The sequence below is a fragment of the Mytilus galloprovincialis genome, chromosome 3, assembly GCF_965363235.1.
Source record: "Mytilus galloprovincialis chromosome 3, xbMytGall1.hap1.1, whole genome shotgun sequence".
NCBI lineage: Eukaryota > Metazoa > Mollusca > Bivalvia > Mytilida > Mytilidae > Mytilus > Mytilus galloprovincialis.
Window position 1 is genome coordinate 108,306,297 of NC_134840.1, and position 144,179 is coordinate 108,450,475.

The 144,179-nt window shown below is 32.5% G+C and overlaps 2 protein-coding genes and 1 long non-coding RNA gene across 5 annotated transcripts in view; 2 read left to right on the forward strand and 1 right to left on the reverse strand.

The window, feature by feature from the left end:
* Window positions 1-13,913: 13,913 nt before the first annotated feature.
* On the forward strand, window positions 13,914-16,219 carry LOC143069744 (uncharacterized). The gene is made up of 3 exons (XR_012976474.1): window positions 13,914-14,217; window positions 15,260-15,324; window positions 16,021-16,219. It is a non-coding gene; the product is annotated as an uncharacterized LOC143069744 (long non-coding RNA).
* Window positions 16,220-39,232: 23,013 nt separating this feature from the next.
* LOC143069745 (pleckstrin homology domain-containing family H member 2-like) lies at window positions 39,233-114,908 on the forward strand. 3 transcript variants are annotated; one of them, XM_076244518.1, is made up of 31 exons: window positions 39,233-39,311; window positions 47,076-47,151; window positions 56,523-56,663; window positions 63,200-63,262; window positions 71,049-71,186; window positions 71,605-71,688; window positions 84,434-84,562; window positions 88,808-89,866; window positions 91,438-91,495; window positions 91,842-91,927; window positions 93,281-93,425; window positions 93,887-94,026; window positions 96,280-96,390; window positions 96,756-96,842; window positions 97,241-97,310; window positions 98,555-98,643; window positions 100,163-100,243; window positions 100,841-101,008; window positions 102,162-102,270; window positions 103,101-103,213; window positions 103,681-103,857; window positions 104,503-104,723; window positions 105,633-105,810; window positions 106,922-107,077; window positions 107,977-108,074; window positions 108,755-108,896; window positions 109,301-109,446; window positions 110,031-110,160; window positions 110,676-110,759; window positions 111,491-111,643; window positions 112,184-114,908. In XM_076244518.1, exons 3-31 carry the CDS (start codon window positions 56,556-56,558, stop codon window positions 112,265-112,267), a joined length of 4,407 nt encoding a protein of 1,468 aa, XP_076100633.1. In that variant the 5' UTR covers window positions 39,233-39,311; window positions 47,076-47,151; window positions 56,523-56,555; the 3' UTR covers window positions 112,268-114,908. The 3 variants fall into 3 exon arrangements, with proteins under 3 accessions (XP_076100633.1, XP_076100634.1, XP_076100635.1); XM_076244519.1 differs by lacking the exons at window positions 39,233-39,311; window positions 47,076-47,151 and adding an exon at window positions 47,514-47,613; XM_076244520.1 differs by lacking the exons at window positions 39,233-39,311; window positions 47,076-47,151; window positions 56,523-56,663; window positions 63,200-63,262 and adding an exon at window positions 66,628-66,779.
* A 24,797-nt stretch (window positions 114,909-139,705) lies between these two features.
* Window positions 139,706-144,179, reverse strand: part of LOC143066700 (uncharacterized) — an 8,875-nt gene continuing 4,401 nt past the window's right edge. The window contains exons 2-3 of the mRNA XM_076239521.1: window positions 143,736-143,802; window positions 139,706-141,151 (exon numbers count right to left, since the gene is read on the reverse strand). Coding sequence (XP_076095636.1) covers window positions 140,704-141,151; window positions 143,736-143,802 — 515 coding nt within the window. The 3' untranslated portion in view covers window positions 139,706-140,703. The remainder of the gene's footprint in view (window positions 141,152-143,735; window positions 143,803-144,179) is intronic.

Sequence of the window (144,179 nt, forward strand, 5' to 3'; positions counted from 1 at the left end):
TCAGAGGAGAAAACTTCAAGAAATCAAAGCGTTGAACATGTCAAAACTACATTTAAAAAGTTACCAAAATTTGTACCAGGAAAACAAGAAGTACAAGATTTCTATCTTGGGTCATTAGTTGAAACTGATTATGAAAAAAAGCAATTTGAATTGAGAGTGATAAAACAATTCAAAACAAAGCTTCCATTAGTTGGAAATTTAGTCTGCTGTGGTTATACACAAATGTGGATAAATCATTTTTACAGCCATAAATTACAAAAAATTAAACTGACAAATGAGTCTTTGCAAAAGATGCATACTTTTAAAATAGATGTTTATAACATGGCATTACTACCATCTGGTGACCTTCTCCTTTCTACCATGGAATCAAACCTTAAAATAATTTTCTGTAGCAGCAGTAAAGTAGAACCAACAAAGTACAGTGTAAATCCCTTTATAACCCTTGCTGTCCACGTAACAAGAGATCATAAAATCTTAGTGAGTACAAGAGAGGACCAACCCACTGGATTTCCTGTCAATGGTCCAAGACAAGTCATCATGTTGAGTATGTATGGAAAAAAGGAAAAAGTCTACCACACAAATAACAATGGAAAACCGATATTTGCCTCACCATACAGAATAACTACAGACAATGACAATAACATTTATGTCATTGATAAAATCAATACACACAGGAGTGGTAGGATAGTGGCGTTAGATAAAACCAATGGAGTGAGATGGATATACATTGGTCATCCAGATATAAACAAGGAACAAACATTCAAACCTGAAGATTTAGTGGCTACAAAATCAGACAATATTATAGTTGCAGATCAGGATAATCACACGATTCATATCCTTAACACTTCCGGAGAGTGTATTCATTACATGAATACTAAGGATCAGTTAGGAATTGTGTTACCATCCTCTGTAGACATTGACAATACAGGAGCACTGTACATAGGATGTAATTCATATAATAACGAGAAAGCCAACATATATACTGTTCAAATTTCTGGATTCTGATTTACTGATTTGAATTACTTCCCTTGCCTGTATTCTGATTATCCCTCTATATATTTGTGTTTTTACAAAATTAAACTGCATGATAAAACAAAGTATTGAAAACTGGTTATTTGAGTGAATTTTCCAAGGACCATAACTCTTCACAAAATCATCAGACCGAAACAAACTTCGAACTTGATCTGTAACTTGTCATGATAAAACTAGATACCAATTTTCAAATCAATATCTTCAAGCATGACGAAAATAAGTGCGGAAAACTGATTATTTGAGTGAATTTTCTAAGTTCAAGGACCATAACTCTGCATAAAAATCATCAGACCGGAATAAAATTTAAACTTCATCTGGAACTTGTCATGATTAAACAATTAATACATCAAATATCAAATCAATATCTTCGAGCACGAAGTAAAACCAGATGCTCTGCAGGGCGCAGCTTTATACCACTGCAGAGGTCGAACCCTGAACGGTTGGGGCTAGTGTAGACATAACATTCAAACTGGATACAGCTCTGAATTTGGATTGTGATTAAATAGTTGACACAGCATAGGTTTCTGACACAGAATGAATGTGGTCTAATTAACTTAAAATGTTTTTTTTTTTTGCTTTTGAGCAATTCACTTTGCTGTTGAATATTAATCCTTTGATATTTGAAGAAATTTTCTTTTTCATTTCTGAAATCTGAAATAAGAAAAATTGAACCCCACCAATTTTTTTCACTTCCCCCTTCCCTTATTCTAAAAATGATCTCAATTCAAATTTCTAATGGAGTTTTCAACAAAAACTACTCATTTAAATACATTATGAAATATAAAATGTCATACAGTCATGATTTAAGTTGATTTGACTACTATTCTGGACAAAGAAAGATAACTCCAATGCAACATTTTATATTGGAAAATTTCCAATGAAGTTCATTAAATTAAAGTTTTTGGCAAATTTCCAATATACATAATTTAAGAGCAGTTTAGGTGAGCTATTAAAATGAGTTTTAATTACCAACCTTACACTGCTTTTAAATTATGTTTTGTACTTGCCAATTAACCTGGAAACCCTTTTCCCCCCTTTTTTGCACCTTATTCCTTAACGGTTTGAGCAAGAACTCCCAAAGACAATTCTTACCATCCCTTTGTGGTATTCCAATATCCAAAATCTAAATACATGGTTAGATCCATCATATCAAAGAACCCCAAGCATTCAATTTTTGATGAAATCAAATAAAGTTCAATTTTGGACCCTTTAGACCTCAATGTAGACCGATTTGATAACCGGTCCTAAATATTAAAAGTCTAAATACATGGTTAGATTCAGCATATTAAAGAATATATTGAATTTTTGTTGAAATCAAACAAAGTTTAATTTTGGACCCCGATTTGGACCAACTTGAAAACTGGGCCCTTAATAAAAAAAACTAAGTACATGTTTAGATTCAGCATATCAAAAAAACCCAAGAATTCAATTTTGGTAAAATCAAACTAAGATTAATTTTGGACCCTTTGGACCTTAATGTAGACCAATTTGAAAACGGGACCAAAAATTAAGAATCTAAATACAAGGTTAGATTTGGTATATCAAAGAACCCCAATAGTTCAATTTTTGATGAAATCAAACAAAGTTTAATTTTGTCCCCTTTTGGCCCCTAATTCGTTGGGACCAAAACTCCCAAAATCAATCCAAACCTTCCTTTTGTGGTCATAAACCTTGTGTTAAAATTTCATAGATTTCTATTAACTTATACTAAAGTTATTGTGCAAAAACCAAGAAAAATGCTTATTTTGTGACCTGTTTTTGGCCCCTAATTCCTAAACTGTTGGAACTTAAACTCCCAAAATTAATCCCAACCTAGCTTTTGTGGTCATAGACCTTATGTTAAAATTTCATAGACTGCTGTTTACTTATTCTAAAGTTATTGTGCGAAAACCAAGAAAAATGCTTATTTGGGCCCTTTTTGTCCCCTATCTCCTAAACAGTTGGGACCAAAACACCCAAAGCAATCCCAACCTTCCTTTTATGGTCATAAACCTTATGTTTAAATTTCATAGATTTCTATTTACTTTTACTAAAGTTAAGAGTGCGAAAATCAAATGTCTTCGGACAACAACGACTACGGACGACGACGAGGCCAACGTGATACCAATATACGACCACAAAATTTCAATTTTTGAGGTCGTATAAAAATGCGGAAAACTGATTTGCCGGACTGACAGATGGACAGACAGACAGACAGACCTAAAGTCCCCTTTGACCTCGTCGGTAGGAGACGAATAACAGAATTTTTAATTTCATAAGCACCACAACAGGAGCCACATGTTGAAAAGTATCTAATTATGTAATGTGCTTTCTTTAATCAGTGCTTTTATTGCTGTTTTCTTCACAAAGTCAAAGTGAGGCCTTTAACATGGAGCAAAAAGCCACCTAACTGGTACTTTGATTTCAAGGGCAATGGGGGTTGCAAATGAAATTACCACCATTCAACATGTATTTTGGGTAAAATCGACAAAATCTCTGCAAACTAATTTTCATTATATTAGACATTTTTGCAGGTTTCCTATATTATGATAAAAATATTATAATTCTTTGGCTCAAAGTATTAATTTCTGGACATGAAAATATGAATTTTCATTAAACAAACTTATTTGTGATCTGTTACATTAATTTTGTAAATAACATTTGACAATTTTTCTTGTTTCCTGATTTCTGTGATGTTATGATATAATACTAATTTCTGGTTTCCTTATACAATTTTGTTTGTGATGTTTATCATGTTTTATATATTTTTCCATATGACAAATTTTCTGGTTTTCTGTTTTCAAAGATATTATAATACTTATAGGCTCTTAAGAGCCTGTGTCGCTCATCTGTATTTACTGATGCTTTGGAAATCATTTAAAATAAGGTTAAAATCATAATTAACAGTAGGTATTATAATGATATCTAAGATAATAACTAACAAACTGGCAAAAACTCAGGGGCAGCATCCCAACAAGGGGTTGTCGGATTCATCTGAAAATTTCAGGGCAGCTAAATCTAATTCTGATGAACATTTTTACCACTGTCAGATTTGCTCTAAATGCTTTAGTGAGATATAAACCAAAAACTGCATTTTACCCCTTTGTTCTATTCTTAACCATGTCGTCCATGATGATTTGAAGGTGGAGTTATCAGACATATTTTTAAAATAGGTACACTTATAATGATTTTAACCAAGTATGGGTAAATTTGCCTCTGTAGTTTCAGAGTAGAAGATTTTTGTAAAAGATACAAAAATTTACAAAAAATTGTAAAAAATTGTAGACATTGACAATACAGGCACACTGTATATAGGCTGTAAAACATATAAAGGTGAACCTGATGAGGCCAAAATATATACTGTTCAAGTTTCTGGAGTCTGATTTTAATCATTTCCTGTATACACATATCCTTTTATTTATGTACTTACAAAATAAATTGTATGGTTGAAACCTCAGTAGATGTAAATTGTTTTTTTTTCATTGTGTTTTGGGTTCCTGACTCGTTGACATATAATCTAGTGTTCCTTTTTTTCATAGAATGATTGATGGTTTGATTCTATATAAAATCATAAAGGTTCCAACTCTCTCATGTAAAGTTGACATCAGAAGAAATTGGCTTATATGAGGTCCAATTTGTTCATGTATCTCTTCACATGTTTATGTGTTTTACATCATTGACTCTCATGTGCTTGTGCTTGACCAATACTGATGAAGGTAAATCCCAACAAGAATATGTCCATAGTACATGGATACCCTACTCGCACTATCATGTTCTATATTCAGTGGACTTTGACATTGAGGTGAAAACTGTAATTTGGCATTACAAATAAAGATTATATCATAGGGACATGTGTACTACTTTTTCAAGTTGATTGGACGTAATCAAAAACTACCTTGAACAAAAACTTTAGCCCTGAAGTGGGACAGACAGATGAACAGATAATCAAATGAACAGACCGAAAAACATAACACCCATAAATGGGGCATAACAATGGGGCATTGTACCAAGTCAGGAATATGACAGTTGATGTCCGTTTGTTTGATGTGTTTTATCATTTGATTTTGCCATGTGATTAGGGAATTTCCATTTTGAATTTTCCTCTGATTTCAGTATTTTTGTGATTTTACGTTTTGCATTTTAAAAAACAATGTTACTCATTATTGAGGTTACACAAAACAAATTTGAAACCCCTATGTTTGTTTTTGAGAGCTGGAACTAAATTAAATCCTTAATGAACACAGTTCTTTGATAAATGTGGTTAATATAGCACAAGTACATTATACTTTTGTTGGAATAAAACATATTACAAACTTTGGGCTAAGAAATTCTTCAGTTACAATTTAGTTAGCAGGTTTCCATTATCATTGTACTGTTTCTCAGACAGTATTCATCAAATTAAATGTGTCGTATGATGTTTTTATCTGAAACTATTATTTATTTAGTATAACTTGTTTATCAAAAGATGATTACAATGAATTTTTTAAAAATTTGTTAATGTGAGCTTTCACATTTTCTTACAGTCAACATTCCCTTATTTATCATAATAGTAGGGTCCAGTATGTTTTATTCTATTTTTCACAAGTAAAGAAGTAATGTGATTAACCAAATACTTGTTATTTTGTAGTTCCAAGAGGGATACATTGGAAATCTTATTTCTTAGTATCAGCATTTGTTTTCAGGAATAAAGCATATCCCATGTTGAAAACTAAGATTGAATGGATATGAGAAAATATACTTAAATAGCAAGCGCTGTCTGTTAAGAAACTAATAGGCAATACCTAAAAACTGTCATTATTTATTGAATCCCTTGAATTTGATTTAAAGAGATATAGGCTAGTAATATCATTGTAAATTTTTATTATAAATTACTGTGGATTCATTAATATTCATTGGAAACCATTTTTTGTGGATTTCTTGGGTACAGGTGAACCACGAATTTTAATGTTCAATGAATTACAAATCTTCTAAAGAAAGGAATGCATACTTTGCCAAAACCACGAAAATAAATATCCACGAATATGCAAGTTTCCTCAAACCACAAAAATTGGTATACACAAAAATGAATGAATCCACAGTTACCAGCCAATAGCCAGGATGTGTATATTAAAGAGGGTTATTTAATTCCATTATGATTTCAGTAAATTAAGGATCAGTGAGAGAGCAACCAAATGACACCTACATGTCAACTTACAACCTTCACCAATAAACAGGTGTATGCATGTATCCTTGGTATCTTTTTCAATATATTATTGGTCATGTGTATTGAATTACAAATTGATTAGACTACAACTTTATGCTAAGGTACCTAAAACCAAAACTTTAACCTGATACAGGAAGGTCAAACAAAGCTAATAGAAACACTGACAGAAAATTATATACCCATTACCTTGCAGGCAGGGCATTGAAAAGACAACAAATAATGCACATATACTCTAGTTGTTGAGGAGAACCTGCAATAAAGTATCAAATAAGTTTCAAACTGATAACATATTAGATGAAAGGACAAAATGCATCTATCTATAAAACTAAAATAGCGAGGTCCAGTTTGTCAGCCGTCATCAGGTAAAAACGACAAATCAAAGAATTCAACTTTATATATAACTAATATAGGACAATGGTGTAGATTAAAAATTACACCAGTCCAGACACTTTTGTTTTCCACATAATTAATATTGCCAATAATTAACAAGTTCCGGGTTGAATCCGATACAGTTTTCAATTTGTGAGCGGGCATGACGTAAAACAGCGAATAAAAGAATTCAACTTTATTTACAATACTCCATTCCAGGAACTTTTGTTTTCCAAATAATTAATATTACTAATAATTGATAAGTTCCATGTTGACGGGTTCTAACAGAAAGATTTTGAAAGCAGAAAAAACTGTGTATCTTATAATCGGCATGACTTAATCAGATGACAATACCAATACTAAAATAAGGCTTACACATAGTTATATACTTTAATTCAGTCACTGACCCGCGATATCACGGGTGTGTTCTAGTGTTATCTATATTTATAGATGATGTTTATCAGTACTAGTAAAATGACCTTGATTTGCTTATGTAAGTCAATAGATAATCATATGACATTCTTGATACATCAATTTAGTCTGTCCCAGCTGTTAGTTAGGATTGCTCATCATCATAATGGCCTTCTCCAAATTGTTCCAGAAGGGACAAGTTCCATTGGCCTGTCAGATGTGTGAGGAATCTAATGAAATTAAATGGAAATGTATACAGTGTGACTTTCTCTTGTGTACAAAATGTCAGAAACTTCATAAGAAAGTGAAATCGACCGACCAGCATACCATCATAGACATTAAGGACATTGCTACTTATCAGCAACAAACCAAGGAAAAACTAGATTTTAGTAACATTCCGTGTGGAATTCATGCAGGCCAAAACTGTTTCTTATATTGTCAATTTTGTGAAGTAGTTGTCTGTCCTTTGTGTATTATAAAATTACATGACAAACACAAGATGATTGAATTAGCTAAAGGATATGAACAAACAATGAAAACTGTAAAAATCTTCAATTCAGATATTGACCAAAATTTAGTACGAAATGGGAAGGTGTTATCTACAATTGGAATTTTCAAATCTACAGAAGATTCAAACTATGAATTAGAAAAGCAGAAAATTCTGACACAAGAAAAATATTTAAAGGATGAAGTCGAAAAGCGTACCAATAAACTTTTAAAAGACCTTAATCAGAGAAAAGAAATTCTGATGGAATCAGTGAAAGATGCAGAAAACAGATCAAAGAAGATTGATCAAGAGTTAGACTTCAGAAAGAAGAATTTAAGACATGCGTTAAATTCAAATAATGCTAATCAAGTTTTCAGCATACATTCACAGGAAAAAACTTCAAGAAATCAAAGCGTTGAACATGTCAAAACTACATTTAAAAAGTTACCAAAATTTGTACCAGGAAAACAAGTACCGGTAGTAGAAGATTTTTATTTTGGATCATTAGTTGAAACTAGTGATGACAAAAAACAATTTGAATTTAAAGTGATAAGACAATACAAAACAACACTTCCACTTGTTGAAAATTTAATCTGGGGTTGTGGTGAATCAATATGGATTAGTCAATTTAAGAGCCATAAACTACAAAAGTTGAAACTGACAAATGAATCATTACATAAGATGCATGCCTTTCAGTTAGATGTTTATTATATGGCATTACTTCCATCTGGTAACCTACTCCTTTCTACAAATGAATCTAACCTTAAAATACTTCCGTATAGCAGCAGTAAAGTTAAACAAACATGGTACAGTGTGACCCCATTAAGAACCCTTGCTGTCCATGTAACAAGAGATCATAAAATCGTAGTTGGTGTAAGAGAGCAGACAGAAGCATTCCCTGTCAATGGACCAAGACAAGTCATCGTGATGAATATGGATGGTAGAGAGGAAAAAGTGTACCACATTGATGAAAAAGGGAAACCTCTCTTAACCAATCCCAGAAGAATAACAACGGACATGGACTATAATATTTATGTTGTTGATACTCTAGATGAACAGAGAAGTGGTAGGATAGTGGCATTAGATAAAACAAAAGGCATAAGATGGATATATAGTGGTAATCTAGATATAAAAAAACCAACAACATTCAAACCTAGAGATTTAGTGTCTGCAAAATCAGACAATATTATAGTTACAGATTCTGATAATCACATGATTCATATCCTCAACACTTCAGGACAGTGTATTCATTACATGAACACTAAGGATCAGTTAGGTATTAATTTCCCATACTCTTTAGATATTGACAATACAGGAATACTGTACATAGGCTGTGATGCATATGGTTATGACAATGCAAAAATATATACTGTTCAAGTTACTGGATTCTGATTTACTGATTTTAATTACTTCCCTTGCCTGTATTCTGATCATCCTTCTATATAATGATATATTTGTGTATTTACAAAATTAAACTGCATTTTCAATTCATAAATTATTCACTGAATTTTTAAAGTCATAATTGATCAACTAAAAATAAATGGGACACAGATGGCCATCATGGGACAGTTTTGTATTTTTGTTATTCTATTTTTCTGACTACAGAATTTGTACTTAATTTAGCATCACAACAGGAACTACATGTGGAAAAGTATCTACTTATGTAATGAGCTTTCTTTTCTTTAAAATGGAGCAAAAACCCACCTTACTGGCTAATTTCTCCATCAACAAAATCTTATTGTACTTTAGAGGACAACCACCTTGATTTCAAGGGAATGGGGGTTGCAATTGAAATTACCACCATTCAGCATAAATTTTGGGTAAAATTGGCAAAATTTCTGTAAACTAATTTCCATTACAGTTGACATATTTGCAGGTTTTCTATTCTAATTTATGATAAAAATCTGATAATTCTCTAGCTCAAAGTACTAATTTCTGGTCAGGAAAATATGAATTTTCATTATAAAAACTCATTTTTGATCTTTCAAATAGATAACTTGTGACATTTTTTTCTTGTTTCCTGATTTCAGAGATGTCATGATAAAAATCTTAGATTTTATCTCATAATACCAATTTCTGGTTTCCTGATACAATTTATATAGTTTGTAATGTTTTATATATTTTTTATGACAAATTTTCTAGTTTCCTGTTTTCAAAGATATTATATTAAAAAATCTTATACAGACCATGTGGGTGATTTTTCAAATAGACATTGTAGTAAAAGATGTTCCTCCTTTGATGACATTAATATTAAAAATTCCCAGTTTTTAAAATCATTCATTATAAACAACAACTTCAATTTTAGCTAAAATCATACATATCCACTATTATTATCTTAGTAGACTAGTAAAACAAAAATGACATCATGGAAACAATTATACTCAAGTAGTCCAATTCCTTGATGTTAAACCATGTTCTGTATAGATTAACTCGGTGGTATATGACCCTGGGTCATGGAGGCAGGGTATAAATGCAGGACAATTGTTATACGTCTTCCAATAATTTAATTTTGGATGTAACACGTCTTCTGATTGGCTGACGTTCTTTTGTTTATCATATCATAGACACAATTTTGTCATGTGACCATGAAATCATCAACGTTTTTTCATGATTTACGCCGGTTTAAAATGGAATTCAGAATTAAATTATAACTAATATTTTGTCAGTCTATTCAAAATGACATAAAAAGTGGAGTGCACACTGTTAAATAACCCGCTATTAGGGTTATTCAGTGTGCACCACATTTTTTATGTTATTTCTTCAAAGACAGAAAAAATATTACAGTCATTCCTTAAATAATCTATGTTTGATTTCACACAGGAAATGAAACTAGTTGAACTGGATACCCTGCTATACTTATTCAGTTAAAATATAAGTTGAAAAGTGACTGTGGGAGCCAGAGTGCACATGCTGAAATGTCACGCTAGCTTTACGTATCACTATTGAACTGATGTTGTAATATGAAGTTTTACTACAAGTATACTGTGAATTCATTATTTTTTGTTGAATAACAATCAATCCACGAAAATAAATGAATCCACATTTATAAAAACTTAAAATGATCACAGTATCATTAATGTAAATGAGGTCAAGGTCAGATGAATCCTGCCAGACAGACATGTGCAACTTACAATCCTACCATACACCAAATATAGTTGATATATTGCTTATAGTATCTAAGAAACAGACACAACCATTAAAACTTAACATTGATCAATGAAACATGAAAATGAGATCAAGGTCATATGACAGATTTTCCTGTACACCTTACAATCATTTCATACACTAAATATAGTTTATCTATTGCTTAGAGTATGATACTATCTGAGACACATACCAGTATTTGTCCTTATTTATAAATATTTTTTTTTCCAAAATTGAGAATGGAAATGGGGAATGTGTCAAAGAGACAACAACCCGACCATAGAACAGACAACAGAAGGTCACCAACAGGTCTTCAATGCAGCGAAAAACTCCCGCACCCGGAGGCGTCCTTCAGCTTGTCCCTAAACAAATATATATACTAGTTCAGTGATAATGAACGCCATACCAAACTCCAAATTGTACACAAGAAACTAAAATTAAAAATAATACAAGACTAACAAAGGCCAGAGACTTGGAACAGGCGCAAAAATGCGGCAGGGTTAAACATGTTTATGAGATCTCAACCCTCCCCCTGATGTTTATTTTACTACATCAGTTAGATTTCTGGTTTTGAATGCTTATTTCAAAGAATATTAAAAGTAATTTTTAATGCTGATTACCTCAAATTCATTTTCAAACATTTTTGGAACAAGATCTTGTAACGTTCCAGGGTTTTCTTGTCAGGATATACACCCATAGTTACTTTTGTGGGTCTCTGGTGAAGGAAGTAATAATAAAGATCATAATGGAAGTTCATTAATTGTATTATTTCTAAAAACACTCATACTTGGTGCATGAAAATCTACTTGGTGCACTGCATTACTTGGTGCAGGAATCTACTTGGTGCACTGCATTTAAATACTTTCACCAAGCAACTTTACTTGGTGCACTGCATTTAAGAGAGACTGCTAACTGCATGGAGGTTGTTGGAGAGAATCTCAACGTAGGAACATGTGTTCTGTATTTTATACAACGTTTGACGTAATATACAAGTTATTCATAAACAAGAACATGTAACGTTACATTTGGCGCGTTATACTGAAACTAAGTATAAACAAATACAAACAATGAACAATTACACACAAATAAAGTCAATATATAGATTTAAAGAAGTCAGTATATAATATAAGGTCAAAGTCAGCTATTTCTTCTGTAAAATACGAATCTGAACACAACAACGGACATCTGCGTGTATCGATCAAGTGTGGAATGGAGACCACAGTAAAAATATCAGCTTTCAAATCACCGGGGCGTAACACTACCCCCTACCTTATAGAAAAAGGATTTGTCCTCAAATATGAGAGTATGTATGTCATGCAGATGTCATTTCATAATGTAATATAAAATAAACACAAAAAGTCTCACTTCGTAAGTCTCTTTGGTGTAAGATAAAACAATAATGTTTAGTAAGAAACACTTCATAGAAATAGAAATATAATAATCCATCATTCAACCATGCAGGTATTACCACTCTTCAGACCGTCTTCCTCTTCCTGTTCATTGTCTTCTGTAAAATGTTTAATATGATTTGATAGCATATATCCCTCTTGTGGTGAGATAAAAAGTTCTTTGTTGATATCAAAGTTCAATAAAATGTTAAAGCTGTACAAGTTTCTTTAGTGATATTCATTAAATGGTTGACTCGCCGCTTCAAGTCTAGTTAAAATCAGTTTATATGTACAATTCTTGTTATGGTTTGCACATAAACAAAATATATACTTAAATCCAGTCGCTGATATTACAATTCGATATCCAAATAAGCAATAGTATTCCACAGACAATATACCAGTCACAGGACCATACTAAAAATTCCCCAATACTCCACAGATATTCTCATCAAAGGACGTACGGGTAACACCTTTAAAATATATAAGTCTTCCACAGACATTCTTTTGTCACAGGAACCGACTTCAAAAACAACATTAGCAACAGCATTCCACAGACAATATACCAGTCACAGGACTATACTGCTCCTAAAATATGGTATTTCACAGATACTCGATCACAGAAAATACACATACAAAATCACCGGTACTCCACAGATATTCATCACAGGATGTACAAGTAAAACCCTTAAAATATATAAGTTTTCCACAGACATTTTTTCGTCACAGGATAACTTACAAAATACAACAGCAAACCATTCTACCAATTCATGATAACATGAATATATATCAGCGACAGCATTGCTAACAAACCATTCATTGACTTGTATTTAGTCTATGTAACTAACATCAGATACAATAGCATAAAATTTGTCTGGTTCCATGGCCTCATTTTTTACTCATGGAGCTTGACTTATGCTATTATTTCCGCATCGGGTAGTTACAGAGACATTAACAATTTCTGCGTGTATTATTATTGGGTAGCGGTAGTTAGGACTACTACTAATTCTTGCAAATTTTACTTCGACAGCATTAGATCAACGACAGGAAGACACCAACAACTAAATTGAACAATTCAGCGAGCTTTTGTTTCTACTTTTCAGCATATTTCTGCATCACATTCAATAATAAATATTTTAAACAGTTTAAAACATAATAAATAAAACAAATTAAACGAAAACAATATTTATAGAATTAGTCTCTATAAGGACAAGCTTTTCTGACATGTCCTTTTTTTCCACAGCGAAAGCATTTATTCTTTGAGTCAACAGACATTCCAGCGACAGCGTTAGTCAAGCTATGATATACCTGATTCTATCTGCTTGGTTAAAAGTATCATATCTTATAGCTAAAATTTCTGCTTCATTGATATTTTTAGGCCTTGACTCTCGTATTCTAAGACGCATTTCAGGGTCATTTAATGAATCTATAAACCGATCCAAAGCCAGTTTATCAGTCACAGAGGAAGGGACACCAGGATAAGCACAGCGAGTCATTTTTTAATATCTTGACTGAATGCAGATAGAGATTCATCATCTTTTTTTTACTTTAGTCTGTAATTGAGCTCTGAATATCTCAGACCTATGAACTGAACCAAATCTATTATGAAGGGCATCAACTAGGCTATCAAAATCTCGCCTTGTAAACTCATTTAATTCATTCAAAATGGCCTCTAGCGCCACCTTTCAAACTGCTAGCTAGACAGAGTGACATTGTATTATAATCCCAACCATTAACTTCAGCTAAAATTTGAAACTGACTGAGATATTCTTCTATATCATCAGTACCATCATAAGGTTGTGGTTTCATATTAACTTTGTGTTTTGGAGTAACACCAGCATAATAACTTGGATGAGATTGCATACCCCTAGTATTTTTTTTTTTTTTAATTTTTTTTTTTTAACGTGGATAATATATTTTATTGCACTCTATTGCTGTTAACAATTTACTTAGTGTACAGCATTGCACTAAGTATTCCTGATATATTAGTTATTAGGTATCCAGGGAGAATATCTAATAAAAGTAAATTGATGTTACATTACAATATTACAATATTTTAAATGATTTCATGTTTACCGGAGAATTTCACTTCCGTCTGATAGTGGTTTTTAATATCAGATAAATGTGCATTATTTTGCCATCATCATCTTTGTGATTTGGATAAATTTAATTCATAATACTTCTAGACAATTTGTCTAATTTAAAAGGTAAGTTGACCATAATTTTCGTGATGTTTTGAATCATAATCGAAGTTTTAACTTATTTGAAAACTCTGGTATTTTAGACTAAGATCATATATCTAAACTACCCAGGTAAACATGATTATACACAACATCAGAGTGTACAACACAAAGTTGTCAAAATCAAAATAAAATAAATAGTAAAAGAAGAAGTAAAGAAAAAAAGTGTACATTAAACAATATTGAATAATATATTTTCATTCTTTTTAACATGTGTTAGATGTTAAAGTACATTATTGAGTTATCAAATTAGAAATTGTTTTCACATAGTCCTCATTGTCTAATATACTGCTGTTCAATTTCCAGTATCCCCTGCCTTTAGGACCTCTATTTATATCTATTTTTAATGAAACACAATTATGATCAGTATGTTGCAGAACTATAGGTCTTATGTCGCATGAAGTGGAGTTTTTGTAAACTTCAGGTCCTATTAAAAAATAGTCAATTCTTGTTGCTTCAGATCTATCTTTTCTACACCAAGTGAACTGCGTTTTATGTTTGTTTTTCTCTCTCCAAACATCTATAACTTTTAATGATTTGATTAATTTGTTGAGGCTACAGACTGGTTTTTTATTTTTTGTTTGTTTAGATTTATTTTTTGAATCTATTTGAGCTAATATGTCATTAAAATCGCCTCCCATGATTATTTGTCCTATGCTATGTTTATCCACTAATAATTTAATGTTTTTAAAAAAGTTATTTCTAGTGTGTGGGTTATTAGGTGCATATAAGTTAACTATAGTTAATATGTTGTCATTTACTTCTATATTTACAAGTAGAAATCTACCTTCTTCATCTTCAAAACTATCAATTAATTTCAAATTTAGTGTTTTTTTTATCCAAATTGCAACACCTCGTGAATTGCTTGTTCCGTTACCTAATATAATTTGTCCCTCAAATTCATTTTTTAATTGGGTTGACATATTATTTACAAAGTGAGTTTCTTGCATTAATATGATATCACATTTTTGCTGTTTTGACCATTTTATTAATCTTTTTCTTTTTTCAGCTTTTTGTAGTCCTTTGCAGTTAATAGAACAAATGTGAAGATTATTCCAAATTTTCATACGATAGGTAAGTTTGTTTTATATTATTTTCGGAAAGTTGGGGAGTTTCCAATCTATTTTTATAGACAGGTATCATGACCTGTTTCTGACCTAGATCGAAAACAATCACGTGGTATATATGTATATAGTCTACAACGTGGATGTCGGAGATATTCTTGTTTATGTTTACAAAAGTGGTAGGCCTTTTACAGATTAGTTCGCTATTTAAGCATTCGTTTAAATGACATTTAAACAGTTCATTTAATAAAGAGTAATTAAACAATTCAATAGTTGCACAACATTCTCTAATGGTACAAAAAATTATGTACATTATTTCATGTGTCAATATATGGGTCATCATGGTGACTTTGTTTACAAACTTTGACATGCAATACAATGTGCACTTACATTCAGAGTTTGAAAAGTAAAATTTACAATAATAACAGTTTAAAAAGATAAATATGTACAAAGACGAGAAGTTGTGTAAAATAAATATACAGGTATATACAATAACATAAGTTAGCTGTTTAATTGAAAATAAATTCTGTAGTATATTACAATAGTGAATAATAGTTGTTTTCCAATTTATTGTAATAATGAGCTGACAGTAAATGCCAAAAAGACAGTAAATTCTGTACGTGTCATGAATATAATGAACAAAATCAGACTGAATTTGTTTTGCTTTTAAGCTTTGTTTGAAATAGAATTTTTCTCTCTCTTTTAGGTTTGATATTATTTGATGATGAATGGTGTGACCATTCCAGTGACAAGTAGTTGAATGACTTTGAGTATTTATCTTTATGGAAGATAACAAACAGTATGAGAAGATGCTATCGAAATTTACATATATACTTGTGAAAAAACTAAAAATAGATATGTACAAATTCATGAGGTTTTTTTTTTTTATAGTTTTTTTTTAGATTTTATATTAAAAAGAATAAGTCTGTATTGTATTCTGGTCTTTAATTGGCATGACGTCTAGGAAGCGGTTTTTGATCTTTTGTTTGCATTATTACGGGTTCTATCGTGTAATTGTTCAGTAGATGTCACTGGTGCCACGTCCCGATGTTGATTTTCCTGGCGTATTGACTTGTTTATTTTCATTTTTTGTTGTTGAACGGGATTCCTGATTTGTGACTTGCATAAATTGTGTCATTTGTGATTGACCTGTATTCCTGCTTTGTTTGACATGATCAGGATTAGCGTGTTTGTTTGTTGGGCGGGTCAAGTAGGATAAACGGTACTGTAGTTCCTTCGGAAGAACAAAGTAATAAATCAGTTTAACTTTAGAAGTAAATCGGTGTATGTGAACATAAATTTACAGACTGACAGGTCGACAGGTTGACACTATATAGGTCAACAAGTGTTAAGGTTGACAGGTTGACAAGTGTTACGGTCGACGGGTTGACAGTTTGATAAGTGTTAAGGTTGACAGGTTGACAAATGTTAAGGTCGACAAGTTGACAGGTTGACAAATGTTAAGGTCGACAGGTTGACAGGTTGAAGGGTTTAATTTTACAATTAAACAAGTAAATAAAAGTACATCATCCATTAAATAAAATAAAATTAACTTCAGTTTTTAACCTTTTTTACAAGTATTGAGTTATCACTTTTATATCTTTTTTTCAATCAGTCATTTTGTCAACTTGTCAACCTGTCGACTTGTCAACCAGAACTTACTTGTTATTATATTAAATTATCAACTTATCAACCTGTCAACCTGTCGACTTGTCAACCTGTCAACCACTTATTTCAACCATAACATTTTTTAAATTGTCAACCTGTCGACTTGTCAACTTGTCAACCACTTATTCCAACCATAACGTTTTTAAAATTGTCAACCTGTAAATCACTCATTTATTTCAGTTTAATGTAAAATTTAAACAGTTTTAACTTTATTACTCATGAATACATACGCGTATGAATTTATTGCAAAAGCCGGAACTATAGTACCGTATATCCTACTTGAGCCTGTTGGGCCTGATTTACGTGCCGGAAAAACTTTAGGTCTAGCTGCTGGTGGATCAATGTTTTGTGGCGCTGCTTTTGTTTTGTCTGCAGTGGTAGTTGTGAGGATTGACTGTGATTGGTCTATAGTGCAGTTAAACAAGTCATCTGGTTGTACTTCACCTAATGGATGTTGCATCTCATCGTCGTTCATGTCGTCATTGTTATCTGACTCTGAGTTTGACTGATGTGATGGATAACTAGTATCATCTTCATTATATTCTGCGTTGTTGTGCGGTATGCTTTCGCCTTCAGCTGAATCAATTTTGGTGCAATCTATCTGTTTGTGTCCAGATTCACCACAATTTCGACATTTCCAGTCATTTTGGCATTGCGAAGCGCGATGCCCCAATTCCATGCATTTGCTACATTTTGCAATGCTGTCATTTTGACCTCTGTATAGCACGGTTCCTCTATATTTACCGATAGGTATGTTTTTAGGAATCGGCTCCTCTAATGGACCTTGAACTATCACAATGCGGTCTCCAGTTTGACAGTCAGTTATCCTGTTGTCATATCGAAGTCGTTCTCTGAAATGTTTAAGTATGACACATTTGTACCTCTCCAGCACTCTTAGTATTACCCCTAGTATTTTGACTATTATTGTAGTTTTGATAACTGCATGTTTCAGAATTTGAAGGTACTGCATGTGTTTTTATGATATCAGCTTCTGGAACAATAATTTCTGATCTTTCATATTGAATTTGATCAGATTTAGACTTTTGTTTATCAAACTCTTCTCTTAAATTAAATATTTGTTCTTCCAAATGATTTTCTAACTGTGTGATTTGATTTTGAAATCTGTCTTCTATCATAGAAAGATTTGCTGCATTTTGTTGTGTCACTATATGAAATGTATCTCTTATTTGATTTGTGAGTGATTCAAATATGTCTCCTACTGCAGGTGAAATAGCTGGTAAACTATAAGATTGATGGGCCGCTTGAATAGATTCATAAGAACTCTGCAAACTTGTTTTCTCTGCATGTGTAATATTCTCCACTGTATCATCACTAGCAATTGATGATCTATCAGTAGGATTAAATTGAATTATATCAGACTGCAAGGAATCATCCATTTTAAAATGATTTTCTTTTTCAAACTTCACCAGATAATTTATTTTTTTTAATAATTTAAAATTTTTAGATCCCACTTCTGACACCAATGTAACGTTCCGGGGTTTTCTTGTCAGGATATACACCCGTAGTTCCTTTTGTGGGCCTCCGGTGAAGGAAGTAATAATAAAGATCATAATGGAAGTTCATTAATTGTATTATTTCTATTTAAACAATACATCAAATACAGCGGTTCAAGAAACAAAATACGTTAATAATTATATACAATAAGTAATACGGCAAGGTGCTTTAATTGCACCAAGTTTAATAAAACAATTGCTCGGTGCAAGAAGATCTACTTGGAGCACGGCATTCAAATACCCAGCGTACTCGGTGCAGCAAATCTACTTGGTGCACTGCATTCAACTTGAATACTCAGCGTACTCGGTGCATGCAAATCTACTTGGTGCACTGCTTCTAAAAACACTCATACTTGGTGCATGAAAATCTACTTGGTGCACTGCATTACTTGGTGCAGGAATCTACTTGGTGCACTGCATTTAAATACTTTCACCAAGCAACTTTACTTGGTGCAGCAAATCTACTTGGTGCACTGCATTTAAGAGAGACTGCTAACTGCATGGAGGTTGTTGGAGAGAATCTCAACGTAGGAACATGTGTTCTGTATTTTATACAACGTTTGACGTAATATACAAGTTATTCATAAACAAGAACATGTAACGTTACATTTGGCGCGTTATACTGAAACTAAGTATAAACAAATACAAACAATGAACAATTACACACAAATAAAGTCAATATATAGATTTAAAGAAGTCAGTATATAATATAAGGTCAAAGTCAGCTATTTCTTCTGTAAAATACGAATCTGAACACAACAACGGACATCTGCGTGTATCGATCAAGTGTGGAATGGAGACCACAGTAAAAATATCAGCTTTCAAATCACCGGGGCGTAACAATCTAAAAAGAATTTATTTGAAAAGCAATCTCTTACAAACGGTTTTTAAAAGAACACCATTTTTACACAGACAAACAACTACAAACAATAGTGGACAGACAAACTATATATATTATTTTAGTTGTCATGTGTTATTTGTGAAGTTGATACAGAATATTTATGATTTATCAACAAGGTCTTTGTATCTTCTGGTGAACTTGTTTAGAAATAGGATGAGAAGATCTTTGACATAACCCTGGTTCATAAACTTTCTGATAAGACACAGTTGATGTTTTATAAAGTCTGAGTACCAGCTGCAAGCTCTTTAATACTGTATGAGTTATATAAAGATTAAGTTAACTTTGTTGGAAAATAGGACAACAAATTTGGGGACTGAAATTCATTTTCAATAAAGAAGGTGACTGAAAACAGGAACATGCACACATTTGGTGATATCCACTCTTAATTGCTAGGGAAGAGATTTCATGATACATTTGTTTTATTATTTTTAGCTCAAAGTAATTTCTGGGACATGTACAAAACTATGTCCAGTGGGTTGGTTGTAATACATAGTTTTGTACATCAACTTCCATGCAGCTACATGCTACTTGCAAGAGAGGCCAATGTATGTTCAGGGGGTTGGTTAATAGATATAGTCTCAGGCCCGTAGCCAGGAATTTCCAGAGGGGGGTTATTTGGCCTCAAAAACTCGACTTAAACAGTCACAATTGGAACAGAATGTTGACTTTAACAGTCATTATTTGTTTTCACAGGGGGTTCGTCCCAACCACCCGAACCCCCCTGGCTATGGGTATGAGTCTTGTAGTTCAATTTCCATGCAGCTATATGCTACTTGCATGACAGGCCAATGTATTTTCAGGTGGTTGGTTGTAAGACATAGTCTTGTACTTCAATTTTCATATATCTGCATGCTTTTTGCAAGAGAGGCCAATGTATGTTCAGGGGGTTGGAGGTGGTTGGCTGTAAGACATAGTCTTTTAATTCAATTTTATTGCAGCTGCATATGAATCTATTCAAAATGGAGCACATTATTTTTCAATATTTAAAAAGTACTTACATGACAGGCTAATGCATGCTCACTCATCTGTGACAGAATCATGGTTGAGAGATCAGAGGTCTGCTGTAAAACAAGGTCTGTCCCTATAATCTGGACTAGGTTACTTAACATCCCATATTTTCCTTTGCTTGACCAGCTGACATGGAAGATGAGTTTCTTTGTCAGATTCTGTAGGAAGATGTCAGTACTTATGTCTGATGAGCTGGCCATAGTGTGGATTTTAAGAACATTCTCAAAGATTTCTCTGGCTATGATTCTTATGACCTATAAAATAAGTAAAGACCCTGACAAAAATAAAACAATGCTCTTTGGGTTTGGCATATTCCCCATTTCCATTCTCAATTTTATGTGTCTTTTTTTGTCCACTTGATTTTTACATTTTAATACACATAAAACCAGATGCTCCACAGGGCGCAGCTTTATACGACCACAGAGGTTGAACCCTGAACGGTTGGGGCAAGTATGGACACAACATTCAAGCTGGATTCAGCTCTAAATTTGGATTGTGATTAAATAGTTGACACAGCATAGGTTTCTGAAACATAATGAATGTGGTCTAATAAACTTAAAATTTGTTTTTTGCCTTTGAGCAATTCACTATGCTGTTGAATATTAATCCTCTCAAAAATATGTTTGAAGAAATTGAAATTTTCTTTTTATTTATGAAATCTGAAATGAGAAAAATTGACCCCCCCCCCAATTTTTTTTCACATCCCCCTATCCCTTATTCCAAAACTGATCTCAATTCAAATTTCTAATGGAGTTTGCAACAATAACTACTCATTTAAATACATCATAAAATATTAAAATGTAAAAAAGTGCTTGTTATCACTGAATGGTAAAGATTGTTTTAATTTATCAGTTGGTAGTAAAAGTGAATATACATTGTATATTGTATAAAACAATGATTTAAGTTGATTCAACTACTATTCTGGACAAAGAAAGATTACTCCAATTGAAAATTTCTTGCTATTGCGCAATATTATGCAATTAGATATTTCTTGCTATTGCGCAATACATTTGTACTGTGCAATTGAAAATACTTGCTATTGCACAATACTGTGCAATTGAAGATATCTTGCTATTGCGCAATACTGTGCAATTGAAAATTTCTTGCTATTGCACAATACTGTGCAATTGAAGATTTCTTGCTTTTGCTGAATACTGTGCAATTGAAAATTTCTTGCTATTGCACAATACTTAATATAATAATTTTGGATCCTGATTTGGACCAACTTGAAAACTGGGCCCATAATCAAAAAGAAAGATAACTCCAATTGAAAATTTCTTGCTACTGCACAATATTGTGCAATTAGATATTTCTTGCTATTGCGCAATACTGTGCAATTGAAAATATTTGCTATTGCACAATACTGTGCAATTGAAGATTTCTTGCTATTGCGCAATACTGTGCAATTGAAAATTTCTTGCAATTGCACAATACTTAATATAATAATTTTGGATCCTGATTTGAACCAACTTGAAAACTGGGCCCATAATCAAAAATCTAAGTACATGTTTAGATTCAGCATATCAAAAAAGCCCAAGAATTAAATTTTTGTTTAAATCAAACTTAGTTTAATTTTGGACCCTTTGGACCTTTATGTAGACCAATTTGAAAACGGGACCAAAAATTAAGAATCTACATACACAGTTATATTTGGCATATCAAAGAACCCCAAATCAAACAAAGTTCAATTTTAATAATAATAATAATAATTCTTTATTTAAAGAGGGTAACACAGTTAGCTATAAAGCTAATCTTCCCTGAGGCCCTCATGAAATACAATGAAATATAACAAACAATTACAAAATATCAAACAGACACACATACATGAATCATGAAATAAAAAATTGTTATGAAATATACAATTTTCAAAACAGGTAAAAGTTACAAATTCATATATGACATGTATAGTATTGGCATTAACAATATCATAAGTTTGAGTAAGTGTGTGAAAATTATTATGCATATAAAAAACGCACAGCTTCTTAATGTTCCATCAAGTAATTTTTTAAATCTTTTTTGAATGAGCTTGTACTTGAGGTTGATTTTTTCAGGGATATTGGTAAGTTATTCCATAAAATAGATCCTGAATATATAAAAGATTTCTTATAAAGCTCTGTTTTGGCTTTTGGAACTTGTAAATTTTTGCAAGAGGCATTTCTCAAACAATATTGGTTTATTTCTGGCATTTCTTTAAATTTTTCAGTGAGATATACAGGGGCTTCATTCTTAAGGCATTTCTGCATCAAAACTGATTTGTGATATGAGATTCTGTTCTCTACTATCATCCATCCAAGCTGTTTAAACAGTGGAGCTGATGATGAAAGTGGATCAGCATCTAAAATAATTCTTGCAGCCCTTTTCTGCAATTTTATTATTCTGACTAGCTCATTTTTAGCACAACCACTCCAAATAATACAACAATAATCTATCAGTGGGAGAATATAACCATTATAAAATAATTTTCTTAGATCAATATTTAGAAATTTCTTGATTTAAGAGAGTAAAAAAAGTCTAGATGAAATTGATGAACATAAGTAATTAATATGGCCTGTCCAGGACAGATTAGAGTCAATTCTAACACCTAAAAGTTTTTCAATTGATGATTTTTGAAGAATATTATTCTCAATGGTTAGAACTGGTTCTGCTTGATTTAAACGCAGCCTTTGTCTTGTACCTATAACTATACATTTCGTCTTATCCGAATTTATGAACATGCTATTTTCATGACACCATTTTTCAACACATTGGAGATCATCTTGTACTTTTAATTGCATATCACCAATAGTCTTTCCTGATGTATGCATAGTTGTGTCATCAGCATACAGGTCTGTATGGCAGTTTTTGATGTGTAATGGAAGGTCATTTATGAACAAAACAAACAAAATGGGACCAAGTATTGAGCCCTGTGGAACACCAAAATTTATAAACTTTTTATCAGAAAACTGATTATTTATATGGACTTGCTGTGTTCTTTCACTCAAATATGATTTAAAAAAATCAACAGTATCTTCATGGAAGCCATAAATTAGAAGTTTTTTACATAGAATTTCATGATCAACAACATCAAAAGCTTTCTTAAAATCCAAGAGGACTGCCAAATTGATATTTCCATTATTCATTTCGTGTAGCCATTTATCAATAATATTAATGAGGGCAGTTTGACATGAATGGTTGGGTCTAAAACCAGACTGGGAAGGTTGTAAAACATCAAACTTCGTCAAATATTTATACAGATGTTTAGATACATGTCTCTAAATTAATTTTGATAATGTTGGCAAAACAGATATTGGTCTGTAATTGCTAGCTACATTTTTTTCACCAGATTTGAAAATTGGAGCTACTTTGGCATTTTTTAAAACAGATGGATAAATACTAGTATCAATCATTCGATTAAAAATGAATGTTAAGGAAGATGCTATGAAAGGAGCACTAAGTTTTAAAATCTTTAGACCTATATTGTCAGAACCAGAAGATGTCTAATTTAGTTATTTCAGCAAATAGTTCTGAAACTTTTACTGGAGGAATGATGAATTTATTATGCCTTTTTTTTAAGAATTTCATTTGTACATAGTTTGTCAGAGTATTAAAATTTGAGTTGCTTGGTGCCCTACTATGCCTTAATTTTTCAACACATGAGGTGAAATAATTATTGAACGTATTAGCAATTTCTTTATGATCGGTTGTTTTATGATCTCCAGTTGTAATAAGTTCATGTGGTTTTGATGGATTAGATGGATTTAGGCTGTGAATACATTTCCATAGTGTTTTAGAATCTTTTGAGTCTTTTATCATATCATTATAATATTTCTGTTTAGATGTATCAATGATATATTTTGTTCTGTTTCTCCAGAATCTATATTCAGCCCACATTCCCAGTGAGTGATATTTATCTCTCATTTTTCTTGCATATGAGATTTCTTTATTGTACCATTCAGGCTGTCTGTCTTTTTTTACCCTCTTTTTCACAATAGGGGCATGTTTATTTAAAATGTTATTAAAAATGTTGTACCACATTTCAATACAAACAGATGGGTCATTTTCAAATTCAATATGTTGAAAAGGTGCACTTTTTAAATCTTTTAAATAATTTTGCTCATCAAAAGTCTTAAAATTTCTATAAGTGATTGTTGAATGAGAATGTTTTTTATCACACAATTTTCTCTTGTCTTGTCATAAATATTGGATAGTGATCACTAATAGAATATTTAGAAACATGAGCCTCTTTAACCATGCTTAAACTGGTGACATATATATGGTCAATCAAAGTTTTTGATTCATTTGTTACTCTAGTTGGTTCCTTAATTACCTGTTGAAAGTTATAAGTTTCTAGAGCAGTTAACCATCTTTTGGACCCTTTCGGCCCCTCATTCCTAAACTGTTGGGACCAAAAATCCCAAAATCAAACCCAACCTTCCTTTTATGGTCATAAACCTTGTGTTTAAATTTCATAGATTTCTATTTACCTATACTAAAGTTATGGTGCGAAAACCAAGAATAATGCTTCTTTGGGCCCCTTTTTGGTCCCTAATTTCTAAACTGTTGGGACCTCAACTCCGAAAATCAATCGCAACCTTCCTTTTGTAGTCATAAACCTTGTGTTTAAATTTCAATGATTTCTATTTACTTATACTAAAGTTATTGTGCGAAAACCAAGAATAATGCTTATTTGGGCCCTTTTTTGGCCCCTAATTCCTAAACTGTTGGAACCAAAACTCACAAAATCAATCCCAACCTTCCTTTTGTGGTCATAAACCTTGTGTCAAAATTTCATAGATTTCTATTAACTTAAACTAAAGTTATAGTGCAAAAACCAAGAAAATGCTTATTTAGGCCCTTTTTGGCCCCTAATTCCTAAAATGTTGGGACCAAAACTCCCAAAATCAATCCCAACCTTCCTTTTGTGGTCATAAACTTTGTGTTAAAATTTTATAAATTTCTATTCACTTTTACTAAAGTTAGAGTGCATAAACTAAAAGTATCCGGACAACGACGACAACGACACAGACGACGACGCCAACGTGATACCAATATACGACCAAAAAATTTTCAATTTTTGCGGTCGTATAAAAAGGGGTGGTGGTATTGACAGACATAATTACAAGCAATTGATGCCCTATAATTAGTTCATTGATGAATCTCAATTAAGAAATTAAACATGCTTTGACAGAATAACTAGGTAATCAGGACTCAATCTAAAAATAAAGATTGAGATATTTTTTACCTGTGTATTAGACGTTTTGAAACATGCATTGGGAAATATTTCTAGAGCAGTCTCATCAAGTAGAATGTGAAATTAACATGATACAAAGCAATAACCACTGAAATAAGGCTCCTGACATGGGATGGGCACAAACAGAAATGTGGCTGGGTTAAACATGGCAATGAAAATAATTATATCAATTAACATAAAATGAACTAGAGGCTCTCAAGAGCCTGTATCCCTCACCTAATTCTACTTGGGTTTTTGAAATCATATAAAAAAATATAAAATTTCGCTAAAGGTAACAACACTTGGCCAGCACCTCATAAGGAAAGGAACATTCATGCTATGTTTGATTTCATTCAATTCAGTGGTTCTTTAAAATAAGATTTTTGTATGCATTTCCCATAGGGTCCTATGTTAAACTAAGTCCCCCACTGGCTGCCATCTTGGATGTTGCAATGACAACAAAGTAACAACACTTGGTCAGCATCTCATTAGGAACATTCATGCTTTGTTTGGTTTCATTCCATAAAGTGGTTCACTAAAAGAAGACATTTGTATGTATTTCCCCGTAGGGTCCTATGTTAAACTAAGTCCCTCGCTGGTGGCCATCTTGGATTATGGATCGGCTACAAAGTAACAACACTTGGTCAGCACCTCATAAGGAACATTCTTGCTATGTTTTGTTTTATTCCATTCAGTGGTTCTCTTAAAGAAGTCATTTGTATGCATTTTCCATAGGGTCCTATGTTAAACTAAGTCCCCCTGCTGTTGGCAATCTTGGATGTTGGATCAGCTACAAAGTAACAACACTTGGTCAGCACCTCATAAGGAACATTCATGCCATGTTCAGTTTCATTCCATTCAGTGGTTCTCTAAAAGAAGACATTCCTATATATTTCCCATAGGGTCCTATGTTAAACTAAGTCCCCCGCTGGCGGCCATCTTGGATGATGGATCGGCTTCAAAATAACAACACTTGGTCAGCACCTCATAAGGAACATTCATGCCATGTTTGGTTTCATTCCATTCAGTGGTTCCCTTAAAGAAGTCATTGGTATGCATTTCCCATAGGTCCTATGTTAAACTAAGTCCCCCGCTGGCGGCCATCTTGGATAATGGATCGGCTACAAAGTAACAACACTTGGTCGGCACCTCATCAGGAACATTCTTGCCATGTTACGTTCCATTCAGTGGTTCTCTAAAAGAAGTCATTTGTATGCATTTCCCATAGAGTCCTATGTTAAAGTAGGTCCCCCGCTGGCCGCCATCTTGACTGATGGATCGGCTACAAAGTAATAACACTTGGTCCGCACCTCATAAGGAACATTCATGCCATCTTTGGTTTTATTCCATTCAGTGGTTCTCTAAAAGAAGTCATTTGTATGCAATTCCCATAGGGTCCTATGTTAAACTAAGTTCCCCGCTGGCGGCCATCTTGGATGATGGATCGGCTACAAAGTAACAACACTTGGTCAGTACCTAATAAGGAACATTCATGCCATGTTTGGTTTCATTCCATTCAGTGGTTCTCTGGAAGAAGTTCAAAATGTAAAAAGTTAAAGATGACGACGACAGACAATGACGGACGCCAAGTGATGAGAAAAGCTTACTTGGCCCTTCGGGCCAGGTGAGCTAAAAAGGGGAAGGATGGTATAAAAATTGAATTCGACTGCCACAAGAAATATTTAGAGAGGTTGGTAGGGTAAAAAATTCAACCAGATGGCCCGAGAACACAGTTATTTCTTTTAGACAATAAATTCAAATTAAAAAAATCGCACCTGCTCTTTCTCAAAAAGATTTTTACAGTGTAGGGTACTACCAGTGAGACAAATAATATCAAAATTATAGAAACTTCTACCAGCTCTAACTCAAAATATTGACAGTTCTGTGTTAAGGGGGTGTAAAATTCAGTTTGACAGCTTCAGACGTGATAAAATTTTACCTTTTTGAACTGGACCAAATCACTACTTAACATAAAGATTCAGCACCCAATTTTTTTTTACCTGTAATTACATCCCCCTACTTAATATTTCATGCATTTAATATCAAGAAATAAATTGGGAAAGTGTATCAAATAAAACATGCAAGTTATACACTGTTTACACTAGGGACTATATTCGTAGACAACGAAAACCAAAGGACGATAACTGTGTCCTTGGACCAGATGTCCCTGATGTGCAAATTATATTCTAATAAAGGTAGTACAAAAGATATGAATTCATTTAATAGTTGTTGTTTGTTGATGTGGTTCATAAGTGTTTCCTGTTTCTCGTTTTTTATTTAGATTAGACCATTGGGTTTCCCATTTGAATGGTTTTATATTAGTAATCCTTGGGGCTCTTTATAGCTTGCTATTCAGTGTGAGCCAAGGCTCTGTGTTAAAGAATGTACTTTGACCTATAATGGTTTACTTTTATAAATTGTGGCTTGGATAGAGAGTTGTCTCATTGGCACTTATACCACATCTTTTTATATCTATTCTAATAGTTCTTATAGCAACATTTTTTCTAAAAATCTTCATTTTACTAATTATATACAATGTATATTTGATAAGGAGAAGGTTTCATGTGTCTTTTTACTTTCTATATACCTACATCAGTAGTGTCTTCCCAAACTGTCCAAACACATGACATGATGGCTTCTATAATTTGACCTCCACCACATAGCAATGACCTCTGTTTATCTGAAACTACTTCAGATTTTAAACATGAACTGTAAGAAAAAAAAAACAGCATCACAAACTCTTGTTAATTCTGGAAATAATCTCAAAATAAATTTCTCAACCTTACCAAAACATATTTTCAATCAGTCTTACCTAACTACAGGAATACATATTTCAGAGTAGATCAAGCTGCATACATAAAATTGAAGATGTTTATCATTACTTTTTTACGTGCAATTCCTTTATCTATACATACCAAGTTTTAGATGTCCACATATTGTAGCACTTTACAGTTAACAATTTACTGATGGAATTTGGATATCTGGAATAAAAATCATAATAAATATGCTTGTATTATGGGTTTTCTTGCTTTTTATGACGTCACAATTCCCATTGAAAAAGTTTGCATAGTAGGAATTCATATGACATATGAAAACATTAGATCTGATGATATGTAATAGTTTAATAGTTCTATATCTAGAGCAACTATGTACATTAAGTGTTAATGGTATAAAGGAGAAAAAAGGTACAGTGAATCAATACATATTTTACAAAATCAGTTTTAAAAATATTTAAAAGACAAATATGCCATTACTGAAAAAAAATGAAATAATCTATGGTGATAATGTCTTTGTTCACTGTTGAAAGCTGTACAATGAACTTAAGTTGTAAATCTGTGTCATTTGGTCTCCTGTGGAGAGTTGTCTCATTGGCCATCATACCACATCTTCACAATTCAAAAAGATATTTTTTGTTGGCTCTGAACTAGCTGTCAGTAACTCAGAGTACTCTCAGATTTGTAAAAAGTGTTTTTTTTTGTTGGACGAGGATGTATAAATACCCTGGCACGTCAGGTTTGTGTTTTTGTTAGTTATTTTTCTGCTTTGTATCAATCTGATAAGTACATCCCTTTCTAATGGATTTTTATGCTGTACTTTACAACATGTCCCATGTACAGGGAGTGTTTGGCAACATGTAAGCATGTTTAACCCCACAATAATCTGCATGTGCCTGTTACAAGTCAGGAGCCTGTAGTTCAGTGGATGTCATTTGTTGCTGTATATCATTTTTTTTTCATTGTTTTGTACATACGAATCTGGCGGTTATTTTTTTGAACAAGTTATCTTTCCCAAAGTAATCATTCAAAATCGAGACCCATAATGCAACAGCATTTATAAATTCATTGATTATTATCAAAGCTTACCCTTTTTCTGATATTTTTGTCAGGGATGAAAATATATAATCTAATAGCAAACAATTCCCATCATGCAATTCTACAAGTTCTGACAGTTCCATAATTGACATTATGCCATAAAGTAAACTCAGCTGACAAGACAAGTTATCTCCCTTGGCCAATGTTGTAAAATCTGAATTATCCGCACCAGTTTTGTTTGTACCATGAAATATGTACTCCACAACCTGTGAAAATAGATGTATACTGTGAAAGTATCAAATTGTGTTAAGAAATGATTTGATACAGTTTTATACTACCAAAGTGTTAAAGGCATGATGGTTATCTATTGTTGTTAATACATTTATTTTAAAGAAAACTTGTTGTATATAAGCTTTCAAGCAAACTGAATTATTTTCTGTAATGGATGATGTGCCAGCATGATAAGAAGGTGCATTAAAAAGGTATTTGAATAAGCATCAGATAAAAAAAAATCCTAGGGTTCCAATTCCTTATAGTGTCAATGATTTTAGATTTTTACTAGACGTTTTTTTTTATCTATAGATGATTCCATATTTGATTCAAATATTTAGGCCTGCTTCATATTTCTTCCTTTTATGTTTATAAACTGAATATAAGGAGACACAGTGACAGTATGATTTCCAATTAGACAACTATCAACTATTCACCAGAGATCACATGCTGAGGATGCTATGACAGAATGCTGTCAAATATTTGTTTTTTTGGTAATAACATACCTTTGTTACACTACTCCTAGGAAATTTCAGCCTGATCAGTAAGATCACATTTATTGCACATGTTGTTTTACAATCCATCAAAAACTCATCTGAAAAATAATAAAAAATGTTCATTCTAAATGAAAAGAATTTGGAAGTTTTAGAAGTTTGCTGAATTTCATAAATCACAGCTAAATCAATGACTTTCCAGATGTAGAATAGTAATAAAAAAAACTAATAGTTTATTGTCAAGTTAATATAGATATTTTGTTACATGTACCACTATTCATATTTTAGAATTTAACCTCAAAGAAATCCGAAATCTTAAAGTTAAGCAGATGTATCCATATTTTATAAATTACTGTGGATTCATTTACTTTCATGGGTATCAATTTTTGTGGATTGCTGAGAACTTCCATATTCATGGATATTTGATTTCATGGTTTTTCCAATCTCTGTATACAAAGCCTTTTGAAAATATGTTATTCGTTGAACATTTGAGTTCGTGGTTCACCTGTACCCATGAAACCCACGAAAATTGGTATCCAACGAATATCAATGAATCCAGAGCAAATAAATAAACATTTAAAAATGACATAAACAATTTATTGTCAGAGGGACATCTGATAGACAGGCTAGTGATACAGAAGATGAATGACTTAGACCACTCATCCACTAAAGTCACCTTTTTTTATTATAATAGATAGCACTTTATCTCTTCAAACTGATTTGATTGATTGATTGGTCTAACACTACTTCAACACTATTGTGCTATTTCGTGGCAGCCAGTTTTTATTGGTAGGGGCTGCTAGAGTTCTTGGAGAGAACCATGACCTTGGGTAGGAAAGATTGGAGTTGAATGCTCCTGCCAAGTGGGGATCGGAACTCACAACATCAGTTTTGACAGGCTAGTTATACAATAGTTTGACTACTAAGACCAGGTGACACACGTCAACAAGGCCCCACTCTCTCCTGACCAAACCAACCTTCTAAACTTAAGGCAAGCACACTAAAATAACCACTAAAGTAGGTGGAAAACAATAGGAGGAAATGGAGTACAAAACGGTGCAGAAAACAAAACTAATTAGTTATGGAAAGCAAATGGTTAAGGTGGTACTTAACACTACAGGGAGATAACTCTGTAAAAATCAGTTAAATGTTTTTATCAATTTGTTTTGTTAAGGAAATATTTTAAAGCCTCTCAATGATCAAAATTTGTGTTCGTCAAACTGCTGTATAACCAATGAATTTTTTAATTAAGTGGTGGTTCAAATTTTTTGAAATTTTTATGTTTTTGTCAAAGGCTCAAAGTAATCATTTTGTAAAAATTTTATGAAAATTAAAGAAGCCAAATCAATATTAGTCAAGGTGTTGGGTACCACCTTAAATAATACCATTTATCTCATCTTTTATAAATTAGTGATAACATATATAGCAAATTATTAGTGTGTATTGTAAGCTATTAAAAAAACTTTATCTTTTAAGATATAAATTCAAGAATGTAATTGGCATAAAATCCCAGATTTGTTGCTAATTAGTATAAACCAATATGTAAATTCAATATATCAATATTTAAAAAAAAAACTTTTATTTATGTGAAACTTCCAATCTTAGACTTTGTGGTTCCATCAGTCATAACTTATATTAGTATATCAAAAAAATTCTTAATGTCTAAGGGACATAACTCTAACTCCAAAATAATTTACATGTTTCAATCAGTAAAAATAACTTGTACATGTCTAAGGTTTACACATGACTGTATTACTGTTTAATTACAAACAAAAACGTTTCCACTCTTTTAACTGTATAATAAAAAATTCATAGCTCTTGAAATCTGTTTAAAACCTGGTGTCAATAGGTTCACCACTAATGCAAAATCGGTTTGTCTTGGTGATCCTGGTTTTGCAGCTAAAATTTTTGTTATCAATTATTATGATGACTAAAATTAGATCAGACTTAATATATATATATATATATTTAATATACACTGTGATCAAGTGCTACACTAAATACCCATAAAAGAATAAAACCACCCCAAACTTTTAGTTCGTAATCAAGACCACCACCAGGCTCAAAATTGGCAGACATGTTTGATTTTGTTGTGGTCAATGTCCTGACAGGATTGCTAGTTTTTGAGCATTCTAAAAAATACATCTCACACGATCTTGACTTTGGTTTTATTTTGAGTTACATTACCTATGTGTAAGATGTCAATATTGTGTTTTATTAATGACGTTGTTACACTACTGATTTCTTCTGATTCTTTGCAGGACAGTATGGAGTGGCTTTTCTGTAAAATTTTATTCCCTGCCTGGATGCAAGCTAGACAGCTATGCATCAGCTCATTTTGTCTAACTGAGGACTGTGTTGAACTATAAAGAAAAGGAAACTATAATAATGTTGCTAGTTTGCTGTCACATTGACATTTGTCTTACATCCTCTGTTCTTCATAAAAATAGTTTTTCAAAGATTTTTGGAGAATAAAAGGGGCTCTCATAACAAATCATAGTTTTCCAATAAATAAGCGGAATTATAAATATCTGTAAATGGGATAAAGTTTTTGATATTTTTAAAAAGATCATTTAGGCTTATTCTAGATTTACAGCAGCCAAAAAAGCTCTAACTACCCTCATACTATTAGTATGGAAGAAAATAATATGTCAATGTATACTGAAAGTTGAATAAGAACAAATAATGCACCATTCCTCATCATGGCTAATGTTTAATAAAAATAGTTCAGGGGTCAAGGTTTTACTGTGACAGGGCAGCAACCCTACATAATAAAATACCAACTATTGGCATTTTACATGTACAAAACCACATTAAAATCATGACAATATTAAAAAAGTATGATTGATAATGGTTACCTGTTTTCAGCCAGAAATCTTGATAAAATAGAGCATACATTTTGTAGAATTTCTAAGCACTGGTTGTCTATACATTTCTGACCTGTAACATATTCAAATAAACATGTTTATTCCTTATTGATAACCTATAGTAGGTTTTTCTATATGATTGGGATTTTGAAAAAATAAGCATATTCACCTGCGGAAAAGTGTGTTTACCGTGCAAAACATCGCTTGATTTTACTTGTAAGACTTTGGTAAAAAAAAAAAAAACGTTTGATGTACAATTGGTTTTGGTAAATAATTTCCATTGCATACATTTTTCTCGGAATATGAAATATAACAATTGCTGGCTTTTGGTTCGGTGAATATGTGGTTTTATTGACTTTTGAAAAAATGATATTCACTGAGGCCGTTTTTTCAAAAGTCAATAAAACCACATATTTACCTCATCAAAATGTATCATGTGTGTGTATAGTATTATGTGTATGTATATGTATCATGTGTGTGTAAAATATGACAAGATACTACAGTTCAATATTCTTTACAATAATGAAAGAGTTAATATATGAAGAACATGAAAATCAGGTTTACCGGCCATGCAAGACCATCATGGGTTTTATCTACCCATGATGGTGTTGCATGGCCGGTTGTCAATAAAAAAAACTCTTGTCGCACTCAAAAGTTGCTGATGCACACATTAGAAATTGAAGTAATGTATCTAATATTCTTTATAATAACATAAAAGGAAGACAGTGTATGTGTTTATGTTTTTGTCAATGTATGAAAAACATCAACTCAAAAGTTGCAACATAATATGATTTATTTGTCGAATTAAAACATTGGTCTTTAGATGTCCTCAATGTCATGTGATATTTGTGTGATGCTGTTGCTGTTTACTTGTAGCATACCCCCACATCTACTTTTATTAAAATTTGCTTGTATAAGATTTGGGTAGTTGACTCTTTGACAAATTCACAGATTCCAATCTCATTAAAATTCATTACCTAACGGAAAATTGTCCATCAATCCAGCCACCGTATCTATGTAAGTCCTGAGATCCATTGAGACTAGACATTCTGTGTGGATACATTCCAGTTGTCTACTTAATTCTGTAACCACAATGTCACTGGACTGTGCAGGTAAACTCTGGAAGGCACTGCAAATATTAAGAAAAGTTTTAGGATTTTGAAAAAAATAATTTGCCTAGATTTTTAAAAACATACAATGCATAAATATAAAAAGAATCCTACAAAGTGTAACAAGATGATTTTGTATGCATACATTTGTACTTTTATTCTGGGTTGTAGAACTTCCAGTACAAGAAATGCACTAGACTAAGTGTAACTTTGAACAGACCAAATTTTAAAATTTGGAATTTACAAAATTAATCATTACCTCTGATGGTCTTTTCAATTGGTGTATTTTTTTAATTCAAAGATGGGGCTAAAATAAATTCACATGGAGTTAGTAGTTAAGATTTATGAAGGCCCTCCAGTAATTATATATTGATCTCTGTTAGTTACCTGATCAACACTCTTTTGACTTGATGTTTGGCAGGAAATGTAATGTAAATCTGAACAAGTTTCTGTAAAATATTTGTTATCTCCCCTTCATTGGATTTTAATTCTTTACATACCTTCAAAACAAAAATAAATACATGTTTATATAAACCTGTTATACTTATATCAGTACAAAAATATTTAATTCTGCAGCAGCATATATACATGAAGATTTTTTTTAAACAATTAGTTATAAATTGTTTTACATAAAGTGGCAGATATTTGACATGCATATCCTTTTCACAATGTGATCTACTGAATTACAGGGTTAGTACACAAACAAAATGTATTAACATGAGCAACTCAACAGGTGCCCCATGTGAAGCAGAATCTGCTTACCCTTGCTAAACACCTGCCGTCACCCCCAGTTTTTGGAGGAGTTTGTGTTGTTAAACTTGTTTAGTCTTTATTTTTCTATGTTGTGTTTTGTTTATTTTTTGTCTTTCTTTTTTTTTTAGGGCATGGTGTTATCAGTTAATTCTTAATTTATGAGTTTGAATGTCCCGCTGGTATATTTTGCCCCTCTTTGCAAGGAGATGAAAGATTCAAAATAGACTTTCTAAAGCTGAAAACGTTTTTGAAATTTAGGATGCTTTAAAAAAGTGATAATTATTATTATGAACATGGACAAAATAATAAAATTTCCTGTTTAAAAAAAATATTGTATGTAATGAGTGTTTCTGAAGGCATTATCTGTTCCATGATATCCCTATGCTTTTGTTTAGGCCAAATAAAAAAGTATGTGTGGTTCCAGTTACATCTGAAAAAAGTTAGGGTAGGTAGGTAGGGATTTTTTTTTTTATTTTATGTTTTTTTTTTACATTGAGTCTATGGGAGCAACATTCTGACTTTAACAGTGCTGAATGAAAAATGACAATAAAATCTTTTGGGTAGGCTATTTTTAAGCCGAAAAAGTAGGGACGGTAGGGTTACTGGAACCACACATATATTTTTTTTTGGCCTTATTTATATCAGGCAAACTCAGATTTCAGCTATTGTTGAGAAAAATTGTGATTTTCTTTAAAACTATACACAATGTATAATTGAGGTGCTCCCTGTTCAACTACAGGTATAAATAAAACTGTGTGAATGCTTTTTTTTGGGGCCCTTTAAAGCTTGCTGTTGGTGTGAGCCAAGGCTCCATGTTGAAGGCCATTCTTTGAACTGTAATGGTTTACTTTTACAAATTTTGAGTCTTGGATGGAGAGTTGTCTCGTTGGCACTCATACCATGTCTACTTATATCCGCCTATCAATATCTATTCTTACATGAATTGCAAAATACACCATCAAAGTGATCTTGGAAAAATATTATCAAAGAAATTAGTTGATTTGATTTTTAATATATTATAATGTGTGTCATTTTTCAAATAACTTTTCTCAACTATTTTAAAAGAAGATCTAAACGTCTCATATATAGTTTTTGGCACCTTAAAACACAAAAATAATTGATTTGTATGAATGTACATGTGCGCTGTTAATGGATTAAAAGCTTTACCTCTTTCACAACAGCGATCTGATCTTTAACATTCTGTAAATCTTTTAAACCCTCAAGCTTTTCTGTATATTTCTCTGCAAATATATTTTTGAGTATACTTGCAGGTTCACAATTCAGGATTACTGATAATATATTAGTATTCAGAAATATCATATAAAAAAAAGGAAATATGCAAATAAAATGGAGGTAAGCAATTAAAGGAAACTGTAGGCGTTCAGCTATGTAAAACCCATACAGTAAATTTGGCTATAAAAGGCCCTGACATGAAAAATATGAAATAATTCAATAGAGAAAATGAACAATCTAATTTATAATACAGAAACATTTTACAAAAATCGAATAGAACAGACATGAACCATTGACAACCACTGAACTATAGGCTCCTGACTAGGGACTTGCTTATAAAGAACGTGGCATGGTTAAACATGATTGAGGGGGGATAGGAGGGGTCCTGATCCCGAAATCCCGGGCTTAAAAACACGAAATCCCGAAATCCCGGGCTAAAAATAACGAAATCCCAAGGTCCCCAAATCGAAAAAGAATTCCCGGATCCAGAGAGGGTCAATCCCAAAATCCCGAGCTTAAAAACAACCGATCCAGGCCTAGGAATCCCGATAAAGGTCCTATCCCCCCTCATGTTTGGGAGTGCTCAAACATTTCCTGAGACAACATATGAACAAACTCATTGTGATAAATGTTACAACAATATTTGTTTAATGCTGATTTTTTCTTTATACTAAAAAAAGAACTTTTAAATACATGTCATGCATGTATATATGTACCAAACAAGACATAAAAGTTATTAAAATAGATTGTTGTTTTCATCCCTTTGAAGAAACCACTTTGCAGAATAAATCATGTAAATTGTGACTGAGAGATCTATTTACCAGAGTTCAACTGAAGTCGTAATAAAATTGTGAAAAAGTTTGGAAGAATCAACTATCATGACTATATTGCCTTGAACTGGAACTGTGACTGACACAAAATGCGGCTAAAGTGGTTGTGTGGCTGATCGTCTCTGTACCAGCGGTACATTTTATTAATTTATAATTTTTATAATTACTGTCCAGATGGCCGTTTTAAGTTTTAATGTGTGTTGTGACCATTGGGACTTGACTACAGGTCATTGCACACATTTTATCATTCCAAGGTACAAGGGCTATAATTTCTTTTCTATTCTATAAGACTTTTAATTAATATCTTTGAGTAATGAAGGCTTCAGAGCAAATGCAATGGGATTTCCATTATAATTTAAATTATTTCCAAGGGGCATAACTTATTAAAAATACTTGATCAAACTTATTTTCAAAGACATAGCTAATATCAACCTACGATTTTTAAGTTTCATATAGTTCTTGCAAAAATTGAACTTATAAGAGAACTAACAATACAATTTTAGTATTTCTAGTCAATATTTTCAAAGGTCATATTTATATATAACTCTTCTAAAAATAATTGTTCAGCACTGATTTTTGAACTAGTCAAAAACATTGATGATATACACCTGAAATATAGGTTTCATAACAATCTTGCAAGAATTTTACATTTTATCACACTAACAATGCTAATTTCCATGAAATACATGTTTTCAAGGGGCATAACTCTTCAAAAATAATTGATCAGGACTGATATTCGAACTCGTACAAGACATTGCTGATCTCATAAATGTCATTATAAACCTATGATATAAGTTTCAAATAAAGCAGGAATTGTCTATGTAAGAGTGCTAACCATGGCGGACAGACAGAGATGTGGACAGATGTACATCTGGTATTTCTTTGAGGTGTGCAGGCGGGACAAAAAATAACAGCACTTGTTTCTATCCACTGCCTGCCATTGGAAGATCCACTATCAACATATAGATAGGACCTTTCTATCCACAATCAACTTATATTGATGACCAACATAGAAGTTGACAGTGGATCTTCCCATGGATAGAAACTAATCCGGGTCCGTTAGCACCCACTCAGGTTCGCCCCCTTTCACTTTCGCCCCCTACATGTTCGCATCCATCGTCCATTCGGGCCGAATTTTTAATTGGTTTTGTGTTTAATAACTTTGTAATCAAGTTTTGGCAAGGGTATTCTTATAAGTATAATTGTTGTCATTGTCTCAAAATAAAGACGGTGAGACAGCATTTTTTCTTGTGTTGAATAAATCTTAATCATCTTTTGGATAGTGTATTGTTAAAAAAAAAAATAATCCTTTCTAAATAAAGTGGGATTCTGTCAACGTTTTACTTTGTGTTGAATATCTCTTAATCATGTTTTGGTAGTGTATTGCTATAACTTTGTTTCATTGACATGTTTCAAAATGAAGTGAGATTCTGACTACTTTTTTTTTTTTTGGTGTGTTGAATAAATTTTATCATGTTTTGATTATAATAGTGTATTGCTATGTTTTATTGTTTCAATGGTTAGATCAAAGGGACAAAGCTTGAGGAAGCTGTTAAAAACATTATTTTTTGTGTTTTTCATTTAAAATCTTCAATGTTTTACTCATACGAAGCTATAAATACATTCAGTATTTACACCAAAGCGAACGGACCTGGTACCGATAGAAACAAGTGCCTGAAACAAAATGTATGCACCTGTTTGTCAATATGGGGTTTACCATCCATACCGTACATGCCGTATGTGTGATTTTTCGTACGGGTATAGATAGTAAACCACATATTGACAGAAACAAGTGCCTGTGATCAGAGACATATAATACAATATTGTATTCAATATGTCTCTGCTGTGATACAGTATCACTATACATGTAGATCACTATACAGGCTAAAATCCAAAAAACCGTTTTGTGACAGTATTTAATCACGATACACACCCATTTTTCTATGTTATTCAGGTAGAATAAATGCTAGTTAAATCTTCCTAAATAAATAAACCGCAAATTCATAAACACGATAAAGATAACTTTTTTTTTATCGCATTTTGAAACATGGGCGCAGACATCTTTTTATCCCGCAGAAAATACACTTTAACCAACAAAAAATATTTATTTAGAGAAATTTTAGGCATTTTATATATTTTCTTTTGTCTACAGCAACATTTGATTTATAATTATATATCTAACTGGTCATTTTATATAATTAAGAAATGTCCTTGACCGATACATTAGCCCCGGTAGCTCAATTAAATATTTTGTTTCCGGTAAGTTAATTTTTCGTCTGCAACATTTATACTTTCACAGCCTCAGGACAAATAAACGAAATCCTTTTGGGTAAGTTACAATATATTGATGTGATAATGAGGTAGGTGTAACGGGTAAGAGAGGACGAATTCCTTACATGAAGCTATTAGTATCACTTATTTTGATTTTTGTTGAAATTTGATTATAATTATTTGATAAAACCTGAGACTACTAGTACTATGTCTACTATGACTATGAGTTATAGTAGTCTCAGATAAAACTAAACGAAATAGTTTTTAATGACTAAGGGAAAGGCCATAAATTATTTCCAAAAATTTTAATGACATATAAACAAAAAACAATACATCTTATCGCTATTAAATACACCTTATCGCTAATCCTGGCTGACCCGGCCGCTTGAACTTTAGAAGCATACAACAATCACTTTTCTAATGTGGCGTCAGATATTTTGTTTTAAGACGTCAAAATTTTACGGGAACCTGTGTGATATCCAGAAATGGCGGACAAATAGCGATAAGGTGTATTTGACTCAAAAGATGTCAACTTTTGTGTTCATCAATGAAATCATGTTGAACATGTTTATTGACATCGTATTTCTGTCAAAAAGTTTAGTTATACTATTACTGAACAAAAATTATGCATTATGCATGTTGAGGTGTATGTTATAGGCAGGGGTCGAAATTGGCGCTGGTCTGGTGGTCTGTGAACCAGAAGAATTTGTATAGAACCAGTAGATTTTGTCAGCTGGTGGTCTGGCGGACCAGTAGAAATTTGTTGATAAAACTCACTGATTGCATTGCAATTTTAGTTTGTTTGATTTCATTGAAATAAACTTGAAATCATCTAAGTTGTATATGTTAAACAAGTGCTCAATATCCATTCTTCATGTTTGATTGTATACTATAAGGTGACAATCAGTAAACTACGGCTGCAAAACACGACAACTAATTATTAGCTGCCATATTTTCACATCAAAACAGACAGAGAGGGAAAAAATTGACAGTTATAGGATATGTTTGCATAAAAAATTATAAATTGTGCACAGAAGACTAAGTTTATGATCATGATGATATATACGTGCATTGGTTCAAGAATTGGATAAACATTATGTTTAACCAGTCACTCGTTTCATATGACTTGTTAACAAAATTTAAAAGACAATAGTTACAATGTTATTTTGATTTACCTCCCTAACATTGCTTTAAAGTTATGTTATAAATTGTCTCTTTTTTAGCACTAAGCAGTTGCCTTCTTTGTTATAAAGAAATGTTGTATTGTCTTGAGGTGATTTTTAGAAGTTACTATTAAATGTAAATGCTGATAAACATTATGAAGGTATATTAATTTTAGCCATGATTATCATGATTATGTATGTCATTTTCTATTTCAATACTTTTATGAAGCATTTTAAATACATAATAAAAGTATTGAAATAGAAAATGGCATACATAATCATGGCTTTAGAAAAGAAAATTTCTTCAAAAAAAATATTTTTTGGCAAAAAAAAAAGAAAAATTGTGTGTTACAATTGTTAATTCTTTGTATGTTGTCTGGAATAATATTTACTAAGTACTGCCCAAAATTCTAATACATTTTGTACAATCATGACAATGTTACGTAAAAATTTGAGAAACGAAACGTGGTAAAAAAAAAAGGACCTCTCATACCTGTCAACTCACCCGTTTTTTGCGGGTGACACCCGTTATTTTCACCTCTCACCCGGGAGTTTTTCTTTACCCGGCGGGTCCCGGGAATTTCTAACATTACCCGTTTCACCCGGATTTCTGACCGGAATTGTTTCCGGTATTTAGAAGTAATACGACCTTCGGTTTTATCGGTCTTTTTCAATGTAACCAAAAGTCAAAATGTAGGACTGTTTACCTGAGCTACGTAACGATAAAAAGAGACAACACAGCTACAAGATGAGTTCAGTGACTATCAGTTGACCCCATTAGATGAACTTCCACTTTGCACTTCCCCTGAAACTGACATTGGTACATTTTGGGGAGAAATGTCCAAGTTGCATGACATTTTTCTTAACAAGCCAAGATTTTTTGTTTTGTCAAAACTTGCTAAAACATTACTGGTTTTGCCAAACAGCAATGCAGACAGTGAGAGGGCATTTTCTTTAGTAAAGAAAATAGTTACAGAGTTTAGGGCTGATCTTAATAAGGATACACTGTGTGCTCTTCTTTCTTGTAAAATGAATACACATTTGCATTGCTATGAACTGAAACCAAGTGCAGTTCTTTTAAAGAATGCCAAGTCTGCTACTATGGAATATAACAATAGTCTGAAATTAACTTGTATACATGTTCTAACTGTTTCATATACATATTGACTATATAAATTATATGTAAACATATTTTTGTTCTTCAATTGAGCCCGCAAAATGTCGTACGCGTTATGACCTGAGATTTTTTTTCTCAATGCAGGTCATGACCTGACTTTTCATTTTCAGAGGTTGACAGGTATGACCTCTTTTCATCAAAAACTTGTCCTGTCAGACAGAACTCTACAATATTTTTTTTTCAACTTGCCCAATAGTACAAGTGCATACCAAAACCATAGATACCCTTAATAATATGAGGCAGGCATTACCTGTTAATGGGGACGAAGTTTGTTTAAATTAATTTGTTTGTAACTTAATATTTGTTAAAAAAAAGAAACGGAAATACCGTAATGTTTCCGATTTTGGTTCTGTTGTTAGGGATTTTACTTGTGACGTTATTCAACTTATGACGTCATGTTCAATGTAAACAAAGAGACGCAATGCATAAGGTAACGTTTATTCATACCAAAGACAAAGAATGATTAAAAATGAAATATTGGTATTGAGTTCCTATATTTTACTAGACTAATCAAAGTCTCACGACAACAAGACCAGAAGAAGGAAGTAGAGTTATGTTTTCTGCACAGATCTGGAAATTAAAAAACGCGACAAAAAAAAATTGAACGATTTTGAGTTCATTAGTACAATGAAAAATTCAGGAAATTTTCCTGATTTTTTTTTTTTATTGAATTTTCAACTGTAATAGGGGACTTCGTCCACATATTATACCCTATGCCAAAACTTACTTGTTCAAATGGAATTGTAACTTGTCCAAAAAAAAACACCTTCAGACATATTAACCTTTTTTGCATTTAAGGTTTATTCAATGAACAAAAAAAATTAAGATTAATCAAGTAAAAAATTTGTCATAAAATGTTTTGGGTAGACTGCTTTTAAGATAGGTAAGGCAAAAAAAAAAGTATGTTTTGGTTTACTGTACCCCTACCTACAATGACCTACCCTAATTTTAACCCATACCCTCAAGTTTTTTTGGCCATTTTTGATTAAAGCACTCTTAAAGTCACAATGTTGCTACCATAGAGTCCATGTAAAAATAGTAATAAAACAAATAAAAAAATCCCTACATACCATGCCTACATACCATGGTTTTTTTCAGCATGTGGCAGTAAACACACATACTTTTTTGTTTGGCCAAGGCAACGTCTAACAATCTGATGTTATTTCTGGCTTAAGAAGAGTCCATTCAACTTTAAATAAATTGTTGCTTTATTGTTTACTACATCACAGCACAGAATTACTGAATGATATATTTCCCCAGAAAGGAGTTTAGCCTGTCTGAGCTCCTAAGATCCAGCTAAATTATATTAAATGTTGTAACTCATATTATATTATAGTTCCCAAAACTATCAGATACAAGAAAATTTAGACATGTTAAATAAAACTTCATCGTGAATCAATAGTTATTCTGTATATATACATCTTTAATTGTTACGGCTCTGAAATATCAGTTATTTCTTATAATGAAGACATTCCTAATTATTTAGTTTAATGAACAAAAAATAGACAAAAAAAACCCAGTTAGTAAGATAATTGTACGAGTTTATATAATTACTTGTATTCTGTTTTTCAAAACTAACGTTGTAGTAAATTAGATAATACGGTAATATGCCATCTGGTGTATCATAATGCTATACTACGACTAAGAGGCTATCTGACTTTTGTTAAGTTCCTTTGTGAACTAACTAAGCTAATTAGTAAATAGTCAGGTGTTCTCAGTAATTCAAGAAGAATTTTATTCTTATATTATCCTTGACTTAGAATTGCTGTTTAAAAAAAATCTGTTGGCAAGTTACAGTCAAACCTGCTGAAGAGACCAACTGTATTAAGTGAAAACCTGTGTTATAAGACCATTGATTTAAGATCCCTCTTAAGTGCATTTCATAAAGATTGAACCTGAATTAAAAGACCACCTGTCGTAAGAGACCAATTTTTGCTATCCCTTCAGAGGTCTTTTGAAACAGGTTTCACTGTATATATGAAATTCAAGATTCAAGATGTATTTTTTCACATGTCCGGATTATTTTAAATGGACAAGTGGAGTTTATGTCCACATTCATTGACATTAAATGTTTTAAAAACCTCTTGGTTTTTTTTACATGTATCTACATTTTGTAACTTTATGGCCTGGCATGTATGACAAATTTTAGTTTGGTCAAAATTATATTGCCAATATTTTTACCAAATGGCAAACAATTTTTTTATAAGTACTTAATTATCCTTCTTAATTACCCCTCCCCCTTTTCTCCCTCACCCAGTTCCCCCTTGCAGGAAATTATATTGGATATGTGATTAATATGATATTGACTATTCTGACCTATACATTCCGGACCTAATTGTAACGAATGAATCTGATGATCTATGTAAATATTAGAATGTAAAAGTTTACTTTACTTTAGTTAATGATCTGATCTTCACTTTATCGTAAATGCAGTTTTACACTGAAGATTATGACTGAAGTACATTTAGAATAAATTGAATTGCCTGTTATGGGTGAGTTTAATGATAGGGTACATTATCGTATTAAGCTAACTTCAACGTATCTCTCTCCATATGATGGAATACTTTAATGATAGAGTACATTATCGTATTAAGCTAACTACATCGTATCTCTCTCCATGTAATGGACCACTTTATCATTGACAGAGGTGAAAGCAAAAGTAATTGTATCCTTATTTGTCAATATCGGAGAAAACAGTGGTTGTTTAACACGTTGTAGTATTGACTTGACTTTCATTGATTTGAATAATTTCGACACAATTAGTCAAGAATTTCCCGAAAGTTAGATATTATGAATAATAATTTGAAGATAAAGTTATTCACTAGAGACCCATAAAGCACAAATTGATCTTTTCTTAAGAATATTTTTGGCTAGAAGTTACTTTTAGTTTTAGTTTAAGCATGTTAAGTAAAGATACCAGAAGAAAAAAGTTACTGGGGAATTTTATTTTTAAACTTTAATGATATCGTCAGTTTCAATGTCAATGATTGTGTGACCTTTTTATTGAGCATGTTGAGGGTTTATTAAATAATTTCCTCTGTTTTAATATTTTCACCATTTATATTTCCAAAAAAATAATTAATTCTAGCACCAATTTTTACAGTCCCTTATTTCATGATAATGCCAGCAGGATAAGGTCTAATAAAAGATACCTGTGATTCAGCTATATAACTTGCTAAAAAAAATTAGGGTAGATTATTTGATTTGATGTGTAAATATTATAATTGAAAAAATGTAATTGACTGCTTTAATAACATTACAGCCTGCGCCAAAAACTTTTTCATCTACTAGTCCGGACACTAAATATCAAAACTTGTCCTTATATGACTATATAAAATTTTGAAAATTTTCACAAGTCCGAATCAATATTTACTAGTCTGGGGCATCGGACTAGTGGCTAACAGTGCAGACTGTTAATAAAGCTTGTTAACAAATGACAGAAAATCTTATGGTATCTGGTTATAGCAGGAACAAGTTTTTTTTGGCATTGTAATAAATGGCTGATGTGGCAAGGTTTAGTTTTTCATATTTCATTGCAAATTTCAATCCTTTTAAGTCAATATCCATTGTGTTTTTGCAATGTTCAGTGGCAAATATTTTAGGAATATTCAGGATGCTAACAAAAACATAATTAATGTAATTGTAGGTTCTGCTCAGTATTTTTACTTGATAATCATGATAATAAATAGTAAACAGAGGGGGGGGGGGTGACATTCTTTCCAACTTGGAAACCCTCTCAATCAACCAATAAACTAATGAAATATACAGCTTGGTATTTGGGAAAACCATAATACTGAATAAACTCAGGGAGGTCTAAATGATTATCATTCATCATAAAAAATCCATTTGTATATATAGATAAAAATACATTCATAATCATGAATCATAAATTATCCTGTTCATAAATTTGTAAACAAAAACTTTTATTTATTACAGTCATAAATGAAATAAAATATGAAATATAACATTGTAAAATAAAACAATTAAAAGGGCAATTAAAGAAAGAGCTCAGTATTTGATAAAGAATTTATTAAATTTGAAGAATGTTGTTGAAGCATGGTGTAAGTTAATATGTGTTTCAACTGAGAAGATTACCTGGTAAGAAAAAGGGGTAAACTTATAAACAGCAATGAGGGTATTATTATATTCTAGTGTAAGTTGGTTATTATTTTGCTGGATCATCATACCAGTTTTCATGAAATTTGTTGGTACAGTGGCAGTCTTGGTCAAACTATCACAGTCATTGTCAGTGGCAGTCTTGGTCAAACTATCACAGTCATTGTCAGTGGCAGTCCTGGTCAAATTACTATCTTCATTATTTGTCAGTCAAAGTTTTGGTCATTGTCAGTGGCAGTCATGGTCAAACTATCAGTCCTTGTCAGTGGCAGTCTTGGTCAAATTACTATCTTTGTCATTTGTCAGTTGCAGTTGTGGTCAAACTATCGCAGTTATTGCCAGTTATTGTCAGTGAAAGTCCTGGTCAGTTGTAAGTGGTCAAACTTTCTTGTCATTGTCAGTGGCAGTCCTGGTCAAACTACTATCTATGTCATTTGTCAGTGGCAGTCCTGGTCAAACTATCGCAACTATCGCAGTCATTGCCAGTGGCAGTCCTGGTCAAACTGTCGCAGTCATTGCAAGTGGCAGTCCTGGTCAAACTATCGCAGTCATTGCAAGTGGCAGTCCTGGTCAAACTATCGCAGTCATTGCAAGTGGCAGTCCTGGTCAAACTATTACTGTCATTGCAAGTGGCAGTCGCAGTCATTGCCAGTAGCAGTCCTGGTCAAACTATATCAGTCATTGCCAGTGGTAGTCCTGGTCAAACAATCACAGTCATTGCAAGTGGCAGTCCTGGTCAAACTATCACAGTCATTGCAAGTGGCAGTCCTGGTCAAATAACTATCTTCATTATTTGTCAGTCAATGTTTTGGTCATTGTCAGTGGCAGTCATGGTCAAACTATCACGATCCTTGCAAGTGGCAGTCCTGGTCAAACTATCACAGTTATTGCAAGTGGCAGTCCTGGTCAAACTATCACAGTCATTGCAAGTGGTAGTCCTGGTCAAACTATCGCAGTCATTGCAAGTGGCAGTCGCAGTCATTGTTAGTGGCAGTCCTGGTCAAACTATCTTCGTCATTTGTCAGAGGCAGTAGTGGCGAATTCAACCCCCCCTTTTTTTTGACGATCATTGCATTTGAATGGGGACATGTGGTTGGAACCCCTTCCCCTCTTTATCCTGGGTTTGGAACCCCCCTTTTGAAATTGACTGGATCCACCGCTGCAGTTCTTGTCAACCTATCTCAGTCATTTGTCAGTGGGGGTCGTGGTCAACTTACAGATCTGCCATTGATTTAACCATATGTACTGTATGTATGTACAATAGATTATTTGATAAACATCAATGACTAGTACTTCTATCAATGACTAGCACTTCTATCAATAGAACATTTTATCTTTAGCAATAATCCATATCTTTATTTTACAGCATGCCCTCCTTGGGATGTGTATTGGTAATGATAGGTGTGGAATTGATGCTGATCTATTGATGGTCAATCTGTAAGGTAAGGTCACTTCTATATTACTTATATTTTCTTGCATACATTTTGTTATTACACATGTGTTCAGAAATCTAAAAAAAAAAATTTGATAGTTTACAATCAAAACCGTTGTAATTGAATGCAATGAATATACTCCAAGTCATAGTAACTTTTTAAGTTTTAAAGCTTTTTTGAAGTATTTTTAAAGGTTTTTGTTTTTAAAGTAAGTAAATAGATTTATATATTTTTAATGTTTATTGCATTGATATGAAGATTTATTTGAAGGAAGATTTTCCAGTCTGATAAACAAAGTATTGGATTGTTACCATGTTAACAATTAATTAGCACTTGATCATGAAAGATCTTCATCAGCTATTGATTTTACTGTCCATTTCTTGACCCACAGAGAGGAGGAATATTAAATCCCTTTATAATAAATTTATATCTATACTGGACATCAACGAATGTAAAATCTTAGTGAAAAAGGTAGGACTAATTTTCAATTATTTTCTAAATTTGCTTTCTCTCCCAAAAGAGTCGTTAAATTTTGAATTGTAGCTTTACCACGTTCAAATATGTACTTTTGAAGTTCTTTTTGCATTTGAAATTAATATTTCAATACATATAAATGAAATCTATAACTTCTAAACTAGCTGGTTCAGTAATATTTATTTATATCACATTAGCATGTTTATGACTATGATCATGATTGTAATATTTGCCACTGTTTGTTTAAGTTAAACAGTGTCCAATCCAGCAATTTTAACTAAACAGTAAATTGGATGACCCCCAAACAGACCTTTTTTCATGGAATTCTTTCCTCTTTATTTTTTTCTTTCCAGATTGATAGGTCTAGGACATACTTTTAGTACCAAAGTACACCAACAAGTTGACTTTCAATGACTTTTATGTAATCATGGTTATAAAGTGTAAGAAATTAAAATGGATATTTTACTATTCTGTAAATTTAGAAATTAGTGCATGCATTTATTATTGCAATTTTGACATTTTAAACTAAAATGTGATTTTAATTTTTGCAATATTGAGAAAATTCCTGATAAATTCAAATATAAAAATTCAAATTGCGAGTTTAAATTAATGCGATTGTAACCCTGTTACATTTTCTTCAATAATAAAAACATCGCAATTATATCTGAATTTACAGTACCATAAACTCGCTATAAGCCTCTAAAACTTGAGCAAGAAAGGAGGAAGCTATTTTTCTACTCAATTATATCAGCTTTTTCATTTATACTCAGTCTATATATACATATAAAGTCTGTAAATTCAGTGCGTTTATTATTGCAATTTCGCCATTTTGGACTTAAATGCGATTTTTATTTTTATGATTATGAGAAAAATCCTGTTTTATTCATATAAAATATTTCATAATGTGAGTTTAAATTATTGCGTTTACAACTCTGTCTCATTTTTCGCAATAATAAAAACCTTGCAATAATTTCTAAATTTACAGTACTAAAAGATGAACGCAATATTTAGTATGTCATGACTTCCTTATTATTAGTTATAGAGTTAAAAAAAAAATTGTTTATTAATCCAGTAACAGTACAAATACCTTGACGGAATCTTTGTTTTTAGTGACATATATATATAAAATTATAGAAGTTTTGGATTACCCAAGCTTTTGTCGGTCAACCGTCTAGAAATTAGTGAGAGTCCCCAAAAATTTGAATTTATGCATTCTCCTTGTCTTTCTATTCCTCTGTTCGTACAACAAATATTTTGTTCACATTTTTTCTTAGGTAATACTGATCATGAGCAGAATTATTATATATTTGGTCGGCTGCTATAAGTATTGACATGGGATTTTTTAGTTGGATGAATGTTTTAAATTTTTTGTCACACTCATCTTAAAATCTTCTGAACAGAATTTCTCAAGTACCACTGAACAGAATGACTTTACATTTGTTAGATCTGGTAGACGCTGAGTTTTTGATACTTTGAAGAACAAGTGGCATAATGGCATTGTATTGCAATCTTGTTTGGAAAACAAATTCAGTTGCTAGCCACCTTTGACCCAAATCTTGTTATATAAAAATTGAGAATTTTTTAACTTGGAAAATAGATAGATAATTCTAATATAAAACCTTAGATAGATATCAGACTGTTTTGCAGAAATAGTTAATTAAAATGAAACATACAAGAATTTTTATTCAATTATCCAAAGTTTTGACCCATGATTGTCTATGCAACACACATGTGCACATCTTACATAGTTAGAAGGGGGTTTGAGTACAACAAGACCTATCATCACATGTCAATTATCTGTAATCAGAGATACAATCAGTACTTAATTAACAGTAAACATACTCTCTAACCTTTGTGGTGCAGATCAATTATCTCTTCCTGCTAATCCATAATCTTAATCAGCTCTAAACTTATTTATGGAGCTTCATATATCTGTAAAATGGTTTTTCTATTCTTCTGTTTTTCAGTTTTTGTTTGATACTTGCATCAGAGTAACACAACAGGCAGGGACGGATCCAGCCATTTTAAAAAGAGAGTGTTCACAACACAGGATAAAAGGGGGGGGGGGGGTTTCCAACTATATATCCCCATTCAAATGCATTGATTGTCCAAAAAAAAATCCCCCTTTCTGGATCCGCCACTGACAGGTGCCACATCTGGAGCAGGATCTGCTTTTCCTGCCACATTAAATGAAATTACACCTTTTTTGTGGTGGGGACTGTGTTTCTCTATCTTCAGATTTCTATGTTATGTTTTGTAATCTGTTGTTTGTCTTTAGGTTTTTTGTTTTTTTGCCATGGTATTTAACTGTCCTTTGATATCTTTCGGCTCTCTTTAATAGGGAAATAAAAAATGGAAGTAAAGGACAGTAACCTGAACACGTGTATAGTCATACAGAGTAAAAGAGCTTCATTTGATAGCTTAAAATCATTATCATGTTGTATGAAAAGTTTTTGCAAGTCATTAATCCAGTTCTTATATATAAAAGATCAAATTGCCTGCTACCTTTGAAAGAGAATTGAAGAGGGAATAATTAGCTTTGGTTTTCCTTTAATAACAAATTTATGGTTAACTCATAGCATTAAAGTAGGATGTTAATATTATTGTTCAAATCGTCTCCATTGATTTTGGTCAAGTTGAATTTATGATTAATGATTATCTATATGGTATAGATGAGACCTTTAACTGAAACTGTAATTTTTAAATGAGGCAAGCATGGAAAAGGCTCATCTTGTTTTTCTGAAGATGACCTTTGAGCTCCAATCTCTTGTGAATTGTACACCACATGTAATCATTCCATAAATTATGGAGGGTATTAACTATTCAGCACACATCGCACACTGGGCCAAGTTCACGAGCTTTTTTTATTACTTGGGGTACGTCGTCGTCTGTTAACATTTACAAATATACTCTCCTCGAACTACCGAGACAAATTTAATCAAACTTGGTCTCAATCATTATTAGGGTATCTAGTTTTAAAAGGTGTGCCATGACCCAGCCTGCCAACCAACATGGCAGACATGGCTACAAATAGAACATAGGTGAAAAAATGCAGTTTTTGTTTTGTATTGATTTTGAAACTTATAAAAGCAAAAGTATAATGGCTGCATTATTTCATGCATATCAATTGTAAATAAAAATATCAGATGAGCGACACAGGCTCCTTAGAGCCTCTAGTTATTAATATTTCAAAATTTTTTTTTAGGATCATATAGCACTATCATAAGAAATGGATGGGCCTCTGGTTTTATTTCTAACTGTATCATTAGTGGTATTACATTGATGCTGCCAAACTTTCTAACATCATATATAGTAACATAGCCATCAGAAGTTCATTAAGATAATTAAGTTAATTAGTTTTAAAGAGAATTCTCCATGGAGGTCTATAGGAGTTATAAATAAAACACTTTAAAATTCCAGAATATAAATATTTAGTCTATTTTTAGTAACAAAACGTGTTAACTTATTTCATTTATAGATCTGTAATGCTGAAGTTCAATTAATCATGAATAGTAACTTTCTTTGTTTACATCAGCCTTGCTTTATATCTCTTTGGGTTTTGTAATCATTTTTGTAACCAACAATTCATTGAGGTTAAAATTACAGATTGAGGGAAGATGCATGGCTTGTTCTGTAAAATTCTATTGGAACTTTGCTAGATTTTTATATGATTTGAATTTTTAGGTTTAGGGAAAATTATATATGGAGTGAAAAAAATAATGTGATAGAAATGTATCATGATTTTTTTTTTAAAGAAGGGGAAGGGGGTTGAGGACCAGCCTAGTTTTGATATATTTTAAGGTGATTTAGAATTACATTTGAAAAAGGTGGATTCCAATTTAACCTCACTGGAACTCAAGGAATTTGTCAATGGCATGCTGCTCCAATAATTTGCATAGGCAGATCCGCCCCCCCCCTTTTTCGTGGGAAAATGCATGACTGGAGAGGGCCCCCCCTTAGGTCAGTCAGCGGGCCCCCCCTTAGGAAAAGTTCTGGATCCGCCACTGATTTGGGGATATATTTAAGAGGTTGGACCTTAGATAAACTTACCATATCACCCCCTTTCACCTATGATTTTTGGGGGAAAGACGGCTTCAAGCCGTCAATTCCCTAATGGGGTTGGCCAGAGTATCATTCCCTCACGTCAATCATTTTGTTTTGATAGTTTGGAAACCCCCTCAAAATGTCATACTGAAATTGATGACAAGGAGAACAGATTGACTTTAAATACATTTTTTACACATTTCCCTTCTGTTTCTCGTGAAATTATCGTATATTGAGCTTTCCCTTACACAATATACGTTTCTTTTACAGTCCGGAAAAATCAGTATCTGGAAATATTCTAAATATATCTAACCTAGTGACGTCATTGTTGGAATGCCACACAGGGATGTCCTTTATTCATTATAAAAACCAGTCACAGTATTTGTATACTAATTTAAAATCCGTATTTGTTAAATGTAAACCTAATGATGTTTGTTGTAGTGTAGATCATTCACACACCAACATGCAATGCTTTAATCTGAGGCTATAATCAGATAATTTGTAGGTCAACTTTCGCCTTTCGCGGTAAACAATGTCAATGGGGATACATGAGATTGGGGAGAGAAACGACAGTTTTCATTGTTTCTGTAAAGTTCTGTTTTTAGAATCTTCCTCCAATTCAGGAGCACCTCCATTGATGAGTAATTATACACTAAAATCAAAGTAAATGTTTCTGAACACTTAAAATGTGTTATTTGGTATATGATAAGTGTCTTCTATATAAAAAAAATTGTGTGTACCAACATAATTATTGAAATGGTTAAAAAAAAAAAAAAAAAAATTAAATGTTGCTTTTTGTAGTTTATACCTATTGAGATTGGGGAGAGCAACTGCAGTTTTCATTCTTTCTGTAAAGTTATGTTTGTGGAATCTTTCTCCAATGAAGGAGCACCTCAATTGATGAGTAATTACCCACTAAAATGAAAGTTAATGTATCTGAACACTAAAAATGTCACGTAAAGTATATATATGATAAGTAGTCATCAATTAAAAAATAATTTTGCATACCAACATAATTATTGTAGTGGTCATTTTTTTTTTCTCATTTTTTTTAAATATTGCTTTTTATACGACCGCAAATTTTGAAAAAATTTTCGTCGTATATTGCTATCACGTTGGCGTCTGCGTCGTCGTCGTCGTCGTCGTCCGGCGTCCGAATACTTTTAGTTTTCGCACTCTAACTTTAGTAAAAGTGAATAGAAATCTATGAAATTTTAACACAAGGTTTATGACCATAAAAGGAAGGTTGGTATTGATTTTGGGAGTTTTGGTCCCAACATTTTAGGAATAAGGGGCCAAAAAGGGCCCAAATAAGCATTTTCTTGGTTTTCGCACCATAACTTTAGTTTAAGTTAATAGAAATCTATGAAATTTTGACACAAGGTTTATGACCACAAAAGAAAGATTGGGATTGATTTTGGGAGTTTTGGTTTCAATAGTTTAGGAATAAGGGGCCAATAAAGGGCCCAAATAAGCATTTTTCTTGGTTTTTGCACAATGACCTTAGGTTAAGTAAATGGAAATCTATGAAATTTAAACACAATGTTTATGACCACAAAAGGAAGGTTGGTATTTATTTTGGGAGTTTAGGACCCAACAGATTAGGAATTAGGGGCCAAAAAGGGACCCAAATAAGCATTTTTCTTGGTTTTTGCACTATAATGTTAGTATAAGTAAATACAAATCTATGAAATTTGAACACAAGGCTTATGACCATAAAAGGAAGGTTGGTATTGATTTTGGGAGTTTTGGTCCCAACAGTTTAGGAAAAAGGGGCCCAAAGGGTCCAAAATTAAACTTTGTTTGATTTCATCAAAATTGAATAATTGGGGTTCTTTGATATGCCGAATCTAACTGTATATGTAGATTCTCAACTTTTGGTCCCGTTTTCAAATTGGTCTACATTAAGGTCCAAAGGGTCCAAAATTAAACTTAGTTTGATTTTGACAAAAAATGAATCGGTTGGGTTCTTTGATATGTTGAATCTAAAAATGTACTTAGATTCTTGATTATTGAAGTTTTTTTGGTCCAGTTTTCAAATTGGTCTACATTAAGGTCCAAAGGGTCCAAAATTAAACTTTGTTTGATTTCATCAAAAATTGAATCCTTGGGGTTCTTTGATATGCCAAATCTAACTGTGTATGTAGATTCTTCATTTTTGGTCCTGTTTTCAAATTTCAAATTCTACATTAAAGTCCAAAGGGTCCAAAATTAAACTAAGTTTGATTTTAACAAAAATTGAATTCTTGGGCCTCTTTGATATGCTGAATCTAAACATGTACTTAGATTTTTGATTATGGGCCCAGTTTTCAAGTTGGTCCAAATCAGGATCTAAAATTATTATATTAAGTATTGTGCAATAGCAAGTCTTTTCAATTGCACAGTATTGTGCAATGGCAAGAAATATCTAATTGCACAATATTGTGAAATAGCAAATTTTTTTTTAATTAGAGTTATCTTTCTTTGTCCAGAATAGTAAGCAAGAAATATCCTATTTGTGCAATAGCAAGAATTTTTTTTAATTGGAGTTATCTTTCTTTGTCCAGAATCAACTTAAATCTTTGTTATATACAATATACAATGTATATACACTTTTTACTACCAACTGATAAATTTAAATAATCTTTACCATTCAGTGATAACAAGCAGTTTTTTTTACATCTTAATATTTTATGATGTATTTAAATGAGTAGTTATTGTTGCAAACTCCATTAGAAATTTGAATTGATATCAGTTTTGGAAAAAGGGAAACGGGGATGTGAAAAAAAGGGGGGGGGGGTTAAATTTTTCTCATTTCAGATTTCATAAATAAAAAGAAAATTTCTTCAAACATTTTTTTGAGAGGATTAATATTCAACAGCATAGTGATTTGCTCAAAGGCAAAAAAAACCTTTTAAGTTCATTAGACCACATTCATTCTGTGTCAGAAACCTATGCTGTGTCAACTATTTAATTTTAGATTTAAAAAGTTTGAAGAAGAAATCTTTAATTGATTTGTAAAATCTTGGCATTTGTTTTGTGTAAAAAAAAAACATGTAATGTCAAAAATTTGATCACAATCCAAATTCAGAGCTGTATCATGCTTGAATGTTTTGTCCATACTTGCCCCAACTGTTCAGGGTTCGACCTCTGCGGTCGTATAAAGCTGCGCCCTGCGGAGCACCTGGTTGTAGTTTAAAGCCATTTATTCATGAATTTTACAGATATATCAAAATATGGGATCTGGAAACAAACTTCACACAGCTTATATCAATCATATTTGATTTTATAAGTACATGTATCCCTGTGATGAGAGTTGTAACTGGGAACTTTATCAATGGAAAATTAAAACTGAATAGATTTTTCAGTCCTCACTTTCTTGAGAATACTGTTACAAAAAATTGAGAATGGTCTTAGCCTGCCGTTCAGTTGTACATAATTAAAATTCTAAAATATATTGTAGTAGTTGTTAAATTCAATTGAATTTTAGATAATTAACTCCCAACTTTAATCAAATGTTTTGATTTAGAAGGTGCAGATCTCATTGGTCCAAATTGTCTCTATGATGAATTCTTGACTAAGGAAATGAAATAACAATAAACAACAATTAGTTTCATTATTGTCAGCCTTTCTATATGTTCTAGTTGTTCTTTTGCTCATTCTTTGTTTGTAGACTATCAAAAGATACCCCCTAAAAATTGAAACAATGGCCGTCTTTTCCCTCAGAGCTCTTCAGCTCTTTGATTAAATGATCAAAGGGAACAGAATTTAAAGTACCAGTAGTAGTGGTTTACCAACCTATCTGCTGAAAAGTCAAGTGTACATGATTGTCTGAAAGGCTTAATTTGACCTTGACCTACATAATGTACATAGAGGAAACTTTTTGTAGTGGCGTTTTTCAAAATAAACCATTATAAACAAATAAAGTTATTTGCCATGCTCTTGGACTTTTGGACTAGAACCCTATGTCAATGTATATTTGTTCCACCTAACAGAAGTTCCAATGGAAACTTTGTTATAAACAATGTCATAATGTCTGATCCTGTTGGAACAAATATTCTATACTATTTATTTTGTAAGCAACATTTACTGCAATATTTATTCCAGTGGAAATGATATTCCAGAATATTGTTTCCATTTGGAACTGCAAGACTCCTACACTTTTAAAATATCAACAGGAGGAGAGAAGGCACAAAAATGTACATTATGTCACTGGTAATTGATTGCCTTTGGCAAAAAGATTCAAAATTGAAAGTTTAAAGCATTAAATTATTTATGATGCACTTAAAGTAATGACAGATACAGTTTTATCATTGATAATGAATTAAATAAATTTCTAAATTCAAAGAAAAATCATGATAAATGGATCAAGAATGTCTTTTTACCATTCTGTCATACACATTTTGACAGCTGATTTTAGGATGTTATACTTCGTAACAAGATAAGAAGATATTTAAATGTGGGGTATTGCCATTACTTTTTGTCTGTCTTAGTTGTGGTAATTTAAATCAGAAAATCTCCCTAGAAATTACAGGACTAATTTCAAACAAAGTTTTATGGGTTTCTAGTATAAAATTTGTTTTTTTTGGTTTCTGAAAATCAACCAACATGCAGCTATAAATTTAATAGCTTTAAATAGAAAATAAGAATATAATGCAAGTAAAAGTCTACTATCTTGTTCAGCATAATGGATTAAAAAATCTGATAGGGACAAGCAAATTCAAAACTATCAAGATTTATCTACCTTCAATCTGTTTACTCCCAAATATCAGGTGAGCAATTCAGGCTCGTATAAGCCTCTTGTTTTTAATACAGTTTTCTTCTTCACTAAGTCATAGATAGGAATTATTCTTCAATTAACCAGTATGTTATTTCCATGATAGATGAAGTGAAAGACAGAATAATTCAGTGACAAAATGGAGGAAGAAGACATTAATTGGAAAGAAAGATGCTTGATATTAGAGACGTCACTACAGAAATTCAGGGAACAAGTGACAAAGATCAGAGAAACACTTGGATTCAAGGTAAGCTATATACAGTGGACACATATATGTTTTTGTGCAAAATTGGGCATACCAATATTAACAGGTTAAGGAAAATGGTATTTTTTTTTCATGTTTGATTTTGTGAATTTGCCTAAATTTTTATACGAAGCCTTGATAAAATTAATATGTAGTGTCAAACATATTCGTGGTTATCTATGCCCATGAAATTAATGGAAATTTGGTTTATAAGATAAAAAGTGAGATGAGTAAAAAAATTTGTGCCTTTTGTAGAGGTTTTTTTCGTTTGTGAATTTTGAAAGTTCCCTTGGTATCTTTTGCCTCTTCTTATTTTTCTAAATGCATATGAGATTTCACAAAATTTCTAAAATTACAGTCAAAATTACAGCTCAGGTGGATTTTGCTTTGTCCACCAGCCCACCATGAGAGTGGGCACCGGTAGGGCAAAATTTCTACCTTGTCCACTCTGCCCATCCATAGAAGTGGGCATGCAACTTCTTTTGTTTAATCTAAAGACTTGCAAGTACAATCACTTGAAAAAAGATGGTCAAGTGCACAATGAGGATGTATCAAAACTTAAAATACTGGGGTGCTTCCATTGTTGATAGATATATAAGAAGGTATGAGTGCCAATGAGACATCTCTCCATCCAAGTCATAATTTGTAAAATAAACCATTACATATAGATCAGAATTTGGCCTTCAACACAGAGCCTTTGCTTACACCTAAAAAAGATTTAAAGGGCCTCAAAAAGGATTGTGTAAACCATTAAAAAAGGGAAACCAATGGTCTTATCTGATGCAGTCTTTTAATGCAGACTCAATTGGTTTCCATGTTAAAAGTTTCCTCATTATCACTGAAATTTCATTCACAGATATTAAGTTTCCTGCAAACTTGGTTAGGATTTTACTTCATGGGCTGCAATTAAAATTGATATATTGACTTTTAATCTTGTCTTATCAAATCTAAAGTATTGAATAAAAAGAATCTATGTACTTTGTCTGTGTCAATGTCTTCCATCAGTTTTAATTGTTATGCTTGAACAAATATCCTCACATCTTTGTGATTAGAAAACCAATCAAACTTTTATTGGACATACTTCTTATTGTTCAGGGAGCAATCCGCCTTTAAGCTGGACTGATTTTTGTAGTGATAGAAAGTAGTACTAAAATAACACCTAGCTGCCAGTTATATGTCTGAGACAAATTCATCAACAATCTTATTGTCCATAAGTCTCTTAATACTTAAAGATAAAAAAGAAAAATAGTGACTGCTTGCGGATCATAGAATTCTTGTGTTTCATCACTCACTGGTTACTTTACATAAATAAACCAGAATGTGTCCTAAGTACAAGGATGCTCCATCTGCACTATCATTATCTATGTTCAGTAAAATGGGGTAAAATCTCTAATATGGCATTAAAATTAGAAAGATCATGTCATAGGGAACATGGGTACTAAGTTTCAAGTTGATTGGACATCAACATCATCAAATATTACCTCAAACAAAAATTTAACCTAAAAATGGAACAGAAAGACAGATGAAGAGGAGGACAAACAAATGGACAGATAAACAGACACACAGACCAGAAAAAATAATTCCCATAAATGGGACATAAAAATAATTTTCTAAGTAGATGAAAAACATGTATCAACTCACAAAACTGCATGTGATGTTGTATTTATTCAATATCAATAATATATTTTCAATCTGTTCAATGTATTTATATTTGTCATGTGATAAATTTTCAAGCAATTAAGGGTCCTTTGATAAAGTATTGTGTAAAGAATCTGTATATCATCTTTGCAAAATGAATGCACTCTTTCTTTAGCTAAAGTATTGAGTTTTGCAGTATGCCTCCCAATTCATTTAAAACTAGGGAGATTATTGCATAATAATAGATGACTAATACAACCTATTATTCCCAAAAGTCATTGATACCATCTGAAACTCAGCCAGCTGTCTTACAGTGCTTTAGTGCTATCTTTTTATCCCAAAAATTTCTCAGATATAAATAGTATTAATTTTTTAAACAGATAACAGATGAAAAAGTTGTTACCTCATTAAAAGTTCAAAGCTTTTTTATATGAGCACCATATTTCTTTTATCTGCCAAGAAGCTATTGTGTATTGGAATGCCAGATAAATGGTTGACAATCAAAGCTTGATTGAAAACTTATGTGAAAACTACTTAAAATATTGTTTATGCATTCTTCATCATATCGGCAATGCTTAATTGTTCTTCATTAAGCTATGTAGCAGATGAAATACCCACTTTTTGGAATTATTCCAGTTAAAATCGTGGGAAAATATTCTAAATTGTAAAACCTGCATTTCTGTTGGGGTTACGATATACAGTCTATATCTAAGAATTAGATAAGATTTATGTTTTTATGCTGATAAAAATCATATGTTAGAATTTACAAGGAAATAATCAGTGGGTGTTGACTGAATTTAATTCTGATTTTAATTCTGATTTAATGAAGGGCAAGGATATTGATCTATATTCTTGGGCGAGTTACCAGTGCTTTGAAGCAATCTTTGTAAGTTATGATTGTGCTCACATGAGAAAAGACCTTAGAACTACCTGCTGGTATAGAAGCTTGTGTCCTCATTTTCGTTGATTGATATACCAATTTTTAATTTCTTTTTATAACCGACTTGAAAGGAGTGGGTTCACTTGTTTACATCTGCCCCTAGCCTCCTTCCGATTTTCCCTCTATACGGTTCTGTCCTTTATAATTTTGGTGGCAATTTTCTCTTCAACTTCAAATCAGAGAAACCTGAAATTTGGCATTTAGTTACATGTGAGCATGCTCATATTGATGTTGTATTGTCAGATTCATAGCTTGTCCACTTTCTGTTTCAAATACTTTGAATTCCTACACAAAGTGGCTTTGTATAAAATTTAAGTCATGACGTTTTTTTCTTAATTATTAGGATTCAACTTTCATTTGAGCATGCTATTCTGTGTGATGAGTTTTGACATCTATCACTCATCAAATTCCTGTTTACCAAATACTTACAAGTTACAGTGGGGTATCATTGCAATACTGGTTACAGTTTCAACATGTAGCTTATTTTTACAGTAATTAATCATTAATTACTACATGTAATACATCATAAAAAAATAGCTTATTTTATAAAAACAATCAACAGAAAAATACCCAAGATTTATATTAGACAGGCGCGGATCCAGAGGGGGGGTTCCGGGGGTTGGAACCCCCCCTTTTTTTTGGCCGATCAATGCATTTGAATGGGAGCATATAGCTGGAACCCCCCCCCCCTCTTTACTCTGGGTTGGGAACCCCCCTTTTTAAAATGGCTGGATCCGCCCCTGTATTAGATAAGTTATTTTATATCATAGATCATATAAAAAAGGAGGGTTTCTCAAGATCATAACAGCTAGTACAAAAACTCTTTTCAATACAAATAATATCTTATTTTATTTTAAACATTTTTAGTGCAAATAGATATTTAAGAAGCTGTGGAATGATTATTGAAGTCCATGTTTTCTGACATCAACCATTGATAGATAGACAAAATATTGACCTATTCCCCCATTGATCTTGTAGTTAGATAAGACAAATATTGACCCATTCCAAAGTCAAACATTTTCTGTAGTTTCTCAATGAAAGAGCCATAAATCATGTTACAAGTCTGATTAACTACATTGTTTTTTATCCATCAATAATTTCTTTGACTATATAGGCTTAATAGACATACCTATTATACATGTTATTAGGCTTGTTTATTCTGCTTGGGATGAGAGAGATGTTTATTTTTGGTAATATTATCTAACCGAGAAGAAGGTTTATATGGTTAACACATGACATCAAATCCCTTAATTTTTGGAAAATGACGCAGTCATTGTTCCATAACTGCCGACCTGAACTTCATTACATTGCTCTGCCTACCGCGCTTGGTTTCGTATTTTCTATTTTCCAAACAAACTGGTATCTGCTTGTGTTATCATTATGCATCATTGTGTAGTATTAAACCAGCCAGGACCCAGTTTACACTGGTTTTTGCTTGTATTCCACTACACTCGAACAAAGTGTTGTAGTTTGACGGGAACCAGTTTTAGAATTTGTAAACTACAAAACGTAATCGGTTATTGTTCATTCCGTTTTGGTGTTTCATACCGACTTATATGGTTTGAATAAGCTTAAGACCATTCAAACATTAATGTGATAGGTATATTAAAGATTGTTTTACAAAAGGATTGAACTGTTTTACTTTCAAAGTCGTACTATAGGGATATCTGTCATATACGGATTTCCACTCTCACCGGTTAATTTCTTCTTTTACACGTGCTTTGGAAACTTCCTGTTTAATCGCAAGTTTTAAAATTGTTTTTGAGTGAATTAAACTTATTTTAACAATCATGAAGCGTTCCAGGATCATTTTAAAGCAGTTTCTTCTTCTCTTTGATGATGGAAAATAGGTTTTCTCAAGAAAATACCGCAAACGATCGCAGAGGAATTGAAACGTACAAGTCAAGTCGGCACCTGGTTAAATTGGCATCTAGTCAAATCGGCACCTATTCGACGTCAATTCGGCATCCAATAATATTTGATATAATATTTTCTATTCAATTAATTAATTACTGTTACCAAGTACATAGTGAATATGTTGTTGTGTATTTTGGTAAACCACGAAACGAAAGTGAATATGTAGTGTATAAAGGTAAACAACGAAGCCCTTACCAAAGCTGTTGGGTAAACAACGAAGCCCTTACCAAAGCTGTTGTTTTAACAATTAGACAATTTGTGTAATTGTAAAAACAAGTCAATTATTAAAATAAAATGGAAAACTATGAGTCCCTTTCAATAAATCAAACTTTCATGCCAAATAATTAGCAAATTTAAGGTGTTTGTTTTTCAGTAAAGTTTAAACAGCATTAAACCAACAATCCTGTAAAATGCTCAACTGGTTAAAATAATGCAGAAAAATACACAATATCTCATGTATTAGTCCAAATAATTATGACGTCTGGCAAGGCTATTTTATTATTTTTCTGGGACGCCTTCCTACGACGTTCAGGTGCCAATTTAACTAGGTGCCAGTTTGACTAGAATTCTTTGATAAATGTTTGAAACTATCTGAGTTTCATTAGACCTTTGATAGCAGTAACAAAAAGATTATTTACTTAATATTTTGTGGGAGAAGGGGGTTCAGACTGTGTGGCATCAGGTCTGTTTGTGCCCAATACATTTTCGCACCCTACACGTTCGCACATTCACACTCTACTCATTCACGCCCAATTTTAATTCAAATTCAAGTTGAATAATTGGAAAATTATGGTTGTTGTTTTAAATTGCTTGGGTGTAAATACTGAATGTATTTATAGCTTGGTATGAGTAAAACATTGAAGATTTTAAAGGAAAAAACACAAAAGATAATTGTTTTTAACAGCTTGGTCCCATTGATCTGAAACAACGAAACAATAAAACATAGAAACCAAAATATAGCAATCCACTAATATAACCAAAACATGATAAAATTTATTCAACACGCAGAAACAAACATAGTCATGATAGTCAGAATCTCACCTCATTTTGAAACAAGTCAATGAAACAAGTTATAGCAATACACTAACCAAAACATGATTAAGAGTTATTCAACACAAAATAAAACGTTGACAAAATACCACTTTATTTAGAAAGGATTATTATTATTTTTAGCAATACCTTATCCAAAACATAATTAAGATTTATTCAACACAAAAAAAAAATTGCTGTCTCACTTTATTTTGAGACAATGACAACAATTATACTTATAAGAAAACACTTGCTTACATAGTTGTTAAACACAAAACCAATTAAGATTGGGTGCGAACATGTAGGGTGTGAAAGTGAAAGGGGTGAAAATGAGTGGGCGCAAACGTGAATGGAAGCGAACGGACTCAGATTCAGACTATGTACCAGTGAGAAATATACAAGCCTTTCTACGGTATTTATTTGTACAATTCAGCTAGTCTTGACCTATTCATTTGTCTTAAAAAACCAGCCAGTTGTCACCTTCACTTCACACACACACACACATATACGAATATCAATTATATGCTTACGATACATGTTGCATTGTTAAACTAATTACGGTATGTGAAAATCAAGACTTGCATAAAAACTATCCCAATATTAGAGACAGTGGCGTCATTTTTCTTCAGAGCTTTCAGCTCTTTGATTATTATGCTTTCCATAGACATAAAAGGGCACAAAGTACTACCTCCCTCTTTCAATCCTTCTGTCTAGCCTGCTATCAGTTTGTCTGTTTTTCTGTCCATCCAATTTTCGTTTCTGTGTTCTTACTAAAGGTTTGCCTAATGCAAATTTGATTAAACCCAAACACGGTGATTAAAGAACCAAAACTTGCAGATATTGTTTGAATGTTGGTAGTGAGTCTCTTACCATTCTAGAGTTTAATGTCCCTTTATAACTTGGAAAAAATACAAATGTTTTTTGTTTTCACAATAAAACATGTAAGTTTTCTATATCCAAATTATGATAAGAAACAAAACTTGAAACTAGTGTATGAATTTTCTCTTTTTTTCAGGTAAAAGATTTGGAGGGAAAGAAATTAGAAGCAGAATATGAAGCAAAGACAGCAGCAGATAAGGTAAGGATAAAAACTACTTTGGATTGAGGAAAAATTGTGTCTTTGCAGATATTTGATTTCACCAAAGTCTATGTAAAAATTGTTTCATTTTTGTGCGTTTAAATTGTTTGGTTACTCATGAAATCAACAAAATTGGTGCTCCACCAATAATATTGAATCCGACAGCTATTATATGACATTGGAAAAAAAGGAAAATTAACAAATGAAAAAATTGAAATTTCTATTAGGTGCCTTTTGAAGAAAGTTGTTATTGATTTAAACATGTCCTCAGCAGTTTACACTTCATTGGTTTATAAGACATGGCATTTACATAAAATAACACAGTTTTCAAGGTTCCTTACACTACTTATTACATAAATTGTAGCATTAAATTTGGTTGCAATTGACATTGTATTTTTGATGGAGAATTGTATGTGTTGTCATCAAATCTTAATGTGAAAAAAGTGACATAAAGTATGTCCTAATCAATTCATAAAATGGAGAATGGAAATGGGGAATGTGTCAAAGAAAAAAAAAATTAACCAAAGACCAGAAAACAGCTCATGGCAATGATGGGTCTTCGGTACAAGGAGTAAATCTTAAACCAACTCAATACCAGAGGTGGGCTTCAGCTGGCCCCTGAACAAAAATGTGTACTGGTTCAGATAAAATAGATACCACAATAAAGTCAGAAACTAATAAATGAACTGAAATGAAAATAAGCATACAAGACTTATAAACAAAGGCCAGAGGCTCCTGACTCTGGACAGGCACAAAAATGAGATGGGGTAAAACATAAACCCATTAACCTTAAGTCAATGTTGAATAAAGAAACATGCAACACTATATAGTAAAACTCAGTTTAAAAGAAGTTAGAGTCTATTGTTGATATTACAAACCAAATGTTACATTTCCATTGTCTTCTTATTCAAATCTCTTTTTTTGACAGTACGTGAATTGTCATTTCGGGAAAACCATTTGTTTCTAGATATATCTTTTAAATTGGAACATTTTATTGTTATCAAAGCCTTAGATGAGTTAGGTTTAAAAAAAGATTTAGACTTTTATTCTGATTGGATAAAAAATATGCCAGCCCCTGAACCAGAAAATTATGTATATGCACTGGTTAATATAAATCTTGGCATACTTTGGTTGCAGATTATTATGGATCGTAGGTTGTAGTCAAGGTTTTCCAAAAGCTGTTAGGTGTGAAAAATGAAAACAATCATTGTATTTTGACTTTTCTCCAAAATATTCTGACTGTCACTGTAATATAGAGATTTGTTTTACTAGCAATAAGACTTTTTAAAAAGATCTATTTAAGATAAAAAAAAAATTATTAATAAAGTTGAAATTCAAGGCAATATCATCAAAGTTAACTTTGTCATTTAACCAAACAAGGTGGTAGGTCTATGTATGAAAGGTCCTCCGTTATAATAAGTTTAAGTATGGGCTTTGCTCATTGTTGATGGCCACACAATGACCTGTAGTTGTTAATATTTTTGTCATTTGGTCTCTTGTGAAGAGACCATTACCTGAAATGGGCAATTATTTTGTTATGAAAAGCATTAATTTATTTCCTCGATCTGAATAAAGACTTTTTGATTTTTAGCTCACCTTTCCTAAAAGGAAATGTGAGCTTTTTCCATCACTAGGCGTCCGTCGTCGTCGTCGTCGTAAACTATTTCAAAGATCTTCTCCTCTGAAACTACTGAACCAATTCAAACCAAACTTCATCTGATTGATTCCTAGGGTATCTAGAATAAAGTTTGTGTTTTAATTCCCATTTCATCAAAAAACATGGCCGCCATGGCTAAAAATAGAACAGAGGGGTAAAATGCAGTTTTTGGCTTATAACTCAAAAACCAAAGCATTTAGAGCAAATCTGACGGGGTAAAATTGTTTATCAGGTCAAAATGTAACTGCCCTGAAATTTTCAGATGAATCGGACAACCCGTTGTTATGTTGCTGCCCCTGAATTAGTAATTTTAAGAAAATTTTTGCTATTTTTGGTTATTATCTTGAATATTATTATAGATAGAGGTAACTGTAAATAGAAAAAATGTTCAGCAAAGTAAGATTTACAAATAAGTCAACAGGTCCAAAACGGTCAGTTGACCCCTTTAGGAGTTATTGCCCTTTATAGTCAATTTTTAACCATTTTTCCTAAATCTTAGTCATCTTTTACAAATATCTTCTCCTCTGAAACTACTGGGCCAAATAAAATCAAACTTAGCCACAATCATCATTGGGGTATTTAGTTTAAAAATTGTGTCCAGTGACCCCGCCAACCAACCAAGAAATGCAGTTTTGGGCTTATAACTTAAAAACCAAAGCATTTAGAGCAAATCTGACAGTGGGAGAAATTGTTTGTCAAGTCCAGATCTATCTGCTGTAAAATTTTCAGATGAATTGGACAACTGGTTGTTAGGTTGCTGCCCCTGAATTGGTAATTTTAAGGAAATTTTGCTGTTTTTGGTTATTATCTTGAAAACTATTATAGATAGAGATAACCTGTAAACAGCAATAATGTTCAGAAAAGTAAGATTTACAAATAAGTCAACATGACTGAAATGGTCAATTGACCCCCTAAGGAGTAATTGTCCTTAATAGTCAATTTTTAAAAATTTTCATAAAATTTGTAAATTTTTACTAACATTTTCCACTGAAACTACTTGGCCAAGTTCATTATAGATAGAGATAATTGTAAGCAGCAATAATGTTCAGTAAAGTAAGATGTACAAACACATCACCATCACCAAAACACAATTTTGTCATGAATCTATCTGCGTCCTTTGTTTAATATTCACATATACCAAGGTGAGCGATACAGGCTCTTTAGAGCCTCTAGTTTTATTTGCCAAGCACTGTGGTCTGATAAGGCAGCAATTTTTTTTATTTTATCATAGATCACAAATTTATGTCAGTGATACATTTGTTTCAAATAAATTAGAAATTTAAAAATTTTGTTAAAAACACATATTGCTTGAAGAGAAATATGTAATTTATAAAATTCAGTTATTATGTCTGTCAACTGACATAAATAAATTCAGTAAATGCGGAATGAATAAGTAACGAAGTGCATTAAAGTGCACCTACTGAATAAAACCTGTCCTTAAAGCCCTATAATTATAGAACAATGTCACATTGTTAATTATAAGTCTCTGGAGGTATACAACAAAGTGGGATGTCACCCTAAGATCACAGCAAAAATTTACAATTAAATACAAATATGCAACCTTTGACCTTGAATCTCTCGACTGTAAACATACAGGTCTTTGTTTAATTTTTCCTAATTTAATGAGCCCCTTCTTTCATTAATTACTATATTTTTTTCTTGCAGTTGACTTTTGTTATGTAATCGTACTGTTATTGTATAGGGGTCTAGACTATCGATGTGTAATTTTTCATTTATTAAAATAACACATCTACAGCTATCGTTTTACAAACCGGGTCCGTTTGCGATGTTTTGTCAGGAAGTTACACAAAAATGTTCAGCCCACAAGATCGGAGTGCTTTCTTTTACAGAATTAATAAGGTAACAAGTTTTTGATAGAATTCTTAATAAGAACAATTATCAGCTGTAGACTGTGGTTAAAATCTACATTTTATTGTTTTTATAATGATTTAATGTTATATCATTTTAGTTTTGGTTGTCATCAAAATGTTTTTTTTAATCAAACATTTTTAAGTTTAGATTAGCTTGTAAAATTAATTGTACCAAAGAAAAGAATTGGATTGGTTTTAAGAAGCGTTTTTAATTTATTTAACCAAAAGATTTTTGGGGGGGATAATTATTTATGTATAAAGGATACATTATTTATACTCGAAGGGTACTAATATGTATGGATATATGGATAATTAATTGAAATGTGTTCATAAATTTCAAGTTTATGGAGACATTAGTGAATCCATGAAACCAAGAATTCGAGTAAAAATAAGATTCCCCCCAAGCCAAAAAAATGTACCAAGAAAATAAAAGGAATCCATGGTAGAAGCATTTAAACCAAATATTGTAAACGTGATATTAAGAACTTATTGTTAAAAACATGGGTACTTTATTTCATATGAATATTGAGTATAAAAAGATAATTGCTTCAGGTGGATGTCATCATTATTATTTTGAAAGGGGGAGGGGTCCAACCATTTTCAAAAAGGGGGATGGGGTTCCCAGTGATATGTCCCCATTCAATAATGCATTGCCCCTAAAAGGGGGTTCCATCCCCCATACCCGTCCTTTGGATCCATCCCTGATTTGTGTTCTCAATCCTCTGTCTTAGCAAGAAAAGGGACCAAACAACAGGAGTTACTTGGTGAAATGTTTTAATCAAAAATAAAAAATAAGCTATGAATGAATTTACACAGGGTTTAAATGTCTGATACCTATTTCCCATACAGTGCAGTTTTTTCCAGAATTTCTAAGGCCACTGAAGTTTAAATTTGTTTTGTCGGTTTTCATGAAAATTACCAAGAACTAAAATTTTAGAGAATAAAAATACATGTGAAGAACAAGGAAATAGTTCATTAAGAAATCCAAACATTTATTTTCTGTTCCTTAGCTGGATTTTCCTGGCTATGACATATGAGAAGGAAGTTTCTTACAGTTGAGGAAATAAATTTTAAACTTTATTGAAAATATTAACAAGGAAAATCCAAATTTTTTTAAAGATTTTACAAAAAAAAAATTCTATACTGTTACAACTTGCAACAGTTAAAAGTGATTGTGTTTATAAATCCTGTTGTTTAATATCAAATGCAGACAGAAATATTATTTAATATTAACATTGTGACACCATATTTGTCAATTTTATGAAAACCACACTTTTATATAAATCGTTAAAATGATAAATGTAGTATTATTGCGAAGTTTCAAATTTACATTTTTTTAAACAGAAGTTACCTATTACTATGTAATACTGATCCAGCAAATAAACACCTGTCTCTTTAGCACAATACAATTGTAAAGTTTAATAACCTGTTATTATGTTTAAAACCAACTGTAATTTATTTTTACTTATATGAACCTTTTTTTATAAGTCACCATATGAATGAAATTTGTGCAATGAATTGTTCAAAAGGTAGAAAATAAAATCTTTGTGGTTTAATAATTTTGAAATGTCACAGGCAGGAGAAATAAAAATGTAAAAAACTGTCATGCTTTGAAAGTTACCTTTGAGAAAAGTGCTTATCTTTAAAAATTGCCAATACAATTTCAATACAATTGCCCCATTGAAATGGGTTAAGGAACTTGAGGGTTTATATGCTAACAAAATTCACTGATTGAATAATTGATGCATGCTTAACAGACAGTGGCTGCATTTCACTGAAAACTGCAATTATCTGACATTTGTGAAGTATCCTCAAATTTCTTCACTTATAACAAACAGGAGCAAAATTCGAACTTTACATTTGATTTCTGCCGCATCATTATTATTCATTAATACCTGCTATCACATTCAGCCATTTTTTCTTTCATAACTCAATAAGTTTGTAACATATAGTTTGATATCAACAGCTCAATGGTTAAATTTTCGGGGTAGTATCTTTTTGTGATGCAGCTCCTCGTGATAAAAAATCCCATTTTTAACACAATAAGTTCTTTGAAAATTTAATACTTTGAACACATTTAATAACTCTATAGTTTTTACACATTTATTCTGTGATCCCCTTATACTTTCTAACTAATTAACACACATGGTTAAGCTCAGTCACTTGTTTATCATAGAAATGTGTCAACTGTCACTACACAGAGATTTTTTGTTTACACATGACTTTTGAGTTCCTCATTTCAAGGCGATTAGGGGTATTGTCCCAGATGTAAGAGTATATAATTCAAATGAGAGGACATAAATTGCTATCATTGATTGAAAACAGGGGGGGGGGGGGGAGATGTTAGAGAAAAATAATTCAAAAGTGAGGACACATTCCTATCATTGATTCTATCTAAGAGGGATTAATTCAATTATGAGGATATAATCCAATTATTGATTCAAATCAGGAGGGGGTGATGTAAGAGTAAAATAATTCTAATGGGAGGACATAACGCTATTGTTGATTAATAGAGACAGGGGTTGATGAAAGAGTATGTGAGGAAACATATATATTCCTATCATTGAGTCAAATCAAGGGAGGGGGTAAATGTAAGAGTTAATAATTCAAATGTGAGGACATTCCATTGATTCAAATCAGGGTGATGTAAGCTAGAGTAAATAATTCCAAGTACCAAACTGTCAATTCGCATCCAAATTCCTCAAGCAATTTATATGTACAGAATTTGAAGTTTTAAAGAAAATTAAGAAATATGACAAAAAATGAAAATGTGTCATATTCCTATCATTAAATCAAATCAGTGGACCCGGGGTGATGTAACTGTAAAAAAATCAAATGTGAGGACATATCTCTACCATTGATTAATAGTCAGGGGGATGATGTAAGAGAACAGTGACTTAAGTATTTCAGATTTATGTAAACCTGATGTCTTATTATTGTTATGTAATTTACCTGTCAAAGCTGGTGTAAAATGAATGTACCAGATGGCTAACTTCATCTTAATAGATGATGTTGTAATAATAATTTGTGAAGAAGTAAGGACTGTCTTCACAAAATGAAAACTCAGGATTAGATAAGTTTTGCAGATATGTAAGTTAGTTTATATGACTATGTATAAGTTACACCATAGATGGTTACAGGTTGAGGGTGTTAGTTGATATAGTGTTAGCTCAAATGGGTGTAATTTGTTTATATAAAGATAAATTATTGTCAATTGCATTTAATTATAATGATAATTTTTAATGATTTAGGAGGTGGTCTTTCAGCGAATTCATCATATATACATATATGTATATTGAAAAGCATGATAAATGCAGGTTATTGAATTTCCTCTTGATGTAAATTTAGATAGATTTTAGTAGCCATAAAGTTGCTAGGCAAAACAAAATATCACTTCTTCCTTTTGACAAACATACTGGGTGTATTTCTCGAGAACCTCTTTGTACAAAATTGTAGCACCTTTGTTTTAAGTATTGTAATGCTATTCCTTCATGAAGCAATGACACGTTGACTTTTTGCGCTCCATGATGATCCTGGCTTATGACAGCATTATATGTTCCTTTGATATCATTATTTGCTGTGTTGATATCATTATTTGATGTGAGGCAAAGAATGAGTGCCACAAGGAGCTCATGGAAACTTATATTTCATTTTGAACATCTGAGTTCACCATTTTACAGAACAATGCTTTTCTACAACATATGGGTCACTGTGACCTTAATTACTTTCTTGAGTGACTTCTGTGTTATGGTACATTAGATAGAATTAATTGATTTCAAAGGGGGATATTTTATAGGATGTACTTTAGGTAAAATTAAAAAAATAAGAATTCAAAATTAGGTAAAATTAAAAAAAAATAAGAATTTAAAATTAATACTATAAGTTGAACATGTTGAAAGAGTATTAGTTAAGGATCAGAATTTAAGCTGAAGATATTGTTAGGTTATCATGGTTATGAAGCTCTTTTTTTTTTTTTAGATATTTGAGTTTTAAAAAATGGCTGGAAAAGGCTGATTCGGATTACCATTGGTATTATTTGGGTCTCAAAAAAATCTCGAATCTGCTTAAATTTTGGTAAATGACCTTTTATGAGCTTTTCAAGTCTTATATGAAAAGAACGATGGATGTTATGAGGCAAAATATTTTACAGTAGGAAAAAAAACAAGGATTCATAACATCTGACTGACACAAATTGCTAAACCTCAACTTAGTACAACCTAAAGGAAATAATGACTCAATTGTGTTTTTTGCTTTTCAGATACAGATCATGGAACAACAGCTAGCAGCAATTAACATGCAGCCAGATGAATTGGATGACAGAATTCATATCTTGGAAAAACAGTGTGTAGAAAAAGAGGAGAAAATCAGATCTTTACAGCTCTATCTAGAAGAACAGGTATATATAAACACCTGATTATTCCTTATTCTGAAGTCAAAATTTTGTAAGTTGTGAGTCAAGGAATGATTTTGGTTCTAAAAGGTTAAATATAAAAAGCAGAACACCAAGGATTTGCAGATTGTCTTTTTCCTTGCCCTAAATTAAAGTACAAGATTATTGCACTAATTTTTCTCAATATAAGTGTAATAATCATTTGTTTTTTTAGTACCAAATATTTCGGTACATTAGATGAGACTTTGTCAAATTCCTGCAGCTCAAGTGCCTGTGATAAAGGAGCAATTACCATTTTCCACCATCGACAAACATTGGATTTTTATTTTAATATTAGAAATCTACTTAAAATATTTGAAATATTTGATATTTTATTATAAATATGTTATATTATATTGTGTATATTATATTGTGTATACTTTAGAAACTACACAGACAACATGATGCTAAGATGGTGGAAGAAAAAGCTGGTAAAATAAAGGAATGGGTCACCTCTAAGTTACAACAGGTAAAAATACTGTCAAAATAAATGAATGAGTCAGCTATTTAGATCAATGGCTAAATAGTCCGACGGCTACAAGCATATTTCAGACGAATTGTGCACATCCTGCTACAAGCATGAAATTTGGCATAGATCTTCCTCAACTATTACTCTTTCATTTCAGATAGGGAGGCATTTGAAAAAAATGTCTCACTTCCAGTAAAATCCAAAATGGCGGACATCATACTTAAATCAGCCCTATATCGAAGGCTCTTAAGTGAAAAGGTGTTATTATCATACTGCTAACATAATTTTTGGTCTCAACCTTTGTTTTGTACTACTTTTGGATATATGATAAAGATAAGATGTCTTCAAAAACCCTATTTCCGGTAAAATCCAACATGGCGGATATAGTACAAGAATAAGCTTTTTTTAGGGAGGGTAATTGAAATGTGTTTTAATGTATTGCTACTATCATTACACTGGGCAGGAACCTTTTTTCCTTTTTTTTGTGCCTCTCATGGATACAATGTATAAGATATATCTCTTTAAAAACCTTACTTCCGGTAAAATTTAGAATGGCGGACATAGAAATATCAATTTTCTATTTTAATATTCAACTTTTTTCAAAATGTAAAGAAAATGTTTTTTGTTGGGTTTTTTTTTTTGGCTTGTCATTAAACTATTGGCTTCTAGTCATCCTCAAAAACCACTAAATTTTTTCTAATGTAAATTTTTAAATTACACTTCCGGTATTAAAAAAAAACCAATATGGTTGAAATTTCAAAAATGAGTCCTCAATACATATCTTTGATTTAGAGTTTTAGATAGATTGGTTAAAACAAAATAAAAATTACTGAAGTACTAAAACATTTTTTCAAATTATTACTATTTGGCTGAAAATACATGTTTATTCACAGTCACCACCACATGTAAACAAAACGGTGCACAGGAGACCCGATTTTCCACATTAACAACGACCGCGACATCCTCTGTATCTATATCTGTATGAATGCATTGTCAATACCAATTCTGGCTTTAATATAACGGTTTGAGAAAGCGCCACCGATTTATTGACGAGGAGTAAGAGCATATTTGACGCTCTATACGCTTGATGTGCGCACTACAGTGTCGTCTTGCTGATTCGACGCGATCACTGTCTTTACAAAGAATGAGTTTGAGTATTGTGGTGTTTTGCTTAGTGGAATGTCAAAACACTTAGAATGATTCTTTACTTGCTTTTCCACAATATTTGTTGCGTGGTATTCTTCGAACTTCTTTGCAGTTATGTTTCTCTTAGGACGTGCTTTGGAGAAATTCGTCTGGTTCAATAGCGGGAATCAGCCCTTAAACCACTTTGTACATAAATATCAACTTCTAGCTTGTTCGTCTTGCAATTGTCTTGAGGTCTTGTAATTCCAGTTTGGCAAGCATATTGGAGACACACCCATCCTCTCTTGACTTGTAACCTATGGTGATAAATCTTGTCGCTTGACGTTGTATCCTTTCTAGCTTATTTATGTTTGTTACCATGTTGGGGTCCCATACTAATGCTCCACATTCCATTGTTGATCAAAGAGCGAGATGTAAGCTGTTTTTTTTCAATCTTGTGGGCAGTATTTCAAATTTCTTCTTTGAAAGCCTAGTGTTGAATTTACTTTCTTTGCCAAGTTTAATATTTTTTTCAACTTTGTACTTGTTTGGCTTTATAAATATTTTGATATGAGTGTCACTGATGAGTCTTATGTAGACGAAACGTGCGTCTGGCGTACAAAATTATAATCCTGGTACCTTTGATAACTATTAATATGTGGGTGGTCCATTTGAGGTCTTCCGAAATTTGTAGGCATAGGTACGGGTTATGCTTGACTTTTTGTAGTATGTGTCCATTTAAATTTAAACTGTAGATTTTATGGCTTTTGTTTCTGATGCTTTATAGGATGTAGCATGTTTTGGCATTGAACAGCATTCCCAAGTACATCCACAATGTACAAGCTTCTGACAAAAAAGAAAGAGTTATTTAAAAGTTATCCTCTCTGTCCCTTCGCCATTCATAAGCACTTGAACTGGGTGTCATAAGAGTCAATTCCAAGCTCGTCCCCCTAAACACCTGCCTTAGTATATTGCACGTTTTACCCTCAATTAGTCTACCCTTTTGCGCAAATAGTTATTTTCTTGATTCGTTAACCATGTTAACCCCATCTGATAAGTTTGTGTGATCTTACAGTTAAGCCTCGGTGATTTAGGCTGATCAATCATCATTCTTTATGTCAAAGTCACATCTTCAAATGCCATCAATGTCTCTCACGCAGTCTTGTGTTCCTTTTCAAGCAATCAGAGAACCATATCACAACTGGTAAAGACATGGAGCACAATAAGCGTGGGTAATCACTCAATGCCAGGTGCATTTGTAAATATATTTATCCAAAGCTTTCTGCCCTCCCAAACACAATCCATAGTTCGTCTACCCCTGTCACGGAATAGCGAAACAATAACGACTATTCGAATCATGACTCGTGCAAGTTCGTGGTTCATTGCATCAAACACATGCACCATGATTATATTGTCAGCCTCTTAATGTGAACATGGTGATAAACTTGAAATACATCTTGAAGTAGATAAGATAGAATATCTTGAGCATTTGTTATAAGAAGCAAGAGCTACATTTACGGGAAATGGAATACACTGACGAATCAAGAGTCAAAACAAGATTACGACAATAAGAAAGAACTTTTAAGTTTTCATTCGCAACAGCTTGCTCAATAGATTTTGAGGGAAAGGTAGTTGTAGCAACAATTGCTCAGGATGTTCTGTGCTATCCAATACATGTTGATGTTTCAAGCTTAGCATCATGTTCACGTAAAGAGGCTGACACTTGAATCAAGATGCATGTGTCTGATGCAGTGAAACACAGACTGAACTGAGTCATGACTCGAACATTCGATACTGATGTTGCTGTCATTGCGGTTTCGCTTTCCGGTGACCTAGGGGCAGACAAACTTTGGCTTGCATTTGGAAGTGGGAAAAGCTTCAGATATATATCTATCCATGACCTTTCAAATATACTAGCTATATAAGCATTGAGATATTACCCGTTTGCTGGAAAAGGAACTGCGTTGGTGACATGGATGGTGTTTAAAGATGTGACTCTATCATTTAGAATGATGATTGATCAGCCAACATCACCAGATATGGATTTGACAATGTCATTGATAGAACGATACATGGTTTTGTTGTACGATCGAACAAACTTATAAGATGGGGTTAACGAAGCAAGAAAAAATGTGTTTTTGGAAGAGGAAATATTTATTGAGGCTATTCCCACAACTCGGTCTAGTCTTTTTCAGCAAGTAAAACGTGCAATATACCATGGCGGATGTGAATGAGTAACAAGCTTCATATTGGTTCCTTTTCTAACTAGTCCATCCTTATGAATGGCGAAGGGGAAAATATTATTCATGGCACCCTTTTCAACAACACTTTTGTGAGGCCTCTAATCTTAATCAGGAGCTTGTACATTATAGATGTAGGAAACCATACCACGATCTTTGTAAATTTGGAAAATAAGCTCTCGGATTGTGAGTAAACATGTATACGTGGCCATAAATAAGTCATTCTAAGGATGTTTAACAACTTTAGTGATTCTATTTTGTTTAAATCAATCTATCCAAAACTCTACATCGAATATATGGATTGAGGACTCATCTTTGTAATTTTCGCCATATTGATTTTTTACTGGAAGTGTTAATTTTGTATTGAAACATATGCAGCTAAATAGAATTAGTGGTTTTGAGGATGAATTAAAGCCAAAAGTTTAATGACAACCCAAAAAAATTAATTTTTATTTACAGTTTGAAAAAAGTTGAATATAAAAATGAAAATTTGTCTATATTTCTATGTCCGCCATATTGGATATTACCGGAAGTAAGGGTTTTAAAGACATATGTCTTATACATTGTATCCATGAGAAGCACAAAAGAAAGGTTCCTGCACAATATAATGATAGTAGCAATACTTTAAAACACATTTCAATTATCCTCCATAAAAATAAGCTTATTGTAGTTCTATATCCAACATGTTGGATTTTACCGGAAGTAGGGTTTTTGAAGACATCTTATCTATATCATATATTCAAAAGTACTGTGAAAGTACTTTAATTCGTGGGTATCAATTTTCGTGGTTTGAGCAATATTTACATGTTCTTGGGTTTTTAAATTCGTGGATTTTAGTTTTCTGCACACAAAAAAAGAAAAATTAAAGCCTTTAGAAACGAAGGTTACAAATAGTCTGGATTGAAGGAAATTGCAAAGTAAACATTAACCCATGTAAATCGTAGTGACAACACTAATTAACCCAAGATAAAGTGACAAACAGATGAAAAACCATCAAAGTTGTTTATTAGACCATAAACATGTCATCTAAAGAAATTAGTAACGTAAAATACTATAAAAGTATAAACGTATCTTGAATTGTCAAACAATTCTTATCAAAATCAAGCCCAGCATGAAATTATTATTTCCCATATGTACGAGAACTAAGGGAGCTACCATTTGATTTTTATAGGGGGGGGGGGGGGGCTAGGATGAAATTTGAAAAAAATAGGCAGGAAAGGAGTTTTGAGTAAAAAAAAAAAAGGCAGGATGAGACACTTGCAAAAATAAAAAGGCAGGACAGAGATTACATCTAAAAAAAAATGCAGGACAAAATATTTCATCCTAGCCCCCCCATAAGAATCAAATGGTAGCTCCCTAATGAGGATATAAAATGAACACTTTATCATACTAGCATATGAATACCAGAAATCTGACATTTATAAATAATAAATATTTTTTAAGAGAATTGAAAGATCAAAAGTTGTACAGTTTAGGTTATTAAAGATTAAATGGGTATAATCCTGCATGCAGTTGAAGTTCTGTGACTACTATTAAAGTATTCTCTCTATTTTGCGTTATTTACTATATTCTCTTGATCATATCATTAGTCAAACCTACATGGGGATCTTTCCATGTCTTCATTTGCACAATGGTTGTTTTATTTCGTTGGATACTTAAATTCGTGGATAAAGTCATCCACGAAAACCACGAAAATTGGTACCCCACGAATAAAAGTACTTTCACAGTAGTACAAAACAAAGGTTTGTACCAAATATTATGATAGTAGCATGTTAATAACACCATTTCACATACTAGCCTTCGATATTGGGCTAATTTAAGTATGATGTCCGCATTTTGGATTTTACCAGAAGTGAGGCATTTTTTTCAAATGCCTCCCTATCTGAAATAAAAGAGTAATAGTTGAGGAAGGTCTATGCCAAATTTCATGCTTGTAGCAGGATGTGCACAATTTTTCACAAAGCCGCCGTACTAAAACAAATAAGAGTATGAAATTTTAAGCACTGGATTTTAACAGATAAAAACACTAGCATAATAGAAAAATCAATCAAATATACACACTCTGATCATAACTGGTGTAAATTGAAAAACGAGTTGAATAAAGAAAGATTCTACAAGTTGAAAACAGCTAAAGATGACTACTTGAACACAACATTATGTAAATCTAAAATTATTTGTATTATATAATTTTGCAAAATAACATATCCCAGTAGGCGATAGAAACCCAGAAGGGTCAGCTGTTCCTGCTTCACAAGTGACACATGCAAATCAAAAAGTCAAAGGATTAAAACAAAGTTTATGAAGGGATTCTTAGTCTAGTTTCAAAATATTTTAGTTCTCTGTATCTGGTTCAAAGTATTTTCCTGTTTCCTAAAAAATTCTTATTCCCTGTATTTTTTGTTTCCTGAAAGTTCTTGTTTCCTATATGTCCTTGTTCTCTGTATTTTCTTGTTTTTATACCCCCGCTTTAAAAAAGGGGGGGTATACTGTTTTACCTCTGTCTGTCCGTCAGTCCGTCCGTCCATCAGTCCGTCAGTCCGTCCGTCCGTCAGTCAGTCCGTCCCATGAAACTTTCGTCACATTTTTCTCAGGAACTACACATCCACCCTTTCTGTAATTTGGTATCAACATTTATATATGTCAGCCATACCGTGTGATGCGTTTTCAGATTCATCACTTGACAACTTCCTGTTTACCGAACACTTGTCTGATTTTACACATGATAGCCAAGTTGAAAATTTTCGTCACATTTTTCTCAGGAACTACAATACAAGGATTTCTGAAATTTGGTTTCAGGATTTATATAAGTCAGCTATACCGTGTGATGCGTTTTCAGATTCATCACTCGACAACTTCCTGTTTACCGAACACTTGTATGATTTTACACATGATAGCCAAGTTGAAAATTTTCGTCACATTTTTCTCAGGAACTACAATACAAGGATTTCTGAAATTTGGTTTCAGGATTTATATAAGTCAGCTATACCGTGTGATGCGTTTTCAGATTCATCACTCGACAACTTCCTGTTTACCGAACACTTGCATATTTTTACACTATTAATATTATCCACTTGCGGCGGGGGTATCATCAGTGAGCAGTAGCTCGCAGTTTCACTTGTTTGTATATCCTTCTCTGTTTGTTCTTGTTCCATGTATGTTCTTGTTCCCTGTATGTTATTACTTCCTGAAAGTTCTTGTTTCCTATATATGTCTTTGTTCTCTGTATTTTCTTGTTCTCTGTATGTTCCTGATCCTTGAATATTTTTGTTCCCTGTATGTTCTTGTTCCCTGTATGTCCTGGTTCTCTGTATGTTCTTGTTCCTTTATGTTCTGATGCTGTGAATGTTCTTGTTCCCTGTCTGTTCTTGTTTCTTTGTATGCTTTTGTTCTCTGGAAATTGCTTTTTGTCGAGCCTTCGACTTTAGTCGAAAAAGCGAGACTAAGCGATCCTACATTCCGTCGTCGTCGGCGTCGTCGGCGGCGGCGTCCACAAATATTCACTCTGTGGTTAAAGTTTTTGAAATTTTAATAACTTTCTTAAACTATACTGAATTTCTACCAAACTTGGACAGAAGCTTGTTTATGATCATAAGAAAGTATCCAGAAGTAAATTTTGTAAAAATAAAATTCCATTTTTTCCGTATTTTACTTATAAATGGACTTAGTTTTTCTGCGAGGAAACATTACATTCACTCTGTGGTTAAAGTTTTTAAAATTTTAATAACTTTCATAAACTATCCTTGATTTGTACCAAACTTGGACAGAAGCTTGTTTATGATCATAAGATAGTATCAAGAAGAAAATTTTGTAAAAATAAATTTACACTTTTCCGTATTTTACTTATAAATGGACTTATTTTTTTGGCCAGAAACAAAACATTCACTCTGTGGTTTAAGTTTTTAAAATTTTTATAATGTTCTTAAACTATCCTGGATTTCTACCAAACTTAGACATAAGCTTGTTTCTGATCATAAGATATTATTCAGAAGTAAATTTTGTGAAAAAAAAATTCACTTTTTCCGTATTTCACTTATAAATGGACTTAGTTTTTCTTCCAGTTAACATTGCATACAGTCTGCAGTTAAAGTTTATAAAACATTTATTAGATTCATAAACTATCCTGGATTTTTTACCAAACTTGGAAGCTTCTTTCAATCAAACGACAGTATCGAGAGGGAAATTTTTATTGATGTTTTTCCTCATTTTTGTTGAGTCTGCAATTAACAGCAAAAGTAGGCGAGACATTGGGTTCCGTGGAACCCTTACGAATTTTTTGTGGCAACCAACATATTTGTTTACTTCAAAACAAATTTTTATGACAAGATTTTTATTTGCTTTATATTTAAGGTTTACATAAATTGGTACTGTACTTTAATTTATAATTCTGTGATTGACCTATATAATTATATATTTTTACCTCTTAGCTGGAATATCTGATGTTTCAATGTATATATCTATACTATTAAACGAGAAGACTTCATTTTGTGTGTCCCTTCTCTTCCTTCCACAATAAATAATCATCATGCCTCTGTGTCCTATAGGTACCTTGCATAGTTACATTTGTCATCTATTCTTAAGATTATTCAGATTGAGCTATTTTGGGAGAAAAATGAGAAAAAAGGCATCCGTCAGTGGTCGAAATTTTAATTCCGACTAGACCTCCTGTTTGCGTTTTTCTGTATGTATACATTATACTATACAGTGAATTTATACATATACTACCAATAAAGTGTATTTGCTATCTACTTTCATTTTCAAGTTTACTATCCACCGCGGTTACAGAGTTTATTAAATAGAGAAAGTCAGTATAATACATCAATGACGCCGTGGATCGATTAGTAAAATAAGAATTGATAGTTAAAAGCAAATTTATACAATTTATAGTGGGTCTCATTGGGGTCTAAACGTGACGCGGGATTGCCAATTTTTTGTAAGCGTAACACGTGAAAGTCAAATTATTGTGCGGGATACGGGAATCTGGTAAAACAGTAAGAGGGATGTGGAATCTCAACCCCAATGAGACCCCCTTTATAGGAATTAATAAACACAATATACAGATTAGAGATAAAATTATTCCTGTGTTATTAAAATTAATAGAGAACCCCCAAAAATTGGAACATTGGAAAAAAAGGAGGAGCCGGGCAAGAAAAACGATAGTCCTGTCCCAAAATGCCTTTGACTTTTGATACCTTTTCTGAAGTTCTCCAGTCATAAAATCTTTTACAAAAATTCATTGATTGATAATCTGAAAATTGAAAGTAAAGAGTAAATACCCTTTATTTATAGTAATGAATGTTCATAATATACTAAATGTATGTTCTTATTGAAATTAATAGAAAACAACAAATTTGGAAAATTTGAAAAAAGGGGGGGAGGGGGGTGGGGGGGGGGGGGGGAAGAAGCACCTAAGACTTTGATACCTTTCCTGAAATTTTTCAGTCACTAAATCTTTTACAAAATTCTTCCTACAACATTTAACATAATTCCAACCACGCTCTAAATGCCCGTGATTTCGCGGGTATGTTCTAGTATACTTTATAATTCAGCAGTTGAAGTATGCAATCTTTTGCTTTGTATCTTCTATAGTTTCAGTGTTTGATGTAAGGCATTGCACCTCTACATTTTCATAGTCAAAATGTTATGTGAAATAAATGACATTTGTTGAAGTATATAATCTTTTGGTTGCCTCTTATGCAGCTACAGTGTTTGATGTAAGGCATTGCACCTCTACATTTTCATAGTCAAAATGTTATGTGAAATAAATGACATTTGTTGAAGTATATAATCTTTTGGTTGCCTCTTATGCAGCTACAGTGTTTGATGTAAGGCATTGCACCTCTACATTTTCATAGTCAAAATGTTATGTGAAATAAATGAAATTTGTTGAAGTATATAATCTTTTGGTTGCCTCTTATGCAGCTACAGTGTTTGATGTAAGGCATTGCACCTCTACATTTTCATAGTCAAAATGTTATGTGAAATAAATGACATTTGTTGAAGTATATAATCTTTTGGTTGCCTCTTATGCAGCTACAGTGTTTGATGTAAGGCATTGCACCTCTACATTTTCATAGTCAAAATGTTATGTGAAATAAATGACATTTGTTGAAGTATATAATCTTTTGGTTGCCTCTTATGCAGCTACAGTGTTTGATGTAAGACAATTTCACTTCAATGTTCTTTTTGTGCTAATGCGCCGCAAAGCAACCAACAATCAAACTTCTATGTTCTCAAAATCAAAATATATTTGAAGTAAATGACATTTGACATTTGTTGAAGTATATAATCTTTTGGTTGTCCCATATGTAGATGCAGTGTTTGATGTAAGGCATTGCACCTCTACGTTTTCAGTCAAAATCTAATTGTGTAAAATAAATGACATTATTTTTTAAGTATAAAGTCTTTTTGTTGCCTCTTATGTAGATGCAGTGTTTGATGTAAGGCATTGCACCTCTACGTTTTCAGTCAAAGTCTAATTGTGTAAAATAAATGACATTATTTTTATACGACCGCAAATTTTGAAAAAATTTTCGTCGTATATTGCTATCACGTTGGCGTCTGCGTCGTCGTCGTCGTCGTCGTCGTCGTCGTCGTCGTCCGGCGTCCGAATACTTTTAGTTTTCGCACTCTAACTTTAGTAAAAGTGAATAGAAATCTATGAAATTTTAACACAAGGTTTATGACCATAAAAGGAAGGTTGGTATTGATTTTGGGAGTTTTGGTCCCAACATTTTAGGAATAAGGGGCCAAAAAGGGCCCAAATAAGCATTTTCTTGGTTTTCGCACCATAACTTTAGTTTAAGTTAATAGAAATCTATGAAATTTTGACACAAGGTTTATGACCACAAAAGAAAGATTGGGATTGATTTTGGGAGTTTTGGTTTCAATAGTTTAGGAATAAGGGGCCAATAAAGGGCCCAAATAAGCATTTTTCTTGGTTTTTGCACAATAACCTTAGGTTAAGTAAATGGAAATCTATGAAATTTAAACACAATGTTTATGACCACAAAAGGAAGGTTGGTATTGATTTTGGGAGTTTAGGACCCAACATATTAGGAATTAGGGGCCAAAAAGGGACCCAAATAAGCATTTTTCTTGGTTTTCGCACTATAATGTTAGTATAAGTAAATACAAATCTATGAAATTTAAACACAAGGCTTATGACCATAAAAGGAAGGTTGGTATTGATTTTGGGAGTTTTGGTCCCAACAGTTTAGGAAAAAGGGGCCCAAAGGGTCCAAAATTAAACTTTGTTTGATTTCATCAAAATTGAATAATTGGGGTTCTTTGATATGCCGAATCTAACTGTATATGTAGATTCTCAACTTTTGGTCCCGTTTTCAAATTGGTCTACATTAAGGTCCAAAGGGTCCAAAATTAAACTTAGTTTGATTTTGACAAAAAATGAATCGGTTGGGTTCTTTGATATGTTGAATCTAAAAATGTACTTAGATTCTTGATTATTGAAGTTTTTTTGGTCCAGTTTTCAAATTGGTCTACATTAAGGTCCAAAGGGTCCAAAATTAAACTTTGTTTGATTTCATCAAAAATTGAATCCTTGGGGTTCTTTGATATGCCAAATCTAACTGTGTATGTAGATTCTTCATTTTTGGTCCTGTTTTCAAATTTCAAATTCTACATTAAAGTCCAAAGGGTCCAAAATTAAACTAAGTTTGATTTTAACAAAAATTGAATTCTTGGGCCTCTTTGATATGCTGAATCTAAACATGTACTTAGATTTTTGATTATGGGCCCAGTTTTCAAGTTGGTCCAAATCAGGATCTAAAATTATTATATTAAGTATTGTGCAATAGCAAGTCTTTTCAATTGCACAGTATTGTGCAATGGCAAGAAATATCTAATTGCACAATATTGTGAAATAGCAAATTTTTTTTTTAATTAGAGTTATCTTTCTTTGTCCAGAATAGTAAGCAAGAAATATCCTATTTGTGCAATAGCAAGAATTTTTTTTAATTGGAGTTATCTTTCTTTGTCCAGAATCAACTTAAATCTTTGTTATATACAATATACAATGTATATACACTTTTTACTACCAACTGATAAATTTAAATAATCTTTACCATTCAGTGATAACAAGCAGTTTTTTTACATCTTAATATTTTATGATGTATTTAAATGAGTAGTTATTGTTGCAAACTCCATTAGAAATTTGAATTGATATCAGTTTTGAAAAAGGGAAACGGGGATGTGAAAAAAAGGGGGGGGGGGTTAAATTTTTCTCATTTCAGATTTCATAAATAAAAAGAAAATTTCTTCAAACATTTTTTTGAGAGGATTAATATTCAACAGCATAGTGATTTGCTCAAAGGCAAAAAAAACCTTTTAAGTTCATTAGACCACATTCATTCTGTGTCAGAAACCTATGCTGTGTCAACTATTTAATTTTAGATTTAAAAAGTTTGAAGAAGAAATCTTTAATTGATTTGTAAAATCTTGGCATTTGTTTTGTGTAAAAAAAAACCATGTAATGTCAAAAATTTGATCACAATCCAAATTCAGAGCTGTATCATGCTTGAATGTTTTGTCCATACTTGCCCCAACTGTTCAGGGTTCGACCTCTGCGGTCGTATAAAGCTGCGCCCTGCGGAGCACCTGGTTTAAGTATAAAGTCTTTTTGTTGCCTCTTATGTAGATGCAGTGTTTGATGTAAGGCATAACACCTCTATGTTCTAACTCAAAATTGAGTTGTTATGTAAAATAAATGACATTTTTTTTTAAATATAAAGTCTTTTGGTTGCCTCTTATGTAGATACAGTGTTTGATGTAAGGCATTACACCTCTATGTTCCTAAAATCACAATATTATATAGAATAGATGACATTTATTGCAGTACATGCTACCCTTTCTCGACAGAATGCATTTGAGAGACTAAATAATTCATACTGCTATTATGCAATATTGACAGAGATGTCATCAAATTAAATATCGTTTTCTGATATGTTTGTCTTTGTTCTTTAGTCAAAAAATAAAATGCATTGAAAGCTTAAATGGAAATGCAGTACTTTAAATGTCAAACACGAATTTGTAACATCTTTGACTGTCTTTTAACTGGATTAATCGTAATATTGATAAAAGCATCTCATAAATATCAATCATGACAGGCAGTAGAAAGAGTTGGGAGTTTTAAATGCAAATGATAAAATGATGACACTTCATAAAATTACTTTAGAAATTTTTAAAAGTTTTGGATTTTTAAATATTGTCAAATGCACATCATGTGCAGTAAAACTGGTACCTCTAATGTTATTATGTAATGTGAAGAAAGAAACTCACCTGATATCATGTAATTTTAAGCATTATTCATACAGAATTGATCTTGTAAAACCAATTTCGTTTGAATTTTTGATTGATATTTTCAGATAGAAACAAAGAACCAAGAATTACAACAAGAAAATGAATCTCTTCAAGATCAAGTAGAGATTTTACGTGAACGTCTCCAAGCTTTGCCAGCATTCGCTGCTAAAGAAATTTACCGATTAAGTCAACAGGTAAATTTTCTTCCAAGATTTGAAAATAAGTTATATATCTATATGGCAGGTAAAAAAATTTACTGGCGTGGCAAACAGTAAACTTTCTGAAAATTTTTTTGATTAATATAAAAAAATTAGAAAAATGTAGCTTTGTCCTCTTTGATTTTGTTGGTGTTACTTTTAACTTCCTTTAAAACTATATGCCCCTTTACAAGTGGAAAAATTGCTGAATTTTTAGTTTCCTTTATTTAACTTTTGTTTTACTCAACCAAATGTTTTGAAATTTATACACATTGCTTATTTCTACAAAACACAGATCAAGTATGAATATTGAGAGCATAATTTTTACAGTTCTAGTATGCCCCTTTACAAATGGAAAAATTGCTGAAATATTCATTTCTGTTCTCTAACATTAGTTTGCCTCAACCAAATATGAGACTTATGCACAATGGTAATTACCACAAAACACAGATCAAGTACAAAATTTGGGGAGCATCAATTTTACAGTTCTTGAGTTTTGTCCTTTATAAAGTTATATGCAAATGGGGCATCATCTGTGTGCCATGGACACATTCCCCATTTATTCAGTATTAATTTTGAAGAGAAAATATCAACTTGAACTATCAAGTTAATTTCTTTAATCTGATAAGATTTGATGTAGTTAAAACTGAATGGACAATTTGTGTCTTCTGCGATAATTTTAGTTTCAAAAAGGTAACAAAGACTGATACATCATTTTACTGATCACTGATAGAAAATGCAATAACCTGTCTTTATTTTCATGATATTATTTAAAGCAGTCAGCTTAAAAGAAATGTTAGTCCTAGACTTCTGGCCAATTTTGTTTTTTTTCACATCTTGTTTTATTCATATGACTGATGTGAATTATTAAGAAATTACTCCAATTATAATAATATTATGTAATAACAGATGAAAAATTCATAAAATCTACACCATACAATTATGCAGAAGTTTTCATATCATTTTGAGTAGATTACTGTTACACACTTGAATGGTGCATTTGTTTTCCCATAAAACATCTTCTCCAAAGTAATTTATACTTCATGTTAAGATCAATTATATTTAAATTTTACTGTGCCATTTGTATAATTGAGGTGGAAAGCAGCTATTGAGCTAACATTTATTTAATTCTAATCTGGTTGCACTTATACTTGATTTGGTTTTAATTAATGATTTTTTTGGGGCAAAGTTAATGGTACTATAAATATTTCAAATTTAGGAACCACAAAAGTATTAGAAAATTCCATAGTTAATTGAATTAATTGCTATCCAAAGATAATGAAACAAGTTGCTTTCTTTAAAAAAAAGAAAAGCAATACATGAACCTAAGACCGCTGAGTGCCGGGTCACCAAAAGATTGTTGCTGAATTTGTGTTTACTTTTGAATTGAAATAATTGACTGTGAATAGAAGAAGCCAGTTGAACGTATTTATTTACAGCTTCTATTTGAATAGTTATTTTAAAGCTCGACTATATATTACTTGGGAATGTACTTTTTTTTTCGATTATAACCCATTGGCAAATCCTAATTTCTACTAACCGGATGACTTATGCAAATTGCACAAACCTATCGCAATATAAATTTATGCATTCAGTTTGCTTTATAATCTGGAATTCTGGATGCATTTATTTTATCTATCACATCTTTATGTTTTGTTTCCTAAATGAATGCCTTTATATTCTCAACTCGTATTTGAAGCTGTCTTTACTCATGGTATAGATGTTGTATGCGGTTAAACCTGTGGCATGCAATTGATTGGGACCTCTTATGAAGAGACTTATTTTGGTCTCATGAAACATATCAAATTTTAAGGATTTCCTGATTTTACTTAAATCAATTCAAACATTATACAGAGAAACTTAGTTTTGCCAAAGAATTTCTTAATTCAGAAGTTTATGAATACCTGTACACACTTTCAAAATAACCAATTTATGTTAAAAGGTTATGTAGATATAAAAAAATGCCAGACACGAGTTAAGTCTACAAAAAAAGCATCAGTAACGCTCGAATTAAAAAGGCTAAATACATTACAAAGATAAGGAATCTATTCCTTGGGTAGACAATCCTCAGCTTTTTGAAAAGGCCAAAGTTTATAATAGGACAGTGTCTCAAAAAAGAAACAAAAGAGAAACAACTCGAGGTCAGAATACTGTTAGTAATGATGACCGTGCTTGAAAGTCACATGTAAAGCTCTTTCTGCCGTGTCCTGAATTTAGATAACAAAAACAAAAATAAGCTTCCACGACTGAATTTAATAGTTTTGCATGCAAGTAGTATTTTAGCGCACGAAATAGTAAATAGAAAGCATCTTGCTGATACTCAGGAAAAGAATACGCATTTGCCTCATCACATATCTTAATCTAATAGTTGAAATCGAATGTCAAACGGCTTACATTAAATGTTTTGACTCCGGATGCATTGACATTTTATCCGGAATTTTTTAGAACGCAAACCGATATATATAGTGTGCTTTTGAAATGTTATCTATAATGTGAATGAATCAAGACGTGTAGGATAGTTGGTCAACACAATTAATACAATTTTCAAAACCGTACCATAGTACAAATAAAGTTTAGATGCTATAAGGTTAAATTATTAAAACAAATAAACAAAAATTGAATTAAAATATTATAATAAACTATAACGTTCCTATTAGTAATTTTTTTCAAATTCTTTTGAATATATATAATATCAATAAACACGAACGTCAAGTATTTACGGATGGACTTTTTATTTATCGAATGAATCTATTTTTAAATTCTAACATTCCACTATGTGAATATATTACTATACAAAGACTTCTAAATCCATACTAACAGTATAAAATAATCAACATTTGGGTTGTAATTAAATTTTGTTGTAATTATTGTAAATTATTTGTACGGTTGTTGTGAGCTGCAAGGATTTAAAATCATGCTTTATGAATTGAAAACACACAAGTATTTTTATTCACGACCGTTTAAAATTTAAATATTTAATAAATTGATCTTACTTTTCGTTTTATGGATATATTACAATACGAAAAAATAAATAATAATTACTCATAAAACATAAAAACTAAAATGGTATGAAATAATTAATGTAGAAATATAATGATTATAGTTTATACACATTTTTTTGTAGGAGGCAAGAATTTATTTAGATTTAATTTTTATATTTCCTTTACAAATGAATATTAAAAAATACCAAAGCAGAGTATCTTGTCATATAAAATACTTTAATTGCAACTCTGAAAATATTCTGATTGCAATCATTGTTAGTTTCTCCAGAAACATAAATACAGTATTTATTTTGTATATATTTGTTTGTTTCCGATTGAATTAAATACTTTTGATAAGAATATTATCTTTCTGTTTTCCGATCTAATATTATTTATCTTTCTGTTTTCCGATCTAATATTAATATTTTAACCAGAATGTTCTCTCCGATCAGTCTATGATGAAATACACAGTATCCCATGGTTTAAAAATCTTCAAACATGATTAGTTTACATGTTATTGAGACAACAGACAATGCCACGTTATAATTGACCCAGATACACACAGTACACAGTGGTCGTTTTAAAACAAATATAATTGCGTCGTCAAGAGCCATCAAGGGACCATATCATAGACGTAGATAACCTGTTAAGACCTGTATATATGACCGAAAATTTTAGAGACGTTCCGAGATTTTTATTCTGACTTCCGGTCGAGAGATATCGAGTGGCCCATAGACACATTCAAAACTCACCAATATATAAGCATGAACCCCTCAGGGGGTTCATGCAAAAAATATTTAAACAGTTGGTTTCTCTTTTGAATTTATACAAATTTTGTTATGGTGGGGCCTTTTATAGCTTACTTTACAGAATTGAATTTGCTCATTGTTGAAGTCTGCAAGCTAAGGTGATATGTAGTTGTTTTAATCTTTATCCTTTGGTTTTTAGTAATTAGTTGTCTTATTGACTATAATATTCCACTTTTAATTTTTATATAGTATATATCACAAATGAAAAATGATGTGTTTTTCATTGGCAAAAACAATATTTGATTGTGTTTAATAATTTAATTCTATTTTTCCTACGTTGATAATGCTTACTTATTTTACTTGAGATTCAAAACTGAGTATTTTAAACTTGTTACAAATATTGCATGTATCAAAAATGTCATAATTAGGTACTAAATTATATATAATGCTGGATTCAGGATAAGGTTTAACTTGTGAAATTGCTTTTCACCCTGTATATTTTCTATTTTTAGAGTTCTGTATCTAGAGCTTCATCTTATATAGAGGAGGAAGAGTCATCTTATTGTGCTGATTCACGACCTAATTCTGTCTTCACAGACATCTCTCATCTAGTAGAAAATGCAATATCTAGGTCAAGTTCACGACCTCAGTCAGAAACATTTAGCCCTATTGACCTAACAGACACTAAATGTAGACCTGTATCAGAAGGTGGCTGGTCTGAAGCTAGGTCTGAAGTTATTCAACTACGACCTTTGTCTCAGACACGACCTTCTTCAGATTATGCTGAATCAAGGTCAAGGTCAGATGTCAGTTCGAGTTCTCAGGATATGTCAGAAGATTCAATTCCACCAGCTATTCCTAAACGTCCTTCCCCTTCAGTATTACAAGCTATTGAACAGGAGTTGGAAGATAAACGAGAAAACAGTATCAGCCCTCCGTCAGATACGAAAAGCTCAGCCAGTATGAAAAGTGACAAAGATACAGCATTAGACAGCAACAGTGATGATAGTATGCCTGATATAGAAACTATTCCACTTTATCATGAAGTGGATCAGAATCACGAAAGTACATACGAACTGAAAAAATGTCTACCTCCTCAAGTTGTGATTGGACGTAAAGTGTTTAGCGGTGAAAATAGACTTCTTGATTCTCTTGTTAGTTCTAGTAATGATGATGATGATAAAAATGATGGGAAAAATAATAACAGTTTTTTGTTAAATAATGGAGATGATAACGACTTTGTAGATGAGGAGGATATTATCATTGAAGATATAATTATCAAAACTGAGAGTTCTCCTGTTGTGAACTTGACCCCTATGTCATCAAGGACACCAATTTCACCTTTCTTTCCAAGCACACCTTCAGAATCTCCAAGTAGTGTATATAATCATAGTTCAAATAATGTGTCTGCAATTGCAACATTACCTCGTGTGAAAAAGAGACATGACAAATCTTCTCCATTACAATTGATGTATAGTGCTGGAGGGGTACCAGAGGGGATAGTATCACATGACAAACCACCTCCTGTCTTAGAGCCTCATATTGTCACTGGGAAAACATCTTCATTTTGGGTATGATTATTTTGAAATTTGTGTGAAGTCTTTTAAATTTTCCTTGCGGTGCAAATGATATAAATTTAACATTTTTGCATATCTAAATTCTGTTTATAGTTATTTTCAAAGCAAGTCATGATGCAAGAAATAGCAGGTGCTTTCAATAGGTCAAGCACATATAGGAACATCAAAAAGTTTATAATCCAATTTTTACCATTAAACCATGGGTGAAAATGACGAAACAACATGAGTTGAAGTGTAATTTTATGAAACAAAATTAATTGAAGGATTGCAAAAAAATAATTTCATAACATATGTGGAGTTTGGGTGGAAGGGATAGGAATTATAAAAAAAAAAAATGTTTTAAAACATCACTAATAAAAGTATGTATAAAAGACATGCAAAATGAAAAGCATAAGATAAACCATTATACAATATTAGGATATAAATCACAGAAGTTGCTACATATCAAATTCACAAGTCAACAGCTTTTGACACATGTTTCAAAGAACATTTTGTAAATAGAATAAAGGTGTTTCATGATGATCGCAAATCAAAAACACATGTATAAGTATTTTAGGGTTAACAGTTGATGTAATTTTGACAAATATGATCCTTTGAAGTCTGACTTGATGGAGTATACTAATTACATTATAATGTATAGAGTCTTTTAAATTTGAAAGGTGTTATTAATATTTCAGTAAGTTATAATATAAATCTTCTGATTCAGCTTTAATTTCTTAGATTAGATTCTCTTTACAGTAGACTATTGTGATTTCTGCACACTTCATTTTGTCTCCACCCTTCTTAAAGAGTTTTATGTAGTGCCAAAGACATGATATAACATATTACAATCTTTTACAATGAATCACTTCAGAAATCATGATTCAAATTCAAAAATCATCATTATACCCCCGCTTTAAAAAAGGGGGGGTATACTGTTTTACCTCTGTGTCAGTCCGTCCGTCCATCAGTCCGTCAGTCAGTCCGTCCCATGAAACTTTCGTCACATTTTTCTCAGGAACTACACATCCACCCTTTCTGTAATTTGGTATCAACATTTATATATGTCAGCCATACTGTGTGATGCGTTTTCAGATTCATCACTTGACAACTTCCTGTTTACCGAACACTTGTCTGATTTTACACATGATAGCCAAGTTGAAAATTTTCGTCACATTTTTCTCAGGAACTGCAATACAAGGATTTCTGAAATTTGGTTTCAGGATTTATATAAGTCAGCTATACCGTGTGATGCGTTTTCAGATTCATCACTCGACAACTTCCTGTTTACCGAACACTTGCATATTTTTACACTATTAATATTATCCACTTGCGGCGGGGGTATCATCAGTGAGCAGTAGCTCGCAGTTTCACTTGTTTATAATGTATAACACATGTAAGAATTTATAAGCCTTGACCTCGACAAAGAAATGTACATGAATCCTGCTACTCATCTAGTTCACTGGTTTATTCTTATTTGTGAGTTTACTTTTATACATTCAATGAGAAAGAAATTTTCATTAAAATGAGGCTTTTTTATATTTGTCCTTGACTTTGGGAAAATATGTTAAACATATCTATTTCAGGATAGCAGAACTTATGCCATACCTAAGAAAGTTAAAGACACTATTCAACAACATACATGTAAGTTAATATGCTCACAAATTTGGCAACTCAATTAATAATATAGTAGCTAAAAAACTTTTATTTCTATACATTATGAGTAGAAAAAACATTCAATGTTAGGTCAGATATTTCATTAACAAAATTTTACCAAATATATCAGGTTTAAATTTTGCATTTTTTTAATTTAATTAATAATTTGAAATCCAAACAACCTTTTTTTCAACAAACTTCTGTAAATTATAATCCAACTTTGAGTTTTTTTGTTGTTTTTATTATTATATACATGTTTTTTTCTTATCAGTTTAAGCAAGCAAATCACACTTAGCTCTTAATTCTAGTTATTTTTTTAATATTTTCTATACAGCCACATCTAAGCCATCAGTACCACAAACAGTAATTGGTAAACTGTATAAAGAGTTTGATGTTCCTGTTTATGCAACCCTAAAAGGGGTAGGTACTTCCTAAATATATAAAAAAAAAAAAAAAAAAAAATTACCCCCCCCCCCTACAATGACATCAAGTCCACATGTTTCACTACAGGACACTATGTGTTGTTTATATATAGATATAAGAAGATGTGGTATAAGTGCCAATGAGACAACTCTCTATGCAAGTCACAATTTGTAAAAGTAAATCGTTATATATGTCAAAGTACGGTCTTCAACACAGAGCCTTGGCTTACACGAAACAGCATTGAGAATTCGAGTCAAATAATTGAACATAGTGCCCCTTTATATGGAAATAGGTATAAATTCATACTCAGCTGAAGATATACTTTAAACAACTGTGTATGACCCTCATTGGTAGTCAAAGTCCTTAAACACCCTAAACAGCCCTCCCCCCACCCTCATCATCATATACTTAAATCTGAACATGAACATTGTAATTGTAGAAGGCAGCACAGATCAGGAGTACTCCTTTCACTGAGGATTCCTCCCCTTCCCCCTCCTCCCCCTCCTCCCCCTCATCATCATACACTTATATCTGAACATAAACATTGTAATTGTAGAAGGCAGCACAGATCAGGAGTACTCCTTTCACTGAAGATTCCTCCCCCTTCCCCCTCCTCCCCCTCATCATCATACACTTATATCTGAACATGAACATTGTAATTGTAGAAGGCAGCACAGATCAGGAGTTCACCTTTCACTGAGGATTCCTCCTCCTTCCCCCTCCTCCCCTCCTCCCCCTCATCATCATACAATTATATCTGAAAATGAACATTATTATTGTAGAAGGCAGCACAGATCAGGAGTACACCTTTCACTGAGGATTCCTCCCCCTTCCCCCTCCTCCCCCTCCTCCCCCTCATCATCATACACTTATATCTGAACATGAACATTGTAATTGTAGAAGGCAGCACAGATCAGGAGTACTCCTTTCACTGAGGATTCCTCCCCCTTCCCCCTCCTCCCCCTCATCATCATACACTTATATCTGAACATGAACATTGTAATTGTAGAAGGCAGCACAGATCAGGAGTACACCTTTCACTGAGGATTCCTCCCTCCCCCTTTCCCCCTCCCCCACCCTCATCATCATATACTTATATCTGAACATGAATATTATTATTGTAGAAGGCAGCACAGATCAGGAGTACACCTTTCACTGAGGATTAATCCCCCTTCCTCCTCCCCCTCCTCCCCCTCAACATCATACACTTATATCTGAACATGAACATTATTATTGTAGAAGGCAGCACAGATCAGGAGTACACCTTTCACTGAGGATTAATCCCCCCTTCCTCCTCCCCCACCCTCATCATCATACACTTATATCTGAACATGAACATTATTATTGTAGAAGGCAGCACAGATCAGGAGTACACCTTTCACTGAAGATTCCTCTACAGATTCTTCTGATGAAGACTGTTCACTTATTGTAACTCAGGCAGAACCTTCAAAAACAAATAAAGTGCAACAGAGCAGCTCAGGGGCCATCAAAAGGGGTATGTATATAACCATTAAACATTAGAATAAAGAATATCACATATATAGTTATGACTTGTATCTAGAAATTGGCAATAAGACTAGGTGCAGACCTAAGCTTTATGACAAAAGAGACAATTTTCTCATTGTGAAATTTCCCCATTTCTTTTAATAACATTTAATACAACAGTACCTTGGCATGGAGTAGATTTGTCTCAATTGATAAAATATTCTTTGATAGAGTGTTGCTGTTTCAAGAAACTAGGAAGTTGGAAACATCCCTTTAAAGTTTCATAAAAGACAATCTTGAGAGTTAGTTGAATATCATGGAATATCTTTATCACAGATGACCACTTTCAACTTGTTGTAGTCTTGATCACCTCTACATTTCCTCCATTATGTTTGAGATATGAGATATAACAGATTTTTTTTGGTGATCTATGTGTATTGAATTATTTCAGCATTTTATTCTGTTTTCCAGGTGTATCAAGTTATTCAGCGTCATCTGAAGTGTCATGTGACTATGTTGATCCCCCAGAGGAGAACTCAGGGAAAAGTGATTCTGATACTTCTGAACCTGAACAGAAACTGCTCAAGTACGCTGCAGATAACTGTAAACATGTAAGTCACAAAGGTATCTAGCACCAATCTCTGTTCAGACATTTTGCTTGCAGTCAATTAATGAACGTTAAGTAGCTTTTCAGACAATTTCACATATTGTTGTTTTTATCATTCTGAACATTGACTGAACAAAACAACAAGGGAATTGTCTGAATCATTCTGTATTAACTAAACATTGATTTATTGTTACCTGCTTAGCTTTGCTGATTAAAAAAGGGTTTCATGTACTTTTAAGGGTAATTCCCTAAAACAAAAGTTTATTTCAAAAATAACAGTGAATTCATATTAGTTTGTTTGATATAAGATTTTTGTGGATGTAGGTAAACCAAAATTTTAGATGTTTAATGAAGTACAAACTATCTAAAGGTTAATACACAGACTTTTGCAAAACCATGAAAGCACATTTCCACAATAATACAATTTTCCCTCAACCCAGGAAAAATGGACTCACAATAAACATGAAAAAAATAAACCCACAGAATTTTTTTTTTTTTAATTAAAGACGAGTAGAGAAGTAACAATATTAAATATTACTGCTTTTGATATTTCACATCAAACTATTCTTTGAATAGATCTCTATAAACTTTAAAATACTTTAAGGTATTTAAGGAATTTAAGGTCTAAATTATAATCCATAGATTTTTTTAATAATTTGCCAAAATGTAGTTTATATTATGCTTTTTAAAAAAATGTAATCATACCTGTCAACTGACCCGTATTCTGCGGGTGTGACCTGAGATTTTCACAATTCTGAGGGATCACCCGGAACACCCGCCGGGTCATTGAAATAACCGGGGAATTCCGAAAATGACCCGATTTCACCCGTATTTCTTAGCCTTGAGATTGATTTCATAAGTAATATTCCTTTGAAATACCGGCAAATTCGTAATTCTTCCATGAACAGGAAGTTCATCTAGCTATGTAAACTGTCAAATTAAGTGACCCATTAAGTGCATGGCTTCACTTGACAGCTTTGGTGTCAAACACACTGTTAATTAACACCAATTACCTTAGCTTTAGGTCGTAAATAAATTGTACCATAATTTGGTTTACAAACTGAACTAGAGTTACTTCCCCTTATTTGTCACCATTCAAAATTATTCCTTATATTTACGTTTTATGGGTGACAAAGATTAAATCATAAAAATATAAAATTCAAATACATATTGAAAAATAACTTTTCATTATTTTTATACCTTTATACAATTTTTTTAAAAAAGTTGAAAATTATTTTTTACATTTATACTTCCTTTAACTGTATTACTATATTTTATCATAGTCTAATTTCCCTGCTAAACGAAAAATATTGTGGTTAAAGGCTACATAGTCAATAGTCTCAAACATGTAAGAATTACATTAAATTCTAGTGTTTGATGATTGTAGTAATTTTTCTTTTAAAGTAAAGCACATAAGACTGAGTTACACAATTTATAAAAATCTTTAAAAGTTAATGAAATAATATTTTATTAGATTTAAAATGACTTAACAAAGTGAACATGCATTTGATGTTTTGGTATCTTTGATATACATTATAAGAAAATGTACCATAAATACTGAAATTCAGCTCGAAAAAGTTTGTACGCGTTATGACCTGAGATTTGATTCTTCAATGCAGGTCATGACCTGCATTTTCATCGTCACAGGTTGACAGGTATGATGTAATAAAAGGAATAGGTCACCGATCTTATTTTCATGCTACACGGTGTTAAAAGTTGACAAATTTTGTATAGATTATGCATGGAAAACCCAATATTCTGCAATAAAGCGTAAACTACACCATAGAATTTTGAGATAACATATGAGAAGATAGCTTTAATAGTATACTTTCAGTTAAGAAAAAGAAAAAAATGGGGTCACCGGACCCATTTTCTTGCTACATAATAAAATAGAGAAATTCCTAACACATTCTATTGTAAAAGAACCTCAATCTGAATTATCTGCCCTTGCATTTGAGTTGCCTCCCCTTATGTGGCAAAGTTGGAAAAAAATTGATCAAACAAAAGTTTTCTGTTTTTTTGTAAAATACAACCATAAAAATGATAAAACATGTCATATTCTATATCGGAGTGGAAGTTCTTACACATGAATTACCTACTTCTCTAAAAATTTGAACATTCTATTAAAGATCTATACCTTGTTTTCTGGTATTTCCAAATCCAAGATGGAGGAAGACACCCTATCTACCTTAAGTGAACTTGCCCAAGGGATTGCAATTTATTGCAGTTATAAGCATTCAAAGTTTTATTATTGTAGGACACATTGGAGAAATTTGGTTACCTGTCAAAGCTTGGTGGCAAAGTAAAAATGTGGAAAAGAAGATGGTTTGTTCTCAGGAATGGAGAGTTGTTTTATTATAAATCTCAGGTCAGTCTTGTATGTTAAATTTGGAGACAATATGAAGTTTATCCATTTTTAGAGGGTGAATTTTACAGACATCACACAAGATTTCAGCAATCTTATGGCATAATGAGTACAAAATATCAGGAAAATCATATATAAGTATTTAGTCACATGATTGCTTTCAACCAAAAAGAAAAATGTAAAATTAAGGTAACGTTGTATGTCAGGGGATATTTCACTTGAGTGGAACAAGCACACCTTTGTAGGTTTATCAACAATCATTATTAAAAATGCATTCAATTACAACATGTATCTCTGAATTTACAGTTTTTATATAAAAAATTATCATGGAAAGAAAAGTTCATTGATGTTTTTTAATTTATTTTCAGCATGATGTATTAAGAAAACCTCAGGGATCAATTAAACTAGATGACCAGTCTAGAGTTGTGCATACTAAAGGGGAAATGGCATTTCAGGTAAATATTGAGTGTTTGCATTGTAACTGGGTAAAAATATATGCATGATTAAAGTTAAGTCTTGATCATTCTAGTAAGGGTGAGAAAGTTCTCTTCTTTTGTCCTTTTCATAATGTTTTAACATAAAAAAAATGGTTCTTTATAGTACCACATAAAAAAAAAAAGTAAAATATTTTGCATACACAATAAATTTAATGTTTTCAAATTGGCAATTTATAATGTAAAATATTGTAAACTTTGTTTAAACATACGATTTTGTGTTTATTTCTACTGAGGTGTGCTAAATAGATTACAGAGTGTAAATCAAAATGGTGTACATGGGTTGCTGTATCATTGAAGTATGCTCTCACATCTCGTTTCATTCATATTTATCCTTCATAATTTTGATTTATTTTCAGATTACCTCAGGAAAGAAGACTTATTATTTTACAGCAGATACTGTGTCTGACACAGAGAAATGGATTAGATGTAAATATTACAGAGCATAGTTATACATTTATATAAAATGAAGAGAGTTATATTAAGTACTGAAATTTCGTCTTTTTTTTTTAATGTGAATAATGTGACTGAGTGAGTATCCCAATAATAAATTCAAAGAGAAAATAGAATATGTAAACATTGTAATATAAATGCGGTTGAAGATGAAACCCACTTTTTCTTAAAATGTAAAATTAATAAATCTTTACGTAATCAGCTTCAAAAAGATATAAATAATATATGTCCAGAATACTTTATTTAAATTGTCTGAAACAGATAGATTACAATTAATGCTATCTTCATTTGATATTATGCAGCTTACTGTTCCGTTCATTAAAAAGTCATTTGCACTGAGGGGAGTGGACACAACGCCTGCATAAATATTACTGTTTTACCACTTTATATATGATGTTTAATATGTTCATTTTTCCATTGTGTATATTGTATTGTATTGTTTGTATATGCCTTCAACCCCCAGGGGTATAAATGTGCATTTCATGAATAAATAAATAAATAAAAATTAAAAATATAGATCTGTATTCAGATTTTGTTCAAACGCAATGATCAATCTCACATTTTTGTCAATATTTTAAACATCACATTTAAGGAATGACTGTCATATTTTTTCTGTCTATGAAGAAATAGCATAAAAAATTTGGTGCACACTGAATAACGCGCGTAGCGGGTTATTTAACAGTGTGCACCACATTTTTTATGTTATTTCAAATAGACAGAAAAAATATTAAAGTCTTTTCTTATAATTTAATTCTAAATCCATTTTAAACCGTAGAAAACCATGAAAAAACATTGATGACGTCACGGTCACATGACTAATTTATGTCTATGGGCTGATAACAAAATAATGTCAGCCAATCAGAAGACGCGTTCCATCCAAAATTAAATTATTGATAAATGCATGAAGTATTTTTTGAATTTACAGTATATTCACTATTATTTGTCAATTTTTTTTTTATAAATTCTGTAAGTTTACTGCATTATTTTTAGTAACAAATAAACAGGGCTAATAATTGTTCTATTCCATTACTTTGGACAAGTTTTTAAATATTCATTTATTTCAATAAGATAAAACTTTAAAATTAAAATGGCTGCCACTGTTGACGGTTTGAATGATGCATATTTTTGATAGTGGAGTGATTTGGATTAAAAGGAGCCTCTGATTTTATCAAAGGAGATTGGTATCTGAGCTAATAAAAGTTTTACTTTAATTATTTCAGTACTACAGAAGGTGTTTAAAAGACAAGCTACAAGTTTTCTGTTAGATCACATGGACACTAAAGCTGTACTGAAAGGAACATTGCATAAAGTAAGTGTTGTGTTATTTGTTAAGCTGTTTTAACAAAGCTCAAATACAAATAATTGTATTTATTAAATTTGTAATAGCACTTTTCCATGTAAATAATTAAAAAATTATCATGTAAATATTTATTATGCTTGAAATTACTATCAAAAACATGAAACAACCAATACAATAAAAACATTTATTAGGCTAATGAAATGGATTCACACAACACTATAGTTCGATACTATTCAAAAAACAAAGTTAAGAATAACCAATATAGAAATTCAAAAATTGTTAATACATAAGAATTAACCCACCATACCGAAGGCCAGCCAAAAACAGTCAGTGTTAAAAGAAAATTGAACCGAAAGTACACTCTTAATTTTGATATAGACAGAATCTGCTAACAAATAAGCCTCCCTAGCGCCCTAAAAAGGACCAAGTTAGAGATAAGCTAAAGTCAGCCTTCTGAAGAATTAAATGAGAGAAATCTGCTACAAAAACTCCCCCCCTCGAAAGGGGTCAGAAATAAATGAAGCCTTTCTGGTAAAGAGTGTTCCCTCAACTCCGATGAGCCAAAGTATTGGCTATGAAATGAACAAATTTTTGAATTCCAGCATGATTCAAATGCAACAGGTCTGTTTTTTGAAATAAAGGAAACATAGGTCTATGAAATCTGTCATAGAAAGACTTACAAACTGGCATATAATTAACCTTCGCACATTTCTAATAGTAATTGTGTTAAAAAATGTTCTCAAAACTACCAAAATGTGTTGATCGACGCTTCAACTCAAATTTCAAAAATAATATAGATAAGAACTAAGTTTTTACCGTGTGAAAACAAATCTTTGAGTGAAGTATAAAGGTATGTAATTTAACAGATAAATGAAAGTGAGTAGAATTCAACTAACAAACCAATAAAAAAAAGTTATGACAAAATCAGTATGACGAAAAGAATGTAGCATTTAAATAAAAAAATTCCTTAGGAACAGAAAAATAATAAATTCTAGCAAAACTATAAATTTCTTTCTCAGTAATTAATCATTTTTAATAAAATAAAAATTTCCAAATTTTTTGACCTTTCTGTTATAGTATTAAGCAAGTTTTCTGTTGGTCTGTCCATCCCATATCTTGTGAACATGTTTGTTTTTGGTCACAACTTTAAATATTATATACATTTTTATAATGAAGTGACTATTTTTATATATATGCCAAATTTGGGGTTTAAATCTAGAATCATTTGTATACTGATAATAGAAATTTAAAAGTGTGAGCAAGACATGGTGTCCTGAGAGCAAATATTCTTTTTTTGTGTAAATAAGAAGTATAACCCTTACCTTTTCATCGTTTGATGCATCATTATCATAGAAAAAAGTAAGTTAATCATGGTTTGACACAGACATAGGTATTTTGAAAGGTGCCATAAATAAATTTAGGGGAATCCATGGTTTATTTTCTAAAACTGGGAAAGACAGATCTATCTTATCATTATTTACAGGTAATAAGGAATATATAAGAAAGAAATTTATTTTTTTATTTTCAGGTGAGGAATGGAGTCACAAGGAAATGTTGGTGTGTTTTAGTTGGTAGATATCTTATATATCATAGGAACCCATCTGACAAGGTAAACATTTTTATTATTCGATCCTGATGGATGTCATTTCATCTTACATGGCAAAAAATGGAAATGGATATGTGAGAAAATTAACAGCTTGTTTTAAACTTCAATTTGCAAGAAAGGAAAAATGATCTATACTATACATGTTATTACTCCAAGGGTGTATTTAGCAATTTTTTTAGTGATTTAGTGAAATAATAGGAATCATTGATATTAAAACCTTAAAATCTTAAAGCTCAATTTTCAAATTTTCTTACTCTATTCCTGCTATAATTTTTTTTAGCTATGAGACATAATTCATAGGTCAAACATACTGTGTACCCTGTCAATGCAAACTTCAGCATGTTTTGATGTTCATAATGTAAGCTGTTCAAATATTTATTTCTTTATTACTTAGTTTGCCATCCCAGTTATTATAAATATGAGATAAACATGTAATTCATGATTATTTGCAAGTGGAGGGTAATGCAATATGTCCTAGCCACTTGCTTTGTATAAAGGCAGGAATCAAATTTTGTCCTTCATAAGAGTTGTTTCTCTAAGCAAACAATTTAAAGTTGTGAACACAAATTGACATGCCTTATTTTTACTTTATTTTTCTAGACACCATTAGGACAGATTCATTTAAGAGATGCAAGGATAGAAGACATTGATAATAGTAACGATTCTGATGATGAAGCTGATGTAACCAAGGAAACCAAACATGCCATTGCAATATGGCCGCCATTCCAAGGACCAACCTATCTCATGTTACCCAGTCAACATGAAAAGGTTTGTATGATGCCATATAGGTGGCTGAAAGCAACGAAGAAAATGGCCACAATTCCCATCTTGCATTGTTCTAAGAATGCATGAACAGTTTTATGTACTGTGAATTCATTTATTTTCGTGGGTATCAATTTTTCGTGGATTGCTGAAAACTTGCATATTCGAGGATATTTTATTTCGTGGTTTTGCCAATCTCTGTATTCAAAGCCTATTGAAAAAGTGCTATTCGTTTAACATTTGAATTCGTGGTTCACCTGTCCCCACGAAACCCACGAAAATTGGTATCCAACGAATAATAATGAATGCACAGTATGATGTTACTGAGGAGACTAAACAATGGTACAGCTCTATTGTTTACTTTGCCTTATAAAATTAAGGCAACCAAACAAGCCAAAGTAATATGACCTCTGAGAGTTTTTCTGTTAATATAAAAAGGTTTAGTCTATGTTATTTCTGCAACAAAATGTTACTTATTCTATAGACAACATTCCAAGGTCCAGCATATACTGTATGTTTTTCAGTCAATATTAAAAGGTGTTTATCCTGTTGCCATACATATCTTAGCTATGTGGTTATCACTGATAATTGCTTACAGTCTTCTGCTAGCGTGTCATGATTAAAAAATTTATACTTGTAAACATATCAAAATCATGATCGAGTAATGACCATCAACCATTACTCCAAGTATCAAGCAAGATATCTGATGATTTTAGAAGAATGATTGAGATCAACTCATAATTGACCAGTATACCTCAATTTAAGTTGTAAGCATATGATTAAAACTCAAACTACTGTAAATTGAAACAAAATGTTGTTAATTCTGCTGTAATATAAAGGCTGTGTACCTTTCTCGAGATCTGAAATATATAAACTTACTTTTCTTATGGTTATTGATTATCTTGAGTGGATGGACAACTTTTGAATTCTGCTTTTTTTTGTAAATTTCCTATATGTTACAATTAATGCTTATGTTATAATACATCACAGTATGAACTGCTTTTGGATGACATTGTTTATGCCATTTGACCTCAGGTCTTCCTGTGTAACTCATTCATAAAAGATAACTAAGGATTGATGTAAAGACATTATTACCAACAACAATTAGTTGGAGAATTTTGAATTATCAATTAGATTAATTGTGGATGTTTTTTTGCAGGATTCCTGGTTGTACCATTTAACAGTGGCTGCAGGGGGAGGGACAGGCAATGTGGGGACAGAATATGAACAGATCATATCTAAAGTGATGGAGTGTAATGCAGATTCTAGTAAGCCTTTATATTTAACTTATTAGAGACAGATAGAGGAAGGGGAGGGGAATGACATGAATATTTTTCATCACTTCTTTCTCACGAACGACATTACCAGGATTTCTGAAATTTAGTTTAAGGGTTTAAATGAGTCACCTATACTATGTGTTTTCAGATTCTTCACTCAACAGCTTCCTGCTTACCGAACACTTACATCATTTTACACATGAAAAGTTTCGTCACATTTTTCATAGGAACTACATTACAAGGATTTCTGAAATTTGGTTTCAGGGTTTATATAAGTAAGCTATACTGTGTGATGTGTTTTCAGATTCATCACTCAACAACTTTCTGTTAACTGAATACTTACATCATTTTACACATGAAAAGTTTCGTCACATTTTCCGTAGGAACTACATTACCAGGATTTCTGAAATTTGGTTTCAGGGTTTATATTAGTAAGCTATACTGTGTAATGTGTTTTCAGATTCATCACTTAATAGCTTCCTGTTTACAGTCAAATATTTGAGTGGGGGTATCATCAGTGACAGTAGGTCACAGTTTTATCTATATGCATTGTCTGTGCTTAGAAATCACTTTAACTGAACTACTGATGAATATTAAATCATATTTGGTATTTACACTGTTAGTTCTCATTTTCACATTAATTGATTGGAACAGCACCTACAGTCATGGTTTATTCATTTTGAATTGTTTATATGTACAAAGTATTGTCATATTAATTTCAACTTTGGCATTATACTACAAAATTGCATACAGCAGAGACATATATCTGTGTCAACAGTTTATTTAGTTTATTTAATGTTATGACTATCCTTCTATTTCAGATTCTGTGTATTGGAAACACCCATTATTATTACACAGTAAGGACCCTATCAATAAACCTCTTACCACTCTCCCCTCTGCTGAGCTGGAGTTAAAGGCTCTGGAAATATTTAAGGTAAGCTTAAGCCAAATAGACATGGAGAAAAAAAGCAAATAAAAAATTCTGAACTACAAAATGAATAACAAAAAGGGGGATGTTTATAAGAATTAACAATATCAAATGTTATCAACTAATTTTATCAATAGAAAAGTTGATTCACATTTTTAAAAATATTTAAAAAAACTGAACAAAAGGTTGGTCATTTTTAAGACCATCCAAAACTTTGGATAACAGCATGTAGCTTACAATGGAAGTATACAAAAACTAATTGAATAGACATTGCTTGAAATATTTCTCTGAATATAGCCAAAGTTTAACATGTTTTCATGGTGAAATATTATTTCCTCATTGAAGTGTAACCCCTATCTCATTATTATTATCTATGAAATTATCTTTATATTTAGGCATAAAATGACTGCTATGAAATGTTTTGAATTGAATGTAACACATGAATATGGATAAAAAATTAATTTCTGTTTCAGTTAATACTCCAGTTTACCTATACACTAATAGAATCAACAAACTTAGAATACCATACCAATTTGTCTCAGAAGTTGTTAGATATCTGTCTGGCATTTCCAGAACTACAAAATGAACTTTTTTGTCAACTTATTAAACAAACATCTAGTCATCCAGTCCAACAGAAAACAGCTGTACAGGTAGGTAGCTAAATTTGCTGATTATTATGAATGTATACATTAAAGTTGTTATTGTTTTTATACCCCCGCTGTAGTAGAGAGGGCATAACGTTTCATTCCTCCCAAAGTTGGTATCTGTTCTCTAACTTTAGTATTCCTCAATCAAATGTAATTATGAAACTGGTACACAATGCTTATAAGCACAAAATACAGATCAAGTTTGGATTTTGGTGGCATCACTTTCACCTTTCTAGAGTTATGCCCCTTTACAAATGAAAAAAGTGCTTAATTTTTCATTTCGTTTCTCTGAATTAAGTTTGCCTCAACCAGATGTTATAAACAATTTAGTGGGCATCATCTTTGTCCCATGGACACATTCACAATTTATTTCTTTAGTGTTTTAGATTTCAACAAAATAATCAAAATTTAAGTTCTTTTAGTAAAAAAGGAATATATCATCCTTTTAGTTAACATTTTTCTCTTTCTCTATTAAAGCTGTTTCCATGTTATAGGCGCTTAACACTAAAGCAAAAGTTGCATATCTAATTTGTATAGAACAAACATTTATAGAAAATATTAGTAACCCTCATTTGAATGTGTATCCATTTCAAGATAATATAAATGTTTAAATGGATTTGCCTTAATAGAGTTTCTTAATTTTTTCAGAATTTATTATTATGTGGAAAACATTCCTGGTATTTATGCCATGCTACACCTACCTCACCCACTGGATCAATAATGGACTTGTCCGACTCTAGATTAAACCCTGCAGCTAATGTCATATTACAGGGGTGGCAGCTGTTGTCTATGTGTGTCTCATTATTCCTTCCTAAACAGAGCATTATGTGGCATTTAAGAGTACATCTACAGAGACATGCTGACCAAAGGTAATTCTACCAACAGTAGTAATAAAAAAATATAAAAATTCCATGCATTTTATTCACAGTAATCATTGATTAAATTATAGTAAATGAAATCTGTGTAGATGATTATACCCCCACTTTGAAAAAAAGGGGGTATGCTGTTTTTTATACCCCTGCTGTGAAGAAAAGGGGGGTATACTGTTTTACTTCTGTCTGTCCTTCCATCCATCTATCCATCCTTCCGTCAGTCCATCAGTCCGTCCGTTCCATGAATATTTTTCGTCACATTTTTCTCAGAAACTACATTACAAGGATTTCTGAAATTTGGTTTCAGGCTTGATATAAGTCAGCTATACCGTGTGATGCGTTTTCAGATTCATCACTCAACAACTTCCTGTTTACCGAACACATGTATCATTTTACACCTGATAGCCAAGTAGAAAATTTTCATCATATTTTTCTTAGGAACTACAATACAAGGATTTCTGAAATTTGGTTTCAGGGTTTATATATGTCAGCTATACTGTGTGATGCATTTTCAGATTCATCACTCGACAACTTCCTGTTTACCGAACACTTGTATCATTTTACACATGGTAGCCTAGTTGAAAATTTCGTCACATTTTTCTCAGGAACTGCAATACAAGGATTTCTGAAATTTGGTTTCAGGGTTTATACAAGTCAGCAATACCCTGTGATGTGTTTTCAGATTCATCCCTCAACAACTTCCTGTTTACCGAACAATTACATATTTTTACACTTCCAAAATTATCCACTTGTGGCGGGGGTATCATCAGTGAGCAGTAGCTCACAGTTTCACTTGTTTTTTACTAATGAAAAAATAAAGAGTTGATGTTTAAATATTGATCTGTGAAATAAATTACATTTTCTTTTTTTTCAATTTTTATAGCTTCTAATATTGTGTGTTTGTAGGTCTGATATTGGGAAGTATGCCATATTTTGTCAGAGAGCTCTAGAAAGAACCATTCTGAAAGGGATTCGTGAAGTGAGACCATCACGTATGGAAGTGTTGTCCATCTTGTTACGTAATCCATATCATCATTCTCAACCAATCAGTATTCCTGTACATTTCCTCAATAATACATACCAGGTACAGTAAATAGTTTGAGGGGGAATGTAGTGTGTTTTCTGGTCTGTTCATTTGTTTGTTCGTCCCTCCTGCTCCAGGTTAAAGATTTTGATCAATGTATTTTTTGATGAAGTTGAAGTCTAATCAAATTGAAACTTTGTACACATGTTCCCTATGATCTTTCTAATTTTAATGCCAAATTAGAGTTTCGATCCCAATTTCACGGTCAACTGAACATAGAAAACGATAGATGGGGCAGCTGTGTATTAGGGACACATTCTGGTTCATTTTATAATCCACTAGAACACACCCGTGATATCGAAGGTCCGTGACTGATATATAACTATGCGTATGCCTTATTTTAGTATTGGTATTGTCATCTGATAAAGTCATGCCGATTATAACATGTATAAGGTGCACAGTTTTCTCTGCTTTCAAAATCTTTCTGTTTGAACCCGTCGACCTGGAACCTATCAATTATTGGTAATATTAATAATTTGGAAAACAAAAGGGCCTGGAATGGAGTATTTTTTACTCAACAGTATACAGCAAAATTCTAAATACACTGTTTTGGTGGTGCGCCTGTCAGATGCGGAACGTACAGATAAGGTAATAGGTAACAGGTGAATATACTATTGGTATCGATGTCGGACTCGATCCGGAACTTCTTAATTATTGGCAATATTAATTACGTGGAAAACAAATGGGCCTGGAGTGGTGTAATTTTTAATCAACACCATTGTACTATATTAGTTATATATAAAGTTGAATTCTTTGATTCATCGTTTTTACGTGATGACGGCTGACAAATTGGACCTCGTAATTTTAGTATTATAGATATCACTATTTTCAGCTAGTCTGAATTACAGCATATTTCCTCAAATAATACTTGTCAGGTACATCAGATAGTGTAAAGGGTATTGTAGTGACTTATTGTTTTGTATCAGCAACTTATAAACCCCTTTGTATTGAAATTTATTGAAATTTCTCTGTAACCATACTTGTTTCCTGTGTTCACCAAGACCACCCTTGTTGTAACACCTAATAAATTATGACTATGAAAATGAATTTAACAATAAGAATATAATTGTTTGACACATACATGATTCTATTAAATTTTATAATATTTCAGGTTGTTAGTTTTGATGGGTCTACAACAGTAGAAGAACTTCTACATTCACTTACAAAGAAATTATCCATGAGGGATTCCAATCAATCAGGGTTTGCCCTTTTTAGTGATGACCCATGTATTATTGAGGGGGAACATTTCTTACAGTCACATATCAAGGTAAGATCAATTCCATTACATAATTTAATTGAATAGCACACAATTGATACATGTTAGACACACACGTAACATATGTAAGGAATCACACATGGGACATGTATGCATTGCTGTAAATAACACATACACATATGAACAATTAGTGAAACACTTGTATCACAAATGTGTGTCATATTATTAATGTGTCCGACTTCAGCTAAATACTTCTTCTATATAGTATTAATGAATGGGTGTTTTTATAATGGCCCTGTTATATGTCCAAGGTCTGTAATAATGGTCAAGGAAGTCTGTAATGGCCCGAGGCAACGCCGAGGGCCATTACAGACATCTCAGGCCATTAATATTGACCGAGGACATATAACAGGGCCATTATAAAAACACCCATTTCTTACATTGTAAGACATTTATTAACCAACTGAACAAAAGTATATTTGTTGCTACCAACTTGATGTACTCTCTTACTCTTTTAATGACAGTTTAGTTTGAAAAAAATAATTTGTACTTCATCATGATAAAGCTTTAAATATACCAAATATCCAAATAAAGTTGAAAGAAGTTATGTGTTGAAAAACAGGATGAACAGTGATCCCTTTACGTGGTTCTTTAATGTTAGTTGCTGGTTACTAAATAAAATAAAATACAAAAAGGTATTATACTCTTTACAACTTAATTTTATTAACTTTATTAAAAAAAACTTAACTCAGCTTAATACAGACAAGCTGGGCATTAATACAGGGCCATTACAGAAAAACAGGGCCATTACAGAAAAACAGGGCCATTACAGAAAAAAACAGGGCCATTTCAGAAAAACAAGGCCATTACAGAAAATATGTAATTTTTAATAAATAGTCATTTTTGGCAATAATGTACTTAGTTGGTTAATAAATTTACATATAATACAGGTTTGTGATGTCATATCCAAGTGGGAACATATATTTAAAGAGAATAACTCAGGGAAATTAGACAGCAGCAGGACCATAAAGTTTCTGTACAAAAATAGGTAAGTGTGACCTAATTTATGACTGAGATAGAAGTTACCACTGACAGTATGATTCCTGGTGAAAGGATGCCCTTTGACTATGAGGGATGTATTAAATGTACAGCCTTGTACGGTTGGAATGGAACTGTCAATTCAGAAATATTTTCATACACATATTATTGTGATTGTTAAACAATAGACAATAATAGCCAGATTAAGTATTGCTATTTCATGAAATACTGCATTCACATTATTCTAACAATTAGTTAAAATGGGAGTTTTAACTTTGCAAAACCTTTCCTGTCACAATTTTAGTAATAATAATACATAAAAAAAAATCTGAATTTACAGACACTGTATAAATCTGATGCTCAATGTTGTGTGAAAGACATCCTCTCTGCAAGATCTCCTTTTGGAACCAATTTTCATGGATCTAGGAATAGTTATGTCTTCCTGGAAGGTTTGGTGGTTTTTACCAATTCTGCATCCAACCTGAAGGAAATTTTTTTTTCAATTCTTAAAGCTCATGACTCACTTATGCCCACAAAGTCTAGGAACATAAGTTCCCCAAGAAAATGAAAGAACCAGTCATTGTTTATAATGGTGCAACACAATTTATTCATATTTATTCACATGAATTCAATCATAGCCATACATTTTTAATTTTCAATAATTGAGGGTTTTTTTCTGATTTCTTTTAGGTTGTATTTCAAGTCTACATGCAAATCAGAAACAGATAAAGAAAAGTTGCTCTTAGCCTATCAAATCAACGATGATATTGTCCAGGGAAGATTTCCTCTCAACAAAGACCTGGCTCTAGAATTAACTTCATTGTTAGCTCAGGTTAGTCTGACTTTTCTTCTCATTTAATATAATTATTTTGTATTCTGATCTGAAGACTGATTACTGGTGATTTTTAAACAAAACAAATATGACAAACATAAACAAATGACAATCCCTAAATTACAGGCTTTTGACTTGGGAAAGGCACACAAAGAATCTGTCAGGATACAAATATTACCTGGCGCTCAACCCTTTCCCTATACCTGGGACTTTGTGTTACATCACAACAAAATCACAAAAGAACAAAAATCAGTTGAAAAAGGCTTGATTCATCAGATTGATACAAAGCACAAAAAACAACTAACAAAAAAAAGACTAAAGATACAAATTGTTGATCTGAAAGTACTCACAGTTAGTTCAAATCAGTCACAACTATATATATCCATTATTGACTTCCATTATAGGTAGAATATGGTGATCTAAAGCTTTCAACCTCAGACTACAGTGAGAATGGTGATATATGCCAGACAAATGTTGCACAACAAGTATCGACAGTATTAGATAGATTTTATCCTAAAAAGTTTACCTCTATATCAGAAGAAGAACAAAGGTGAGAGTTCTTGTACGGTGTCGTCATCATATTCCTAGATTTTATTTTTTTGCTAACATTATAAGGCATACATTGAATAATAAATTGTATCAGATACTGTTATTTTAGAAAGGTGCACAATTTTAAGAAATTAAACAAAATTTGATGTGAAATCAGTGTTTTGCTTTGCATATTAACTATTTTTCCATTAATCTAGAGGTCATGGAAAATGTTATCACAACCTTTCGGAAATGGTTTCATGTGAAGTTATAATCTAATATTTCATCCAGGTAACAAATAAAGAATAAACACTTCTTATTTGTGACCCATCACTGTTTTTGAAATAATCACTATTCTGACAAAATATTATTGGCTGGATAGTTTGGACACATTGTTGGCTTCATTATTTTTTTTGTAAATTACTGGGTCTCTCTGCCAGAAACAGGTTTGCATTTTACAAATGTTTCTATGACTTCAGTTAAACCAGTTGTTAACCTTAAAAAAAAGTCTTTACAAATTTTAGTTGTTTTAAATCATACAACCTGTTGTGAAGTACAGACTAGATAATTATATAACCTAACAACCATACTTAATTATGATTACAGATCTGTGATAAGTAAATTGTTGGAGAGATGGTCATCCTTACGTGGTAGATCTGCTCAGGATTGTATACGGGTATATTTAGCTGTCGTCAGAAAATGGCAGAACTGTGGTGCTAAACTATTTAGAACAAAGGTAATTTAACCTTACTTTGATTTGTCTGCATCCTACTTGCTAATGATAAAAAAAATATTATTTTAGTATCTGTATAATATTGAAAACTGCCAATATTTGTTATTTGTACACCAATTTGAAACATGCTATGGTCAATATGTACACCAATTTGAAACATGCTATGGTCAATATGTACACCAATTTGAAACATGCTATGGTCAATATGTACACCAATTTGAAACATGCTATGGTCAATATGTACAGCAATCTTTTTTTCTGCTTGAATATCGTTCTTAACCATCTATCAATCACTTTTTTTCCTTATTTAAAAAACAGGATGTTATTTGGGATCTGAATAGAAAAACTGCATTTTATTTCAGTATTTATCTATAAAACAAACTTTGGTTTTCTTATTTGACTGTTCTTTGAGTTAGTGGCCTAAAATCCAGTAATAAACTTTGGAAATAAATCTCATTTGTTAAATAAAATCATCTATTACATTGTCAAGTAAAATATATATCTGTTTTTGATTTCAGACAAAAACGTCTCTCAGTAATACTGAAGATGTATGGTTAGCTGTCCATGAGGAGGGTATTACTGTATTAGAATATTCAACAATGGTAAGTTTGGTATTTTAGATACAGTAAATTTAGAAATCATTGCGTGTATTTATTATTGCCATTTTGACATTTTCTACTAAAATGTGATTTTAGTTTTTGCAATATTGAGAAAATCCTGTTTATTTTATATAAAAAATTTCAAAATGTGAGTTTAGATTATTGCGATTATATTAAACCCTATTTTTCACAATAATAAAATCATTGCATTAATTTCTGAATTTACAGTAGCCTATACTATAAAAATATAGCAGTAACGTGTTTTTAAAGGGGACTTCTATGTTACAACAACTGCTTATTATAATAGCTTGTAACATTAATCTAGCTACCAGTATATATAAAGGTCATCTGTTCTGGAATGTCACATTAAGCTGAATTTATGTAAATATGATTTGGCTTATTGAAATTCTCCTGAAAAAATCATATCATAAAGTCTATTAACAAAGGCAGGGTTGATACAGTTGCTCCATGTGCTGTGACTTTCTGATGAATAACAATAATTAAAATTATTAAAACAAATGGTAGGTTAAAGTCTTTGTTTTAAGGATAAGGAGATCACAAAATGTTGGACAATACAACAATTCACAACAAACCACCATCAGTAAAAGGGGCTATTAAAAAAAGACAACAAACTATCAAAAAGCCTTATTCGAAGGATTTAATGCCCTTTATGTGCTTCTTTTTCTTTAGAATAAGCTGCATTACATTTATATGTATGTATTCTCTGATTACAGCAACCAATAATTTCCTATGATTACCGTTCAGTAATTACGTTCGGTGGTTGGAAAGATGATTTTATGATTGTTGCTACACAGTTAATCGAGTCAGCTCCACATCATTATGAACACAGAACAGAAAAACTGTTATTTACAATGCAAAAATGGAAGGTTAGTTTTATATATTTTATGGTTGGATGCAATTCAGACTGATCTAATAGATACTAGTACAAGAAGTAATCAAATACTTTTGGGCTCTGCAAATAATCAACAGGAGGTCGATAATAATCTAATTGTCCATCCGTCATAAAAGGTTTCCACACACTACCTAATTTTATTTCCCTTGAAGTTGAGTAATGAAACTTGGCAAGATTACTTTAAGGGGTCTTGTGTACAAGAGGGAAAACCTTGAAGTGCAAGTCATATTCGAAGGTCTGTAGGTATAAGAAGAAAAAAATAGATTCTGGGGTTGCCATGGTTAAAAACTTTCCAAAAACATTCTGGTTTTCCTTTTTTTATACAATTTATTAATTTGATTTCTAATTTATTAGAAGTTTCAATTTAGGCCTTTTTCTATTACTGCAGGATTCAGATCACTTAAATGGTTACGTGTTCCTATTGTGACGATTTCATTTTATAAAGAGTTCACTATGTGATTGTTTACTTTTATATTGACCATGTATAAAATTAAATGATTTTAATGTTTTACAGATTTTGGAGATTACTTTACTGATGGCTAGTTATATCAATGTAAGAGTACAAAGATCTTCTAATGATATCAGCCCAGAAACATGACAACCATTTTCAACTAAACAATGGATGCAGTTGGAGGTCTGATACCTGATTTTATCAGACCAGATTCTGACAACCATTTTCAACTAAACAATGAATGAAGATGGATGTCTTTCACCTGATTATCAGACCAGAATTCTGACTACCACTTTCAACCAATCAATGAATGCAAATGGAGGTTGAAAACCTGTTGTTAATACACCAGAATCCTGATAACCATAGAATTTGTTTTTAAATTGTCAAGTTTCAATTCTATTTTATCAAAGTAGTGAAAAGATGGTCCAAAATCCTGAGGTCCAAATAATTATCTTGTCCATTTTTAAAGACAGAGGGAGTGGAAAACCAACTGACTACAATATCAATTTTCAACAAATCCATGAACACTGATGCAAATACCTTTTAGTGATATTGGTTCAGATTTTTAATGAATTAATAATTAGGGATGTACTGAAATTATAAAAATCTATAATATAAAACTGATACTACAAATCAGAATAGCATTAGTTAAGGAACAAAATAAGATGAAAAAAGAATAAGTTATGAAGCTCCTTTTTTAGACATTTATATTTTAGAAAATATTGGAAAAAAGATGACTAGGTGTTGGTATAGCTTTTTCCTTAAATTTCAATGGTATTATTTGAGTCTCAAATTAAAAGGATGGAAATCATGAATCTTCATAAATTTTGGTTAATGACCTTTTATTTAAGCATTTAATGCTCTTTTTTGTAAATTTATTGGGGTGTAAAAGCGTTGACCGAAGTACATTTTGTATGCAGCACGGAAGCGCTTCATACTAAAAATGTGCGCATGATCAATGCTTTTACAACCCTATAAAGTTACAAAAAAAGGCATTCAATACTTATAATTACATTTTTACTTATAGGATTATGAAATCACGCCTTTTATCAAGTTTTTATTTCATTACCTGTGCACTTTATTGTGGGACCTTATGTCATCATGAATGAAAAGTTGCATTGTGTAATGCAATTGATTAAGGAATATCACGAGATTGCTAGTTAGCCAATCAGAATAACGTATTATAATGAAACATACATCTAAGTAATTATAGGCTATTGAAGTATTATATGAAAAGAAAAATGGGTGTTATGGGGCAAAATATATTACCCAGTATCGTAGGGAAAAAAAACAAAGTTGTTTGAAAATCTGACAAGAATTCCTTAACCTCATCTTAGTACATCATTAAGGTGTTAATTTCCAAATCATTTGTCTTTAAGTGCAAATTTCATCTTATGTTGTCACTCCAAAATCCTGATTACCAATTGACCATGTGGTCCATATTCAAAATCATCCATGAATTCCAAGACTAGTTCATCCTCATCAGACATTCAAATTTCACAAACTAAGAAGTTTGAAATTCTAATTCAGATAACAAAGACCATCTTATGTTTGAAAGTCCCAAAACATGATGACCAATTGCTAATGTTGTCAATTTTAGAATATTCATAATGAATTCTTATGGTCTGACATTTACATCTTTAAATTGTCATCAGATATTCAAGTGACCAAATAAATACTCACATATGACAACCTCATTCAATATTTACTATCTTACTTACTTCACCATTTCCTAATGGATGACCAGCAGATATTCTTGTAAACTCTGTATAATTGATCAGTTCATTTTTTTATTATTGGACAGTAAGATTACAAAATATTGTAATTATAATTATATATATTGGAATTAAACACAATTTTCCATTTGTATCTTTGCCATTGGTACTGCATTTTTCTCTTGAAAATAATGTTTCAAGGAGAAGCAGTTTCTTATTTGAAACAAATTGATAATTTCTTACAGATGATTTACTGTGGGACCTCAAAATAGTTCTAACTACAATATATAAAGCTGTTCATTGCTCTTTCTCGCATATTCAACTTCCTTTTAATCAATCACAGTACAATTTTCTGCTCTTCTTCCTGGTATACCAATTTTGCTATAAGTAATTTTATATATGTTCCCCTTAATACACATTGGATATAAAAGCAAATAGCAAATAATTATTCAATCAATCCTGTTTTTTTACTACCAATATATTGCAAAGGTGATATATTTATTTAATTACAATGATTTTTTTACTTTCAAATATAATAATGATAAACCTAGTTAGTTGGTATCAGTACATCTAGCTTGTCTGCTGGTGAAGCAGTCATTTGATTTTCCTATTGAATACTTATGTTGTTTCATATAATATCAGTTGTGTAAGATAGACATTGACTATATCCAAATGTATATCATTATGCATCTGTTAACTTATTTTGAGTTGAAAAATTCTTATGCAAAGTCTATAACTGTTTGGAAGTTGAGTTCATCTTCGATTTTGTATTTGAATGTTCCAAAATCAATCAAAGTATTATACATGTACATGTATACCTGCTCTTGCATAAAGTCAATGTCTATTCAACACAGCTCATATACTTGAAAGTTGTCTCTAAAAGTTATAAAGAGTCAATTATTTTTTTTATTGATTCATCATGTACTTAATTTAGAAATGAGAAGTTGTTAACATTTTTGAGATTATTTTACAAGACATAATATCATAGGGCATATTGTGCAATTGTTTTGTTATGTGTCACACCTTTTGTTGTAAGTTTTCTTGTTTCTTTATATTAAAAAGATTAAAAATGATATTTTTGTTATTTTGTTATGCCATAGAGTAGCATATTAATCTATTGCAATAAAAAATCATAATATCTAATAAAATTTGTAGATTTAGCTAACAAAGTCCTTATATTTGTATAAAGTAACATTCGTTTATAGTGGAAAATTGTTTTAACGTTGAATAAGCTACAATTAAAAATTGCTTGCTGGTCCCTCTCTGTGATTACCATTATATTACGCTGGTTCATTTCCCAATCAATCTGTCACCAAGGGAAGATGAAAAAGTCAATTTTCATTCATAGTCTTTTCCAAAAATGATGAACAGTTCTTTATATTGGTATGTAATCATTTTAAACGTTTCAAATTTATGAAATTATATTGGTACATCAATGTTTTTGATACACCAATAACAAAAACTGAAATATATTGAATTGATACATTTTGTAACTATTCAAAATTATATCAGAAACCTAAACTTAATTATAAAATAATGAACCTGTTAAGGGGAGAGAATACTCGCATAACTTTTTCGAATTGGCACATAATACAACGAAATGTCACTCTTGCATACAAATGGCACATCAATATAATTAATTATCTGCGAAATCGTCCCCCACCTTCAATGATGATTCTAAATTATAAATATAACCAAAAGTTGTTAATCTATAGATAGTTTAGACTAATGAAAGCTAACCCAACGCAAAAATATTTCTTTGCAATTTTTTAAAACTTTCTCAGAAAAATGCTCGAGCCACTTGACTTTCATAGCTCAAAATTAACGTTTTTACACAATATTTGAATAAAGTAGTTGAAGATTATTTGCTTCTCAAAGTGTAAGACGCAATAAAAATCGTATGCTTGCACCATCCTACCGAAATACGGATTTAATTAAGTCCTGAACATTTCGACATTTCTTCGTATATTTTAAACAAAACCGGTTTTAACCAAATCACAAGTACGTGTTAAGATCCGACTAAATACCTATTTTCCTATATGGTCAGGTAAAGTTGCTACATAGAGTGACCTATCTTTCACTTAAAGATACACATCTTTTAGGTCATATTTATATATATATATATATATATATGTTTAGCTTTTATGGTACCTTTCTTATTTTTTCGATACCTTTCCACATGGACTACTTCAAGAATCAAGTAGTTGAGTCTAAAGGACTATGTGTAATTTGGTTTTGTTCGTACTTCAAAATGAAAATAATGTCCATTCATTGGTTGGGTTTTAATTGTTAGGGCATTTTTAACCTATCACAACGTTTTGGTGTACCAGTACACTTCATAAAATACTTTCCAGAAAGCATAAGATTCTGAAACTGCAAATTCTGAGGATTTTTTATTTCTTGTATTTTTACTGTTTTATTTTTGGTCTATTTTTATACGACCGCACAATATTTTTGCGGTCGTATATTGGTATGATGTTGGCGTCGTCATACGAAGACACATTTAGTTTAAGTAAATAGAAATCTATGAAATTTATAAACACAAAGTTTATGACCACAAAAGGAAGGTTGGGATTGATTTGGGAGTTTTGGTCCAAACAGTTTACATGTAGGATTTAGGGGCCAAAAAAGGGCCCAAATAAGCATTTTTACTGGTTTTCACTCAATAACTTTAGTATAAGTAAATAGAAATCTATGAAGTTTAAACACAAGGTTTATGAACACAAAAGGAAGGTTGGGATAGATTTTGGGAGTTTTGGTCCCAACAGTTTTGGAAAAAGGGGCCCAAATAAGCATTTTTCTTGGTTTTCGCACACTAACTTAGTATAAGTAAATAGAAATCTATGAAATTTAAACACAAGGTTTATGACCATAAAAGGAAGGTTGGGATTGATTTTGGGAGTTTTGGTCCCAACAGTTTAGGAATTGGGGGCCCAAAGGGTCCAAATTAAACTTTGTTTGATTTCATCAAAAATTGAATAATTAGGGTTCTTTGATATACTGAATCTAACCGTTTATGAAGATTCTTAATTTTTGGTCCCGTTTCAAATTGGTCTACATTAAGGTCCAAAGGGTCCAAAATTAAACTTAGTTTGATTTTAACAAAAATTGAATTATTTGGGTTCTTTGATATGCTGAATCTAAACATGTACTTAGATTTTTGATTATGGACCAGTTTTCAAGTTGGTCCAAATCGGGGTCCAAAATTAAACTTTGTTTGATTTCAACAAAAATTGAATTCTTGGGGTTCTTTGATATGCTAAATCTAAACATGTACTTAGAATTTTGATTATGGCCCCAGTTTTCAAGTTGGTCCAAATCGGGATTCAAAATTAAACTTTGTTTGATGTCAACAAAAATTGAATATATGGGGCTCTTTGATATATGCTGAATCTAACCATATATTTAGATTTTTGATATTTGGGCCAGATTATCATATTGGTCCACATTGAGGTCTAAAGGGTCCAAAATTGAACTTTGTTTGATTTCATCATAAATTGAATTCTTGGGGTTCTTTGATATGCTGAATCTAAACATGTATTTAGATATTGGATATTTGACCATAATAGGTAAATGTCCAATTTTAAACTTTTAAGTTTTTAAATTTAGGTTCTTAGACCACATTCATTCTGTGTCAGAAACCTATGTTGTGTCAACTATTTAATCACAATCCAAATTCAGAGCGGTATTAAGCTTGAATGTGTCCATACTTGCCCCAACTGTTCAGGGTACGAACTCTGCGGTCCTATAAAGCCGGGCCATGCGGAGCATCTGGTTTTAAAATGCTTTGTTTTAAGTTTTGAAAATAACATGAAAAACGTAAAATCACAAAAATACTGAACTCCGAGGAAAATTCAAAATAGAAAGTCCCTTATCAAATGGCAAAATCAAATGATTGGAAAACAACTGTGATATTCCTGACTTGGTACAGACATTTTCAAATGTCGGAAGCTGATGATAGATTGTATGTAAGTGCTTCAACCATAATATTATTATATAGGCTGGTCTAACTGCCCCATTTCTGTTTAGTTTTAATAAGCTCATCAAAGATCGAGGAATGGCATACCAATTTTCATCTTTTGTTTGTCTATCCATTGGCAAGTAAATTGTTATTTTGGTTAAATGAATTTTTAAAAATCTTTTTCTCAATGTTGTGTTTCATGAACACAAGCTTTCGTTTTGTCTACACTTAGGTTTGTTAGAAGAGATTTTTACTTCAAATATTGTATGTATATATATGTTGAACTTCCGAAATTTCAAGTTTTTCCTTAAGCTGGGGTCACACATTCACGATTTTTACTGCCGTCCTTGACAGGACCATTCCCGATTAAAATTTATTAAAAGTCGGATTAAGATCCTATGAATCGTGGATGGAAATTCAAACTTTAATCAAAATTTGTAAAAAAAAAATAATTAATAACGACAACAATCAGATATTGTTCAGGAATCGTCGATATTCAACCGTTTCCAAGCGAATTTATCCCGATAATCCCGTTCTCAATCCGCTTCTAATCCGATCTGTATCTTTCGCCAGGTAAAATTCGACCGAGTCTGTCACGACTGCGTCCCGTTTCTACCGAATGTAATCCGACAGAGATCAGATAGTGACATGACAGGAATACCTGTTCGCCCAGGGTTCATTCGCCCTGATTATTATTTTTTTCTAATTGTTGTCTAGTTGCATTATTTTAAGTGTTTGAACAAATTATGTTAAAGTTTGTTGAAAAATTGACAGAATATTTATATTGCCGCAATCAATTTATCATTTTCCCTTTGATTTGCAGAGTAGAATACTGGAATACAATGTATTTATCTTTATTGATATTTGTTAACAAAATAATGTTCCTTCATCCAAGCATATCTTGGATGTGCAGGATGAAGGTCATTCTTAGAATATGAGCCTGAGGCTCGAAAGTAATAAATTAGCTTAACTTCTCTATGAGGGGTGAAGCTTACATGTAATATCTCTGTTTAAAGAAACAAACTATAACCACCAGACCATAGCTGGCCAGTGACCTTGACCCTAGTATATAAGCACCTGTTCATAATAACTTGTCATACAGTCACGTCTCAGTCATTACAGCTGAACGGACGTGCTGGGCCAGCTCTCCTTTACCCGCTATCTTCGATGAGGGTTTACAGTTAGATATCAATGACTTACTACTTAAGATGACAGAAACCAATCCATGCCGTACAGATAGACGTAGTAGTTGGCGTACCCGCGTTAACATGCACTCCAAAACCATTGTATCATGGGGAGTGTTATGCCGATTAACGTCCGAGGGCTGTATCCTAGGCTGTTGGGTGATACGACCTTCATTTCACTGCCTCACGGCTTTGGTCCTGATAACGCTTCCTGTCATCTTTCGAACTACGTCCGAGATCATCTACCAGTACTCCATCATCGAGGCTAGCGGGCTGCCAAGCTGACCAAACTGGCCCTGAAAACAGCCGTTGTGAAGAAGTAAAATCCAAAATAGTAAACAAACCAAAATCAACTAACCAAAACCAAGATGGCGGCTTCCATTCGGCGTCCTTACTACCTGTTCCTGACCCACGGCAGAAATTATTCAAACGCTCACCAATCGCCTTCGGGCACCGAGCCGACCGTGCGAGGGCTGTATAGCCAGTCAAGGTCGTTAAACACCACCACATATATATAACTTGTCATACAAATCCATTCAATCCCAGTCACGTCTCAGTCATTACAGCTGAACGGACGTGCTGGGCCAGCTCTCCTTTACCCGCTATCTTCGATGAGGGTTTACAGTTAGATATCAACGACTTACTACTTAAGATGACAGAAACCGATCCATGCCGTACAGATAGACGTAGTAGTTGGCGTACCCGCGTTAACATGCACTCCAAAACCATTGTATTATGGGGAGTGTTATGCCGATTAACGTCCGAGGGCTGTATCCTAGGCTGTTGGGTGATACGACCTTCATTTCACTGCCTCACGGCTTTGGTCCTGATAATGCTTCCTGTCATCTTTCGAACTACGTCCGAGATCATCTACCAGTACTCCATCATCGAGGCTAGCGGGCTGCCAAGCTGACCAAACTGGCCCTGAAAGCAGCCGTTAGTGAAGAATAAACAACAAAATAGTCAAAAACCAAAAACAACTCACCAAAACCAAGATGGCGGCCTACATATTGCGACCTCCACTACTTGTTCCTGACCCATGGCATCAAAATATGATAAAGCTCACCAAACGCCTTCGGGCACCGAGCCGACCGTGCGAGGGCTGTATAGCCAGTCAAGGTCGTTAAACACCACCATATATATAACTTGTCATAATTTAAAGCAAGTTTGTGTCGACCAAATATAAAACCCATTGGAAAAAGGGTGGGTCTGACTGATAATCCCTAGGGTGGGAATTAATTACTTTCGAGCCTCAGGCTCATATTCTAAGAATGACCTTCATCCTGCACATCCAAGATATGCTTGGATGAAGGAACATTCTTAATCATATTTCGCCTTCGGTCTCAAGTAATAAATTAGCTTGTTTAAAGTGTAAACACAAACTAAAAACAATTTTTATAAATGCCAACATTTAATAAAGCATAGAAATCACAAGATCATCCAGTAACTACAACTGAAGAAAAGTGTTTTAGTACTGATATTATTCACTTTCCCTTTTATAGAACTTATAAAAAGTTTTACCATATGTCCAGACTAAGCTGTTGCCATAATGTCTTTAATAGAACATCCTGAAGCTAAATGCACTTATGAAGAGATTCCTCTAAATGAGTAAACGGTAAACCTTAAAACCTCGGCTAAAATTAGAACTCTCTCTAACTATCTAAACTTTACGAAAAGACTTAGATGAATTCTCTCACATATTTTGTACACAAAACATGATAAATCATTGTCTTAACAACACAAAGTTTTGGTTTATCAAAACCCTTGATCACCTCATTAGGTAGACTAACTAACAGATCTAGTATTTTTCAAAAACTCATGTATATGAAAAAATAAAGTGCCATGTCTCTGAATGAAAAACAGAATGTAAATCTACAGCTGATAAAGATTGTACTTTGGCAGTTGTAGTCAAGGCAAATAAAGACACAAGTATAAAAGACGGTCTTCAATGTAAAATCCTCTAATGAATACAAAGAACTTAAAAAGATAGCACTAAATTCATCTCCACAGTGAAAGAGTATCTAACTCTTCAATTGCAGATTCAGGTTTAAGCAACCTTTCACATATGCATGTAGTAAACAAACAAATTTAGTAACATCTACTTCTTAAAGGATCAAGTCTGTTTCAACATAAAACAAGTAAAATTCACATTAAACATGCTGAATATGAAAAGCTTGTATTTTACAAAAAATTTCTATAATCAATAACATCCTTTTTTAGATGGTGATAAGGAATTGGTTCTCTTTGAACACACCAAATAATGAAATTTCTCCAAAAATATTGATAATGCTTGATCATAGATGCATGGTCTCCAAGATGAAGTGTAAATATATTTTACAAATGATTCTGAAATCTCCTGTTTATATTAAAGTGATTTCTGAATATAATACACACGTTTTTACCCTACCGCACAATCAACCGTTCAGGTGTTGGTTCACTTATATTTTTTACAATACACAGTTAAATCAAATCTCTTCCTGACGGAAAGGCATTCTTCAGTATGTAACATTGTTACTAACTTTCATGTTTAGCAGAACTTTTAACTGTCAATTAAATTAAAATTGGTCTTAGCAAAGAAAACCAACTCTGAGCAGACCAAAAGGAATAATCAAAAGAGCCTTCTGAACTTTATCACTAATAATTTTCTTTATAATTATCCCCAACAATGAAAAAGATGGGAAAATATAAGGTCTTAAATCTGACCATAAAAAGTACAAACATCTCTGAAAGGAGCTTGTTGGTCAAAAGACAACGAATCAATTATCTACAGATTTGAAAATGAAAACGTGATAACAACAAAACAAATATATCTTCTTTCAATTGACATCCTGTTGAATCTGTAAATTTTTTAGACATATGATAAGCATCAAAATTTTCTTACCAGGAATATAAAGAGCTGTGATAAAAATGTTCTTTCTTGAACACCAAGCCCAAATAATGAAATATTTGTAGTAAGCATGTTTTAAAAGTGACAAAGAGGTTATACCTCCTATTGCATAATAAATGCTACTGAAATTGTATTTTCTGATTGTATAACTCTCTGTGACTAAAAATTTCTCTCCAAAAGAAAAATATAGCCAACAATTCCAAGAAATCTATATGAAATGAGCGCAGGTTCTAAAGAAGCTCCATCTACCAACAGAAAAATTTTCTTTAAATTTGGATCCCAAATCCTTCTAATGAGGCATCTGGTCCAATCCGAAAACTTATTTGGATGGGTCTAAAAATCAATTTTTAATTTCTGATTTAAATTGTTAAAAAATTTACCTATAGATTGATGATAATAAACACTGTAACAACTATACAGTGTTTCAACATTATTTCTCGCCATGTTTCTGCAACATTCCCACAGATACTACATTAAAAGCATGTGCCACAAGACCAATATATGATGCAAATCATCTATAATACAGTTACACAATTCTATTTAAGAAGAATTTCCCAAGGGAGATAATTTTACCATTTCTCATCTGTCAGAAAAAAACTTAAATAGGTCAGTATCAATAATGAGACAAAGGAAAACCATGTGCTTCCAAGGAATGAGTACCAACTTCTCAAAATTTATTCGGAAGCACAGCTTATCAAGCATTTGCACCACTTCTCAGTCTGTATTCACAATATAACCATCTTAATTCTGATCCATAATAAAAGAATCATCAATGTATAAACTATAGCATGTATATACTTCAAGTGACATTATTTCATATAAATACATAGACAGGTTTTAAAACCTTAGTAAAAATTCTTGATGCAGAAGCCAATCCAAAACAAAGAACATAAATATATCAATGTCCTTTCCACATGAATCAGGAAATTGTGATATAATCATAAATGATACTTAAATATGCATCTGTGAGATCTATAGATGTTAGCTCTCTCTCTTTATATATATATAGATAATCATCCCTAAGAATTACATCTAAACAAAAGATAAATGGTCCTGCTCCAAATGCTGATTAGCCACAAGCTAAGTTTGTTTGAATTTTTCAAATAGGTAACAGGCCTTGAAGACCCATCTTTCTTAGGAATTAAGAAAATATAGGAAATAAACTGATTTTCCAATGATCGATCAACCTCTTAAATAGCTCCCTTAGCTATCAATTTTTGGACTTCTGAAATTATTTCATCCTTATGAAAGGTGAAATGTATTTTATTCAAATATGTGGTACATCATTAAAAATAATTTTATAACCATTTCTTATTAAATCTAATATCAATAGATCATTAGTAACATTTTCCAAATCATTATATATAAGTTATCTACTGTATATAGCAACTGGTTGAGAAATGTGACCTCTTTGAGATTCTCTGTTCCCTTTTGGGAAACCTCTCCCTCTCAATGAAGGGAATTGCCTACTAGTATACGGCCTGTTGACCAACAGAGCCTCCGCAGTTAAAAGACTGATATTGCCTTTCCCATAACAGCTGGGAGTAAAATAATTGCTAGACCTGGAACCTCTTCCAAGGAATCTAGTATTTGCTTTAGAATCTTTGTATAATCACCAAGTTTGCTTCATGCAATCATAACTAAAAAGTGATAAATCAACTATCACATCAGAATTACAAATTAGTTTTATCATCTAGATATTTCTGAGCATCTCCTATGCGTTTAAATAGAAACCCATGGTCAAACAAACAAATAGAATTTTACAATAAAATCCTCAACAATAGGGGTGATGATCAACCCCTTAATAAAGTATCTCTGGGTTTCCTGCATCAAGAAACCACATAGTGGGCCTGTCTAGGCAGTGCCATCTCAATCTTGTTATTTATCCTAGACACACTAGGATTCTCACAGTTCTCAGGGTGATAGTATTACTCCTCTATGAACTTGATATTTTCCTGATTTGATATTTACTGACATGGTAGTATTATTAACAGTCACAGAAAGTCCAGAAGAAAACTTAGACACAGTTTTCTGCCTTTTTAAACAATTTTGGGATTTTCCAAGCAAAATCATGAATAAACTGTTCAACAAACAGGATGAGATAATGGACCATTAATCTCACTAAGAGAAGCCTTAAAGGCTTCTGAAAACCTTAATGCAGGATCAAAAGACGTATCAAAATTCAGTTCCGGCTGGACTATCATCAGCCATGGCACAAACTCCAAAAGGAGGTACATGAACAGTATCATTACAGTAGTTCAGATCAAAATTAGAACTAAATCTTCATTAAAGTAAGCCTCTAATGGCAAAATTCGAATAAAGCAGCAGGTTTCTCTACAAACTCTGCTTGAGTTGAAGGCAGAGAAACTGTCTCAAACCTCATGATTCATACATGTTCTTTACTACATTAATAATAATGAGTTAATGCATCAACATGCCTATCTTAAATCTCAACAGCACTATCTTGAGAAAATTTTCACAAATCAAGGAGATTTTGAAGCTATACAAGTAGCACTAGATTTTAAAAACTTACTTTTGACTAGTTCTGTTGCTTTGTCAATTATTTCCAATTGCAATGCCATTATGATCTTTTATAAAACTACTAGGTTTTATAACTGTTTAAGAAGGGGATTTATTCAAAATACCTCTTGTTTTCCTATTAAATTTACCATCTTTAATTTCTAAAACAACTCAGAGGTGATGAAAATCATAGCCATCACCCTTGTAAGTGTAAACATAATTCTAAACATCTTGCAAAAGCAATACATTTGCATAATCAAATCCAGCCATTGTAATAAAATAATGTGTACCTGTGCAGGTAAAACACGTGTAAATTCTGAAGAGTACTCACGACCTTCAGGTGAATAGAAATACTTTTAAATATCTACCTGTTTAACAAACAGGAGTATGAATCAAGTAACAAATGTGCTGTACATTGTACTAAGGCAAAAACTTAATGAATAAATTGTCATACATCGTAGACAATAAAAATTTTAATTAATTTCCATCGACACTTGTCATACATCGTAGACAAGAAATTTTTAAATTCATTTCCATCAACACTTGTCATACATCGTAGACAATTGAGGAATTATTATTTCTAATTAACAAAATAACATTAAAACTTGTCGTACATCGTAGACAAGCTAAATGTAACTTTAGTAACTTTCCCCTAAATCTTAGATAAAAATAAAATAACTAAAAAGAATTCAGGTGAAGTGTTCACTTCACACCCTCTAGAAAAATAATGACAAGTTATTATGGAACAGGTGCTTATATACTAGGGTCAAGGTCACTGGCCAGCTATGGTCTGGTAGTTATAGTTTGTTTCTTTAAACAGAGATATTACATGTAAGCTTCACCCCTCATAGAGAAGTTAAGCTAATTTATTACTTGAGACCGAAGGCGAAATATGAATAAGAATTGTAATCAGTCAATCACGAAAGTATGCAGTATAAATAAATGAACTTGTAAATCCGTTTCATAATTTACAGTTCGTACATCATTAGTTTTATTAATTTCAAGCTGAATATTTTATCAAAATTAAACGTTTGTTTTTATTATTAATCCATCAAAAGACAAGTTTCACAATAATCAGTTATCCGAATTATTTTGTAATTGAACAATTAATGATAAAAAACAAGCCATAAACTTTTAAATATTTCAATGTTTCCATAAATTTCAAGAATATACATGATATATATACCATAGAAATATCTGAATAAGTTTATTCAACTTCAATGCCCTGAATATTAATATTTTTATAGTAGGGCGAACGAACTCAGAGCGAACGGACCTAGGACGAACACGTTATTAGGGCGAACGGTCCCGGTACCACAAGACAGTGAACCGACGCTGACGGAAGTTATCCGTTCGAAAACTGTCGGCATACTCGGGATGATCATGTGCAGGTACTGTCGGAACGTAATCCTATCACAGTCCGCTCTATCTGGTCTCAGTCGTATTGTATTCTGTAATTGTCTGGACTCTGACGTGGGTATCATTGACGAATTTAGAATTAATAACGGGACTCTTTCGGAACGGTTTCGGCAAAAACGGTTCGCAATCGACAAGATCTGGATGCAATCTGGACTCAATCGGCAAAAAATACAGCAATGAAAAATTTCCCCAGATCATTCCCGTTCCACAGGACACCGTCCGAATACACAGAACATTGTAAGGAATTCGATCCGATACAGCAGAATCTGTCACGACATAGGCACGATTGTAATCCGACTAGACAAAATCGGCTGAGTTTCCCCGAATGTTACGGGACGCACCTAACTGTCGGGGTGCTTTGCCGAACTATTCGGACCCTTCCCGACCAGTAGGAATCTGTTACGAACTAAAACGACTGCGTTCAGACAATAATAGGACATTCCAGATAATTGAGGATACTAATCCGACTTTTTCACTTTTCGTGTCGTATCGCAGTCTGATCTCAAACGGGAGCAATAATCGGCAATGTGTGAACCCCGCATTACACAAAATGTTTTTAAGCCAGCTTTGAATAATTAGTCAACCTTCAGATAAACCGGTGTTAAAACCTCCAAACTATGTTAATTCGTGAATCTAAGTTTAATATATTGAACAACTTTTAGAAAATGGCTCTAGTGGGATATAAATTCAGGTGAAATAGTCCCGATCTCTTTATTGATGCATGTTATAAAGCATGACCTCTTAGTTGATGATACTAACAGGGATTGTTTCCAGGTGTCTTAATTTTGTATACTAGTATCCAAAGAAATTACTGAAATTACTGAAATAAACACAACAAAAGTTAAACTGTCACCATCACCAATGAGTTGGTGAATACAACATGTCTATGTTTCTACACACTAGACTGGACTGATGAATCACGGTCTTATCATTTTAAACTTTACTTTTTACAAAGTTTTGAAGTTACACATAGGAAGTAGTGCTCATTAGGAATCCTTGTGTAGTTTATTATGACCTGTGCTTTTGGCTAAGAGGTCAAAGAACAATTGTATAAAATATGTAATCGCCGAAAATCTCTTAAGACAAATAGTTTAGATTTCCCAAATGGCAAAAGTTGGAGGAATATTGTTTGTCATCAATAGGCAGTACAACTACCTCAGTAGTCTATTATATAATAAGTTACAGTTCATGCTGTTGACGGCAATTTCAGAAATTTTCGCATCTTTTCAATTTGGAGACAGTGGTTCAAATTACCGGTGGCCCGAGGTCCGCGAACTTCCACTTTTGCACGCGGACATTCGACTTGGTTTCTAGCTACGCCCAACGGAGTCACCTACCACTTGAAAGAAAATAAGAAATAACTTTGCAGACCTTTTCACCAACATCTCAAAATTAACGATATAAAAAAATATTTTCATCATTATAATTCATGACAGCGATGTTCATTTTGTACAACCGCTAGCTTTATATAGAAAATCGCCGACAAATAATGTGTAAATTCGAGTAAAATCGTATCTGATTGACAAAAACAACCGGATTGTAAACATAATTACAATGGCTGCCGTGAAGACAAATTTTACAATATCGGATCCGATTCCGGAAGCGGATAAGGGTAATTCCTGGTTTTGGCGATCAACCACAAAAAAAAATCAAGGCAGGTGACGAAATACATATATGCTTGGTAAATGAATATAAACACTAGAATTGAAAACCAAAAGATATATGTAAAAGAAAGAAAAAGCAGAAAATATTTTATACAGACACTCAAAATTACTTTTTGACCAATTTTAATGTCAAAATCCAATACAATATGACAGCTGGGAACAGTATATCTAACAATATATATGTTCATGGTCACAGTATAAATTTTCTTCATCACTGATAAATGATGATATTGCATGTGAGATGCTTTTAAAGTGTAAACATATGACTGCAATTTTGAAGGTTTTTTTTTTTCTCAACAAGTTTTGAAGGGTCAATTAAACTGGTAGCTGAAGTTTCTTACTTTATTTTCAAACATAATGAAACTATGTTATGTAACACCTGAATGTAAGAAAATCATATGATATATAGGTGGCGTCCTTTAGGCCACTATATCCCCTCCTGTTTGATGACTTGGAAACGGTTGAGATCCCCACCCCTAAACCATATATTCAAGTATAGGACAATATGATAAATCAAATAAAATATAGGGGGAGTCCCTGGAGTCACCCCCTCCTGTTTGAGAATTTGGAAACGGTCGAAATCCCCACCAATTAACCATATATATTCCTGTTTGTGACAATATGAAAAATCAAATGAAATATAGGGACAGTCGCTGGGGGTCACCCCACCCCTCCTGTTTTAGAATTTAAAAACGGACGAGATCCCCACCCCTAAACCATATAAATTCATGTATGGGACAATAAAACAAATCAGATGAAATATATGGGGAGTCCCTTGGGCGACCCCCTCCTGTTTGAGAATTTGAAAACCGTTGAGATCACCACCCCTTAACCATAATATATTCAACTATGGGACAATGTAATATATGTAACCCTGGTAACTATGATGAGTTTATAAGACCATAAGATAAAAGATTAGTTGTCTGATCTATTGTTACACTGAGAATGAATCAGATGATGGATGATCCATGCATAGCAGGACCTATCGTCTCCCAACATAGCTAGTTTGTTCTATTTTAAATACGTGTTGGTTTAATTATCCATAGTGATTTTTACAAGTGTTAAGCACTACACCATTTTATAACAAATAGATATCGGTCAAATGAGTTGTCGGATTATTTCTAGATAGATATAATTCTTCTCCATGCATTTGTTTGGCAAAATAAAAACTGAACAAAATATCACACGTCTGAAGTTACCAAAACGGTCTTAAACGAAGATTGAACGTAAAATTGTTTGCTTTACTAGTATGCAAAGTGTCATATTTTACTTTTAAATATTGGTTAAAAAGGGATTTAACATCTTGCTAGCAGTATTTCTTTTTTTCACAACATTTTACTTCTCTTTGTTTTAAATTAATTTATGACAATTTATTAAGATTAATATGAAACTACATGTAGATGATAAAAGACAGATAGATAATTTGTAAATAGTTTTAAGAAGATAAAATACACGTGGGCTTTATTTTAAGGGAGCTACCATTTGATTTTTATGGGGGGGGGGGGGGGGGGGCTAGGATGAATTTTGAAAAAAATAGGCAGGACAGGAGTTTTGAGTAAAAAAAAAGTCAGGATGAGACACTTTGCAAAAAAAAAAGGCAGGATGACAATTTAGGTAAAAAAAGTCAGGATAAACTAATAAAAAAGGCAGGACCGAATAGAGTGAAAAATAAAAAGGCCCCCCCCCCATAAAAATCAAATGGTAGCTCCCTAAGGGAGTTCGCTTCTCAGTTTCAAAGTAATTAACTTTTCTTCAAAACACTAGTTTATATTGATGGGGAATTAATAATGGAACCAAAGAGCAAAAAATATATATATAGGTCACTGCGCCTGTTTTCGAGATCTTAGCCATTGAAATTTTGGCGGGGAAAATTCTTTCTTGACTTTTCGTAGCTCAGTTTATCATTGACAAGATAACGTTTTGAAAAACTGTTAAAAAGTAATTAAAAAATTTATAAGACTTTTACAGACGGCTTATCATTATACATTTAAAAGATTTACAAAAAGAAACGGTATATTAAATGTTTTGATTTCAGTAGTAATTATAAATTACTGACAAAATTTGTCCACATGCTATTATGTATCATAATGTTCAATTACAATCAGCACATGACACTTCAAACACATTCATTGATTTGCGTGTCTGACGTCAGAAAATTTTATACGTCACATATATTTGTCGTTCAATGTACAAACAAACAATTTTAAAACTTCATATATGCAATGTTAGCATACAGGGTTAAAAAATCAAAAGTATGTAAGAATAAATTTCAGAAATAGACCGAGATTTAAAATAGTCTAAAAGTTGTATAGAATTTATAAGAATCCACAAATAGTTAATTCCACTACGCGATTGAATGATTTTGACGTTTGTGGTTCAACGTATTTTGTAATTCATAATAGAAATATATCATAATGACATAAAATAGAACATTATCATACTGACGGGATCTTTTAAAGTACAGAGTCACGTTATAAGAACCAAAGAAATACAAAAAGTCGCATATACAAAACACACCACCATAGCCATAGGATTCTGCAATGGGTAAACATAATATGTAGCTGACAAAACCGAAAAATCCTATGATAACCCACATACTGTTTAGTGAACAGAAGGAATAGTAAAATGATGTCCGGTTACAGTAGTTACCAGCTGTTTCCTCAGTTGAAAAATTACCATACGTTGTGTATACACATACACTTTCTATATTCACAATATTTTGAATTTAAATATGTTGGTTTCGACCATCACTTAAGACACATTAATTGTCAAAATGTGCATATCGTACAGTAAAATTAGTCCCGTTGTTGGTGGATTGCTTGTTCCGTTTCTTCAGTATTGTCATAAAAATACGGATATTGTTTGATTACAATTTACAATAATTGAAGTTTGAAAAATACATTTCCTCCATGCAAAGCTCTGATTCCCAATCTGGATTTGTCTTTACTTAAGGTTCTTTCTTTAGTTTGTTTAGCTATTTAAGGTTTGTATTACATTTAGAATTTTCTAATAGCTTTTCCTCGAGGATATCACTCAAGAGACCGTAATTGTCGAAATAACAGCTGTTCTCCTGCGCAAAATGCTATTTTTTAAGATGTATCATTTGCGCCAGATATTAATATCCATAGATATAAATTACGTCAACATACGCATTTCAATTGCTCCAATTTACCTCGACTATTATTCATCGTACATGATAATCATTGATTGAAGAAGATTGTAAAGTAACATTATTAGAACTATTCAGTATATAATGCTAATAATAAAATCTGGCGTTATTGTGGAAACATTCTTTACCAGTTTGTTTAATTAGATCGAATTTTGTCGATTTAATATTTTGTGTATTACTATATTTCAATGTTATGTCACTGAAAGCTTATCGTAGGTTTTATCAGAGTTGTCGAACTTTTTTATCAACCCATGTGATGACAAACTATCTCGGACAATTTATCTTGGAATTTCCATAAGCTTTGGCTGACCACAATCTCTTCACCACTCTATCTTGTTCAGTCTACATTGATGAATAAAATGGTTTAAACTGTCTGCATTAGTTACATTACTTAATGGCAGAACAGTGAAGAGATTCAATACAGCAATGAGTAACATGGATCCATTAGAACATAAGAATGATCAGACGTCCAAGGATGGTCTCGAGTTAGATTAGGAAACCAGATTAAGGACACTTACCGAAAAAGCTCAAATTGAATATGACCAAACGGTTACAAACTACTTTTCAAAACTTTCAGTACTGAAAAGAAACGTGGATTATGAAATCGGAACTTATAAATCCGAAGATCAAACAAAAGAATCAATATCTGTGTGCCAAAAAAGGATCGAAAATTCACTTGATAAATACCTCAATATGGCAGAAGAAATCTCGCAATATCTCAAAAGGAAAAACACGGCAGATAGCCTTCGAGAACTAGAAAATCACGAATCGGTGTATACTAATGTAGAACTATCCGCAGACGAAGTATTTAGAGATATGCAAAGGATACAACAAAAAACTAAAACAAAATCTGTTAAATCAGTCAGATCAAATGGACGATCGTCAGTAGCATCATCAACCACGAAAATGAAAGCTAGAGCTGAAGCAGCAAAAGCATCATTAGAATTAGCAGCTAAGGAAGCCGAACTTAAGAAGGCAGATGCAGAAATACAGCGAAAACAGATGGACATTCAAGCAGATCTAGAATTTCTTAGTAAGCAAAAAGAAGCAGCTGTAGCATATGCAGAATACAAAGCAGCTATGGAAGACGATGATTCACAGCATGATGCCAAGTCATTACAAGGAATACCTAAACAAGACGAGTTAGATCGAACTAGACAGTACGTCGAAAGTCATAGAAATGTTACATTTAACAGTCAGAACTTCCGTAATAATCCGGTTCACAGCCATGCTCACTTGGGCGATCATACAAGTGCGCCATTTATCCCAAGTACCCACCAGGATCAAATGCCTGTATCGGGACCTGTTGAAACTCACGATACGAACAACCCTAGTTTGAGCGAATTTTCGCGTTTTCTATTAAAAAAAGATCTTTTGATGTCAAGATTTAACCGTTTTAATGACCGTCCAGAATCTTATGCACTTTGGAAATCCGGTTTTAAAGCTATTACAAAGGAACTTGAAGTGACTGCTGTTGAGGAAAGTGAACTTTTAATTAAGTAGCTTGGACCCGATTCATCAAAGTTTGGACAAAGCATCCGGACATCAAACTTAAGTGATCCGTCAATAGGATTACGAAAGATATGGCAAAGGCTAGAAGAACGTTTTGGTAGCCCGGAAATGATAGAAACGTCACTGAAGACAAAGATCAATGAATTTCCTAAAGTAACATTTAGAGATGTAAAACGATTATATGATTTACAAGACGTTCTTTCGGAAATATTGTCTATTAAAGAGAATCCTGTATATGAGAAGCTTCTAAGTTACTTCGACTCTTCAGTAGGAATCAACCCGATAATGAGTAAATTGCCACAATCGCTACAATATAAGTGGAGAGATAAAGCAACAAACTACAAGAAGTCAAAGAATGTTCCTTATCCGCCATTTTCGTTTTTTGTTGAATTCATATCCGATCAGGCTAGTAAGTACAATGACCCAGGATTCAAATTTGAAAGTGATCAAAACAACAATTCACCACAAGTACGGGATAAAGAATCCGGACGTTCATCTCAGAGACCACGCTTGAGCGCGAGAAACATAAATGTTAGTAAGACAGAAATTGCTACTTCCACAGAGGGTATTAAACCAATTAAGCTTAAATGTGCTATTCATAAGACTAATCATTCGTTAAATGCATATATATGATTGCAGGTCGTTTTTATCCAAGTCTATAGAGGACCGTCGTAAGATAATCAAGGAAAACGGTATATGCTTCAAGTGCATCAACTCGAAAGATCACCTCAGTCGCAATTGTCCTGAAAATGTTCAATGTAAAGAGTGTGACAGCTCTACTCATAGTTCAGGAATGCATATTTACGGACAACAGAAAATGCAACCCTCGGAACCCCATGGCGGGGAGCAATCTGAAGACGCAAGTAAAGTTGTTAAGGCGTATTGCATGGACATATGTAATGGTAAATTTTCTGGAAAGTCTTGTGCGAAAATACTTCCGGTATTTGTTTCACATGCAGATGATCCATCCAAACGCATCAAGACTTACATTATATTAGACGAACAAAGCAATAGGTCTTTGGGTAGGAAAGAACTGTTTGATTCATTTGACATTGTATGTAAACCAGAGGAGTATACATTAATGATTTGCTCGGGTCGGACAAGAATGAATGGTCGACGTGTGTCAGGATTGTTACTCGAATCTTTAGATGGGTCAACAAAAATGCAATTGCCAACAGTCATAGAATGTAAGGAGATACCAAATAATCGCGATGAGATTCCGACTCCAGACGAAGCTAATTATCACGATCATCTTCGTAGCATTTCACATGAACTTGAACCTCTAGATGAAAATGCAGATATTCTTTTATTGATAGGACGAGACCTTCTAGAAGCTCATCACATAATTGAACAACGAATCGGACCAGCTCATTCTCCATATGCACAAAGATTAGCTCTGGGTTGGGTTATAATCGGAGATGTTTGTATTGGAAATAGACATGTCACAGACTCTGTCAAGTCTTACAAGACATACATTCAAGCAGGTGGACGTCCGTCACTCTTAAAACCGTGTCCAAATGTAATCAGTGTACGGGAATTGCTGAAAACTCAAAACAAACTTGATAATATTGACTTTGATGAAACCAATTTGGTAGACGGTGTATTTGATCGCACTGAGTTCGATGACACACCTGGAAAGTCTATAGAAGACAAAATATTTCTTGATATAATGGAGAAGGATTTCCACAAGAATGAACATGGACATTGGTGCGCACCTTTACCCTTTAAACCTAATAGGGAACGATTACCAAACAATTTTCCTATGGCTTTACGTCGTGCTAAAACACTTGATAGAAGTCTTCAGTCTAATAAAGAAAAACGTGAACACTTTTTAGAATTTATGCACAATCTTATACTAAACAATCATGCAGAAATAGCACCAAAACTTGATGAAGGAGCAGAATCTTGGTACCTACCTGTCTTTGGTATCTATCATCCAAAGAAACCTGGAAAGATCCGTTGTGTTTTTGATTCCTCTGCCAAATTTGGAGATGTGTCACTCAACAATGTATTGCTACAAGGACCAGATCTAAATAATTCTCTTCTGAGCGTCTTCATGCGCTTCAGAAAGAATCGTATTGCTGCCTCAGCTGACGTTCAGCAGATGTTCTATTCGTTTTCTGTTGATGAGAAGCATAGGGACTTTCTTCGTTTCCTATGGCACGACGACAATGACCTTGATAAACAACTAGTAGCCTTTAGAATGACCGTACACGTATTCGGGAATAGCCCCTCGCCAGCGGTTGCAACATATGGACTCAAATTTGGCTGAACCAGATGTTAGAGATTTTATTCAGAGACATTTTTATGTTGACGATGGCCTCATATCATTAGATAGCAGTCGAGACATGATAGATCTGCTAACACGAACTCAGAAAATTTTATTGGAGGAAGGAAATATACGCTTTCACAAGTTCGCATCAAATAGTGATGAAGTAATGTCCGCTCTTCCACATGAAGATCTTGCTCAAGACTTGAAGAGTATAGACTTTGATTCTGATAGTGTTCCGCTACAGAGGAGTTTAGGGTTGTATTGGGACCTAGCTACAGACTGTTTTACCTATCGAATTTCTGAAGAAAGCAAACCTTTTACACGCCGTGGTGTATTATCTACACTTAACAGTTTATTTGATCCGCTAGGCTTTGTGGCTCCAGTCATAATTAAAGGTAAAATTATACTGCGTGAGCTTATGGCGCAATCTGTTGATTGGGACGAACCCCTGCCGGAACACAGCAGATCGGAATGGGAAACTTGGAGAAATTCGCTTAGTGCACTTCAGAACATTACAATTCCACGCATGTATGTAAGTTCTTCATTAAGTAAAAAACCTACCTTTGAACTTCATGTCTTTGCTGACGCATCTGAAAAGGCTATTGCAGCGGTATCATACTTACGAACAATAAAACCTGATGGCAACTCTGAAACTGGATTCATTTTAGGAAAGGCAAAAGTCGCACCTCACCATGGACACTATACCGAGGTTAGAGCTGTGTGCAGATGTTTTGGCGGTTGACGTAGCAAAGACAGTTGTTGAGAACTTTGATGAGACTTTCGATGTTGTTAAGTTTTACACCGACAGCAAGGTGGTCGTGGGATATATTTATAACCAGACACGTCGCTTTTATGTTTATGTGGAACATAGAATCGAACGCATACGTAGGTCAACGGTCCCAGAACAATGGAATTATGTTCCAACATCAGTCAATCCTGCAGATCAAGCTACAAGGTCAGTTTCGTCAGAAGATATTGGTTCTAGTTGTTGGTTGCAAGGACCAACTAAGTTTCTAAGTGGAGAACTGCAAGCTTCTGCATCTACTGAAACTCTAACGACACTAGTCAATCCAGATTTAGATAAAAAAGTACGACCTATTGTGACAGTTACAAAGACTACAATTGAAGACACTCATTCTATTGGATCTGAACGATTTCAAAACTTTTCATCATGGAAGTCACTGGTAAATGGAATAGCCGTTCTACAAAGATTCATTCAGTCGAGATTCAAAAAGGTTGCTTTACAAGATATCGATGTAGTTAAGTCGCTCAATGAGTCAGAAATATTTATAATTAAGACAATACAAAGTGAAGTTTATAGTTCAGAACTAGACTGCATAGTAAATGGACAAAATCTTAGGAAAAACAGTAGTATTATATCTTTAGATCCATTTTTGGATAGTGAAGGCATTTTGCGTGTTGGTGGAAGACTCAATAAATCAAATCTGCCATACCAAGAACGAAATCCACTCATTCTTCCAGGAAAATGTCATGTGTCAAAATTACTAGTGCAACATTTTCATGCCCAAGTCAAGCACAAAGGACGACATTTTACAGAAGGTGCTATTCGTGCAGAGGGTTACTGGATTACAGGCTCGAAACGTCTCGTATCATCTGTTATACACCATTGCGTCCCGTGTCGTAAACTCAGAGGTTGTTTAGAGGTTCAAAAGATGGCTGACCTCCCTACAGACAGAATTGAACCCACTCCGCCATTTACTAATGTGGGGGTCGATGCATTTGGTCATTGGTCTGTTATTCATCGCAGGACTCGTGGTGGCTGTTCAAATTCTAAGAGGTGGGCTATACTTTTTACATGTCTTACGACACGTGCAATACATATAGAAATACTCGAAGAGATGTCTTCGAGTGCTTTCATCAATGCCTTACGCAGATTCATTGCAATCAGAGGAAAAGTGAGTGTTTTTAGATCAGATCGCGGTACTAATTTCATAGGTGCAGTGGATCCTTTACACATCGAGGCAATTAACGTTGAAGATGACAAAGTTAAAACATTTATGCATGAAACGAGGACGATTTGGATTTTTAACCCTTCCCACTCCTCGCACATGGGAGGAGCGTGGGAACGATTAAAAGGTGTTACAAGAAGAATTTTGGACTCAATTCTTACAGATTCTAACACAAAATTTCTTACTCATGATGTTTTAGTTACCTTCATGGCTGAAGTAGCGAGTATAGTGAATCATAGACCGATAGTTCCGGTTTCTTCTGACACTGATAATCCGTTTATTCTTTCACCGGCAGTGCTTCTTACTCAGAAGACAAAATCTACAATCGAAACCGATTACATTGGAGAATTTGACACAAAGGATCTTCTCCGTGCCGAATGGAAGCGTGTAATGGTTCTTTCAGACATGTTTTGGTCAAGGTTGCGCAAAGAGTATCTGAACAATCTTCAGTCAAGGAGAAAATGGCATAAGGATGTTCCAAACATAAAGGAAGAAGATGTTGTTTTATTAAGAGACAAAACTCTAATTCGTAATGAATGGCCTCTTGGACTTGTAATTCGTGCATTCGCGAGTGATGATGGAAAAGTGAGAAAAACAGAAATTCGTGTGATAAGAGATGGCAAACCAACAGTTTATGTGCGACCAATTACAGAACTTGTTCTTCTTGTCTCTGATCGAGAACAATGTGTTTGAACTTTAAATATAAATTGTATTTGTTCAAAGATTTATTTAGTTATAGTGATATCCAGAAGACTGATATCAGACGGGGAGTGTAAAGTAACATTATTAGAACTATTCAGTATATAATGCTAATAATAAAATCTGGCGTTATTGTGGAAACATTCTTTACCAGTTTGTTTAATTAGATCGAATTTTGTCGATTTAATATTTTGTGTATTACTATATTTCAATTTTATGTCACTGAAAGCTTATCGTAGGTTTAATCAGAGTTATCGAACTTTTTCATCAACCCATGTGATGACAAACTATCTCGGACAATTTATCTTGGAATTTCCATAAGCTTTGGCTGACCACAATCTCTTCACCACTCTATCTTGTTCAGTCTACATTGATGAATAAAATGGTTTAAACTGTCTGCATTAGTTGCATTACTTAGTGGCAGAACAATGATGCAACCATAGATAAGCATTTTGTTTTATGCCCCACCTACGATAGTAGAGGGGCATTATGTTTTCTGGTCTGTGCGTCCGTTCGTTCGTTCGTCCGTCCGTCTGTTCGTTCGTTCGTTCGTCTGTTCGTTCGTCCGTCTGTCCCGCTTCAGGTTAAAGTTTTTGGTCAAGGTAGTTTTTGATGAAGTTGAAGTCCAATCAACTTGAAACTTAGTACACATGTTCCTTATGATATGATCTTTCTAATTTTAAAGCCAAATTAAACTTTTGACCCCAATTTCACGGTCCACTGAACATAGAAAATGAAAGTGCATGTTTCAGGTTAAAGTTTTTGGTCAAGGTAGTTTTTGATGAAGTTGAAGTCCAATCAACTTGAAACTTAGTACAAATGTTCCCTATGATATTATCTTTCTAATTTTAATGCCTAATTATATTTTTTATCCAATTTCACGGTCCATTGAACATGGAAAATGATAGTGGGAGTGGGGCATCCGTGTACTTTGGACACATTCTTGTTAAATTACATTTTGAAAAACAAAACTCAAGTTTTTAATAAAATTGAGAATGGAAATGGGGAATGTGTCAAATAGACAACAACCCCACCATAGAACAGACAACAGCAGAAGGTCACCAATAGGTCTTCAATGCAGCGAGAAGTTCCCGCACCACCCTTAATTTAATCGCGGCCTGATTCAGTGGGAAAAAGACAATCATGCATATTATACAAGGCAGATAAGTAATATCTCTCCCCCCCCAGTTATATACAAGTCTAACAAGTTTTATATATATAATAGGGCGCAATGGTATACTATTTTTTTTTCGGTTCATCTGATACTAGGCATTTTGAAAACTAGTGGCGAAAACGTAGCGTTTGTGGCAAAAAAGGACACATTTTTAGAGGAAATATATATCTCCCGTCGCAATTGAAATTAGATTGAGTAACGGTATATAAAATTACAACACATTTACAAACAAAATAATTATAAATACCTTTATCCAGGCTCGTTTACTGGTAGTGCTACATAGTATTCCAATAATGACGTTTTCGTATTGAGAATGTTGCAATGCAGAATTGCATTTTTTTTTCGCTTCAAAAAACCGATGCAAATTTTCTAGAATAATGGAATTTAAAGGGGCACTAGCTACGAGATATATAAAAAATCTAAAGTATGATTTTTTTGTTCAATCGATTTTGTAAGTGAAATAGTGAATTAATAATTTGCTTTTATCAGCTAAAATGGTTCAATTTTGTCAAATTAAGCTTATTAACATTGATGATGAATTATTCACTTGCAAGTGATTAATTCGACCTCATTGAATCTGTATTCATGAACTCCAATTTAACCCTGTAGAAAGAGAAAGAATAACGCATGCATTGCCCGTGTACGGCTATTTGAAGGAAAAGAATGTCTACATTGAAAGTGAAACAAAGGTAAATATTTGTTTGACTGATTCGATCCACATAAAATCATTCTTCTTTTTTAAGGTAAAAACGATGATAAGCATGTATTTTTAATCGATAATGCAAAATTTAAAAGACCTATAAAAATCCAATAGCACGAGTTGCTTATTCTATTTATATCTATGTTTATGTTTACATCGCTTATATGGTCATAGAAAGGTCAACTCGATAGTCAATTAGATTGCGTTTTGGCTAAAATTCACACGAAACGAAGCTTCATCTTATTGAGACCATGTCCTGTAAATTGTTTGTTTTATACTTTTGATAGTTTGGAAACATGTTTAACATTGTTTAAAATAAAATATGAGAATATCAGTCAAATCGGTGAATATGAATTTGACAGCTACTGCCCCTTTAATAATTACATACAAACCTTGTGAACTATCTGAAGTATCATACCATAAGACGTCATCAATAAATCAGAGTCAAATGAAACACTTTATTTGACAATCACGGCGCCCAAAATCAGATGTATTATTTAAACAAAATGTTAAAGTAAATTAGAAATGGGGTAAACAAAGTTTATAACATAATTAGTTTTGATTTCATTGATTAAGATATAATATCAAAATTAAAGAAATAAGAATAAACCAGAACAAGGTTGTGTATAACACATTCAAATGGATGCGTTCTTTTTGTCCTCCATACAAATGTTGCCACAAAAACTTTGTAATTGTTGAAAAATTCTTAAGGATAAACTTAAGGGAGGCTTAGAAATTTTTGTCAGATAATCGGATTCTTAGTTTTTCCCTACGATACAGGGTAAAATAATGTACTCATAACACCCATTTTTCTTTTCATACAAGACTTCAATAATTCATAAAAGGTTATTTATCAAAATTGAAGCAGTTTCTAGACTTCTTTTCCTTTGGTTTTTACCAAAAAAATACCAATGCAAATATAAAGTATAAAGCAAAATCACAAAAACACTGAGCTCCGAGGAAAATTTAAAACGAAAAGTCCCTAATCAAATTGCAAAATATAAAGCTCAAACACATCAAACAAATGGATAACAAATGTCACATTCCTGACTTGGTACAGACTAATTATGTAGAAATAGGGGCGGAACCTGGTTTTATAGCTAGCTAAACCTCTCACTTGTATGACAGTCGCATCAAATTCCATTATATTGACAAAATGCGTGAATAAAACAAACAGACATAAAAGGTAAACATTTCAAATGAATTAATAACAACTGACATATTCCTGAAATGTTACAGGCATTTCATTTTGTAGAAAAGGGCGGATTAAAACTGGTTTTATAGATAGCTTCACTTCTCACTTGTATGTCAGTTGCATCAAATTTCATTATGTTTACAACGATATGAGAACAAAACAAACAAACATAGTAGGTAAAAATGTCAAAAATAGGGCCAAAGTGGTCATCCTCTTTCCGCCATTTAGAAAAATATATAGATATCTCGAATAAAAAATGCAACATAACCTAACAATATGTTTAGCTCTTTTTGTTCCTTAACTAATTCTCTTCTGATCTAGAGTATCAATTTTAAATTCAATTTCAATTATGTACCTCCTTAAATTTCAATGTTTGCACAATGCCATTCAAACCACTCTTGATTTTTAATAATATTGACGAATTACCCTCAAACAGCTCTGCAACAAGTTATAAAAAACATAATCAAAAAAATAATCAAAGAACCAAATTCGCGATGAACTATATTAGATTGAGAGATGATTTTATGTCAAATCACTTGCTCTCATTTCTGTTTAAGGTCGTTTAGTTTTCTAATTGCATTGTTTCTTTGTGAAAGAGCTTGTTGTTTTTCTGCTTTTAATCGATCTTTTTCTGCCTTTAATTGATCTTTGTCCTTCTCCAATTGTGCCAACTTGGTATCTCTTTCCTCGGACAACTTTTTCTCTCTCTTCAACTCTTTTTTAAGGACTGTCACTTCTGTTTTCTTTTCATCAATTTCTTTATTTAACCTATCAATCTTTTTTTGTATTTTGTGCTGGTTTTCTTCAATTGTGCCTGTTAAATCTCTAAGTCGACCTTCTAAAATTGACTTTTGGAGTTCTAATTCCATGATCTTCATATTTTTGTCGCCAATTTGTCTTTCTAATCTTTTTACTCTGACATCGTGTTCTTGGAGTGCCTCTGAAACACCAACCTTCACTAACTGTTTGAAGAACGGTTGAAGGTCTTCCCTAAAACGATGGAAAGGAAACTATTGGACATTTACAATTTTAACGTATACTGTAAAAGCAGAAATTTTCGTGGGGGGGTTTAATTTCGTTTATTTCGTGGATAAGAATTATCCACGAAATTAAAACCCCAACGAAAATTTAATTGTAGATTTACATTATGCTATGATCTGACTAAATCTGATTGACATTATATAATTGATGAACATAAATGCATACAATGAAATAAATAGGTCAATTGAATAGACATCGATATTCAAAGGATTTCTTTAAGTCAGACGATGATCCTAATCCTTTGTTTGTACAGTAATTTATAATCATCGAGAACTGTCAATCAATGTCATTTAACAGTCTAATGCGTCTGTAATGCCCTCAAGTCGTAATACATTTATTACACAATCATTGTCCTTGGATAAAACACCAAAGGTGTGTAAAGCCAATTAACATGTGCAGGGTACAACACTTGATTCGTGCTCACTGTTACTATGAAATTATTGATTTTTCCCAACAGCGAAAGTTCAGATCAGTTTTAATAAGTATTGTCAATTATAAGGTGTCATTTATATAATTGTTTTCTAAACTTAAAATCCACGAAATTTAATCCCCACGAACTTACTCTTGGATACAAAACCACGAAATTTTAACCCCACGAAAATTAATGTTTATACAGTATATTTTTGTTTCAGACGGGAAAAAGGCACTAATATTTATTTAAAAAAAAATAAGTCAATCAATAAACTATTCACCAAAGATCAAATGAAGTGGCTATAAGTTATATAGGCAACAGTACGAAATCAAAAACATACCGTTTCGTCGGCTACAAAAAGCACCGACATAAAAACTATGAATCAATTAAATTATTTATAACAAGACAATTTATGAAAAACAAATATAATAGTCTTAACCAAAGACAACCTTTTTATGCAAAAAGGAATGTGCGTTATGTTTTTTCGGTCTTTACGTCCGTCCGTCCGTTCGATCATTCATCGCCCTATTTTATGTCTCTTATTAACTCAAATTTGGAAGTTGTATAAATAAACTCATCACAGATACCAGGATTGAAATTTCATATTTACGCCAGACGCGCAGTTCGTCCACAAAAGACTCATCAGTGACACTGAAATCAAAAAAATGTTACGAAGTTGAAGAGCATTGAGGATAAAAAGTTCCTAAAAGTTTTGCCAAATACAGCTAAGGAAATCTATTCATGAGGTAAAAAAGCCTTAGTATTTCAAAAATTCAAACTTTTTGTTGACAGTTAATTTATGATTATGAACATATCAATGATAACTCAAGTCAACACAGATGTAATGACTAATAGGCTGGTGATACCTTCGGGAAAATAAATCTCCTTTAGCAGTGGAATCGACCAAAATTTGTACGTTAAAGAGGCGAAATGATGTTTTTTCAACATTCAGTTTTTATACATAATTTTGATATTTTTTTTCTTAGCAAATATGAATGGGTTTTTTTGTTAAATTTTCAATTAAAGATTAGGTTTTGCTCATCGATGATTTTGCTACGAAATTGCCTTTTTTATGAATTTAAGATAAATATTCCAAATTTCCGCACAACTTATATATTACCGTAAATTTGCAGATTTAAAATTGTTGTATATATACATTACTACTAGTAATACCAGCACAACAATGTTAATATATATATAAATAGATTCCAAATTGATGAAATACAATAGATAGATACAGAGATAGGTTAAGATTTGTTAAGACTTGTTTAATTATGGTTCAAACCAGGTCGAGCATGGTTCAGACTTGGTCAAGAAATGTTAGGACTACGTCGAGTACGGTTCATACTATCACGAATGGTTCAGACAACAGTCGAAAAATATCAAATTAGTTTCGAGCAATTTCGACTGGTCGAGTAAAAATTAGTACAATCGAGTACAGATATAGACCAATTAAGTCTTTTGCTTGTTTGCAGTGACAACAGTTTAGCGTTTGGAAACATTTTGCTTAAAAACTTATTCGATTAATTTACTACACATCGCTAACTTGAGGAGGCTCAGCAAAAAAAAAGAAATATTTGTGTTCTCATTACAAATTTTATTTATAACACTATTAGTTATTACTTTATGATATGGTACAAAAAAACAACCAAACAAATCGATTCGGTTTGGCCCCAGATGACTTTTTACTTGTTTATATCATTGAAAAAGCTCCAAATTATCTCCCTTTGGTGCAAACATGCCATGTTTTTGGTATTAAAATTGAAACATCTTTTTTTAACTCATCGGTGACCTATATTTTTATTATTATTTTCAAATAAGCTGTACACAAACTAAATAGTTGTAAAATTTAAGCGATTCCTGTAATCCAGTTCTTTTTTTATTTCGATATTACCTCTATTTCTCCTATTAGTTCGACAGAAAAAAGGGACATTAACAAAAATGTATGCTTCTTTCGAAGGAAGGCAGATTGTGAGCTTAAAGGAACGGTGACCCCATTTTTTATTTCATTTTTCTATTAATGTATGATAAAGTTCATTTATAAAAAAATTTGGCAAAATCCTATATTACAAAATAAAATATTTTATACCCGAAAGCACACTTAACAGAAAATCGACATACCTTTCGAATACATTTCTAACTTCATTGTGCGAATCTGGATCCTCAAAGTCTGAAGAATTTTCTGGTCCTGTTGAAGAAAAAGACATTGTTTATATATTGCTTTTTAATCTTATCTAAGCATTCAACAAAGAGAAAACTAAAATTGAACTCATAAACAATTGCTTTTTACATTACAAAGAGCCAAACCACATGTTTATAACCGAATTGCATATGTTGATGATCAATAAAAACTCTTTTGTTGGGAGGTATGCTTCAGCCTTTGGACACAAAGATTTAACATGATGGGGTTGAAGGGAGAATATCGAAGAAAACCCGACATATCATGACTGAAAACAAAGGAAATACTGCAACGAAAAAACAAGCAAGTATCTAAAAAACACTATCCACAAAACCTAAGGTGGAGTAACACAAAACACAGCTTAAAACAGGAGCTATCAGATGCTC

Coding starts and splice junctions, on each gene's coding strand:
- LOC143069745 (XM_076244518.1), top strand. CDS start 56,556: ATGGAGGAAGAAGACATTAATTGGAAAGAAAGATGCTTGATATTAGAG. Junction 91,928..93,280: donor TTTATGCAACCCTAAAAGGG/GTAGGTACTTCC, acceptor TTATTATTGTAG/AAGGCAGCACAGATCAGGAG. Junction 108,897..109,300: donor TAACTTCATTGTTAGCTCAG/GTTAGTCTGACT, acceptor CTTCCATTATAG/GTAGAATATGGTGATCTAAA.